The 114287-nt window shown below is 50.9% G+C and overlaps 7 protein-coding genes, 1 non-coding gene and 1 pseudogene across 16 annotated transcripts; 4 read left to right on the top strand and 5 right to left on the bottom strand.

Annotated features, from left to right (window-relative positions):
- Nucleotides 1-9073: 9073 nt before the first annotated feature.
- On the bottom strand, nt 9074-16662 carry LRFN3 (leucine rich repeat and fibronectin type III domain containing 3). Of its 4 annotated transcripts, none has more exons than XM_070772023.1 (4): nt 15542-16662; nt 15328-15429; nt 12633-14072; nt 9074-9707 (listed from the first exon to the last, which is right to left on the bottom strand). In XM_070772023.1, exons 2-4 carry the CDS (start codon nt 15420-15422, stop codon nt 9242-9244), a joined length of 2001 nt encoding a protein of 666 aa, XP_070628124.1. In that variant the 5' UTR covers nt 15423-15429; nt 15542-16662; the 3' UTR covers nt 9074-9241. The 4 variants fall into 4 exon arrangements, with proteins under 4 accessions (XP_070628124.1, XP_019834601.2, XP_019834602.2 ...); XM_019979042.2 differs by having other exon boundaries at nt 12633-14069; XM_019979043.2 differs by lacking the exon at nt 15328-15429 and having other exon boundaries at nt 15542-16661.
- A 16979-nt stretch (nt 16663-33641) lies between these two features.
- LOC109571703 (ubiquinol-cytochrome c reductase complex assembly factor 2 pseudogene) lies at nt 33642-45505 on the bottom strand (annotated as a pseudogene).
- Nucleotides 45506-51858: 6353 nt separating this feature from the next.
- TYROBP (transmembrane immune signaling adaptor TYROBP) lies at nt 51859-54776 on the top strand. Of its 2 annotated transcripts, none has more exons than XM_019979165.2 (5): nt 51859-52011; nt 52391-52417; nt 52579-52713; nt 52868-52914; nt 54541-54776. In XM_019979165.2, exons 1-5 carry the CDS (start codon nt 51957-51959, stop codon nt 54604-54606), a joined length of 330 nt encoding a protein of 109 aa, XP_019834724.1. In that variant the 5' UTR covers nt 51859-51956; the 3' UTR covers nt 54607-54776. The 2 variants fall into 2 exon arrangements, with proteins under 2 accessions (XP_019834724.1, XP_019834725.1); XM_019979166.2 differs by having other exon boundaries at nt 51860-52011; nt 52871-52914.
- A 107-nt stretch (nt 54777-54883) lies between these two features.
- HCST (hematopoietic cell signal transducer) lies at nt 54884-57540 on the bottom strand. 2 transcript variants are annotated; one of them, XM_019979189.2, is made up of 4 exons: nt 56232-56375; nt 55818-55841; nt 55272-55403; nt 54884-55044 (listed from the first exon to the last, which is right to left on the bottom strand). In XM_019979189.2, the coding sequence occupies exons 1-4, from the start codon at nt 56272-56274 to the stop codon at nt 55004-55006; spliced, it is 240 nt and encodes a 79-aa protein (XP_019834748.1). In that variant the 5' UTR covers nt 56275-56375; the 3' UTR covers nt 54884-55003. The 2 variants fall into 2 exon arrangements, with proteins under 2 accessions (XP_019834748.1, XP_070628260.1); XM_070772159.1 differs by lacking the exon at nt 54884-55044 and adding an exon at nt 55608-55714 and having other exon boundaries at nt 56232-57540.
- Nucleotides 57541-59188: 1648 nt separating this feature from the next.
- Nucleotides 59189-67625, top strand: NFKBID (NFKB inhibitor delta). Of its 3 annotated transcripts, none has more exons than XM_070772118.1 (10): nt 59189-59289; nt 59898-60115; nt 60368-60558; nt 60640-60745; nt 60864-61010; nt 61125-61176; nt 61269-61417; nt 64050-64166; nt 64459-64623; nt 65335-67625. In XM_070772118.1, the coding sequence occupies exons 2-10, from the start codon at nt 60110-60112 to the stop codon at nt 65386-65388; spliced, it is 987 nt and encodes a 328-aa protein (XP_070628219.1). In that variant the 5' UTR covers nt 59189-59289; nt 59898-60109; the 3' UTR covers nt 65389-67625. The 3 variants fall into 3 exon arrangements, with proteins under 3 accessions (XP_070628219.1, XP_070628218.1, XP_070628220.1); XM_070772117.1 differs by lacking the exon at nt 59898-60115 and adding an exon at nt 59469-59529; XM_070772119.1 differs by lacking the exons at nt 59898-60115; nt 64459-64623 and adding an exon at nt 59469-59529.
- A 1912-nt stretch (nt 67626-69537) lies between these two features.
- Nucleotides 69538-79274, bottom strand: APLP1 (amyloid beta precursor like protein 1). 2 transcript variants are annotated; one of them, XM_019979049.2, is made up of 17 exons: nt 79041-79274; nt 78049-78192; nt 77101-77233; nt 76758-76870; nt 76391-76524; nt 76097-76278; nt 75520-75650; nt 75070-75144; nt 74038-74196; nt 73826-73954; nt 72235-72334; nt 71208-71315; nt 70925-70951; nt 70665-70726; nt 70371-70433; nt 70095-70238; nt 69538-69993 (listed from the first exon to the last, which is right to left on the bottom strand). In XM_019979049.2, the coding sequence occupies exons 1-17, from the start codon at nt 79167-79169 to the stop codon at nt 69895-69897; spliced, it is 1932 nt and encodes a 643-aa protein (XP_019834608.1). In that variant the 5' UTR covers nt 79170-79274; the 3' UTR covers nt 69538-69894. The 2 variants fall into 2 exon arrangements, with proteins under 2 accessions (XP_019834608.1, XP_019834609.1); XM_019979050.2 differs by having other exon boundaries at nt 70925-70948; nt 79041-79273.
- An 803-nt stretch (nt 79275-80077) lies between these two features.
- On the bottom strand, nt 80078-89691 carry KIRREL2 (kirre like nephrin family adhesion molecule 2). Its single transcript, XM_019978223.2, has 15 exons — nt 89340-89691; nt 88965-89114; nt 88228-88377; nt 87897-88057; nt 86844-86994; nt 86467-86572; nt 86198-86346; nt 85753-85880; nt 85528-85660; nt 85137-85237; nt 84759-84978; nt 84178-84282; nt 83758-83858; nt 83355-83420; nt 80078-81408 (listed from the first exon to the last, which is right to left on the bottom strand). Exons 1-15 carry the CDS (start codon nt 89689-89691, stop codon nt 81073-81075), a joined length of 2409 nt encoding a protein of 802 aa, XP_019833782.2. The 3' UTR covers nt 80078-81072.
- A 3116-nt stretch (nt 89692-92807) lies between these two features.
- Nucleotides 92808-112871, top strand: NPHS1 (NPHS1 adhesion molecule, nephrin). Its single transcript, XM_070772160.1, has 29 exons — nt 92808-93575; nt 93683-93898; nt 93975-94097; nt 94267-94395; nt 94893-94974; nt 95356-95459; nt 95636-95763; nt 95851-96022; nt 96210-96367; nt 96616-96760; nt 96861-96985; nt 98508-98694; nt 98891-99020; nt 99172-99344; nt 99795-99935; nt 100033-100173; nt 100665-100786; nt 101757-101928; nt 102024-102180; nt 102276-102427; nt 103920-104031; nt 104115-104296; nt 106053-106109; nt 108333-108452; nt 108591-108615; nt 108724-108799; nt 108958-109051; nt 109155-109270; nt 112026-112871. Exons 1-29 carry the CDS (start codon nt 93518-93520, stop codon nt 112155-112157), a joined length of 3729 nt encoding a protein of 1242 aa, XP_070628261.1. The 5' UTR covers nt 92808-93517; the 3' UTR covers nt 112158-112871.
- Nucleotides 111585-111687, top strand: LOC139177422 (U6 spliceosomal RNA). Its single transcript, XR_011561865.1, has one exon. It is a non-coding gene; the product is annotated as a U6 spliceosomal RNA (small nuclear RNA).
- Nucleotides 112872-114287: the final 1416 nt, after the last annotated feature.

Raw genomic sequence — 114287 nt, 5'->3', positions numbered from 1 at the left:
CGCCCGGGCGCACAGCCTGCGTACCCCTTCGGCGCCGCCTCTCCTACAAGCGTAGGCCGCTGGTGCTGCCTGCCGCCAAGTACACGAGGTCTCGGTGCCAGGGTTCCGGCAGCACGAACGGAGGCACTGCATAGACAGGTCCTCAGAGACCCTGGGACAGCGTTTTGGACACGTGGTCGCAGGCCTTGTCTCCCACATGCAGGAAGGGATGAGTGGCCACCACGCCGGTGCCCAACAGGTCTCCTGAGCCCTGCACCTGCAATATCTGGAAAGGCTCAAGGTGTGCAAGGAGAGGCCGGCGGGCCGCGTGCTCGACGCCGTCCAGCAGGACCGGCCCCGGAGGCTTGAGGCTCGGGCCACCGCGGCAAACTCCTTGTGCGGGTCGTACGGCTGCGGCGACGGCGTCACCACCACGGAGCAAGGACCCAGCAGGTGGCGCAATGGAGCCAGCGCCGGGTCCAGGGAGGCGTGCCCACCCGGGGTCACCACTGTCATTCCCATTGGCCTGGACGGCTCTAGGTGAACCTGGCCACCCACTGCCCTCCGAGGGCCCCGCAGCTACACAGCGCAGCACAGGGGCGCCCACAGTGTCCACCCCGTGCGCCCTCACCAGCACTGTGGTCAGGGGCCCCTTGGCCGGTGGCGACAGGTACAGCCGGAAATTGGACTTCTCAGCAACAGTCCTCCAAGAAATCCTGATATAGTTACATCCCCGGAAACCCACACATGCAGTCACAGGGCCTGAGGGATCTGGGAGGGGACAGGAAGGAGTCGGTATAATCTGGTGGATTTCGAGGCCAAGTACATAATGTTCTAATCCTGTCGCCATCTAATCCCTGGCCATGTGAGGGTGGGCAAGGTATTTCACTTCTTTGGGTCTCAGCTGCCTCATATGTAAGAGACAGTGTAAGCCCAGGGGTAGGGAAGATTACATGAGATAATGTAAGTAAAGGGCACAGAACAATGTCTGGTACATAAACATTAATTTAGAATAAAGTTGCTTCCACTGGGCAGTCATCCCAGAAAGGCCCGACTGGTCCCCTTCTCACAAGCAGTTTGGAAATCCCTTGCTACAAACCCTGCCCAAATAGTCCTTCGCCCCAGTTGGCCACAGCCCTGCCCCAAGAAACTCCACTGTGGCCAATCCTCTGTCACAGAACTTGCCAGGCAGCCCAGGAGCTGGCACTGCCAGTCTCCTCCTGCTGATCCAGACTAACTCACCCGCCTTCTGTGTCTCCTATGGGTCACTCACCCCACAGGAAGCTCAGGGCGCCACAGCACAGTGGGGCAGGTGAGAGGGTGCCCATGGCTGGAGAGGGAGTGGGTGGATCTCAGTTAGTCAGTGCAGTCTCTATGCCAGTCTGCCCTCCAGGCCTCCTATTGCAGGAGCAGAGGGGACGCAAGAGGAACCCTAGAGAAGAACGCAGGCCTCAGAACCCAGGGAATAAGGTAAGATGGGGGCTTACCTGCAAGGAGCTGGAATGAGGCCAGGCACATTGTGGGGGCATTTATGGTTCCAAATGCCTGGGCTTCCCTGGTGACTCAGATGATAAAGAATCTGCCTGCAGTGCAGGAGACTCAGGTTCAGTCCCTGGATTGGGGAGATCCCCTGGAGGAGGAAATGGCAACCTGCTCCAGTATTCTTGCCTGGAGAATTCCATGGACAGAGGAACTTGTGGGCTATGGTCCATAGGGTCTCAAAGAGTCAGACACGACCGAGCAACTAACACACACATGCTTGGGCCTGGCCCTCAGCACTCTCCCTGGGTCAGCACACTGAGGTCCCCATTAGCACTGGCTCCAGCCTGACCTGTTGCCATTGATAGTAATGAGGCCTCATTATGTGGGAAGGGTCAAGGAAAAGGGGCAGATGGAGAGAGGGGAGGGGAAAGGACAGGGAGGGGAGAGGGGGGAGCCAGAGCTGAGCAGAGACACTGAAAGAGGGAGAGGAAAACATGCAAGAAAATTGCAGTGAGATGGAGACATGGGTGTGGGGAGAGAGACAAGCAGAGTCAGAGAGGTAGAGAGAGCTGAGTGGTGGAGAGATATGAAGACCCAAAGAGAGGCAAGAAAGATATTCCTTCAGAGGGCCCTCAAGTGTTTGGAGGGGTGAAGGCTCCAAGTTTAAGACAGAAAATTAGAAATCAGGGGATCGAAGTGGGTAAGACTGGAATACCATGGTTGGGCCTTCCTTGGTGGTCCAGTGGTTAAGACTCTGTGCTTACACTGCAGGGGGCGTGGGTTCAACCCCTGGTCATGGAACTAGCATGCAGTGTGGCCAAAGAAAAAAGAGAGAGAGAGAGAGAATATCATGGTTCCTAAGAAAACAGGGTCAGGTCTCCTGAGCCTGCTGAGGAGTGAGGAAGGAGAGGCTTCAGGCTTGAACTTTTGGGATCCTGGAAGGAGGGCGCTGGACACCTGGATTCTGCAGAAGAAGGGGCATGGAGACTGGATTTCCTGAGTCTGAGGGAGGAGGACCGGGGACCTGAACTCCTGGGGAAGGTGGAGGCTGGGCTCCAGGTCGTGGAAGTGACTGGAACAGGGGGGAGAGGGCAACACATGCCCCATGGAGAGGTCTGCAGGATCTGACGGTGGAGGGCCCAAGGGAAGACAATGGCTTCCAGTCGCTCCCATCCTCCTAGAACGTCCTGAACCAGAGAATAGTGGAGCATCACCATCCATGGAGTGTCTGGGAGGAAGTACAAGGCTGGGGCTCTAGACAGGGAGAAGCAAGGGACGTTGGATATAGTTTCCAGCCCCTCTGTTCTCCCAGGTCCCAGGAATGTGCACCCCTAGCCTCTTTCCGCCCAGAACCCTTGCTTTGGGTGGGAGGAGGAGGAGGAGAATTCAAGAAGGAACCGACTTTCAGTAGCTTCATTTCTCACCTGCTTAAGATCCTCTTCATCACAAGCAGAGGAGGTGAGGGGGGCTCCACCAAGGGCCCAGGGAACAGTGAGGAGGAGAGGTGTGGGAGTGTAAAGGTGAGAGTCTTCCAGGGAGCAGTGACTTCCTTCCAGACTGAGGTGGGGAACGTACATGCTAGAGATGGAGCTGGACCTGGGAACAGGGGAGGGGGCAAGGCCTGTGTTGCCAGGCTGTGGAACTGGGACTCTGTCCTGGGGCCCCTGGAGAGCCATGGAAGGTTCTATGCAGAGGAGGGTGCATGGGTGCTCAGTCGCTCAATCGTGTCTGACTCTTTGCGACCACATGGACTGTAGCCCACCAGGCTCCTCTGTCCGTGGGGATTCTCCAGGCCAGAATACTGGAGAGGGACTGGAGTGGGTTGCCATTTCCTCCTCCAGGGGAATCTTCCTTATCCAGGGATCGAACCAGTGTCTCCTACATTGGCAGGTGGATTCTTTACCACTGAGCCACTTGGGAAGCCCAGAGGAGGGTCGGGTTTGGCTTTAGGAAGATTCCCTGGAGCAGAGGGTGAGACTGAGGCCAGAAGCCCAGGGGGAGGAGGTGCAGGGACCCACGTGGGTGAGGCCAGAGTTAGAACAGAATGGGGCCAGAGAACGGAGGAAGGCGGGGGGCGCGGCTGAGGAGGCTGCGTGGGGGGGTTGCCCTGAGACAGGACTCAGGAAGAGGGGCAGCTTTGGGAAGAAGCTGAGGCCAGGGTGGGACCCAGTGGGTGTGAGGGGCCCCGGGGCGATGTTCAGGAAGCCAAGGAAAGCCAGGCCCAGGGTTCAGGGGAGGGGCCAGGGCCGGGACAGAGGTGTGGAGGTCCTCAGCGGAGAAGGAAAACGGAAGCTTTGGGGTGTGCTGGGGGTGATGCCCCAGAAAGAGGTGAGTGGAGAAGCAGGAGGGTGGTGAGAACCACAGCATTCAGGGCTGTGGATGAAGAGGAAGTTCCCAAAGAACTGATGTTTTATCCAGAGTCAAGTGTACCCCAGGGATTCTATAGAGAGTTGAAGCCAGAATATACCCAGAATAAAGTCCTCTGAAGTGTCACGTTTTATACTCTAAAATCCGTCAATTTTGCATTCACCTCCATCAGTCTACCCATGTGAGTTCTCATATAAAAAGATTTTCAAATACTTACCAGGAACACCCTTGAACCTACCCTTGTGTACTCCCCTCCCACCCTCAACAGTGAAAATGGGTTCAGCTTCTCTGGGTTCAGCTGTGGAATCTCCCTGATCAGTCTCCCAGTACACTGGAGTGTCAGTCACCCATGCATTCAAGGCTCTTCATAAGCCTGCCCACAGCAGTCAGACAGTCCCAAGCCCTCCTAAGGCAAATGAGCTCCCGATCCCGACCTTGTTCTTTGCTCTGTGCCCCCAGCCACCCTCCTTACCATGGATCTTTCTAAAGTCCATACCAGCCCTGCCCCTCCCATGGCTCCAGTGCCTCTGGTGTGCAGTCAGACTCCCTCAGCCTGGCAGCAGGCATCCACCCACTTCTTAAGTTTCCCTATCACCCTCCCCCTTCTCCCACTCTGTGCTCCAGCTACAGGGAACTTTGGCCAGCTTTCCAAGTGCCCATCCTCTTTCTTTCCTGCTTCTCTTTTGCATACAGTGTTCTTCCTTCTTGGGAGACCTCTCTTCTCCCAGCTTTCTCTGTATATCCTTCAAGTGTGTGGGGTGGGGGTGGGGTCCCAGTGCAAAACGAAAATGTGGAGTCCTTTGTTCAAAAGTCATTAAGAATTTCACGATTGTGACAGTGGGGCATCAGCCAGCATGGGGTTCTTTTAAACAAGGGGCACTGGGCATCCATGCAGATCACACTGCCATGAAGCTGGCTCTGCCTTTGGGGAATCTTGGAATCTCCCCACCTCCCATCCCAGGCTCAGTTAGGAGCCCCTTCTGGGCTCCCAGAGTCCCTTTGGCTTAAACAGGTCCTAATCATTCTTGCCTGTGCTTCTCCCATCCCAGCCTTGACTCCCATTGTTTGGTGAGTATTTATTTGCTCCACTGGACTTGAACTCTATGAGGGAAGGGTCTGGGGCTGTTGGTTACCACTCTGTTCCCAGTATCACTGTGCATGAAAAAATGAAAGTGTTAGTCGCCCAGTCATGCCTGACTCTTTGTCACACCATGGACTGTAGCCTGCCAGGCTCCTCTGTCCATAGAATTTTCCAGGCAAGAATACTGGAGTGGGTAGTCATTCCCTAATCCAGGGGAAATCTTCCTGACCCAGGGATTGAACCTGGGTCTCCTGCACTGCAGGCAGATTCTTTACCATCTGAGCCACCAGGGAGGCCCTTATCATTCTGCACAGGTCAGAGCAACACTGAGCATTGATACCTATCCTTGCTTTTGTGAGGTGTGATCAGGGAGGAACCATGCCCAAGTTCAGTCTAGGAAAGAAACATCCCCTTTTGGAGGACCCTTCATCCGATTCTCCCACATACATGTCCAGATAGTGTTGTGAAGTCTTGGCATTAGCTGAAGCCTCTCATGGGATCACAATTATTCCAGACACTCAGGAATCCTGGGTTAGCTACACCCAGGATCTGGCAGGAGGCAGACAGGGGACAGAGTCCTGGTATCAGAACTACAGTGTCTTCAGGAAAATCCTCCAGAAGCCTGGAGATTGGTGCCAGGAAAGCTGGTCTCAAAAATGTGCAGGGGATCCTCCAAGCCAGATGGGGGATGGACAGTGGAAAGAGTAGCACTTCCTGAGCTCAGGAAACTGGTGGACTCAGCTAGGCAAGTTGGACAAGCTAAATTTTAACTTTCAGCTACAGACACATATGAGCATTTGTCCAGAGTTGGATTGTTTCTGCATGGGGTTGGGGGATGGTCCACGTATCTTGTTGGGGAGGCAGGAGGTGACCACGCTAGAGGAACCAGCCTACCCCCGTGTGCCTCCTCCCACCTCTCTACTTCTGCCTCTGTGGGTGTGCATCTGTCTCTGGGACTGAATTTCCTGGGTCCACGTCCCCCTCTCCCCTGCCCCACAAGCCACAGCCTCAGTCTTAGCACTTGAACCTCGAAGAGGTCCTTAATTCCTGTAGAGAAGTCACCTTCCTCATCTAAGGGATAGATCCCAGGTATCAGAGACCGAGGCCCCACAACTCTCCTTCCCCAGTCACTGCAATCTTGCCTGAGAACGGGGCAGCTGGACAGTGGTCCCCACTGTCCCCTTCTGTGTAGGGGATGGAGGCCTTGGGTGAGGTGTTTCAGATCTCTCAGTCCACTCATTTCAGCTCCCAACCTCGTCCGGCCACTTTTTCTGCCTGCACCATTGCGGTAGCCTCCTCCTTAGTCTCCGAGTCACCTTTGTCGTGAACATGCAAACAGAATCCCCACTGGAGCTTCCTAGACATCAGGGAGGACTCTTCTCATGGCTCAAAACCCTCCAATGACTTCTCATGCCACTGAGAATAAAATCCAGGATCCTCCCAGTTGCCCACAGGGTCCTTCGTCATCTGCCCCCTTTTGGCTCTTCAGCCTAAACACAGGATCACTTTCTTTTTCCTCCTCTCCAACCCACGCCAGCCCTGCAGCCTCCAACAGCGCTGTTTCATCTGTATGGAATACCCTTTCCACCCACTGGGTAGTTAGCTTGAGCATCTCAGCAGGTGTTACTTCCTCCAGGAAGCCTCCCTAAACTCTCTTCCTGGGTCAAGTCCCCTGGTTATAGGCTCTCATAGTTCCAAGGGTCTCTCCTGTGTGACCCACCTTGTCACCAGACACGCTCTCCACTTGCTTATTTGATGCTTGTTTCCCTCACCAAATGGTGAGATATGGGAGGGCAGGACGGGCCTATATTTGTTCAGTATCGAATCCCTTTTTGTTGCTGTTGTTTAGTTGCTAAGTCATGCCCGACTCTTTGTGACCCCATGGACTGTAGCCCTACCAGGCTCCTCTGTCCATGGGTTCTCCAGGCAAGACTATTGGAGTGGGTTGCCATTTCCTCCTCTAGAGGATCTTCTGGACCTAAGTATCGAACCTGTGTCTCCTGCATTGGCAGGGGGATTCTTTACCGCTGAGCCACCAGGGAAGCCCTAGTACTTTGCATTCAGGGGGCACGCATTAATTGTTCAATTTTAAAAGGAAGGTTGCAGGAGGGCACACTCTGGCTCCCCCTTATGGCAGCGAGTGGTATTCTGTAGCAGGCACTAGGTATCCGTCCCATCCTCCCACTCTCTAGGTCCCTTTCCCCAAACACCTCACTCTCCCTGATGGCTTCACCTGACCTCAGCCACTGAGGGTAACAAACAACAAGAGGAAGGACCTCGTGATGGTGCTGGAGGACTTGGGGGATCAGGTCAGGTCCTTGGGACTCAGGCTGTTCCCTTGGTCAATGGAGGATCATTTCCAAGGCCTACACCCAACCAAGAAAGGTATGCCAGGATCTAGGATGTTATTCCATGAGGACAAGTCATGTGCACCAGGTCATGAGCATGGCCAATCCAGTCTTGGGCTCTCTTCATCAAATCCCTCACACAGCAGGGAAGAAAGACAGGACCTGAGTTCCCTCCATATCTTGCCTCAGGAGATGGTACCAGCGGTGATCTGAGGTCAGGGAGAGCTGGTCCTCCTACTGCTGATTCATTCCTGGGTCTCCAGAGACACTTCCAAGACCCAGGGTTTGGTCCTGCAAACCTCCAGGCCTGGTATCCAAGGGGAGGCCTAGGGCAGATCTAGACTGAATGAGGACAAACCCTGGAAAGACATAGGGGCAGAAAGGCCCCGGTCAACCTGAACTGGGCTCAAGGCCCACAGGATCACAGGGTATACATTCCCTGTCTATAGTTTCTTACCTCCTACTGTCAAATCAGCTGGCTTTGGCAGCTGCCCAGCGAGTCCCCGAACACGGCTCTCGCCGAGGTCACCACAGCCTTGAGATAATTAAACACAAGAGTCCTTGGCTCTGATTTGGCTGGTTTGCTTCAGTCTGTCCCTCCACCTACTGCTGTTCAGGCTTTGTTTTTCAGTCGAGGTATTTATTTTCCTGTCCCTTAAATATGGAGAGTCTGATGACCTCAGAGTCTGATGACCCATCCCCACTGACAGAGCCCCCATTTCTGTCCCTAGCTCTGGTCTCAGACTAGGGGTCTGGCAGCCTCCTGGCTGCCACCCCTTGATGGCATGCCCACATCCTGGGCCCCCCACCCCCATATTTAACAAGTCCCAGTGGCATCGGTGGGATAGTGGTGAGCGTGGCTGCCTTCCATATCCACCAAGTCCCACACTGGCCTCAGTATCCTCCTCAAACCTGCCCCTCCTCCCTGGTCCTGTATCAGGGCAATCCACTGTCCCTCCCCCGGTCAGAGCCCTGGGCCTTCTCCTGGACACTTCTGTCCCCCACAGCCCTTCAGCTCCATAACCAATCTACTCAGCTTCCTGTTGTTCTCACCCACGCTCTGCTGCTTTCCCCCAGGCTGCCCCGGTCCAGCTTTGTCCTCACCCACCCAGGTTCCTGCCCTGGTTTTCCCCAGGCTCCCAGCCTCAGTCTTCATTTCTGATCCACCGTCCTGACAGCTAGAAGGATCTTCCTAAAACCCAAACCTGACCCTCTCCCTCCCTTGCATAGACTCCTCCATGACTCCCCAATACTATCAGGCCAGAGTCTGAGCTCCTCAGCCTGGGGGTCCTGAACCCTGCCCACGCCTCCTGCCTCACTTCTACTGCAGTGCCCCCAGTGCCCTGCACGTTCTAAGCCCTTGCTTGTGTTGGCCCTCTGCCCAGAATACCTTTCCTTCTGCTCTTTGCCCGATTATCTCCTTCAGATGTCATTCTCAGCTCACGTCTCCTTCATGAGGCCCTCCCTGACCACACCCTAGGCTGAGTCAGACACTTTTTTGGGGTTCCTGCTATCTCCTAGGCTTCCCTCCTCACCACGTCTCTCATCGCTATGAGCTATCACTGTCTGAGGGGCAGGGCTGGGGGCTGCCTGGGTCACCATGGCGTCACCCAGCACAGGGCAGACCCAGAGAGGACATTCAGGGAATGTCTGCAGAGTGAAGGGATGACCTGTCTTCAGGCTCATCCAGGGACCTCAGACAGAAAGGGGCCGGGAGAGGGCGGTTCTCTCCCCAGGGGAGGCGTCCCATTCCAGACCCCTGAATGAACCCCCACCCCCAACAGACAGAGACAAGGGCAAGGGCCCAGGCCCAAGCTTAGAAAAATAGGACTTTCTTGTTGTGCCCGGTGCCCCCGACACCCTCCCCGTCAGAGTTTTAAAAACCGTGAGCAATTTGGTGAGTCCGAGGCCAGGTCCCACGGGGTGTCTGGGTCCTGCCACCCCGGCGGGGGGGCCCTTCTGGGCCGTAGAGGTGGGCGCGAAGCTAGGGTCCCATGGGTTCGTGGCTGGGCCCCCACGGCTCACAGTCCAGCTGGACCACGGTGTGGGCCCTGGGTGCAGAGGGCTCAGGGGCCGGCGGGGCCGGCATGGGGCCCAGGGCGCCGTTGGTTTGGGAGCACACGCTGCTGACAGGCGCGGAAGCCTTGGTCTTGCCGGGGGGTTGGCCGCCGTGCACCTTGTAGCGCATGAGCAGCACGAAGATGAAGACCAGGACGGAGGCCACGATGACACCCCCCAGCGCGATGATCATGGTGCCGCCCAGGAAGGGCGCATGTGGGGCCCCGCAGGGCCGCAGCGCCGGCTCGGTGGAGAAACGGTTGCAGCCCACCGGCCGTGTGGCGGTCAGCCCCGTGGCGCTGTCCTCGTACACGGCGAGCACGCACAGATCGTAGGTGCGGCCTGACGCCAGGTCCGTCAACAGGAAGGAGCTGCTCTCGGCCGGGATCATTCTGGAGGGACAGGCAGGTGGGGGTCAAGTCAATGGCTGCCTAGCACCCACCCTGCACCCTGCCCCAACCCTCCAGTCTGGAAGATCCCCTCCACCCGCTACCCGAGGCCACTGCCTCATTTCATCCTAGGCCCTGAGGTCCCTGTAACCACTGCCTGAATTCCCTCTGGTTTGATACCCTTCAGTCACCTGACATCCCTCCATTCTGTTAAGCCAGTTTTACCCCAGTGGACCTTCTCATTTTCCTGCTGCTCAAATGTCCCTTTGATCTCCCTCTGGCCTCAGTGCCTACATTCTCACCAGTGCCCGCTTCCCCTCCACTCTGCTGCCCAGTTTGCCGTGAGCCCCACTGCCTCCCAAGTGTGGTTTCATTTTATATCCTGGTTCCCCTCCTGCACTGCCACCCTTCCAGCATTTTTTCCAAGCCTGCAGCCCAAGTTCCCTCTAGGCTTACTGCCCAGTTTTGTTCCACTCCCCTGCCTGACTTCACTCTGGTCTCCCCCACCCAGCTCATCGCCTGAATTCCCCAAGATCTCTCACCCTATTTCCGGCCAGCCCAGCACCGAGTTCCCTCCAGCCAGACATCTCTTCAACTCTGTTCCCAGTTTTGTTCTTTTTTTTTTTTTAATTTTTATGTGGATCATTTTAAAAGTCTTTACTGAATTCATTACAATACTGTTTCTTTGTTTTGTTTTTTTTGGCCCGGAGGCATGTGGGATCTCAGATCGCAGACCAGGAATCTAACTTGCACCCCTTGCTTGGGAAGGTGAAGTCTTAACCACTGGACTGCCAGGGAAGAGGCTGCCTGGTATTCCTCTAACCTGATGCCCATTTCCTTCTACCATCCCCCTGCCTCATCCAATTTCCCTCTAATCCCACCTCCACATCTCCCTCTAGGCCCTCACCTCATTTCTCTCTGTCCCTCTGACTTTCCTCCATGTGGGGCTTGGTTGCACTTTCCCAACTGCCTGACTTTCCTCTAGTGGAAAGCTAGAATTCTCTCTAATCTAACCGCCTGAATCCCCCATTGTGTTGATGCCCGATTTCCTTCTAACCTGCCAATGAAGGTCCCCTGGGCCTCACTGCCGTATTATTACTGCTGTAGCCGTAGCCTGCTTGCCAGAGAGCCCTGTCATCTGACTCTGTTTTCATTAAACTGATGCGCCTCAGTCATCGCTGCTGAGTTCTTTTCCTCCCTGTTGCCTTATTTCGTTCCAGTTCTGTCTCCTGATTCTCTTTTATCTCTCTGGCCTGGTTTCAATTTATCCTTATCTTTTCCATTTCCTTTTATCTTTAGTACCCAATTTCACTATATTTCCTTTTGTAGCAGGGCGCACTGTTGGAGATTTAACTTGTTTTATAATCCCTGTTTTACTCTTCAGTGGCTTTAATGAGGGAACTCTGTCTCTAGGAGGGTGACGATCTGGGAGAGCATTTGTCCCATCCTCCTCACCTCGCCCAGCAAGGTGGATGGGACTTGTGTGATTTTCAGGTGTGGGCCCTCTGTGGAATCGACTGAGGATGGCTGTCTTTGAAATGGAATGGAGAAAAGCTGGTTGGATTTCCAGGACTGACTGAGAAAGAAATCAAGTGATTACCTTTGGAGGTTTTGGCTTGTGGGGAGGCAAAGGGAACCCAGATACTGGGTTTACAAGGCATGGACCCCAGACCTTGGGAGGCCCATTCCTCCGCAGCCGGGTGTCAGGGGCAGTACCCCTGGGCCAGCCTGATAGTGAGGAGAGGGAGCCATCCCCAGCCATCCATGCAAAGCTGGACTTGGGTGAGACGTGTCAGTTGCACCTGGGTTACAGCCACCATCAGTGACCACATGTGGCCACAGTGGATGTTCCAACCTTGCCTGGATGACTGTCATGGTAACCCACTCTTGCAGTGTGTAAGCCCAGGTTTTGTTTGCAGCAAGAGAAGGGAGAAGGGAGTAGGGAGTCCCCAGCAATGGCAGACTGAGCAGTCCTGTTCACCTAGCAGTGGTGGAGCTTGAGCTAGCTTGAATATGATTCGGAAAAAAAAAAACCCAAAAGCTGAGATGTCACCATGTTAGAACTCCAAACACATGGAGCAGGGCACATTGTACAAACCCAAAGCCTAATCTCTCTATAACCTCCTCCCCCATTTTCCTTTTAACCTCTGGTCTGAGTTCCTTTGCAGGCTTTCCAGGTGGTTCAGTGGGTAAAGAATCCACCTGCAAGGAGATGTGGGTTCGATCCCTGGGTCGAGAAGATCCCTTGCAGGAGGGCATGGAAATCTATTCCAGTATTCTTTCCTGGAAAATCCCATGGGCAGAGGAGCCTGGCGGGCTACAGTCCATAGGGTTGCAAAGAGTCAGAGACTGAAGTGATTGAGCATGCACTGAGTTCCTTTGCAGCTGGGCTGCCTCACTCCATTTTCTCCACGATCCCTGGGCCCTCCTGCTTGATCTCTTTTTCTTCCTGCAGCCTGACTTGAATCTAGCTGTCATCTGGAAATACTTAGTTCTCTTTACAACTTAAATCTGCTCGTATCCCTTCAATCTTGCCTCCCCGGCTGCCCAGTTAAACTTCTATTTTTTTTTTTTTTCTGGCCACGCCTTGCAGCATGCAGGATCTATCTTAGTTCCCCAACCAGGGATTGAACCCATGCTCCATGCAGTGGAAGCGCAGCATCCTAACCACTGGGCAACCAGGGAAGTCCTGATTATGTTTTATTCTTGCTGCCGGATTTCCTTTTTCTGTGTGTTACTGTTTACTTTTGCTATCTTCTTTCTTTTTTACCACTGCTGTCACATTCCTTTTGCCTTCTCTGCCTGATTTCCTTTGTAACCCTGCAGCTTCACTTCCAGTGCTGCAGCCTGGGGTATCAGTAGGTGTTCCTCCAGCCCTCCCTCCACCTCGCTCCCCCACCTGAACTGCCCGCCGCCTGGACCCTGCACCTGTACACGAGGATGTCGTCGGCTGAGCTGTTGTACTGGATCTGGTACATGCGGATGCCCGGGATAGGCCGCTGATCTGGCCACTGGATGAGAGCCGCTGTGGCACCATGCTCCGTCACCTGGACACCACGGTCAGTAGGGGGCCCAGCCTCAGCCGCCTTGGCAGAGGCAGAGGCAGAAGCAGCAGAGGGCGGGGTGAGGGCATCAGGCTCCCCGTCCCGCGGGGGGTCACAGCTGGTGCTGTTGGCTAGCTGAGGGGGCGGTGGGGGACCCACGGTCAGCTCAACAGCGGCCGTGGCCTCGCCAGCTGCGTTGGCTGCGATGCACGTGAAGATGCCGCCATCTCCCGGCTCGGTGACCAGCAGCTCCAGTGTCCCGTTGGGGAAGGCGCGCGCCCGGCTGGAGTTGCCCAGCAGCCGGCCCTGGGGTGACACCCACCGCACGCGGGGCTCGGGGTCCCCCACCGCCCGGCAGCGCAGGGCGGCTGGCCGACCAGCAGGCACAGCCAGGGGCGGTGAGCGGTGGGTCACCACGGGGGGCTCGCACACAAACTCCTCCTCGCCCACTGCCCAGAAGTAGCGGCCACCCAGGGCCGGCGGGGAGGCGCAGGCCTCCAGGTCATCCTCCCGCGCCAGCCGCCGCAGCCACACCAGCTCACAGTTGCAGTGCAGGGGGTTGCCGCCGAAGGCCAGCACCAAGGCGGAAGCAGGTGAGCCGCGGGGCCGGGCCAGCAGCGGCAGGCGGGAGAAGAGCGGGTCCGGCGGGATGGTGGTCAGGCGGTTGGAGGTCATGTCCAGCCGTGCCAGCTTGTGCAGGCGGGAAAAGGCGCCGGCGGGCACGGAAGCCAGCAGGTTGTGGTCGAGGCCCAGCGTATTGACGTTGCCCAGGCGGCCCAGCGCCTCCCAGGGCAGCTGCTCCAGGTTGTTGTAGGAGAGGTCGAGGTCCTCCAGTGTCTCGGCGCAGTCGTCCAGGGCCCCGGCCGCCAGGGCCGCCAGCTGGTTGTTGCTCAGGATGAGGTGGCGCAGGTTGACCAGGCCGCGCAGCTGCCCCTCGCCCAGCGAGGTCAGCCGGTTGCCATCCAGGTGCAGCGCGCGCAGGGCGCGCAGGTCTGAGAAGGCGCCGGCGGCCACGTGGCGGATGGTGTTGCGGGACAAGCTCAGGTGCAGCAGGCCTGTCATGTTGGCCAGGTCCCGGCGCCGCACAGTCGCGATGAAGTTGTCCGCCAGGCGCAGCTCGGCCGCCCGACGGTCCAGCGAGGGTGGCACGAAAAGGAGGCCTGCCCCCGGGCACAGCACGCTTAGGGGCAGGGACTGTGTCTGGCAGCGGCAGCGCCGGGGACACGGGCTGGGTGAGGCTGGCTGGGGTGGAGATGAGGCAGGGGCCAGCGGCAGCAGGCAGAGGAGCAGCGGGAGGACGGCCATCGCGGGCAGGGGCGGCCTGCTGGGAAGAGGAGGGGTTGTTAGGGCAGGCTGAGGCCAGAAGTGGGGTGCTGGAGGGGGTCGGGGTGGTCTGGGACCAGAAGAGAGGGTCATAGTGGGCTGAGAGCAGAGAACTTGATCAACGATGGTCACAGAGGAGTGGTCAGACAGACCAGAAGCCAGAGAAGATGGTTAAAGACTCAGAGAGGTGTGTCACGAGGGAAGAGAGGGAAAAGAAATGAACAAAGAAAGTCAGAGGGAAGAGAGGTGATTAGAAATGAGACAGGCAGAGAACAGGAGCGGTGATCAGGGTGGCGAGACGTGGCAAAAGAGAGAAGAGGTGGTCAAGGCAGTGGGAATGATTAGGAGTAGCCAGACAGGACCAGACAAGAGAGGTTGTTAGAGATGGTCATGAAGATGAGGAGTGGCCAAAAAGAGGGGAAGTTGCAGGGGTGGCCAGATCCAGGAGAGATGGTCAAAGATGGTCTGAAAGGGTCAAAAGGCAGAGAGGCGGTCAGAGAGGAGGAGGGGACAGACATGTCAGAGACAGATGGAGACGGGACAGCTGGTGAGACTGATGGGTGTGGGGAGAGGGCACCAGAGACAGGAAAGGCAGTCAGAGATGTTAGAAATGATCAGAGAGCATCAATGAGCAAGAGAGATTGAGAGAAGAGAGGTGGTCAGTGACGGCCAGGATGGTTGGAGACTGGCAGTTGGAGTCAGGAGTGGGTAGAGGACAAGAGAGACAGTAAAAGATGGTTAGACAGAGGAAAAGGTGGATGGAGGAAGTCAGAGAGGAGAGACAGAAGATAGAGAGAGATGGTGAAAGATGGTCAGAGACAGTCACGGGTCAAGGCTTAGAGTCAGGGGTAGACACAGGTAAGAGAGCTGCTGAAAGATGATTAGAGAGAGGTACTACAGACAGAGATGTCAAGGGTGGTCATTGAGTGAAACAGTAGACAGAGGTGGCTGGAGAGAGATGCTGTGGACAGGGGTGTTAAAGGCAATGATCAAAGACAGCAGTGGCAGACAGAGATGGTCAGAGAGGAGTGGGGGCCAGGAGGTAGCCAGGGAGAAGAGCCAGCGGACTTAAGTGTCAAAGATGATCAGAGAGAGAAGAGGTGAATAGAGATAATCAGTGAGAGAAAGAGATGGAGAAATGAGACTGGAGAGCGCAGTGGTGGACACAAGAGGCAGCTGGAGATGATCAAATAAGACAGATGGTAGAAGAAGCTGGAGAGCCTGAGCGGGGTGTGGGGAGGGGGGCAGTCACAGACCTGGAGATGCCATCAGCTGGGGATGAGGAGGTCAGAGAGGGGCAGGGCTGGCCAAATGTCCACAGTGTTCGAGGTAGACTCTTGTGAAGGGACATCTGTTCCCTGGGGAAATTCCAAGGGTGCCCAGGGGGGACATGGTCCTCCTTACCTCCACCCCCAGCGATGAAGTTCCTCCCCAGTCCCTCCCCACCACAGGGTCTCCCAGTAGCCTTACCTGAGCTGGAAGCCGCCCCAGGGAGCAAGAATCCTCAAGCTCCGAGGGGTCAGGGGTCAGGGCTCTGGAGGGGGTGCCTGGTCATGCCTTCCCTTCTCCCAAAGCCTCTGTCTGTTGTGTCTCTGCTCAGATTTATGGCCAAAGAATCTCCAGACCTTGATACTTAGGGTCTTAGATCTCCAAATATTGGGCCTCTTAAGGGCTCAATTTTAGGGACCCAGGCCCCAATTTGGGTTGCCCGGAGTCACCGTCTCCCAGCTCCAGTCTTGGGATGCTAAACAGACAGATGGATAGTCTAAGATCTGAGTCCCAAGCCCAATCTTGGGATTTGATGCTAGAGTTCTGGGTTTAGATATTGGGGCGCTGAGTCAAGATTCACCCCAAATTTCAGCATTCAGCTTAGCAGCAAGGATTTCAGGCCCAAACTCAGGTAGGCCCTTTGCAATGCCAGGGTTCAGATCTTGGACTCTGAGGCCTAAATTTCAGGGTTCGAGTCTCAAATAGTAGGCTCCAGGGTGTAGAAATGAGAATCCAGTCCCAGATTTGAATGTCCCAGGCATAGAACTCAGAGCTCAGCTCCAAATTTGGGGATTCAGATGCCAAATCTCGAGGTTCAGGCTCCAAATATTGGGGTACATATTCCAATTCTTGGGGTTCCAGCTCCAAATCTTGGGGTCCCAGGGACTGATGTTGCAATTTCAGCCCCAAATACTGCTGTTCAGGCTCCAGGTCTTGGGGTCCCAGCCCCAAATCAGGCTCCAGGGCTCAGGTTTCCAGATTTCTGGATCCAATCTCGGGGTGCAGGCTCCCCAATTTCGGGGCGCGGGTCCTGGTTGTGGGGCGGCGGCGGCTCCACTCGCTTCGCGGGATGCAGCGGGGGCTGGTCCAGAGGGAGGGGGGCGGCTGCGGTGAGGGGGGGAGCGGCCAGGCAGCCCCGGGGGCCGGGGTGGGGCGAGGCCTGGGCGCGGACAGACGGACAGACAGGGACACACGGGGTGGGGGCACCGCAGCAAAGGCCGGGACGCAGGGGGGAGGGGCCGCGCTCAGAGACCCCTCCCCCGCCGGGGCCGGGGCGGGGGCCGGGCGGGGGCCGGGCAGGCGGGCCGGGTCCGGGCGCTCCCGCGGCCTCCTCGCCGGGAACCCAGGGCCGTGCGCGCGCCCGCGCTTAAAGGCGCAGTCCCCGCGCGCGCCCGCGCTTAAAGGTGTAGGCAGGTCCCCTCTCTCAAAGGCGCGCCCCTAGCCCCACCTTTCATGGAGTCGTCCTGGCTTTCCTTGGGAGAGAGAATCCTTGGATAAAGAGTCGGGAAGACAGAGAGGGACACAGAGACTGAAACCGAGAGACATACAGAGATAGAGAAAGACAGAGACAGAAAGATAGGCAGGCTTAGACTGAGGGACAGAGAGGAGCAGAATCAGAGAGGCAGAAACAGAGAGATAGGAAAAGACACACATATTCAAGGAGAGATGGAGATACAGAGACCCAGAAAGAGAAAAAAGAGACGAGGGACAGTACAAGTTAGAGATAGACAAAGAGACATAGAGATAGTCAAAGAGGCAGAGACTGAAGGAGAGACAGCGGCAGACTGAGCTGGGCAACTCAGCTGTGAGGATGTGTGTGTGTGTGTGTGTGTGTGTGTGTGTATCTGTGTGTGTCCAGCTCTCACTCGCAGCCTTGAATGTGATTCTCTATCCCAGAGACCTCTGCCCCCCAAGCCTGTCCCCTTCTGCCTTCCTGTCTCAGCATCACCTCTCTGGGATGTCCTTTAGGTGGAACTTCCTTGCTTGGGCCCTGCCTGTATCAAGCCTGATCTTTCAGGCCAGTGTGGAGACTGCTCTGTCCCGAGGCTCTTTGCATTGGCTGCAAGGGGAAAACTTGTCTCTGGAAATAGAGCTAGATGTCAAGTCACACTGGCCAGATATCCCATGGAGGAAGGAGAAGATAGGAATTGGAACAGAGGCAGGGGGCTGGCTGGGTTGACCCAGAAAAGTATATCCACTGCCTCCCCCTCCTCAACTCAGGTCCACTGCCCCGCAGAATATCCTACTAGAATCGTACTAACACATGACTCACCAGGAGTGGTGTCTGCCTGTGCTGATGCTCGCGGAGGATAGTGGAGGAGAGGATGAGGGTGGGGGGATCCCACGTGTTTCCTGGCAGATGGTGTTGCGGGAAGAGGGATGTGGGCCGTGGTCTACAAGCCTGGCCTCGGAACTTGGTTATAGAAACCTGGGGGACCTAATCTTTTGGGAGCCCTGGTCCAAGGAGGACACACCCTTGGCTCATGGTCATCACCCTACCCTGGGGGAACCTGATCACAAACCCTTCCCCCTACCCCAGAATCCCCCATCTGAGTGGAGGAGTAAAGTAACCCTGTTGGGGGCGGGGGCATGAATGCACATCCACCCTGGCATCACTAGCTCTGCTGAAGGTTTCAGAACAGACTTTTGGCTCCTTCCACTTGTGTGTATTGAAAAATTGCAGCTAAAATTAACTCAGCTCTAGGGCCCGCCTTTCCCGATCATTAGCAAAGTTCATCAGTGCTCCTGGCCCAGTACAACAGATACTGGTTTCTCAGACACTCAGGAAAAGGATGAGAAGTTTCAGAGATGCTACAGCAGTGGCAGAGGTGGGGGAGACAGAGGAAAATACCTGGAAAGTGAAACTGATCTTCCTGACCCAGGGATCAAACCAAGGTCCCTTCCATTGCAGGCGGATTCTTTACCAACTGAGCCACAAGGGAAGCCTGAAAATACCAGGAGACAATCCCAAACAGACTGGGATTAGAATTCAGTGCAACTGGCTGATTTTGGGTGTGGCCCCAGGAAATGCGCAAGTGGGGAGGGAAAGAGTGAGGCAGAGGAGAGACCAAGTTAATAGAAGGTGCGGATGAGGAGTAGGTTACCCTTTTGGGCAACTGGGGCTTGATTCTGCTGGGGAACATTAAGGAATCTTTTAGACACATCAGAAGTGTTGTTCCTTCCCTTCCTTCCCTAATGCAGAGTTCAGAGAGCCTGGGGCATTTATCCACAGTCTTGCCTTCTTTGGCGATGACTGTTCGTTCCTTGGTAAGAGGGGATGGTATTGAGAGCCATCTGAGATCAGAGGGGGCTGCCTTGCATGATCTAGATCCAAGGTCCTCATACTTCAGCCTTATCAGAATCACCTAGAGGATGTGTTAACCAGAGATCTTCAGGTCCCAGTTGCAGAGTTTCTGATTTGCGTTTCTACCTTCTAGGCTAATGGTAATGCTTCTGGCTCAGGGACCACACTCAGAGAACCACTGGGCTAAACCAGGAACATCTGCAATGTGTGTGGTCCTGGCCACCACACTGTGCCAAAACCTGGTGGATTGAGGGGACATAGCAGTGCCATATGTTGGGGAACATAGTGCCAAAGAAGCTAACATGTTTAGAGACATAAAGAGAGACCTGGCAACAGAGAAAGACAGAGGCAAAGGTGCTGGTTCAACATTTACTTTGGATTTCTGGGCATGGTTGTGCACTAGATGACACTGCAGTAAAAGTGTTACCAAGACAGTGTCAGGTCCTGCTTCACTGAGCTCACATTCTAAAAGCGAGAAAGACAGCCGGGGGTGGTCGGGGCTGGCATAGGAGAAGCTTGGGCTAGAAAGATTGGAACTAGACAGAGCGGTCAGAATATGATAGAAGCACAGGGAAAAATAATAAGGGTTTTGATGACAAAGTACAGGGCCAGATGGAGGATTCTGATGGAGGGTTCTGATGGAGGAAACAGAGGGTGTGCACCTCAGAGGCAGAGTCCAGCCTTTTCCTCCACCTTCCCACCCTCCAGGAGTCAGGAGGACTTCCTGGAGGAGGAGACCTTTATACTGCAATTGAAGGATAAGTAACAAATGAAGCAGGTGGGCAAAGGGACCCCTATGCTGTTTGTATGCCCTTATGCCATAGCATGTGCAGGCTGGGGGGAGTCAGTTTCTGAATAGTTCCATGCGTGTGTCTGCATGTGCCGTAATCCCTCATTAGCTCCTGAAAGGAGATCCTGGTGGGATGGTTGTTTGGGGGACTCCGCTTAATTGTTGCATTTACTTAATTGCAACATCTGGAGAAGGGGACTGAAGCATCGGAAACAGCCACAGCAGGAAGAATGAGGTTAAACTGCCTGAGAGCTGAGGGAGCCTTGGGAGGAAGGGAACTGCTCATATCCACACACACAGTCTATCCAAAAATACACATCCATACTCACAATGCACATCACATCCTCAGAGGCTCACCAGAACACACACGGATACAGAAGGCACACGGAACACACATCACGTCCAAATAGAGAGACTTATACAAGTTGGGCTTCTCCAGTGGCTCAGCTGGTTAAAAAAAAAAAAACAGACAAAAAAAAAAAAATCCCATTTGCCAATGCAAGAGACACAAGAGCCACGGGTTTGATCACTGGGTTGGGAAGATCCCCTGGAGAAGGAAGTGGCAACCTGCTCCAGTATTCTTGCCTGGAAAATTCCATGGACAGAGGAGCCTGGCAGGCTACAATCCTTGGAGTCACAAAGAGTCGGACACGAATGGAGACGCATGTATGCAGGGGGGTTGGGGGGGCACACAAATACATACTTAGACACACTTCCAAAACACACACGCAGACTCACATTCAGACATGTGAGAAGTCACATGTGCAAAAACACACTTGGCACACAGATTCTCTCTTGTACATGTGTGTGAGCCACATTCCCACACATAGACACAAGGAATATTCTGAGAGTCACATCAGACATCTACACAGGATGGACACAAGACGTGCACATACATGTACATTCAATCAACAGATTCAGTCTGTCTGCAAAAAAAGGGTGGCTTTTTAAATAAACCCAGACCCCTTCCAAGTCAGGGGGTTGTTAGAGCAAGAAGGGATGGAGGTGGTATATCTCCTTATCCTCAACTAGTACCTACCAACTCCTCATACAACCCAAGTCCAACCAATGGGGATTCATTGAAATTAGCTCAGCTTTGTAATTAGCACATGAATCAGCGCTGAGGACTAGGGGCTCACTTTAAAAAGATCATGTCTGAATGTGCACCCCTAAATGGAGAGGGGCCAGGAGATGAGTACATCTTCTCCACCCACCTCCTGTACATACACACTAACCACCCTAAATCAGACTGATGGGTTCCAGGCAAGCACTGACTTCTACATGGTAACCATGAGACCCTGTATTGAGGTTCTGCTGAACTATGGTAGAAGACAGAATACAACTTTCAGGGACTGTTTTAATGACTTCCAGCTATCAACATGAAAAAGACTTCTGTAAAAACATGGGGGAAAGTTTACATTTGTGCAAAGAATTGAGGGAAATATGTTGAAAACTTTTAACCAGCAAACGTAGAGACTCAGGGCCATTGTAGAGATCTGTTCTGTGAAATCCTGAAAACCACAGTTAGGGATTTGAGACTCACTTTACAGAATGACAGGAGGGCTCAAGCTTTACTGATATCTGGGGACCAGAAAGGAAGGAGCAGTGTATTAGTGAATGTAATGCCAACTGCTGTAACAAATAACCCCCTGAATTTCAGTGACTTCATACAATAGTTTATTTCTTGCCAGAGGTGTCTAGCCAGCTATCCTCCAGTCAGTCAGTCAGTTAGTTCAGTTGCTCAGTCGTGTCCAACTATTTGTGACCCCATGGACTGCAGCACACCAGGCCACCCTGTCCATCACCAATTCCCGGAGTTTACTCAGACTCTTGTCTATTGAATCAGTGATGCCATCCAACCACCTCATCCTCTCTCATCCCCTTCTCCTCCAGCCTTCATCTGTTGATAAACAAACCAGTTGTTTATCTTGCACCTCTGTTATTTCCTGGGGCTCAGAATTATCTGCTTTCACCAGGTGGTACTAGTGGTAAAGAACCCGCGTGCCAATGCAGAAGACGTGGGTTCCATCCCTGGGTCAGAAAGATCCTCTGGAGAAGGAAATGGCAACCTATTCTAGTATTTTTGCCTGGAGAATCCCATGGACAGAGGAGCCTGGTGGCTATAGTCCATGGGGTCTCAAAGAGTCGGACAGCACTGAAGTGACTGAGCATGCATGCACACACCTGATGAATGGGAGGAGACAGGGTGGAGAAGGTGGTTTCTTTAAGTTTCTTTAAAAACCTTGGTCCAGAAATGACCTTCTACGAACTTCCCTCTTGCCCATATTTTATTGGAGAGATGCAAGTGGAGCCGGGAACATATTTCCAGGCTGGATAGCTCTTCCCCCACCCAGTCACAGTTATACAAAGAGTATGGATTTAATAGACCCAACATCAACCACAGCCAGATCCACAACTTCAGGGGGCTGTGGAATCTTCTTCCATCCACTACAACGAATCCTGCTCCAGAGGATGTTCCCAGCCCCACCCTGACTACCCTCCCACCCACCTACCCTGGTCCTCTGCCTTTGGGGTGGGTGACCACAAATTTGACTCTTTTAAGAGTGAAGAGAATCTGGCTTGATTTGATAAATGTTTAGATCACTGCAGAAGGATAATGGTGAGAATCTGACGCTCTTTCTCTAAGCATTTATTGAGCTGTTACTGTGTGCCAGGCACGATGCTGGAAACATGCCCATGAATGAGACACAGTTAAGGCTTTGGAATTGCATCTCCTCTTTCTCAGGCAGAAAGAGAACAGATGATTTCTGAACCTGTGCTTGTCACTGTGATATTTCACTATGAACAACATGGGAGAGAGGGGAGGGGCAAGGAAATCATCAAGTCTGTCTGCCTGTTGGTGATAGAGGGGGTGGCGTTCAGGGAAAGGATGGGGGCAACATTTGAGGCGGGAGGTCACCTGGATCAAAAGGTGTGGGGAGGGCTTTCTAGGTGTGAATAGAATCTCTGTGTGCAGACTCGTGGGCTAATCAGAGACCTGTAATTCCAGCTTCTAACACAAACCATTGCTGATTCAAGTGCTAATCAGAAATCTTATCCCTGTGAAAGCAAACCTGTGCTGATTCATGTGCTAATTATAAATCTAAGCTGATTTGTAAACTCTGTCCTGGAGCAGGATCTAAATCACAAACGGGCAAGAACTCCTGCTGACAATCATCAGCTCAAAGAGATCTGCGTTGCTAATGGCCATCTAGAGTTAATTCGTGTGCTAATTACAATCTTGGGATAGTTTAATAGAATGATCGGAGGGTGTCAAATTCATAGCGAAGAAGAGCACAGACTCTGAAGCCTGACAGTCTGGGTTCCAATTCCATTCCTGTAAAGAGGGGGGTGATAGAACACCAAATGTCTTTTGGGAGGATTAAACGAGTTAATACAAGTAAAGCACTGGGAGCAATGCCTGGCACCTAAGTGCTTACTCTTGTAAGTACTAGCTATAACAATAATAATATACAGGCAACAGTTATTCTGATTTCATTTAATTCTTCATAGCAGGCCTCACCTCCAATCTCTTCACCATCTTCCTAAGCCCAGGTCTGAGGGCCTCACCCTCTGGAAAGGCTTCCCAGGGACCTGGGAGTCCCCAGTCCCGCCCCCGCCCCTATCCCTTTCAGCACCCTTCCTAGGTCTGGACGTCACCGCTCAATCGCCACTTGAGGGCAGCAACACACCGTTCAGCCGCTGCGCGCGGTGCATTGTGAGGCGCGTAGTCTTTGGGCTGATTAAGCGGTAGCTTGGGCCTTGCATGCGAACTGCATTTCCCGGAAGGCGATGCGACACACTATGCCTCTCCTTGCTTAAACCTGTAGGCGGAGATCTCGCCCTCCTCAGAGAGCGAGCCTCTAGAGCGGCGCGGGGCAATCATGGGGTGTAGGGACAGCCGGCGCCTAGAGGAGGGATTGCTGCGCAGGCGCGGGCAGCCTTCGTCTCCTACTGGGGGCATTAGGAAGCGGGTGACCCTATAGCCACAGACGCCGGAGCTGAAGTTGAAGCGGCTGTGGAGGCTTGTTGTTCAGTCGCTAAGTCGTGTCCGACTCTTTGCGACCCCATGGACTGCAGCACGCCAGGCTTCCTACGTAGTCCCTGACTCGTGGAAGAGCTTAATACCACCCCGCTCCACCCCCACCCTCACCCCGTTGTGTGCCCTGTAGCCTGCTCACCCGCCTTCCTACTCTCCTGCATTTCCACTGTCCCTAGTGTTTTCTTGGCGCTCCAGTCTTAAGAGGAAAAAATAAAATCCTTTCCCTTCTTTTATCTTTTCTTCACAGGCACACATCCCCTTAAAACACACAAACCCCTTGTAATGTTCAACCAAGCACAAAAATAGAATAGTATAATGATCCTCCAGCTACCCATCACCTTTCTTCAATAATTATCAACGTATGATCTTATTTTATTTTTTCCGCTTCCCTCCCCAGGCGAATTCATTTAAAGCAAATCCCAGACATATGATTTCATCCATAAACACTCCTGTATGTATCTCTAAAATAGAAGGTTCTTTAAAAACATAATACTTTTATAACACCTAAAAATGAATAGTAATTCCATAATATTATCTAATATCCAACCCATCTCCAAATTTTCCTGATCATCTTATGTCTTCTAACTGTTGGCTTGTTCAAATCAGACTCCAAACAAGGTAGTGTATTCCATTTTGTTGACACCTCTTTTAAGGCTTATTCTCATCTGTTTCACAGTCTGATCTGACAGGTTGCGCTTCTTGGTGTCCTTTAATATGTTCTGTCCCACGTATGCCATGTAAACTGGTAAATCTAGAGGCTGGGTCAGATTCAGATTCAATTTAGGAGTAAGTAGATTGCTGGGAGAAATATCAATAACCTCAGATATGAAGATGACACCACCCTTATGGCAGAAAGTGAAGAGGAACTCAAAAGCCTCTTGATGAAAGTGAAAGAGGAGAGTGAAAAAGTTGGCTTAAAGCTCAACATTCAGAAAACGAAGAACATGGCATCTGGTCCCATCACCTCATGGGAAATAGATGGGGAAACAGTGGAAACAGTGTCAGACTTAATTTTGGGGGGCTCCAAAATCACTGCAGATGGTGACTGCAGCCATGAAATTAAAAGACGCTTACTCCTTGGAAGGAAAGTTATGATCAACCTAGACAGCATATTAAAAAGCAGAGACATTACTTTGCCAACAAAGGTCCGTCTAGTCAAGGCTATGGTTTTTCCTGTGGTCATGTATGGATGTGAGAGTTGGACTGTGAAGAAAGCTGAGCGCCGAAGAATTGATGCTTTTAAACTGTGGTGTTGGAGAAGACTCTTGAGAGTCCCTTGGACTGCAAGGAGATCCAACCAGTCCATTCTGAAGGAGATCAGCCCTGGGATTTCTTTGGAGGGAATGATGCTGAAGCTCAAACTCCAGTACTTTGGCTACCTCATGCGAAGAGTTGACTCATTGGAAAAGACTCTGATGCTGGGAGGGATTGGGGGCAGGAGGAGAAGGGGACCACAGAGGATGAAATGGCTGGATGGCATCACTGACTCGATGGACGTGAGTCTGAGTGAACCCCAGGAGTTGGTGATGGACAGGGAGGCCTGGCATGCTGCGATTCATGGGGTCGCAAAGAGTCGGACACGACTGAGTGACTGAACTGAACTGAACTGAACTGTACGTCATGGCTTCCCTGGTGGCTCAGATGGTAAAGAATCCACCTGCAATGCAGGAAACCTGGGTTCGATCCCTGGGTTGGGAAGATCCCATGGAGAAGGAAATGGCAACCCGCTCCAGTATTCTTGCCCAGATAATTTTATGGACAGAAGAACCTGGCAGGCTACAGTCCACCAGGTTGCAAAGAGTCCGACACAACTGAGCCACCAAGCTCAACTCCACTTCATGGATGATGTCCCCTTCTTCCATCAGTTAGCATGTGATAATGCCCAGTTGCTTCTTTTTTGTGTGTGATGTTAATACTCACTGTTGGGGCTGAGTGTTGGCCCCCTAATCCATCCGTTATAAAAGCACAGCCAAACTTCAGGAAGGAAGCGTGTCCATGCTCTCCCTCCCAGCTCTCTCCGGCTCTTTCACAAATGTGGTCTATTGCTAAAGCTCTTTCTGGTTGCTAAACTCAGGAAGCAATCCTCTATCCTCAACTCGCTGGTCCTGTAATAACAGGCCTGTCCTGTGCTGCTCAATAGGGTAGCCACTGGCCACACAAGTGGCTATTGAGAGCTTGTGCCTGCGAGCATGCGGGACACACAATAAGTCACTATAGTTGTGTTCAACTCTTTGCGACCCGCCAGGTTCCTCTGCCCATGGGATTCTCCAGGCTAGAATACTGGGGTGGGTTACCATACTCTCCGCCAGGGGCTCTTTTTGACCTAGGGCTCGAACCCATGTCTCTTATGCGTCTCTGATGCAGGTTCTTTACTGCTAGAGCCACCTGGGAAGCCCTTTTGAGAGCTTAACTAGTCCTAATTGAGATGTGTGCTGTAAGTATAAATTACACACTGGGATTTCAAAGAGTACCAAAAAAAAAAAAAAAACAAAGAATTTAATGATGAGAAACCCATCCTCTGCAACAGAGTAGGCCCTGCTCACAACAAGTAGAGAAAGCCTATGTGCAGCACTGAAGACCTGGTGCAACCAAAATAAATAAGTAAATAATTTTTTTAAAAAAGAATGTAAAATATCTCAAGACTTTAAAAAATATGGATAATATTGAAATGATAGTCTTTGGTATATAGTAACAATAAAATACATGTGTGAGCTACCTTATTAAAATTACTTTCACCTGTTGCTTTTTACCTTTTAAATGTGGCTACTAGAAATGTTAAAATCACATATGTGGCTATGAGTTATATTTCTAGCAGAAGGTGTTGTTCCAGAACAGTGGTTTTCAACGTGTGATCTCTGGACCAGCAGCGTCAGCATCAACATCATATGACAACATGTTAGAAATGCAAATTCTATGTTGCTCTGGGGTTACTGAACCCAAGTCTCCGGGGACTGGGGCCCAGCAGTCTGCATTTGATTAAGTCCTCCAGATCATTCCTGTCTGAAAACTCCCCTCCCGGTTCGTGTGACACAGAACTCTCCCAAGCCCACCTACTTCTCACCCCTTCACTGTTAACACCTTGGTCTGAGCATCTCTTGGTCCTACCTGGACCCCTGTTGCTGCTGCTGCTGCTAAGTCACTTCACTAGTGTCCAACTCTGTGTGACCCCATAGACGGCAGCCCACCAGGCTCCCCCATCCCTGGGATTCTCCAGGCAAGACCACTGGAGTGGGTTGCCATTTCCGTCTCCAATGCATGAAAGTGAAAAGTGAAAGTGAAAGTGAAATCGTGCCCGACTCTCAGCAACCCCATGGACTGTAGCCCACCAGGCTCCTCCATCCATGGGATTTTCCAGGCAAGAGTACTGGAGTGGGGTGCCATTGCCTTCTCCAGTCGCTTGCAAATTGGTTTCCCAGCATCTAATCTTGTGCCCTACTTGTAGCCCTCACACTCCGTTTTGGGCCTCCTCAAAAACATAAATCAGATCACATTACTTCCTTTCTTAAAAACTTCCAATGGCTTTGTATTGCACTTTAGAGTAAAATCCAAACCCCTTCCTGTGGCTCCTGCAGCCTCCCCATCTTCATATAGTCCCCCGACTCCACCTTCCCTCTTTCTGCCCCAGCCTTGCCATCCTTCTTGCTATTGCTCACACACTCCCAGCTCCTCCCTGCCTCAGGGAATTTGTGACAGCCGTTCCCCCTTCTAAGAATGTGGTTCTTTGTAGGACTGGCTCGCTCTTTTCCTTTGGGCTTCAGCTTAGATGCCCCCACCTCAGTTGTCACTAAAACCAAGCCTATATCCATAATCACACAATGTCACCCACCTTTCATTCTCTGCATGGTAGATACATAACACACACTGTTCTTGTCATTTGTCTGTCTCTCCCACTATCAGGTATGCCTACAAGGGCAGGAACTCATCTCTCTAGCTCACCACTTTGACCCCACTCCTCCCACAGAGCCTGCACACAATAGGTGCTTTTAAAAAGTCTGTTCATTGACCCAGCATGTGAACTGCTGCAGCTGCTCCTCTTCAGTCTCTCTCGCTGCCTCCATCCACTCTGAATTCAGAGGACCATTGTCATCCATGGTGTTTGAACTCTCGGAACCTTCCCCATGACCTCCTCATTTCTGGCTTCTGCCACATGGGGATATCTGACAACACAGAACCCACTTTCTGATTTGGGATCGGCAGGTTGGAGCTGCTATGCCTGTGAGGGCTTGATGAGAATACAGAAACCACTCTAGTGTTAGAACAGAGGGATGTTAACACATCGGGGTGGTTATGCAGTGGATAGAGGAGCTGAGGAGCCAACAAGAGCCAGTGAAGCCAGTGGAAATTAACAGCAGTGGGAAGCCACCACTGCTCCAGGCTGGAGGAATAAAGCGAGGAGGTGGGGTCACCAGGGCCTGGAGACAAAGTCACCTGATGGAAGTTGGAAACCCAGTGGGATTGTCTAGCTAGCTGGAGTGGTGGAGGGGGCAGAGCCACAGGGAGAGAGGCAGGCTTACCAGGCAGGGGGAGGATTGCCCTGGCCTCTTCCTCCTCTCTTCCAGGCTCCTGCCACAAGGAACCACCAGGTTCCTTGGTGCAACCCAAGGTAAATCCAGTTGAAGGGGAGATGAACTGTGGCCTGGGATGCAGCAACAGGACGAGAACAGATCAGGGCAAATACAGCCCAAAGCAGCACAGCATGGCTTCCTCTGTGCACCAAAAAGCCCAGCTGGTCATCCCACACTAGGCCTCGCATTGTTGTGTTCGGTCGCTAAGTCGTATCCGACTCTTTGCAACCCCATGGACTGCAGCATGTCAGGCTTCCTGGTCCTTCACTGTCTCCTGAAGTTTGCTCAAACTCATGTCCATTGAGTCGGTGATGCCATCCAACCATCTCCTCCTCTGTCACCCCCTTCTCCTCCTGCCCTTGATCTTTCCCAGCATCAAGGTCTTTTCCAATGAGCTGGCTCTTCGCAGCTTACTGAATTACATCATGTGTCTGGCTGCTGTAGGATTAGGATTTTTTTTTTAATGTTTATGTATTTGACTCTGCCAGGTCTTAATTGCAGCATGTGAGGCCTAGTGCCCTAACCAGGGGTTGAACCCTGGCCCCCTGCACGGGGAGCATGGACTCTTAGCTACTGGACCACCAGGGAAGTCCCTAGGGTTTGGGTTGAGTTTGCAACCTCAATGTTTCAGATATCTATTGCTGCATTACAAATTATCCCTAAATTAAGCAGCTAAAGACAACCATTTTCTTTTTCCTCTAACTTTAAGGACCAGAAAGTCACAAAGGTTTCAGTGGGGTTGTTTTCATATGGTGTCCGTCCTGTGGTTGGAGTCACATGTTGACTGGGGTGGTCATTTGAAAACTGAACTGTCCAAGGTGGCTCACTAACAATGTTGCTGATTGTCACTTGAGAACTCAGTGGACTGTTGTTCAGAGAGGCTGCACACGCCACTCCAGCATCATGATCTTACTTGGGGACAGGCTTCTTCCAGAATGTGTGTTCCAAAAGACCCAGGCAGAAACTGTATTTTTTTTAATGACTTGGCATAAAAAAATCACACAGCATCACTTCTGCAGTCAAGACCCACCCAGATTCAAAATGAAGCTACATAGATCCCACCTTTTGATGTAAGGAATTGATGGCCACATCTTGCTCCAAAGAATGTTATTTGAGGCACTGATATGAGTTCTTTTCTGTCCTGACTCTAGACAGTCTCCTGAGATGAACATCTCCGTTATATTCTGGGGGCTTTGATGACTAACTACATGGCTATGTTTTCAAGCCTTATATGCAGCCCAGCCCATCTCTTGATCCATAGAATGGTTCCTAACTGGACATTCCTCCTCCCATTTGTTGTTTCAGTTCAGTTGAGTCACTCAGTCAAGTCCAACTCTTTGCAATCCCATGGACCACAGCACACCAGGCTTCCCTATCCATCACCAACTCCCAGAGCTTACTCAAACTTGGGTTCATCAAGTCGGTGATGCCACACAATCATCTCATCATCTGTCACCACTTTCTCCATCAGCCTTCAATCTTTCCCAGCATCAGGGTCTTTTCTAAGGAGTCAGTTCTTCACATCAGGTGGCCAAAGTATTGGTGTTTCAGCTTCAGCATCAGTCCTTCCAATGAATATTCAGGACTGATTTCCTTCAGGATGGACTCATTGGATCTCCTCACTGTCCGAGGGACTCTCAAGAATCTTCTCCAACACCACAGTTCAAAGCATCAATTCTTCTGCACTCAGCTTTCTTTAAAGTCCAACTCTCACATCCATACATGACTACTGGAAAAACCATAGCTTTGACTAGACAGACCCTTGTTGGCAAAGTAATGTCTCTGCTTTTTAATAGGCTATCTAGGTTGGTCATAACTTTTCTTCCAAGGAGCAAGTGTCTTTTAATTTCATGGCTGCAGTCACCATCTCCAGTGATTTTGGAGCCCCCCAAAATAGTCTGTCACTGTTTCCATTGTTTCCCCATCTATTTGCCATGAAGTGATGGGACCAGATGCCATGATCTTAGTTTTCTGAACATTGAATTTTAAGTCAACTTTTTCCTCTCCTCTTTCACTTTTATCAAGAGACCCTTTAGTTCTTCTTTGCTTTCTGCCATAAGGGTGGTGTCATCTGCGTATCTGAGGTTATTGATATTTCTCCCAGCAATCTTGATTCCAGCTTGTGCTTCATCCAGCCCAGAATTTCTCATGATGTACTCTGCATATAAGTTAAATAAGCAGGGTGACAATATACAGCCTTGACGTACTCCTTTCCTGATTTGGAACCAGTCTGTTGTTCCATGTCCAGTTCCAACTGTTGGTTCTTGACCTGCATATAGATTTCTCAGGAGGCAGATCAGGTGTTCTGGTATTCCCATCTCTTGAAGAGTTTTCCACAGTTTGGTATGATCCACACAGTCAAAGGTTTTGGCATAGTCAATAAAGCAGAAGTAGATGTTTTTCTGGAACTCTCTTGCTATTTTTATGATCCAGCAGATGTTGGCAATTTGATCTCTGGTTCTTCTGCCTTTTCTAAATCCAGCTTGAACATCTGGAAGTTCACAGTTCATGTATTGTTGAAGCCTGACTTGGAGAATTTTGAGCATTACTTTACTAGCGTGTGAGATGAGTGCAATTGTGTGGTAGTTTGAGCATTCTTTGGCATTGCCTTCCTTTGGGATTGGAATGAAAACTGACCTTTTCCAGTCCTGTGGCCACTGCCGAGTTTTCCATATTTGCTGGCATATGGAGTGCAGCACTTTCACAGCATTGTCTTTTAGGATTTGAAATAGCTCAACTGGAATTCCATCACCTCCACTAGCTTTGTTCGTAGCGATGTTTCCTAAGGCCCACTTGACTTCACATTCCAGGATGTCTGGCTCTAGGTGAGTGATCACACCATTGTGGTTATCTGGCTCATGAAGATCTTTTTTGTATAGTTCTTCTGTGTATTCTTGCCATCACTTCTTAATATCTTCTGCTTCTGTTAGGTTCATACCATTTCTGTCCTTTATTGTGCTCATCTTTGCATGAAATGTTCTCTTGGTATTTCTCATTTTCTTGATGAGATCTCTAGCCTTTCCCATCCCATTGTTTTCCTCTATTTCTTTGCACTGATCACTGAGGAAGGCTTTCTTATCTCTCCTTGCTATTCTTTGGAATTCTGCTTTCAAATGGGTATATCTTTCCTTTTCTCCTTTGCCTTTCACGTCTTTTCTTTTCTCAGCTATTTGTAAGGCCTCCTCGAACAACTATTTTGCGTTTTGCATTTCTTTTTCTTGATCCCTGCCTCCTGTACAATGTCACAAACCTCCGTCCATAGTTCTTTAGGCACTCTGTCTATCAGATCTAATCCCTTGAATCTATTTGTCATTTCTACTCTACAATCATAAGGGATTTGATTTAGGTCATACCTGAATGGCCTAGTGGTTTTCCCTACTTTCTTCAATTTCAGTTTGAATTTGGCAATAAGGAGTTCATGATCTGAACCACAGTCAGCTCCCGGTCTTGTTTTTGCTGACTGTATAGAGCTTCTCCATCTTTGGCTGCAAAGGATATAGTCAATCTGATTTTCGTATTGACCATCTGGTGATGTCCATGTGTAGAGTCTTCTCTTGTGTTGTTGGAAGAGGGTGTTTGCTATGACCAGTGCATTCTTTTGGCAAAACTGTATTAGCCTTTGCCCTGCTTTATTCTGTACTTCAAGGCCAAATTTGCCTGTTACTCCAGGTATCTCTTGACTTCCTACTTTTGCAAGATTGACAGGTCATGGTGGAGAGTTCTAACAAAACGTGGTGCACTGGAGAAGGGAATGGCAAACCACTTTAGCATTCTTGCCTTGAGTACTGCATGAGCAGTATGAAAAGGCAAAAAGATAGGACACTGAAAGATGAACTCCCCAGATTCGTAGGTGCCCAATATGCTACTGGAGATCAGTGGAGAACTAACTCCAGAAAGATTGAAGAGACGGAGCCAAAGCAAAAACAATGCCCAGCTGTGGATGTGACTGGTGATGGAAGTCAAGTCCGATGCTGTAAACAGCAATATTGCATAGGAACCTGAAATGTTAGGTCCATGAATCAAGGCAAATTGGAAATGGTCAAACAGGAAATGGCTAGAGTGAACATTGACATTTTAGGAATCAGCCAACTAAAATGGACTGGAATGGGTGAGTTTAACTCAGATGACCATTATAACTACTATTGTGGGCAAGAATCCCTTAGAAGAAATGGAGTAGCCATCATAGTAAACAAGAGTCCGAAAAGGAGCACTTGGATGCAATCTCAAAAACGACAGAATGATCTCTTCTTTTCCAAGGCAAACCATTCAATATCACAGCAATCCAAGTTTATGCCCCAACCAGCAATGCTGAAGAAGCTGAAGTTAAATGGTTCTATGAAAACCTACAAGACCTTCTAGAACTAACACCCAGAAAAGATGTCCTTTTCATTATAGGGGACTGGAATGCAAAAGTAGGAAGTCAAGAGATACGTGGAGGTATTGTTTAAATACCTCAAAATAGCTAAACGCAGGTAATTCTGATACCCAGTTACTGGTTGGGAATCACTGTTCTTCAAGATGAGTGCTAAAAACTTCCCTGGTGGTCCAGTGGTTAAGAATCAGGGGATGCAGTTTTGATTCCTGGTCAGGGAACTAAGATCCCACATGTCACAGGGCGACTAAGACCTGATGCAGCCAAACATATAATAAACAAATAAATATTTACAGAGATGAATGTTAGATTTCTTACAGTGATACCCAGGGCCTCCATCATCTCCCGTTATATAGGTTCTGATTTGGGCCCAGCCTCATCTCTCTGCCTTTAGACTTTAGGGATTCACCAAGACAGTCTCTACGTGGTTCATCACCTGTGTACCCCAGGTCTCCTCACTTTTAAGGCACATCCCTGGGGTTATGTCCAATGGAGCCCACTCCCTCTTTCCAACTGGGAGAGGTACCTGCCTCAGGGCCCAGTAATGGTCTGGGCCCCCACATTCACTGCATTTCAGGAGCCTGTGTCTGTGAGGCCTGTCAACAGCACCTGCTTCCAGCCTGGCCCTTGTGAATGGTCAATAAGGAGCCATTTACTGAATAGTGGAAGGCAGTTTTATACTAAGGTTCCCAAAGAGCTATACCTCCCTATTCATACTCATGTAATCCTCTCTCCTCGAATCTGCCTTGGATGTGTGCCTTGCTAGAAGTCACCGCCCCCCGCAGCCAGTTCTGTTCTAAACCTTAAGATTGGGAGCTTCTGCTTTTGTGTACTCAGGAGCTCTGAGCTCCACACTGGGGAGACCACATGGAAAGGCCACGTGGAGACCTAAGGAAGCCAGGTGACAGTGAGAATAGGTGCCCCTGATGTATGACCCCAGTGCAGTTGTTCGAGTTATCCCTTAGCCATCTGAGCTTTTCCCAAAGCACCAGGCTCACAAGCGAAGAAGCCCCTTGGATTCTTTTCCCTTGGGTGTCCTAGCCAGAGCTGACATCCTGTGGAGCAGAGACAACTATCTCTGCTGCGTCCTTTTCGAATTCTTGAAACGCAGGACAGTGAGCAAATAAAGTTGCTGTTCTTTTTTTTAATGGGAAAATCAGGGTGTTTTATTGATAATGGTAACATACATGACTTCATGGTTAGGTAGGCAGGGCTATAAGGCCTGAGCCTAGGCTTTGTGCTTCTCATTGGGCTTCTTGGGGACAAACTTCTGCCGTTTCTTCCACATGCCTTTATTCATCTCCTTAAACTCGTCCAACACATCTGTGGACAGGATCAGTTTGTACTCTTCCAAGGACAGGCCACTGAAGCTTGTGTGTCTGAGGTGAGGGTACTTGTGTTTGCAGTAGTTTGAATGGAGCCAGGCTAAGCTCTTGTACACCTGACTGCAGGCCTCAGGCTCTGCAGTCTGGGTGTTCTCTCCCTCCTGAAAGGCTTGTGCTATGCACTGCCACAAGTAAGTGCCCAACTTCCTGTCTGTTTGGTCTCGTCCCAGCCATTCCTCACAGAGCTTAAGAAAGCGCCCTTAGTGGCTGGCTGCCGATTTAGGCCCGCCTGACTCTGCCCCTGAGGGAAGAGTTGGCCCTCCGTTGTGGTTTTAAGCCATTAGTTGTGAGGAATTTCATTATGCAGCAGTGGCTACCTGATATAAGCTGATTAAACTGTTTCCTACTCCTCCCTGGGCCTCACAGAGGAACGGGCAGAATGTTATCACCAACATAAACACACTCAGTGCCCAGATCAGGACTAGCGTATTGTATACATTCATTTATTTGCTCACTCACTCATTCATTCATTCACTCATTTATTCTTTCACTAGATATTTATGGAGATCCTGCCATATGCCAAGGTACTGTGGATACACTGGTGACAAGATAGACAAAATCATGGAACTCATATAATATGAACTGTGATGTCAGTGTAAGAGCAATCATCCTGGGTAATATACCAGAATGACTGGCTAAAGACAGTAAAGAAAGCAAGACTATTATTGAACAGAAGCATAATGTCACACCAGTTGGGTTTATGTCTCAGCCATTTGGGGGAAAATATCAATTTGGAGCCTCATCTTGCATGATAAATGAAAATAAATTCCAGATGGACTAGAGTAAAATGTGGGAAGAAAATTACACAATAAAAATCTTGAAGATGAAATAAATATTTAATAACCTCTGGGTTGGGAAAGACTTTCTGAACTTTAAGAGAGCAAATCACAGGGACTTCCCTGGCGGTCCTGTGGTTAAGACTCCATGCTCCTACTGCAGGAGGCGTGAGTTTGATCCCTGGAGATCCCGCATGCCTACCACTGGGTGTGGCTGAGAAAAAATCCTGTTTAAAAAAGAGAGAGAGAATAAATCATAAAGGAAAAGATTGACAGATTTGACTGTATACAAAGTTGAGTATCCCATATGTTTGAAAAGGGCATGACTAGGGACTTCCCTGGCATTCCAAAGGTAAAGCCTCCTTGCTCCCTAATGCAGTGGGTGCTGGTTCAATCCCTGGTTGGGGAACTAAGACCCCACATACCGACTAAAAACAAACAAAAATTATTATTTTAAAAAAGGCATGACTAAAATTGAAGTGAACTAGTAGAGAAAAATATTTGCAACAGGTATAACAGAAAAGTGATAAACATATTAATAAATTAACGTGGAATTAACAGGAAAAGCCAGTACCCAAAAGAAAGATGGGCAATTAATATGAAAGGACAATTCAAAGAAGAAACATAAAGAGCCAAAAAAGATAAAAGCCAAGTTTATCCCTGGTAATATTCAAATAATTTGCCCTTTGAAATACTGAGAGGCAGCCCTTTGCCTGTCAAATCAGCAATGATGTTTGAAATGTGGTTCCCTTTGGTGAGGAGAGTTCAGGGAAATGGGAGACCCTGTTCACATTCACCACAATCGGGGTGTGAAGGGGAGTGATTTTTATAGAGAAGGATTGGGCCCCAAGTCTAAAACTTGAAAATGCTCATATCTAAAAAAAAAAAATGAAAATGCTCATATCTGTTAATTCATCATTTACACTACTGGAAAGAATCTGGCAAGTGGAAAAGGATTTCACCCCAAGGATTTTTATGGCATCATTAAAAATTTTTTTTAAATTTATTTATATATTTATTTTTGGCTGTGCTTGATCGTTGACTTCTTGCGGTGGCTTCTCTTGTTGCGGAACATGGGTTCTAGGGTGCATGGGCTTGAGTCATTGTGGTGCAGGGGGCTCAGTTCCCCTGTGGCATGTGGGATCTTAGTTCCCAGACCAGAAATTGAACCTGCATTCGCTGTGTTGCAAGGTGGATTCTTAACCACTGGACCACCAGGGAAGTCTCTATGGCACCATTTTTTAATAAAGCAAAACAAACAAAACCAAATTGGGAATAATTTAACTATGACCTACTAGCATTTGACAAAGGTTCATGGGATATTAATTGGTGTTTGAGAATAAAAGCCTCCTTAATAAAATGAATGTGGGAAATGCTGACTTGAATGAAGCTAAGTGAGATGCAGGAGCTTTAATTAACATGCTAATGTCCATGATAACTGTAATAAGAAGGGCCCTCCTAGGTATTTTTTTTCTAAACAAATTTATGTATCCCTCTATTTTCAGTTTTTCAGCAACTGTTGTCAACTATCAAGTCATTTCTTCCACCTCATTCTATTGGCCACCTCATGGCCCAAGACTTACTCAGATCAAGGGGTGGGGAAATAGATTCCTCCCTTTGATGGAAGTGGCTGTGAAATCAGATGGCAAAGGGCAAGGAGACAGGAAGGGGTGAAAAACTGGAGCCATTTTTGCAGTCTACCAGAGCCCTTTCTTCACGTGTATGAGGAAAGGTAAATTACTAGCAGTTAAAAAATTTATTTACTTATTTATTTGAGTGTACCAGGTCTTAGTTTCGGCATGTGGAATATGGTTCCCTGACCAGGAATCAAACCTGGGCCGCTTGCATTGGGAGCCCAGAGTCTTAGCCACTGGACCACCAGGGAAGTCCCAAATTAATAGCAGTTGTTACTCGAAGAAGTAAGTCTTCTTCCCCAAGTCTCAGTGGCTTGATACAACCTTCCCCCCCCCCCCCCCCCACACAGGATAGCATGATGCAGTCAGTGGGGTAGAGCTACCCCATCTGGCAGCTCTGGGCTCCTTTAGCTCCCTTGCTCCCACCCCTCATCCTCTCCATCAGTGAATGTTGAAAGAGAGGAGGGGCATACGTGGGAGGTCTTGGGGATCACACCTGGAGGTCGGACACACATCTGCACACTAGCTCTTTGGTTCACATAACCAATTGCAAGGGAGGATGTAGTCCAGTCCCAAAGGGGCAACGGTGAGTGGTGTTAGTGAGCAATTAGTCTCTACAACATGTTTGGGAACATGCTGTATCTGAAAGTAGAGAAGGGTTATTGTGTTGATTTATTTGTTTTCTTGTATATCACTTGTCTTCCTTCTCTAGGTTGTAAGCTCCAGGAAGGCAGTTTTGTTCACCATTTCACCAACTAGGGGCCCAGTAAGCGCTCAACAAATATATGTGGAATAAATGAATGAATGGATGAGTGAATGAAAAATTCAACACTTTCACAGGATACAATATTATGAACCAATTAAAACTGATGTGTCTAAGATTCCGGAAACACGAAAAATTGTTTACATGTGAACATTTAGGTAGGGTCTAGGTTAGGTACCACAGATCCCCTGGAGGAGGAAATGGCAACCCATTCCAGTAGGTTTGCTTGAAGAATTCCATGGACAGAGGATCCTGGAGGGCTACAGTCCAGGGGGTTGCAAAGAGTCTGACATGACTGAGGGACTCACACTTTCACTTTCAGGTTAGGTACGATACGAATCCATAACAGAATACAATAAAACAGTAGCTTAAACAAAGGAGAACTTTATTTCTCTCTAACCAATAGAAGTATCAATAACCTCAGATATGCAGATGACACCACCTTATGGCAGAAAGTGAAGAACTAAAGAGCCTCTTGATGAAAGTGAAAGAGGAGAGTGAAAAAGTTGGCTTAAAGCTCAATATTCAGAAAACTAAGATCATGGCATCCGGTCCCATCTCTTCATGGCAAATAGATGGGGAAACAGTGGCTGACTTTATTTTTTCCGGCTCCAAAATCACTGGAGATGGTGACTGCAGCCATGAAATCAAAAGATGCATACTCCTTGGAAGAAAAGTTATGACCAACCTAGAAAGCATATTAAAAAGCAGAGACATTACTTTGCCAACAAAGGTCCGTCTAGTCAAAGCTATGGTTTTTCCAGTAGTAAAGTATGGGTGTGAGAGTTGGACTATAAAGAAAGCTGAGCACTGAAGAATTGATGCTTTTGAACTGTGGTGTTGGAGAAGACTATTGAGAGTCCCTTGGACTGCAAGGAGGTCCAACCAGTCCATTCTAAAGGAGATCAGTCCTGAGTGTTCATTGGAAGGACTGATGTTGAACCTGAAACTCCAATACTTTGGCCACCTGATGTGAAGAGCTGACTCACTTGAAAAGACCCTGATTCTGGGAAAGATTGAAGGAAGGAGGAGAAGGGGACAACAGAGGATGAGATGGTTGGATGGCATCACCAACTCGATGGACAAGAGTTTGGGTAAACTTTGGAAGTTGGTGATGGACAGGGAGGCCTGCCGTGCTGTGGTCCACGGGGTTGCAAAGAGTTGGACATGACTGAGCGACTGAATGGAACTGAACTGAACCAATAGACCAAGCATAAACAGTCCAAGGCTTCATGGTGTCAGTATGGAGGCTTCATGGCATCAGAGAGCCAAGCTGCTTTGACCAATGGCTCTCCTGTTCCTAGGGGAGTGCCCTGGCCTGAGTGGTCCTAGGTTGCTCCCACCACATCCATATTCTATGTTCTTCATGTGGGAAGGGGAAAAGGAAAATGGAGACTCATCCTATGGTTCTTCTTGAGCATAGATGAATTGAGAAATAAAATCTTAGCTTTGGTGTCTACTTTATTCTGAAGGTCATCTCTTTGCTCTTTTCCCAGGGCAAAGAGCAGATGTGTACAGTGAGGTCAGGTCCCGAATGACCAGTCAAGAGAATATAGCTCCTTGTTGGGAGGGATTGGGGGCAGGAGGAGAATGGGACGACAGAGGATGAGATGGCTGGATGGCATCACTGACTCAATGGACGTGAGTCTGAGTGAACTCCAGGAGTTGGTGATGGATAGGGAGGCCTGGCATGCTGTGATTCATGGGGTCGCAAAGAGTCGGACACGACTGAGCGACTGATTTGATCTGATCTGATCACGTAAATACAAGCTGTTTGCAAAGATGGGCAGCATGCAGATTTGCACATATGATATGGTCAGAAATATATAAAAATATATTCAGTAAAATGACAGGAAGGAAATACAACAAAATACCGTAATGAGATTGTCTCTCAGATGTAGGTGAAGTGTTTTTTTTCATTTTTATTATTGTATCTTGCTGTATTTTTCAAAAGTTTCATAATGAGCAAGCATTAAGATCTTTTAAATTTTATTTATTGTGACATATCAAACACCTATCAAAAAAAAAGCCCACAAAACCCCCCAAACGAAAAGCAAAAGCACAGGATAATGAATCATTGAGTGAACACTCATGCATACACATCCACAGTGGGGAAAAAAAAAGATGTCATTGATGCATTCTAGAAAATGTTTTGTCCTATTTTATTCATAAAACTTCCTCCTTTCTGACAGGTTACCACCATTTAGACTTGATGGAATCCTTTCTTTGGTTTTCTTAGTAGTCTTGCTACCTACGTGTGCTTCTTAAACACTATAGTCTAATCTGGACTCTTTTAAAACTCTATGTAAATGGGAACCATATTGCATATACTCTTTCATATATGCTTTTTCCTTTCACTCAACATTCTGTTTGTGAGATAAATCCATGTTGTGACAAGTACTAGTACCTACTGTGTTTATTCTACGCAGTCAAGATATTTATTCTCGTTATCACATAATGTCCCATGGTGTGAATCTACTACAAAGTACGTATCCATCTTCCTCTGATGAACATTTGTGTTGATTCCCTTGAAGGGCTTTGCAAGTAGGACAGCTATGAAGAGCTTTGCACAGGCTTCCTGGTGTCCATCCACCAGTCTCTTTAGGATATAGATAGAGAGGCAGAAGTTCTGAGTCACTGGGAATAACAATGCCAAATTGTTCCCAAAGTGGTTAAACCACTGCCACTCACTCCTTCTGCAGTGCGTGGGAGTTTTGGTTGCTCCCTATCTTTTAGCACCCACACGTGGTATTGTCAGATTTTGCCATTTTTGTCATTTCCAGGTATAGAGGGGAAGGTGTCCTTTTTTGGCCTCACCGCATGGTATGTGGGATCTTAGCTCCCCCACCAGGGATCAAACCTTTGTCCCCTGCTTTGAAAGCGTGGAGTCTTAACCTCCGGACCAATCAGAAAGTTCTGAGGGGTAGGTGTTTTAATTCACATTTCCCACTGAACTTCAGAACCTATTGATACCTTTACTGCCATATGGATTTCCTCCTATGTAAAGGGTCTGCTTAAGAGTTCTGCTCACTTTTCTTTTGGGGTTGGCTGTTTGTTTTTGAAGGAGTTACTTCTATATCCCCTACTCAAATCCTTAGTCTACATCATATGTTGGAAATATCCTCTCCCACTCTGACCATTTGGTAATGGTATCTTTTTAATGGAAAATCTCAAAACATACACCAAAGTGGAGAGAACAGTGTAATGAATTCCCATAGGCTTATTAGCAGCTTCAACAATTGTCAGTGTATTTGTTGTTTAGTCGCTGAGTGATGTCTCACTTTTCTGTGACCCCATGAACTGTAGCCTGCCAGGCTCCTCTGTCCATGGGATTACCCAGACAAGAATGCTGGAGTGAGCTGCCATTTCCTTTTCCCAGGGATCGAACTTACGCCTCTGTATTGGCAGGCAGATTCTTTCCAACTGAGCCACCAGAGAAGCCTGTCAGTATACAGCCAATCTCATTTCCTCTCTACCTACACTTCTTCCCCCTTGGGTTATTTTATGCAAATTCTAAAAGTCTTATTATTTTATCAAAGAAAATTTAGTAAGTATCTCTAAGCAATAAAGACCTTTTAAAATATAAATATATAACCATATCACTCTAAGACATCTTTTGATGAATACAAATTATTAACATTGATTAGCCAAATGTAACAATCTTGTCTTTTGTAGTTAGTGCTTTTTGAGTCTTGATTAAGAAATCTTAGCAGATTTTAGCTATTATATATGGAATGGATAAACAACAAGGTCCTACTGTATAGCATGGGGAACTGTATTCAATATCTTGTGTTAAACCACAATGGAAAAGAAGATTTTAAAAGTATGTATATAATACGTCTATGCATAACTGAATCACTTAACTGTGCAGCAGAAATTAACACATTTTAAAACAACTACACTTCAATTTTTAAAAATTAAAAAAGGAGAAATCTTTTCTCTTCCTTGCAGTTATGCTACATTATCTTTTAAAACTTTTTCATTTTATTTTTCAATTTGGGTCTGTGATCTACCTAAAGTTGATTATTGTGCTTAGTATGAGGTAGGAGTCTAATGTAATTTTCATCCAATTAGATAGCAAACTCAGTATATTTATTGAAAAGATCGTCTTTTTCTCTTTTTTTGCAGTAAAAACCTCTATCACAAGTCAGGGGGCCATATGTACATAGGTATACTTCTAGAATCTCTACTCTAGTTCACCAATCATTGAATTAATTTCCATTGCTTTACAAGTCTTTTTAAAAATATTTATTTTTATTTATTCATTTGATTGCACTGAGTCTCAGTTGCAGCAGTGGAATCTTTAGTTGTAGCATTTGGGATCTTGTTCCCTGGCCAAGGATCAAACCCTAGCCCCTGCATTGGGAGCATGGAGTCTTAGCCATTGGACCACCAGAGAAGTCTGGCTTTATAAAAAGTCTTGATATCAGCGAGGGTGGAAACTATCTCCTTGTTTTTTCACTAAGAGTATCTTTGTTATAATTGGCTCTTTGATTTTAGTATAAAATTTAGAATCCACCTGCAAGTTGCACAGAAAAAAGCTTTTAAAATCTAGATTATGAATGGATAGAACATATAGGTAAATTCAAGGGAAACTGCTATCCAAATCCAATAACATGGTATATCAAACCATTATCTAGATTTTTTAAAAAGTCTTTTACAAAGTTCCCTTATATAGGCTTTTCATACAGTTTGTTAGATTTATTACCAGTCACTTGATCATTTACGCTAATATAGATGGCTACTTTTCTCCACCTTTGTTTGGTTTATGACTGGTATGTGGCAATAAAATTGATTTTTATACATTGATTTTATATCCAGTTACCTAGCTAAGTTCTGTTATGAATTTTAATAAATTAGTCTGTAGAGTCTTCTGAACATTCTTTAGCCAGAATCACATAATCTATTAATAATGATGCCAATAACTTTTTATTTATTTTCCTGCTTTACTTCAGAGTTAAGGTTTCCAGGACAAAGTTGAAAAGAAGCAATAACAACAGGCATCTTTCTTTGTCTTATTCCACACTTAGAAGGAAAACTTTTAATATTTAACCATTAAATATTTAAATGCATGTGTGCTAAGTCACTTCAGTCATGTCTGACTCTTTGTGACCCTACGGACTATAGCCCGCCATGCTCCTCTGTCCATGGGATTCTCCAGGCAAGAATACTGGAGTGGGTTACCATGCCCTCAGCCAGAGGATCTTCCCAACCCAGGGATCAAACCCACATCTCAAACCTGCGTCTCTTAAGTCTCTTGCATTGGCAGGCAGGTTCTTTACCACTGGTGCCACCTCGGAAGCCCCAATATTTTAATACTTAACCATAAATGATGCTTGCTGTAGGTTTTTGGTAGTGCTCTTCATCAGAAGATTTTTTGAAATATTTATTTGGCTGCACCCGGTCTTGGTTGTGACACTTGGGCTCATCTGCCTTGGTTTTGTCATGTAGGATCTTTAGCTGCAGCATACGAACTCTTAGTTGTGGCACGTAGGATCTAGTTTCCTGACCAGGAATTGAATCCAGGCCCTGGGCATTGGGAGTGCAGAGTCTTAGCCACTGGACCACCAGGGAAGTCCCTCCTGGTTCATTCTTACCTTGATGACCTCAGGTCTCAGCTTAAAAGGAAGAGCTGAGGTTCAGACTGTCCAGTCTGGGTGGATCTGGGCCTTTACTTTTGCTCAAACCATCTTTTGCATGGAAGAAGGCATTTGTCCCAAAGGCATTTGAGTTTTGAACTCCGCTCTTATTTTATTCAGAGTTTTCAATACTATTTCCTTACCCTCTTATTGGTGTGTGTGCTCAGTTATGTCCAACTCTTTGAGACCCCATGGACTGTAACCCGCCAGGCTCCTCTGTCCATGGGATTTTGCAGGCAAGAATACTGGAGTGAGTTGCCATCTCCTTCTCCAGGGGGTCTTCCCAACATAAGTGTCAAACCCGCATCTCTCACGTCTCCTGTATTGGCAGATGGATTCTTTACCACTGCACCTCCTGGGAAGCCCTCCCTCTAACTAGTGTTTTGCTGCTTTTAATAATTTTTTCCCCCCATAGATTTCATCCTGCATTTTTGTCTGTTCTCCAATGGAGATGGTTTTTGGTTTATTTAGAACACCATTCCTGGCAGAAAAAGTCCTATTATTTTTTCTTCTGCAAAATTGAATTTGTTATGCTTTCTGAAATTAAAATATCTTTCCCCCCAATTATATATACTAAAAAATCCCCTGTAAAAAAAAAAAGACAACCAAGTTTTTAAAAATAAGGAAATCTAAATGATCTAAATCCCATTGCCCAGAGATACCACTGTTGACATTTACTTGACTACACATTCATACTTCTTTCTATTCAGATATGCACAGTTTTACATATATCATTTTATATAAACGGCATCATGTTACACACACTGTTGTTTTCACGTAGTTCCTTTACATTCAACCCTATTTTGTGTTTACCCTTCCCCATCTCCTATCCTGACCGAGGTCACCAGTGTTGCCAACGTTAACAGCCTGAGTGTATCCTAAGGTAGTTTTCCCCACTGTCACTCAAATATGCAAACATATATATACATATATATTTATAAGGGATTCATTTTAATCACTGCACTCGTACCACCAATAGAATCACTTCTCTGCATCTAGCTTTTCTCAGTTAAAATCCCTTCAAATCAGCTTGTAGAGTTCTAATTCATTCGTAATGACTGCATTGATGATATGGGTGAACCACAATTGGTAAATCCATCAAGCATTACCTTAATTATATTTAAAAGACCTTCATTTTATGAATGAAAACTCAGCCACTTGGTCTAAGATGCATGCCTACTGCCAGCGTCAGGGCCACACTCCAGCTAAGAGGAAGGGCAGAGACAGGGAGAATCTCACTTTTGGCCTTTAGAAACACAACCTGAAGTTGCCTGCTTTGTTTCTTGCCTCATTCTATCCTCCAGAAGACAGTTATGAGGCCTCACCTGGCTCCAAAGAGACTGAGAAACATAGTCATGGCCAGGGGACCAGATGTCTGATTCCAAATGCTATTCCAGTAGAAGGGAAAAGAACAACATCTGCTGATGAGGCATTCAACCTTGCTTCCCTGGTGGCTCAGTAGTAAAGAATCCGCCTGCCGATGCAGGAGACTCAAATTTGATCCCTGGTCGGGAAGATCCCCTGGAGGAGGGAATGGTAACTCATTCCAGTATTCTTGCCTGGGAAATCCCATGGACAGCAGAGCCTGGTGGGGCTACAGTCCAAGGGGTCTCAAAGAGTCAGACACAACTGAGCAACCAAGCATGAATGCACATAGAACTTACATAGGGTAAAATTCATCCTTTTTAGTGTACTGTTCTATGGGTTTGACAAATACACTGTTATTTTTCAGTTGCTAAGTTGTGTCCAACTCACAGAGAGTCAGACACCACTGAAGCAATTTAGCACACATCCTAAACAGGATTCCATTGTATGGATATACCACAGGTTGTCCATTCATCTGCTGAAGAACACTTGGGTTGTTTCTAGTTTGGACATTATGACTAAAGCCACTATTCATATGGCAAACTGCTTTTTATGTGAATTTAAGTTTTCATTTCTCTTCGGTAAATACCTAGGAATGGTATGTTGGATCATACAGTAAGAATATGTTTAACTTTATAAGAAACAACTGAACTGTTATCTAAAGTATCTGTACTATTTTGCACTCCTGTCAACAATGCATGAGAGTTCCAACTGTTCACATCCTTGGCAGCTCTAGATATTGTCCATTTATTGCTGTTGTTTGCCATTCTAATAGATGTGGAGTGGTATCTCACTGTAGTTTTTCTTTTTGTTTTAACCAAAGAATCAAACTATTATCCTACCTAGGAAGGATAAGGCAGGCTGGATGGATTGGTTCCCCTGGTATTTTGGACAATTCTCATGCCTTCTATCCCAGACGTCCAGAGCCCTCTGAACATCATCTCAGTTTTTTTTTTTTTTTTGGCTGTCTTCTACTTTTTAGGAATTTCTTACCTTATGAATTCAACCTCCTCAGAAATCCATTTTCCCACTTTTCCTTGCAGCTGTGGTACGGGTGTGTGTCCATTCAGATTCATCCAAAATTCCATCATTTCCTTCCCTCTGATATTTGGGTGCTCGACTTTCCTCTTTGATCACGTGTGCACTAATCTCCAAATCTTCACAAACTTCACCCTGTAAACTCAGCTAGTTCAAGCAGGGCATTTGAAACTACAGAGTTGGTTGTAGTTGCAAGGTTCCCTGCCCTCTAGGGCTTCCTAGGTGGCTCTTGTGGTAAAGAACTCTCCTGCCAATGCCAGAGACATAAGAGACGCTGGTTTGATTCCTGGGTAGGGAAGATTCCCTGGAGGAGGGCATGGCAACCCACTCCAGTATTCTCACCTGGAGAATCCCATGGACCGGGGAGCCTGGCAGGCTACAGTCTGTGGGGTCACAGAATCGGACACAAGTGAAGGGACTTAATGCACACACACGCACAAGGTCCCCCAAAGTACCAGGGCTGTTTCCATTGTCTGCTTTGTAACAGACCATCCCAACATGTAGTGGCTTAAAACAACATTGTTTCTCATGATTCCATACTGTGAGCTGATGGGATGATTCTTCTGCTTCATGTGGTATTGCCTGGGGGTCACTCAAGGGGCTCTGCATTTAGCTGGTGGCTGGAAGGGCACAGAAGATCCAAGATGACTGGATCTTTTGGAGCCCTGGGCACTTCCTGTCTGACGGGTGCCTTGGGTCTTATCCTTGTGGCCTTTCTCTCCTCATGATATCTCATCCTCTAGGGCCTCTTTGTATGACTTCACTCTCCAGGAAGGGAGCTTGGACTTCCTTACAGCATGGCAGCTGGATTCCAGGAGAGTAAGAGCAAAAGCGGTAAGGTTTCCTACAGCCCAGGCTCAGAACTGGCACAGCAGCACTTTCACTGTGATCTAAATCCAAGTAAGTCATGAATTTGGCTCAGATTCAAGGGGAAGGGAAATGGGCTCTGTAACTTAAATATATATATATGTTTGTCTTAGTTGTGGCCCAAAGGATCTTTCAGCTGTGTCATGTGGGATGTAGTTCCCTGGCCAGTGATCAAACCTGGGCCCCCTGTGTTGGGAGCATGGAGACTTAGTCACTAGACCACCATGGTAGGGTTTTTTTTTAATTTATTTATTTTTAATTGAATAATAATTGCCTTACAATATTATGTTGATTTCTGCCATACATCAGCATGAATCAGCCATAGGTGTATATATATCCCCTCTCTCTTGAAACTTCCTGCTGCCTCCCTCCCCATCCCACCCTTCTAGATTGTCACAGAACCCTGGTTTGAGTTTGCCACCAGGGAAGTTTTTAAAAATGTATTTGTTGAGATGGCTAGAGCGGAGACCTTTGCTCAGTTTGCAGCTCTGCACTTCGGCCCTCCCGGGATTGCTCACTGGACACGCTGTGTCCTCTGGGATTTCCCTGTGACCAGGACACCTCAGTTTCCTCCCCGAGGCTTGCAGCTGAGGAGCTCTTAGTTGCTCCAGGCCACCCATGATCTTGGTTCTCCGACCGTGCAAGGAACCCAACATTCTGTGATTTAGAAGGTGGAGTCTTAACCGCTGGACCACCAAGACAGTCCCTGCGTCAGTATTGTTGAATTTCAAGACAAGAATCATTAGTCATGTATGGATGTGAGGATTGGACTGTAAAGAAAGCTGACTGCCAAAGAATTGATGATTTTGAACTGTGGTGTTGAAGAAGACTCTTGAGAGTTCCTTGGACTACAAGGACATCCAACCAGGCCATCCTAAAGGAAATTGGTCCTAAATATTCATTGGAAGGACTGATGCTGAAGCTGAAACTCCAATACTTTGGCCATCTAATGCGAAGAACTGACTTATTTGAAAAGACCCTGATTCTGGGAAAGATTGAAGGTGGGAGGAGAAGGGTTCAATAAAGGATGAGATGGTTGAATGGCATCACCAGTCGATGGCCATGAGTTTGAGCAGGCTTGGGGAATTGATTATGGACAAGGAAGCCTGGTGTTCTGCAGTCCTTGGGGTACCAGAGAGTCAGACATGACTGAGCAACTAAAGTGAACTGAAACGAGCTGTGAGCAACCCAGTATCAGGTCTTATGATGAGAGTTATTAAGTTACATATGCACATGTCTGAGATGTAGGAGACTGTGTACTGGGTGACCTATGCTGCTTAACATCTATAAATCTTCCTTACAATCATAAAGATGTGGCTGCAAGATCATTCATTCACACTGGGGTTCCCCAGAGTTCATGTTTCACAGCTCAGGGCTTCACACAATCTTCTTTGTCTACAAAACATGTCACTGTGGGGTCTAGACCAGTGTGTGCATTTAGATACTTAAGTCCAAACCCTTATGTAAGCCCTAGCCTTTGCCACTTGGCAGGATGGACCGTTTTGTGATCCTATTTTTTTAAAATAAAGTTTTATTGAAATTAAAAAAAAAATGTATTTGTTTTTGGCCATGCCACATGGCATGTGAGATCTTAGTTCCCTGACCAGGGATCAAACCTGTGCCCCTCACTATCCCTGCAATGGAAGTGTGTGGAGTCCCAACCACTGGACCACCAGAGAAGTTTGCCCTCTGTAATTCTTGACGAGAGGGATAGTATGTGCATATTGAGATGAAGAAAATCTTGGTGACTGTTTTTGGAGACTACCTACCATGGGTGGCTTAAATGAGGTAGAAGTTTCTCCCTCTCATGAGTCCAGGGCTCCTCCAATGTGATGGGTACCGAGGTTCCTTCTATCCTGTTGCTCTTTTGTCCTTATTATGTTGCCCTTGTCCACTTGTTTTAATGTGATCACTCCCTCATTGAAATTCCAGCAAATGAGAAAGTTGAAGAAGGATGGAGTCTACCCTTCCATGAAAGCCATGGCCTATACATTGCTCATTCACTTCCAACATGGCCCATCAGCCAGAGTGCAGTCATATGGCCTTTTAAATGCAAATGAAGCCAGGAGATACAGTCTTTAGTCTAGTGGCCAGAGGCCCAGAGGAAAATTCTGCATGGGGGACAGCAGGTATAAAGGCCCTGAGGTGAGAATGAGCTTGACTTACTGGAGAAACAGCAAGAAGGCCAGTGTAGCTCCAGTAGGGGAAGTAAGGGGAAGAGAGGAAAGAGGCGAGGACAGAGAGATGGACAGGTCTTTATATAAACTTATGTTTTCTTTTTTTAATTAAAAAAATTTAATTATTTATTTTGGCTGCACTGGGTGCTCGCCGAGGCACGTGGGCCCTTAGTTGGGGCGTGCAGGGTTCTTTAGTTGACGCTTGTAGGCTTAGTTGTGGGTTCCCGGACCAGGGATTGAACGCGGGTGCCCCATCCCTACCAGCCTGGTTGCACTGAGAGTGCTGAGTGCTATCTGCTGGACCACCAGGCAAGTCCCTGAATATGTGTTTGCAGTTCTCTGCAGTAAACGCCTTCCTTTGTGGAATTGCTGGATGGCGTGCTGCGATTCATGGGGTCGCAAAGAGTCGGACACGACTGAGCGACTGATCTGATCTGATCTGATCTGATGTGTAGGTGACTATTTAAAATTTTTAAATATATGTATTTATTTTGGGGGCAGTGTCAGGTCTTAGTTACAACACTCAGGATATTCCATTGTGGTGTTGCAGCAGCTTAGGCATGCAAGGCATGTGGAATTCTAGGTCCCCAATCAGGGATTGAACACATGCCCCTTGCACTGCAGGGCAGATTCGTAACCACCGGACCTCCATAGAAGTCCCTGTGACTATTTAAATTTATAAGAAACTACCAAGCTCTTTTCCAAGGTGGTGGTTCTATTCCACATTTCCAACTGCTCCTCATGTCTGCTGACACTTGACAGGGTCTGTCTTTTTAATTTTCGTCACTCTAGTGGGCGTGTAGTGGTGTTTCACTGTGGTTTTAGCTTGTATTTCCCTCATGACTAATGATGTTGAACGCTTTTTCACGTGTTATTCGGCTAGTCACATCTCTTCTTTGGTGACGTGTCTGTTCAAATCCTTCAGCCATTTAAAAAAGTAAGTGATTTGCCTCACTTTTCAGAAAGCTTCCCTTGGCTGCTGGGGGGAGGGTGGATGCTGGTGGGGGTGGGGAGAATGGAAGCAGGGAGTCGGGGAAGGGACTGTAGCTTCCACAGAGGCGAGTTTGTCACAGACTCAACCCATGGCTTGTTTTCTGGGAAAGTCAACAACCCCAACACTTGGGCTGCTGCCAAGAGAGTCTGAGACACTTTACAGATCTCGTGGGGTTCAGGGCAGCCCTGCTTCCTGGAGTTGGGCACTGTGGGGAGGGGTCTGCCCTCCATCTCTGTCTCTTCCTTTCCCCAGTGGGATGGAGACCCTGGGCTGGAGACCAACTGGCATATTAGGGTCTGTTCCAGTACAGCTATGCTTGTGCTTAGTCACTCAGTTGTGTCCAACTCTTTGCGACCCCATGGGCTGTATGGACTGCAGCCCACCAGGCTCTTCCGTTCATGGAATTCTCCAGGCAAGAACACTGGAGTGGGCTGCCATTTCCATTTCTGGGGAGTACAGCTGTACCTGTGGTTAAAATATTGGAATGCTTCACATTGCCACCACCTCAGCCCATTCCCTTGGAACACCTCGGACTTCCCCACATCTCAGCAGCCAAAGGGGGACCCCAAGACTCCGACCCAGCCCTGCAGCCACATCTGATTGGATGGTGCCTGGGTTGTGGGGCTGTTAGACTGGGGACAGCCTGGGCCTGGCTGGAATTGGAAGAATCAGATCAGGAGGCTGAGACTGAGAGGTAGAAGGAGGATTTGTTTCTGAAGGGGAGCCCAGAACTGGAGACATGAATTGTTTAGTCACTATGGTGTGTCCGACTCTTTTGTGACTCCATGGACTATAGCCCGCCAGTCTCCTCTGTCCTTGGGGTTCTCTAGGCAAGAATATTGGAGTGGGTTGCCATTTGCTTCTCCAGGAGATCTTCCTGTCCCAAGGATTGAACCCATGTCTGCAGATTCTTTACCACTGAGTCACCTGGGAAGCCTTGAATTGCTAGTAACAATAACAACAATGATATTGATAATGATTAACATTCACTGAGCATTTACTGTGTGCTAGGCAGGCCTGATTCTCACGGACCTCACAAAATCCTCACAAGAAACTGGACCACTGCTGCCGCATCCTGGCCCCCTGCTCCCACCCCTGCCCCCAATAGTCAGGTCCCCACGCCCAGCCAGAGGAAGACTGTTGACTCCTGAGTCAGATCAGGGCCCTCCTGGCTCAGAACTTCCTCTGGTCCCTGATTGCCCCTGGCTCACTGCGCTTCAGCCACATTGAGACGCCTGAGCAGGCAGGCTCTGCTCACTCCAGACCTGGTGGTGGTAGTGGCGTGTTGATTCTTCTGTGACAGGACTCGGCCAGGCCTGGGCAGTGGCAGTGTTTAATAGCCAGTGCCGCCTGGGGCTCGGCTGTGACCCTCTTCCGGACTCCAAATACTCACCCCCAACTCCAACAGGTCACTCAGACTCTGTCCCATGACTGGCATTCAGTTTCCCCTTTTTCTGTCCTGAGCCCAGGCCCGGGGAGCTGTGGGTGTGCTGCCTGGACAGGGCTTCCTGCCGCTGGCCCATCCCCCTATAGCCCCTAACCTCAGGTTCCTCCTTCCCTAGCTGTGGCTCCTCTCCTGTTGGGGCTAAAAGTCCTTGTCATCTCCTGGGTGGCCTCCCTCAGTACGGGCTTCCAGCCACTTCCTCATTTGGCGGGGGCAGCCCAGCCTGGCTGAGTGTCACCTCTTGCCCCCACCTGCCTCACCCCAAAGCCCTAGGCCTGTGTCTGTGCTGTGTGGATCTGTGTGACTGCCTAGTCTTCTCCCTCTTTCTCTGCCTGGTCACCACTTTCTCCTTCCCTCGCCTCCATCTTGGCTCTTTTCTCTTTTTCTTTAAGGGCCAGATATCTGTCTTTGGGTCCTGGGTTCTATGTCCACCTTTATTTGCTGTGTCACTTTGGGTGAGTGTCTTTATCCTTCTCTAAAATGGAATAAAAGCATCTACCTCCTCAGAAGGGTGTGCTGTGTTTCATTGTTTAGTCATGTCCGACTCTTCCGGACCCCATGGACTGTAGCCCACCAGTCACCTCTATCCATGGGGATTCTCCAGGCAAGAATACTGGAGTGGGTAGCCTATCCCTCCTCCAGGGGATCTTCCCAACCCAGGGATAGAACCCAGGTCTCCCACACTCCAGGTGGATTCTTTACCATCTGAGCCACCAGGGAAACCCAAGAATACTAGAGTGGGTTGCCTATCCCTTCTCCAGGTGATCTTCTAACCCAGGAATCAAACCAGGGTCTCCTGAATTACAGGTGGATTCTTTACCAACTGAGCTACCAGGGAAGCCACCTCAGAATGGTGTGCTTGGGTTTAAATGCATTAACACTTGGACAGGGTGCCTGTGCATTACTAAAACCCATATCCTGGTGGTCTCTTTTAATATCCTATGAACATTACAAGGTTCTGATTGTCACGTAAATATAACTGGTGCTTATAAAAAGCTGACACGGGTCAGACCCTGTTCTAGAGATACAAATTCATTAGACCCCACAACACCCTTCAAAGTAGGTACTATTTTACTCCTTGTTTTACAGGTGAGGAAACTGAGGCCCAGAGAGGTTGAGTGACTTGCTCAAGGTTGTCCAGCCAGGAAGAGGCAGAGATTAGCTCCAATCACGGTCAGCCAGAGCCCCTCCTGTGACAACGATGGCAGACCTCTGTCTGGGGGTGAAGGTTGAATGGACACATGCGCCCATTGCCCTTCATTCTAACCACTGGAGGCTGCAGCCTGGGGTGTCTGGGCCTGATTCTCTTTGATGATGTCTGCCTGTCTCTGTTCCTCCTCCCCCATTGTCCCCTCCTCCCTCCTGCCACCACCCACCTCAGACTTCCTCCTTTACTGGGTTGGACACTACGCCACATCCCACCCGCCTTGGACTGTGGTGTCCAGCAGCGTTGCCTGCATCATGGAGGGCCTTAGACCCTCCGACAGGCTCCTATCTCTCCTTCTGACTGTGGGTGGTGAGTTGGGGGCTTCTGCAGCTTCTGGGCTCAGCACAGGGCAGGGCATGGAGCTGGGCGGAAAGAGAGAATCGAAGTGGGGCGGGGGAGTGTTGGAACTGCAGCAGATCCCCAGCCCCCCAAACCCTATGAGTCTCTCCCAGAGCCTGCGCCCCTACCCACCCCAAGATTTAGCCTCGGGGAGAAGCAGAGGGAGGGGACTCTAAGAGTGTTGCGAAAGGACAAGTCGATGTAGAAGGAACACAGTCCAGAGGCCTTGAGGACAGCCCCCAGGTCCCTCTCGTGCCCGCCGGGGATCAGGAGACACCCTCCCCAGCTTCTATGCCTACTCCGCAGTCACAGCCTCGTGTCTCAGTTTACCTTCTTTTCCTCTCCTCAGGTCTCAGCCTCGTCCAGGCCCAGAGTGGTAGGTCTAGACCCTGCAATCCCCCGCCCTACCTCCCAAAGATCACTCCGCCTCTGGACCCTTCCCCAGTCTCTCCACACATCCCCTCCGATGACTGACACCTCCTCCCAATTCCCACTCCCGGTGGTCTCCCCTGACTCCTGTACCACATCCATTCCCAGAATGCAACTGCTCCTCGGTGAGCCCGGGCGTGCTGGCAGGGATCGTGTTGGGGGACCTGATGCTGACCCTCCTCATCGCTCTGGCTGTGTACTACCTGGGTCGGCTGGTCCCTCGGGGGCGAGGGGCTACGGAGGGTGAGTGGGGCTGGCTGGGGATGGCCTGGGACCCTCTGAGGACTTGCCTGGCAAGGGAAGGGTAGGCTCCCAAGTCACAACCACCCAAAGGGAGGTGATGGAGGGACTGACTTTGGAACAAGAAAATAGTCCCAATTCTCACCCCACCCCCAAGCAGTGACCCGGAAACAGCACATCCCGGAGACAGAGTCGCCTTATCAGGTAAGGAAACCAAGTTCTTGCTTCATCTCTCACTCCAGCCCTGTGGTTGTCTGTCCGAAATGGCCCTCCCGCAGTCCCCGCAGAACCCAGACCCTGAAGCCACTTTCTCAGGAGCTCCTCAAACATTGAAGATGAAGCGTCCAAAACTGCTTTCAGTGATCAGTCATGACCTTAGGCTCAGTTTAAAATGTACGGAGGGGAAATTCAGGGATGATTTGCCTCAGCCAGAAGGCAGGAAAAGCCCAGCCCAGGACATGCTGATTTCTCAGAGAAGTCCGAAGAGCAGAGGATGTAATTCAACCCAATTTGGTAACTTTAAAATGAGGAGTTTTAGAATTAATAGTGGGGGGCAGGGAGCAGATCTTGTCTCCTTTTGAGAAACTGACAAAAGCCAGAGAAAATCCTTTGAAAAATCCATACTAAAAATGTAAAACTGTGTATATAATCTATGGGCAGTGCAAGTATCCTTGAAACCCTCCTTAAGAGCTGTGATACAGGGACTTCCCTGGTGGTCCAATGGCTAAGACTCCACGCTCCCAATGCAGGGAGCTCAGGTTCAATCCCTGGTTAGGGAACTAGATCCCACAGGCCGCAACTAAGAACCATGATGCAAATGTCATCTTTCCATCTCCCACACCGTGTCAGTGTTATTCTTAACCCTTTACGGGGTCATGAGTTCCTCTGAGAATCTAATGGAAGACAAACAGACCCTCTCCAGAAAGATGAACTCCCAGACCAGGCATTTGTATGTGATTTTAGGGATTCTATCTGAGGCCGGCATCTTGGGGCCACAGACCCTTACCTCACCCCCACTGTGAACCCTGCTCTGTGAAGTCTGTTTTACTTGTCTGCAACCAGCTCTGGTTTGTCCCACTTGTGGCTTGAAAGTCTCTCTGTAAAGTATAAGAATCTCAAGTTTGGCTCCATGAGGACCAGAAGACTCAAGGGAATTCCCAGTTACTGGGAGGCAGTGACATTTTAGGGCAAAGCCCCAATTTATTATTCCTTTGGTGAAATTTGTTGAGGGCTTGTTTAGGCTAGATGCTGGCGAGCTTACATCCTAGCTGGAGAGACAGTCTTGAAGCAAACTAGCAAGATCACTTGGGGAGGCAGTGTGAAGAAAATAAAGCAGATTGATGTGACAATGACTGGGGTGTGAGGAGGAGAAACTAGAGATGAGGAAACCAAGAAATGCCTCTCAGGGAATTCCCTGGTGGTCCAGTGGTTAAGACTCTGTGCTTCCAATGCAGGGGGCCCAGGTTTGATCTCTGTTCCACATGCCATGTGGTCAAAGGAAAAAAGAAATGCCTCTCTGAGAAAATTCCATGAGCTGAGACTAGAAGGGGGGAGAAGGAACCTCCCATGGGAATATCTGGGGAACTGGTGTTCCAGGCAGAGAGAAGAGCACACCCAAAGGCCCCTTGCCTGGGGCGTAATGGTGAGGCACAGGGAAGAGGGGAACATTGAATGCCCTTGAATAAAATCCCAGATCTCTTTCATGGCTACAAAGTTGAAAAAGCTGCCAGGGGCCTTGCCAGCCCCTGGAAGAAAGCTAGATTTTCAGTTTATTTGGTCCATACCCTGGTGGCCCTTTCACTGATGGTCCACACCCTGTCCATCCCTTAGGAGCTCCAAGGCCAGAGGACAGATGTCTACAGCGACCTCAACACACAGAGGCCGTATTACAAATGAGTCCAAAGCAGGGCAGTCAACGACCTGAGGCCTGGATCCAGTCATTCCTGATGCATGCGCAGCACTCTACTCCTAATCCCATCAAGACACAGATCCACAGAGTGGCCTCCATGAGATGTCAGACCTCTCCCCACTACTGCCCCCAAATAAACATTGGAGGACACAAACAATGCTGAGTTATTCCAGATCCCTGGGCTGATGGGATAGGGATATATGGAGTCCTGGGGGATCAAGGACCCAGAAAACAGGTAAATGAGAAGGAGCCTTTGAGAAAGAATTAGAACAAGACGTATTTCAATGGCTTTATTCCAGCCCCAAAGCAGGGTGGATTTTCTTGTGCTGCCACCCACATGCAGGATGAGAGGGTCAGAAGTCAAAACTCGCAGTTACAGGGAAGTCAACCCCTGCCAGGCATGTTGATGTAGATTTTGTCATCTTCTGGGGGTGGGGGAGAGCAAACACGAGGCCTGACCACCCACCTCCCACCCACACTTCCACCCCCTTGGGGACCCCCAGCCTCAGGGGTTTTCTCAGGAGTTCCCCCAAGCACCGCCCCCAGGGTTTCCCCGGAACCTCGAGGGCTTGCCCAAGGGGGGCCCCACCCTGGGGACCCCCTCCCTGGGGACATCTTGTCCCTTTAGGCCCAGCCCTGTCCCTACTCTCACCTTGGGTGGGCCTGCTGCGTAGGCGCGCACACACAAACACCACCACCACAATTAGCAGTGACACAACAGCATCCGCAGCCACAAGGCCTGCCAGGAGTGGCAGAGAGAGGGGCCCACATCCGGAACAGGAACCTGAAGGGTGGGGACCAAGACAAGAAGGCGGCTGAGGGGGGTTCCAGACACTCAAGGCTGGGCTTCAGGCATACGATACAAAGGAAATCCCTTTGGGGGTGGATGTCCCAGAATTCCTGGGGAAGGAGAGGGGCGATGGAGATTCAGAGAGAAGCTGGGGATGTCCTAGGGCTCCCAGGACTGTGCTTTGGGCACAGTGAGTACCCCTGAAGACAGGTCGGGGGGTTGGCTCATTGTTGGGCCTTCAGTTTGGTGATGAGGATGGTGAAGTGGGGACCCAGAGAGGGCTGCAGATCCTCTGGCGGCTCCAACTAGAGGATGAGAAGTGAGATTCCGGACTCACAGGCCACACTTTAGGAATGGAAGGAGGACCTGAAGTGATGCCGTGAAGGGGAGGGGGTGTTGATTTCTCACCTGGGGTCATCTGAGCTGTAGCCACTGTGAAAGGAGAGGGAAGGCACATCAGTGGGCAGAGGTGGTTCTCAAAACAGGGTGCAGGGAAAGGAGATGCCCTGAGAAATCACCTCCACTCCAGAGAGATCAAATGAGAAGAGGGGCCAAGTGGGAGGGGAGCGCCCAGAGACCCAGAGAGAGACAGGAAATCAGAAGTAGAGGCAGAGACCCAGCAATAGAAGGGGGTGGACAGGCAGCCATCCAAATTCAGCTTCCCTTCCCAAAGAAGCGGCCCAGAAGTTTATTTCTGGAAAGGAAAGGGCACTGAGAGAAGGACCCGCCCTCAGCACCCCTCCCTTCAGATGCCACCCCAAACTGTCCTGTTCACAAAACTCTAACACCACCCCCTCCAGCCCCCGTAACCACTGGCATCACCTGGGAGCAAAAGCAGGAACAGGATGTTGCCTGGCGGGACCATGGTGGGCTGGGGGCTGGAAGGGACCTCTCAAAGGGCTTAGGTCCAGAGAAGTCCTGAGGAACAATGGGGGAGTGGAGAGGCAGCAATAGTAGCGGATGTCACCCTGCTGGTGACAAGGCCACCTGCTTCCTGTGTGTCTGTGTGGGAGGGGGAGAGGTAATGGATCCCTCTGACTGCCTTCAGGGACAAACCAGGGGGAGGGTCAGAGAGACCAGTGAGGCTGCTACGACTGTCCAGGTGAGACGTGACAGGTAGACCAGGGTGTGGGCACTGGGGAGATTCTGGCAAGATTTTTAAAGTAGAGACGACAAAACTTGCTGATGGAGTGGATATGAGTGTGTATGAGAGAGAGGGATCCAGGATGACCGAAGATTCTGGTCTGAGCAACTAAGAAGGACAGAGAATCCTTTGACAGGATGGAGAAAGAGGGGAAGCAGGTTTAGATGAAAAAGTGCCCAGGTTTGGCAAACTGAGTTGGAAATGCCTGATAGAGCTCCCTGTGGAGAAGCTGAATGACCACAGCGGCCTCTTTTGAGTTCACGGGATGTCTGGTCTGGAGATGTAAATTTGGGGACTGATGGCTCATGGATGGTATTTAAAGCCATAAGACTGGATGAGATCATCAAGGAAGTGAGTAGAGACAGAGGAGCAACACTACCTCCCCCAGCACCAAGAAAGGGTGAAGAGGAGTAAACAGGCAGGAAAACGGAAGGAGCAGCAAGTGAGGGAGGAGAATTAGGAGAGCACAGTCTTGAACGCAGGGGAGAAATGTGATTTACATGGTCACCAAGATGGGAACTGAGAAACGAGCCTCCCACTGGAATGACAGTCTGCTCTAGGGCTGGGAATTCCTGCCTGCTTGGTTCACAGCTACACCACAGCACCCAGCAAAGTGCCTCCCTTGCAGTAATAAATTCTTTTTAACGACGAATGAACAAATGAGAACTGGCCTCTGAAAAAGAAGGTGATGTGGGGAAGAGGGGAAATTTGAGACCACCTATATCACTACCTATAGACCTTTCCTCCCGTGAGACCAAGGAGTCCAGAACCCCGGCCCCCTTCTCCCTGGACCTGGTATTACTGGCAGCGTCCTCCAACCCTCCACCAACCCAGGGCCTTGAAGTCAAGGCCTCCAACATCCACTTGGACAAAGATCCAGGAATTCGGGTCCCCAGTTCCCTCCTCCTTCAGGAGTCCGCCACCCCAGGAACCTTCTCCCTCAGACCAAAGATAGGGTTCCCAATTCCTCTTTCCCAGGAGACTTCGGAGTCGGGCCTTCAAATGAGCCCGCCCATTCAGACACCAGATTCGCTCGAGCGCACCGCGGGGACTCCCGGGCTTGTGGGAGGGGCCCTGCCCGGGACTGGGCGGGGCCAGAACCTCCGTTTAAAAACTCGCGGGGGGACCCGGCCCAAGATCGGGGACCCGGCGGCGGCTCCGCGGGGAAGCAGCGAGGCTGGCGCAGCGCCGAGGCCGGGGCCCTGGGGGCCCGCAATCAGCACCACGGAATCCCCGAGGTAACTGGGGGGCGGGGAGGTGAAGTACGCTCGGCCCCTAAGAGAGGGGCTGGGGAACGGACTCCTGAGGTTCTGAGGGACGGAGATGGACATCAAGAGTGAAGGGTCTAGCATCAAGCTGAGAGTGAGAACCCAACGTGTGCAGGGGGCAGAGGGTGCAGAGTCCTGGGTCGTGATGCCGGAGCGGCTGGGATTCTGGGTTCCGTGTCTGGAGAGCTAAAGGACTGGGGATCCGGAATCTTAGGTTCTGGGAGTGAAAGTGCTGGGAACCCCGAGCCCTGCCTGGGTCCTAGAAGGAGGGGCTGGCGACCCAGCCGCCATACTCTAGAAGAGGCTGGATTGAGTCCTTGGGGGCGTTTGAAATTGGCCAAGGTCTGGATAGGCAAGGTCCGAGGCTTGGCTGCAGGGATGCTCTCGGCCCGTGACCCTGCTCCCACCCTGGGATTTCCCGAATCGCCACCCGGCCCGGGTCCCCGGGCTGAGCAGGAATTCCCCATGTGCGGGGATTCTACGAGCGCCACGCTTGGCCACGCATTGCGTTTCGGAGCCGGACACCTGGTGTATGGGGTAGAGAGGAAGCGGGAGGTGGAAGATTCCCTTGCGTGTGCGCCGTGACGTCAGCGCGTCGCGTCTGGGCTGTTTCCGAGTCCGCCTCCCGCGCTTAACCCTTTTTCCGCCCGAGCCGGGTGAGGGCCGAGGGCCCAGGCTTCTGGGGTAGCGTGAACAAGGAGTCTGGAAACTGGGACTCCCAGGTCCTAGAGGGGAGTAGGCTGAGGCCCGGACTCGTGGGTCCTGGGGTAGCAGTTGAGAGTCTCCCAGACTCCTTTGGGGTGGGGTTTAGACTCCTGCGTCTGAAGAAGGGGGCAAGGTCCGAACTTTTGGATCCCTGAAGAGCCAAGGGGCTGTCGACTTCGTGGTTCCTCAGGGAGAGAGGCTGGGGACTCGGATATCTGGTTTCCCGAGGAAAAGTATCAGGGCAGCTTCTAGGGCAGAGAGATTTGGGAACCTGCATGTGCGTCTCTGTGAAGGGAAGCCCGGCATCCCCCCGAATTCCTCAGGACTGAGAGATCTGGGGGTGGGGTGCGGTGGGATTTTTCACGGAAGTGGCGGTCAGAGGGAGGGGGGCTGCAGAGGGCGCCCTCCACCCCCTTCCTTAGTTTCCACGACGCTGGTGGAAAGTTGGGTCAGAGGGGAAAGTGCGGAGCAAAAGGAAGGAAACGGCGGAGGCGGCTGCGGCGCTGCACCCGAAATCTTAGATTGGCTTTGGAGTTCTCAGGCGACAGCAGTGTGCCAGTTTTTTCCGCGCGGGAGGGCGAGGAGGATGTTCAGATCCACTCCCCCGCGCCCTTGGGTGACTTAAAGACCCCTGATAACTTCCCTCCCTCCTCACCCCTCAGTGAGCCGGAATGAGCGCAGCCATTGCCCGTCACAGACGGTGAAGAAGCTGCTAGAAGAACAGAGGCGCCGCCAGCAGCAGCCAGACGCCTGTGCGCTACCGGTGAGCCCCAGGACGCCCTATAAACTACAACTCCCATGAGGTCATGTCCTGGTGGGCAAGGGCCCTCAGGGCTGACGAGAGATGTAGTCCTGACTTAGATGCCTTGTAGGTGGGGAATGGGTACCGAGAAGTCTGCTGGATAAATTCCCCCTTGTTTCTTTTCGTTTCGGCCTCTGCAGGGACAGTTCCCACCTCCCTTGGCCCAGCCCCTGACTTCATCTGTGAATGAGGGTGAAGCTGGTAAGTCTGGAAACTCACTTGGTTCCCCCAGGGACTCAAACATCCCTGCTCTTAGAACTTTCCAGAACTTAGGTGTTAGGCCCTCATTCTTGCTGAGACCTGGTAGAAGTTTCATCTCCCAGATTCTCTGGAGCTCAGTAGTTTATGCACGTAGTCCTGGGGTCCAGGCTCCCAGCCTGGAGTCTAGGCCCTCATTCAGTGTTCAGGCATTTAGGCTCCCACAGTCCAAACCTCCAGCCCTTTGGTGCCCCAGAAGTACTAGCTTTCTGTATCCTGGGGACGCTGGGCCCTCATACAGCTCCTGTCTGGGCTGCTACTTCCCTGGCTCTGGTAACCAGGCCTGCCTCTCCTCCTCCTCTCACACACAGGCCATACTCACTTCCCAGCACACCAGGAGACTGTGGGTTCTGGACTTGGCAGCCTGGCACCCCCCACTGGCTTTGTAGACTGGGACCCCAACAAGCATGCTGCCTACACGGACAGCCTCTACTCTTATCCTGCTTCTGCTGCTGAAAGTTTTCTGACTCCTGACTTCTACTCACCCTCGGACCCAGGGCGGCCGTGTTCATTTCCCCTAGGGATGGAGGTGAGACTGACAATGGGAACTGGATGCCGAAGGGTCCCTGAGATGCCCAGTTGCCCTTATGCAGCACAGCATTCTGAGATGTCTGGGTCAGGAGCCCATTCCTCAGATGGGCAAAACCGAGGCCCAAAGGTCCAGGGTTACTGGCCGCAGATGGAACATCCAGCCACTGCCTAGCACTCTGTATGTATATGTGTGTGGTGGAAAGAGGGAATTCTCAGCTGACTGGCTCTCCCCACCCTCTGTACCCTTCAGGACCCCCTGGACACTCGGCTCTATGCAGACCCTTCCCTGCCACAGGCAGGATCCTGGAGGGCTTCTGGGCTCCCCTCAGGACCTCCACAGTTGCCTCCTGTGGTCACTGGACCATCCCTGGACACCGCCCGTGCTCACATGCTGGCTCTAGGGCCCCAAAAGCTGCTGGCGCAGGATGAGGAGGGAGACACGTGAGTACAGGGGAGTGGAGTCTGCGGGCTCCCTGCTCAGTTGGGGTGCTGTGCTCATTGCTGCCCCCCACCTGTCCCTAGGCTCCTGCACCTGTTTGCTGCGCGGGGGTTGCGCTGGGCAGCATACGCCGCAGCTGAGATGCTCCAAGCATACAGACATCTAGACATTCGTGAGCATAAGGGCAAGGTGAGGGCTGGAGGCGTGGTCTCCTGGATCTGAGGACAAAAGGGCTGAGGGCCTGGGTCCCTGGTTTTCAGAGGGTAGAGGATGGGGGGCCCAGACTGACCTTTCCTGACACCTGCAGACCCCTCTTCTGGTGGCTGCTGCTGCCAACCAACCCCTGATTGTGGAGGATCTACTGAACCTGGGAGCGGAACCCAACGCCACTGACCATCAAGGACGTTCTGTCTTACACGTGGCCGCTACGTATGGGCTCCCAAGAGTCCTCTCGGTATGTCCGTTTGGCAGATGGGATGAATGGGATGGGCTAGATTGCCTAGATCCTGAGTTTCAGGGCTACATGGCCTGGAGAGACTCTAAGCCAGCTCTCTGCCTTCTCCTCCAGGCTGTAATTAACTCAGGGGTTCGAGTTGACATAGAAGCCAGAGACTTTGAGGGTAAGTTGAATGGTGGGCAGGGTGTTGTGGCAGGTGGGGCTGGGTCAGGGGAGTGCTCCAGATATAGAGTCCTCACTGTCTCTGCTCTGCAGGCCTCACCCCACTCCACACAGCCATCCTGGCCCTCAACGTGGCTATGCACCCACCTGACCTATATCCCCCAGTACTGAGTACCCAGGCCCAGGACAGGCTGGCTTGCGTCAAGATGTTGCTGCACATGGGTGCGGATCACACCAGCCAGGTGAGCTGGGCAGTGGACAGCTAGCCCCCAGAGGGCATGTGAGATGGGAGCTCTTGAATGTCCAAGAAAGCTAAATAAATGCTGACTTGCCCCTTGTCAGTGGCGTGAACTTAAACATGTTACTTCACTTCTCTGTGTCCCAGTTGTCAACTGGGAATAATATTAATGATTTTAGCTTATATTTATCAAGCACTTAACAATTATTAAACACTGAGTTTCACCGATTAGCTAATTGAATCCTCACAAACATGCTTTGATGTGTGTGCTATTATTGCCTTGTCCATTTTAATGATAATGAAACTGAGGCTCAAGGACTCAAAAATCTTGTACCTTGTAAGTGTCAGAGAGGGAATCCAAGCCCAGGTGGCCTGACCCTATAATCCAGCTCTTACTACATATATTCTCCTCCTTCCTGACAGTAGCTCCTTCAAAGGCTGGCTGAAAGAATTACACATCCACTCGTTATTTTGGATTTTTTTGTTTTAAAGAACTTTGAACACAGATAAAGTACAGAAAATTATATTGATATAATAAACTCCACCTACCCAACATAAATAACCAGCAACTCAAAGCTAGTCCTATTCCATTCACTTCTCCACTTCCCTGTATTATTTTTAAGTAAATCCAAGCTTATAGTTTTATGGGTAAAATTATACCCATAAATATTTGTCTTAAAAGATAAGGATTCTTTTTAACCTCAGTACCATTATTCCACCTTAAAAAAATTAACAGTCTCATAATATCAAATATCTTGTGTTCAAATTTTTGTTCGGCTCTAAAGTAACATATGGGCTTCTCAGGTGGCATAGCAGTAGAGAATCCGCCTGCCAAGCAGGAGACGAGGGTTCGATCCCTGGGTTGGAAAGATCCCCTCAAGAAGGAAATAGCAACCCACTCCAGTATTCTTGCCTGGAAAATCCCATGGACAAAGGAGCCTGGCAGGCTGTAGTCCATGGGATCACAAAGATTCTGACACAACTTAGTGACTGAGCATGCAAGCACAGTAACATACATTTATTTTTTTCATTAAAAAAACCAAAAAAACTATGATCCAAATAAAGCCCACACATTGCAATGATATGTCTTTTTTTTTTCCTTTTTAAAAAATTTTTATTGAAGTATAGTTGATTTACAATGTTGTGTTAGTTTCAGGTATACAGCAAAGTGATTTATTTGTATAATATATGCATATTCTATTTCATATTCTTTTCCATTATGGTCTATTACACGATGTTAAGTCTAGTTCCCTGTGCTACACAGTAGGACCTTGTTTGTCTATTTTATATGTAGTAGTTTGTTTCTGCTGCTGCTGCTAAGTCGCTTCAGTCGTGTTCGACTCTGCGACCCCATAGACGGCAGCCCACCAGGCTGTCCCGTCCCTGGGATTCTCCAGGCAAGAACACTGGAGTGGGTTGCCATTTCCTTCTCCAATGCATGAAAGTGAAGTTGCTCAGTCATGTCCGACCCTTAGCAACCCCATGGACCGCAGCCCACCAGGCTTCTCCATCCATGGGATTTTGCAGGCAAGAGTACTCCTAATTTATCCTCCCCCACCCTGTTTCCCTTTAGTAAGTATGTTTTCTATGTCTAAACACATAGTTTTTCATGTTTATTATCATTAGGGATTCTTTGAAGGCACATAATGAAGTTTCATTGTGGAAAATGTCTTTATTTGCTTCAAAATATGAAGAGAGCTACTCAATATGGAAGTAGATATAGGCTTAGATAGTCCACTGATAAATGCTTCTCAGCTGTCATCCTTGTAGATAAAATAGTCCATGTGGGATGTGGGTGCATTTTATGGTGTTCAGTAGAATGTGGGCTGGCCAGGGCAGCTGCTAGTCCAGAGATCCAGAGAGCTCCTTTGGAGGACTAGAAAAGGAGTCTTTTTCTCAATGATACCTGAGCTGGAAAACTGTCTTAATGAATATACAGTTCAGTGGTGCTTATGATCTGAATGTGTGCTTGTGTTCGCTCAATTGCTCAGTTGTGTCCAACTCTTTACAAGCCCATGGACTGTAGCCCACAAGGCTCCTCTGTCCGTGGGATTTTCCCGGCAAGAATACTGGAGTGGGTTGCGATTTCCCCCTCCAGGGGATTTTCCCAACCCAGGGATCAAAACCATGTCTCTTGTGTCTCCTGCATTGGCAGGCAAAGTCTTTACCACGGCTCCATCATCTGAGTGGCACCCCCTTAAATCTGGTATTCTTGTAGAGTGCACAGTGCATACAACTGTATAATGCACATATGCTGCTGCTGCTGAGTCGCTTCAGTCGTATCCCACTCTGTGTGACCCCATAGACGGCAGCCCACCAGGCTCCGCTGTCCCTGGGATTCTCCAGGCAAGAACATTAGAGTGGGTTGCCATTTCCTTCTCCAATGCATGAAAGTGAAAAGTGAAAGTGAAGTTGTTCAGTCGTGTCCGACTCTTAGTGACCCTGTGGACTGCAGCCTACCAGGCTCCTCTGTCCGTGGGATTTTCCAGAGTACTGGAGTGGGGTGCCATTGCCTTCTCCGATGTACATATGGGTGCTTGCAAAAGAGGAACAGAGTCTCTAAAGGCTCTTGGGTTCCATGGCTGGAGGCCTGGGTATGAGGACTGGCCTGACCTCTGCCATTTCCCTCCCCACAGGAAATCAAGAGCAACAAGACTGTTCTGCACTTGGCTGTGCAGGCTGCCAACCCGACCCTGGTTCAGCTGCTACTGGCACTGCCACGGGGAGACCCGAGGGCCTTTGTCAACATGAAGGTAGGGGCCTGGGCTGGAATGTGCAGACTGGGTGAGATGTGAGAGACGGGCAGCTGGATGCTGGGGGTCCTGTGGGCTGTGGCTGTGGAGGGGACGATGTATAGCATGTGGACCTAGACCAGAGGCACATGTTGGACATAGACAGAGGGCTGTGTGGAATGTGGTGTGGAGCAGGGCTCTGGGACGTGAGAGGGGACATGTGGGACGTGAACGTGGCAATATAGAGAGTGTTAGGTCGAGAGCCCAAGCCAGCTGAGTGCATCCTTAGCAGTCCTCCCCTCACTGTCTCCAGGCCCATGGGAACACCGCCCTCCACATGGCAGCCGCCCTGCCCCCTGGGCCAGCCCAGGAGGCCATTGTGCGGTGCCTGCTGGCAGCTGGAGCGGATCCAACACTGCGCAACCTGGAGAATGAGCAGCCTGTCCACCTGCTACGGCCTGGGCCGGGCCCCGAGGGGGTGAGCACTGAGCCAGCCCCTACTGCAGGGTGAACCTCTGACCCCATCCATTTCTGCCTTTAGAGGGTGATTTGTGGTCTCAGAAGGTGACCTTGACCCTTCTCCGACCCCGACTTCAAAATGTGACCTTGAGGGACTTCCCTGGCAGTCCAGTGGTTAAGACTTCCCACTACTACTGCAAGGGGATTGGGTTTGATTCCTGGTCTGGGAACTAAGGTCCCACATGCCATGCAGCACAGCCAAAACAAAAGTGATCTTGGACCTCAGTGTCTGCTCCCTTGCCTGATAAGGTGACTCCTCCTGATATCTATTTAAACCCTGACCTCAGAGTATGACCTCTACTTTTAACCCTGAATCCTGACCTTAAAGCATGACCTTTGATCCCCAGGATAACCTCTAGCCCCCTGACTTTTAGTCCTGACTTCAGAGTGGGACTTCTGACCCTCAAATGTGACTCTGACTCCTAGCTTCTCCCCTTGGACTCCCAGTCCTCAATGCTAATCACAAGGTGGGAACTCCCAGCCAGCAACACCTTTGCTCAGGAGCCTTGATTCATTGTGTGCACGAGGCTTCACCCCCATTCCCACACATTTGACCTTCAAACCCATCTGACTCGACTCACTTCTCTCTAACCTCCAACTTCACAGGGTGCGCCTGCCCCATCTCTCCCGCAGCCTCTCAAACTTCTTCCCCATCTTGTTTTGTCCACAGCTCCGGCAGCTATTGAAGAGGAGCCGAGTGGCACCCCCAGGCCTGTCCTCTTAGGACGCAAACCCAGAACCTGGACTGATTTTCCAGTCCCCACCGTCCTGTGGGACAACCAGCGTATGCTAATGTTGCAAATCCGTGATAATGTATGTAGACAATGTCCAGTCTTTGGGGTCTTACATTAAAACCCCAAAATGGCTGCTAGGGGTAAACAGTCCCCAATATTTGGGGCAGTATATGATACCCCTCTCCCACCCACAAGGAGCCCGCTTGATGATTTCTGTGAAATCGAGGCCCCTTGATTGTTTCTGTGAAACACCCTAGACCCCCCCCTTTCCCCAGCAGGATCTTTTGGGGTCCCCTCTGCTAACTCAGCTCTTTACATCTGGAACCCCAGATATAACTCCCTTACATGTTACTTGGAGTATCCCCCAAAATAGCTTCTGGTACCATCCCAGTAGAGCTCCAAGATGACCCATTGAACTCCCCGGGACCCAGCCCCTTCAGGTCCCTGACATAGGAAGGACTCTCCTAAGTTAGGTTCCCCTAGGTCTTTTAAAGTCGGAACTCAACCAGGCCCCTGTCTCAGATGTCGGTATTTCCAGTGAATCCCCTCCCCTCTCTGAAGCTCCCGATTAAACTCAACCTGGATTGGAACCGTTACTGTCTAATCGCTCATCATGGGTGCAGGGAAGTGACTGAGGAGCTGTGTTTGGGTGAGTGTGTCTGGGTGGGGTGTTGTAGCAAACACCGTGGGGGGGCCAAGTCCACGTCCTGTCGCCCTCCCCGCTCAACGCCTGGTGGTCTGACCGCCAGGGCCAGCACGCGAGTCTTTGCCTGTGGGCCTTCTCAGACCACTGGTGCCCACTTTGCCTCTTCCCACTCCAGTAGCCCTCAACCAGTGACTGACTGAAGGGAGATGGTATGTAAATGCTCCAGGCCCACCGCATCAGTGGGGATGACTGTGTGTGTTCTACACGGGCTCTCAAAGTTCCCTGACGGGATGAACCTCCAGTTCTCTACCCAGTGGTTCTGGATTGCTAACATGCCCTTTCGTGGCAGCTTTTTCCTTTTCTGTGTCACTTCCTGCTTCCCCCACCAGTGTTTTTCACCCCTTCCAGGTAATCATGTCCTCAAATCCTTACCTCAGCCTCTGCTTCTGGAGAAACCTTAACTAAAGACAGAAGGCCTCCACAATGCCCTCTTCTCATATCTGCCCCACAGCCTCTGCTCTGGCCTCCATTCCAATCTCATCCCTTCAGAGAGCCCTCTGACCCACGTTAGCCCCCACTGCTTGGAGCCTCTCTCGGACAGCAAACCAAGCACACTCGAGGGTGTGGCCCCGTGTCTCTACCCTAAGACCTAAGGCTTAAAACAGCCACCGCTTTTGATGGCCATGATTTTGCAGTCTGGGCTGGGCTGGGCTGGGCAGTTCTGCTGTCTTGCTTTGGTCACTCATGTGGCTGCAGTCAGCTGGAGGCCTGCTTGGACTGGACAATGGCACTCATATGTCTGAGAGTTCGATCAAGATGGCTGAAACCCCTGAGAGTGAACCGAGCATCTCTCTCTGGTCCCTCCAGGAGGGTAGCAGGATCCCTTCACATGATAGCTCCAAGAGAACAAGCCTCTGCTTACATCATGCTTGCTGACACCACACTGCTCAAAGTCTGTCATGTGCCAAGCCCAGAATCTGTGGGGAGGAGGGTACTACCCACGGACAAGAAGACTGGGAGGTGGGGTCATTGGCGGTGCTAGCGCAAGTCTCCCACATGAGCTGCTTTGGACCAGCACGTGTGCGCCTCTGTGTGTACTCACATATTCGCAGCTGACCCGTGAAAAATTCATAGAAATATGTCACATTTCATCAATTCTAGGGAGAACTTAATAGGAATTCATCTTACAGTCAATTATGTGACCTAGTTTAATGTCAGCATATTTTTCCTTTGTGGTACACAAAATAATGGTATTATTTTTGATAGTATCTTAGATTCTGTTGACATATATGTATCCCAACGTGTTTCAAAACACACATTCACACACACAGACACCACCAACGATAACATGTTTGTATGTGTTTGTGTGTGCTCTGTTGTGTCCGACTCTGCGAACCTATGGACTCTGGCCCACCAGGTTCCTCCATCCGTGGAATTTTCTAGGCAAGGATATGGAGTGGGTTGCCATTTTCTTCTCTAGGGAATCTTTCTGACCCAAGGATTGAACCCACCTCTTGAGTCTCCTGCATTGGCAGGCAGATTCTTTACCACTGAGCCACCTGGGAAGCCCAACATATCTCTTAAGAAAACTGCTTTACTAGAAGAAGAATTAAATTGCTTTAAATGGGAAAATAAGAGTGGCTTAGGGATACAAGAGCAACAAATCAGCAATAGTAAAGTTATTTTTCCTGCTGGAATTTCAATAAAACTTTTTAAACTAATTACTCTTAAGTATATCCATTAAAATGCAAATATTCTTAAGGAATTATGCACTGAGCATATTGAGCAAAATGGCCTTTGATTTTCTATGCCACCTGCTCAGAGCTCCTTACCCATTGTTAGCCTGTTAATCACTGTTGGCTGTGAAAACAGAAAGGCAGGTTTTCCCCTGATAGTAGTGCTAGTTATAGATTTCTGACCTGATGTTAAAACCAGATCAGAATGATGTTTCTAACTGGGTTCTTTTTTTTTTTTTTTTTTTTGACCGCACTATGAGGAATGTGGGATCTTAGTTCTTCAACCGGGGATTGAACCCGTGCCTGTTGAAGTGGAAGCACGGTGTCTTAACTACTGGGCCGCCAGGGAAGTCCCAGAAGCTGCTTCTTAATAAACTGTAACATTGTGTCCAGCTTGCATCATGTAGACATCTTTCTCCCAATACTTTTCACGTCTATATTTAATATACATGACCTATATTTATATGTATATATTATGTAGAGCTCACCACCGTGAGCTCATTGGTCCTTTGGGAAAAATAGAAATACTGTTCCCTCCCTTAGGTCTGTCAGAAAACTGAGCTATCCTGATATTGGGACACAACATATTACTGCCATCTGCTGGGAAGCTGTGGTAAAAATGCGATCTGCAATGTCTAGGAGATGAATGGTACCACTTGAAATTTTGCAGTGAGCAACCTGAACACCATATGGGACTACATGGATTATTAGCCAGGAGGTTAGCAAAATGGCCAAGAGTGTGGGCACTGGAGCCAGGTTTTCTGGCTTGAATTTCTAGCTCCAACGCTTCCTAGATGGCGACCTTGAAAATGTGATGAAATGTCTCTTTGCCTCCATTTCCTAATCTATGAATGAGGATAGCTCTAGTGCCTACTTCATGGGGTGATTAAGTGTGCCAGTGCATGTGAAGCCCTTGGATCAGTGCCTGCCACAGGGTGCTATGAGTTTGCTCCCATGTCATTTTAGAATTTATTCAACAAATACTTACAAAATGCTAGGCACAATTCCAGTGTCTCAACAAACATTACTCCTTTTAATCCTCATAACAACCCTCTTGAAACAAGTAATGTATAGAGGGATAGCTCTGGCATGTCACAAAATGGGATGCACTCGCAGACAACACATGAGTCTTACTGGGACACGTGGTTGAATTTCCACACTCCAGGGGGATTCCTATCGCCTCCCCAAGAAGGGATGAAGACTCAGGAATGGGAAGTACAGTTCAAGATTCCCTGTCCCTCACTGAGCTCACAGGTCAGGGATGGATGTTGTATGTGACTGTGTATGAGTAGAAGGCAGGTGAAATTTGCAAAGTCTCCTTGGAGTCCAGCCTGAAACCTAGCTGATACTGGCCTAGAAGGGGCAGTCCGTTCAGTACCACGGAAAGCTCCTGGGTGGGCGGGAGAGCCTATCCTAGATTCTGGACCCCGCCCCCTTCCAAGGTCCCGCCCAAATTTAAAGATCTACCCGGTTGGTAATGAATCCGCCTGCCAATGCAGGAGACACAGGAGAGGCAGGTTCCATGCCTGGGTTGGGAAGATCCTCTGGAGGAGGAAATAGCTACCCACTCCACTATTCTTGACTAAAAAATCCATGGATAGAGGAGCCTGGCAGGCTACAGTCCATGGGGTTGCAAAGAGTCCAACACAACTGAGCGACTGAGCACACACAGTTTAAAAATGTGAAGGTCTGGGCGGGGTTGCACACCAATGTCCAGGACTGATTACACCCTGATTCCCCCAGACAGACGAAGGATGGCCTGGTGGGGAAGAGGACTTTATTGGGGTATTAGTGGAGGACACATGGGAGGATGAATTCCAGGGAACAACAGACACTGGGACCAAGCTGCTGGTCACCTTAAGGACAATAAATTAACATACAAAATAAATTAAAGTGAGGAGGTCTCAAGGAGGTGGGGAGGGCAGCTGGGAATACCCAGGGGTTTCTTAGGGATGGAATTTGGAATTGGAAAGGGGAAATAAGAATTTCCAGCCCCCTCACAAAGGGTCTGAAATGAACTTTTTCACCCTCTCCCCCAGGCTGGGAGTTAGGGTTCAGGGGTTCCAGGAAGAGGGAAGGTCTGGGCTCATCTGAAGGGGTGAAGAGGGGTTGGTTCAGGGTCGTTCCTCCAGGAAGCGGTAGGTGGGGTTCTCATAGCCATGACGCTGTAGTTCACGGAGCTGCTGCTCCTCCAGGGTCAGCATGGGGTCCACCTGCAATGGGGGCAGGGGTGGGAGAGTGGGTTGTAGGGACCCAACCACAGATCTCCCGGGCTCTGGGGCTCCTCCCCACTCCAGGTCTTTGTGCCCCTTACCTCCACCACTCCGTGGCTGATGGCCCCATAGGGCTTCTTCCGGCGCAAGAGCAGCAGGGAGAGGACGATGAGGGAGCCCCCGCCAGCTCCCATGATCAGCAGACCAGACACGGCCTCTCGGGACACGCCTGTGCCAGCTGGGGCCTGCAGTGGGAGGAGAGGGCACCGGGGTCATCTTTGAGGCTGACCAGGGCCCTGTGTGGCTTTGGGAGTCACAGTCTAGCCACTGACTCTTGACCTCTCCCCCCAAGTACCCTGAATATTTCCTCCTCTTACCAGCTCGTCCCTCTGAATCTCCGATGAGTGGAAAGGAAAGCCCCTTGGAATGGACATATTCACCTGGGGGATTAGGAGGTGTCAGGAGTCTGGGCTCCAGCCCCCTCCTCCCCTGGGCCCAGGAGGGCATCCCCCAGCCCTCTTCTCCCCTAGGACCCTGAACTCCATGTCCTCAGTCCCTTCTTCCCTCCAAGGCCAAGGAATTCAAGCCCCCCGCGCACTCCTACTGAAGACCTAAGAATCCAGGCCCCTCTCCCGCCCTGCCTCAGGTGCCCACAGGTCTGTCTGGCTTACCTTCCGTTCGTACTGCTCCAGGGGAGTCATCTTGTCTTTCCCAGAGGACGTGGCATCTTGTTCTGTGGACCATAACCCCCAAATCCTATCTCATTCCTGAGAGTCCAGAATGGTGATACCCCCGCCTGAGGAAGGGGTTGGAGGGGCACCAGACCCCACCCCAGGAGGCCTGGGGTTGCCAGTATGTGGGCCCTTTTCCACTTTGGGCTCCAGGACTCAGAGGGATGTGGTGACCAGGGGCTACTCTGTGAGCTACTCACCTTTGGGAAGGGCCATGGGGGTATCTGCTGGCAGCCAGAGGAGACAAGACAGGTGGAACCGTGAAGAGAGGAGAGCATCACTGAAGAAAGTGTGGGGACACTCCCCGGGGGCCGAGGAAGAAGGATCTAGGACCTTCCAGAGGCCTCCACAACCCCAGACATTCCTTTCCACCCTCTACTGCTCACCCGGTGGCTAAGACACCTCCAGACTTTAGGGGATGAGAACTGAGGTTGAGGGCCTGTCCCCCAAAGTCTCGGGTTATGTGCATTTGGGTTAACTCACCACCCTTGGGATCCAGGGGCTGTAGCCCACTCTTGTCCTCACTGCTGCCCCCTGGGGCAGGGGCTTCCAGCTCATTGGGGCCCAGGTGTTCAGAGTGGAGGAGTTCCTCTGAGTGGAACATGCAGAGAGGGGGTGATTTCATGAACACGGGGATCCACAAAACAGGATCTGTTTTGCCTGTTAGGGTGAATGAATGGCACCCTAACAACAGCATGATTGGGGGGAGCCATACGTGAGATGTGGGAAAGTAGGGAGCTGAATGTTAGAGAAGCGAGGTTGAAGTTCAAGAGAACGGCCTCCTTAGGACTTCCCTGGTGGTTCGGTGGCTAAGACTCTACACTCCCAGTGTAGGGGCCCAGTTTCAATCCCTGGTCAGAGAACGAGAATCCACATGCTGCAACTAAGAGCCCACATGCCGTAACTAAAGATCCTGCATGCCACAACAAAGACAGGGTGTAGCCAAGTAAACAGAGAATGGCCTCCTTACAGAGCAGGAGAATTAGGGACATCCAGGAGGAAGTTACAATAGATCTAGGGGCTCTGGGGGGGTTGCACTTCCTGGTATTCATGCTTTTGAATAGATCCCACAGTGTAAACCTGGGTTGGGTTTGTGACTTGCTTTAACCAAGTGGGCCCAGGTCTTAAGAAGACCTGACAGTTTCTACTTCGGTGCTTTGGGGAGCTTGAACCACCTCGGAAGTCCACGTGCCTTGCTGGAGAGACCACATGAAGGGGTTCCATGGAGAAGAGAGGCCTCTCTTGAGAGAGAGATGCTCATTCATGCCAGAGTCCTAGCTCCTAGCTGACCTGCTAGCCCAAGCCAGCAACATGCTTATCTACCGACAAGACCCACGGAAGCAGCATCCAGCACAACCCAGATGGCAGAATCATGAGCAGCGAAAATGACTGATTCAAGCCACTAAGTTTGTATGTGTGTGTCGGGGTTGGGGGGGGGGTTGTTACATAGGAACAGATAACTGAAATGGCAGGGGAGTCAAAGGTTGGAGGGTCATGGTCAGGCACTCACGGATCTGGGGCCGCAACTCCTGAGCCAGGCGGGGGTTCTGGTCAAGCAGCCCCAGGCTCTGATTCATCCTTTCCTCAATTACTTGAAGGTGGGTCTGCACCTGTTGGGGAGTGAGTGTGAGGGATGAACTGAGCCGTGTGGGCTACAGAAGGGGAGACTGAGGCAGGGTGAAGGAGGAAGGTCAGGAGGGTCCCAGGAATAGTAGCACCTAACAGTGGACAGGAAGGAGGGTACAGGAGCCAGGAATTGGGCCATGGAGGGCAGGAAACTGGATGGGGAGAAGCAAAATACAATGAAAAGGAAAAGATGTACGGGAGATAGGATGTGAGAGTCTTGGGAAGGAAAGTAAGGAAGAAGGAAAAGGAGTAGTTGCTAGGAAAAGTTGGGCACAGGAGGCAGTAAGTCTAGGGTACAACTATGATATAGAAGACAGGAAGTGGAGATGAGTTGGGGGAGAGGTAGAAAGTAGGGTCTGGGGAGTAGGAAGCAAGGTTCGAGGGGGTTCTGGAGAAGGAAGTAGAATTGGAGAGTCATGTGGGGACTTCCCTGGTGGTCCAGTGGTTAAACTGTGTCTTCCAATGCAGGAGATGTAGATTCTATCCTTGGTTAGGAAACTAAGACCCCATGTACTACAGGGTGTGGCCAAAAATTAAATAAATATAATTTGTTTATATTTAAACAAATTATAATTTGCTATAATTAAAGTAAATACATAAAATTTAAAAATAAATTATAATGTTATAATTAAAAATAAATATAATTTGTTAAAAAAAAGTTAGAGATGATATGGTTCAAGGGCAAGGCTTGGAGCTCAAGAGCATGGAATCGGTATTCTTGGACAGGAAGAGAGTATCCAAAAAATAAGAATTAGGATCTAAAGGCACTGAACAAGCGTTTTAGGGAGAAACAAGCAGAGTTAGGGAAGAAGGAGCGTTGAGGGACAGGAACAGGGTTCTAGGCACAGGAGGCGGATTCTAGGACAGGAAATAAGAATCTAAAGGACAGGAAGTGGGAATTCAAAAACAAGAAAAGGGTCAGAGGCACAGTGGGTGGTGGAGGCAGTGTTTCAGGGTCAGGAAGTAGGGATCTGAGGGATTAGAATGGGTCCCAGGCACAGAAGGCGGGGATCCAGGGAGAGGAAGGAGGTCCAAGGGGCAGATAGAGGGTCTGAGGGACTTCCTGGTAGTCCAGTGGTTAAGAATCCACCTGCCCACGCAGGGGACGCAGGTTCGATCCCTGGTCCGGGAAGATCCCACATGCCATGAGGCAACTGGGCTGGTGCACCACAACTACTGAACCCCCAGGCTATAATTACTGAAGCCCGCACGCCTAGAACCTGTGCTCCACAACAAGAGAAACCGCTGCCGTGAGACGCCCGAGCACCACAAGGAAGAGTAGCCCCCACTTGCCACAACTAGAGAAAGCCCTTGCACAGCAACAAAGACCCAGCTCAGCCCCAAAGAAATAGATAAATAAATGAACTGCTAAAAAAGAAAGAGGATCTGAGGGGCAAGGGAAGCATCTGAGGGATGGGGTCCAAGACACCAAGGTCCGAGGGATGGCAGAGTTGGGAGCTGGAAGAGCTGAGCACCTGGAAGCGCATCTGCTGGGCCTTCTCGGGGTCCACGGCAGCCACGTGCTGGTAGTGCCTCAGCGTGTGCCTCTGCTCCTTCTGCTCAGCTCTCAGGTAGCGCCGCAGGGCCAGCAGGACCCGCTCTGGCTGTGGAAGGGATGGAGGCTGCCCAGGCCTGTCCCAGCCCTCTCCACCCTCTACCCTCCGCCCACCCCCCACGGCTCCCATACCTGAGGCGGATCCCCCTGCAGCGCCGCCAGGAAACCTTCCAAGGCGGCCCGGCGCTGGTCATTGATCAGGGCAATGACTCGGGTGGCATGGGTCTCCACCAGGCGCTGTCGCTCACCGGATACCTGCTCCTCCAGGGTCTGCAGGATGGACTGGAAGTGCTGGTGACGGGGTGGGCACAGGGTCAGGTGAGAGGCACAGCTGGATGAAACCCAGGTCAAAGGGAGTCTGGAAAGGGAGGGCTATTGGACCATAAGTGGGGTGGCGTGCCGTGGATCCAGGCCTGGGCAGAGTCGACCTGGGGTGGGACTGGAAGACAGGAGACTGGCTGGAGGCACCAGGTAGAGTAGGGGCAGAACCAGCTCTACTGGGAGCCCGAGTGAAGCCCCCTGTATGGGTAGGAAGAGTGTAGGAAGAGAGCTGGCCTGTGTGAAGCTGAAAGGGACCAAGTATTGCAGGAAAGGTGGGGCTTAGGCCTGGGCAGGGCCCCCTGGAGACAGGCTGTAACTAAATAAGCCTGAGTGGAGCAGGAGCAGGAGTCAGGGAATGGGGCTAAGCTGAGCCGGGTCTACACAGGGTAGGGCTGTGCCAAGGTGAGGCTGAGAGAGGTGGGTGGGAGAGTGAGGAGGCTGGGTCTACTGAGGAGGGATTGGGTAAAAGAGAAATGAGAGGGGCCAGAGTCGGGGTGGGGGGGCAGGGCTGAGCATCAACGAGAGGCTGAAAAGGACTTGGCTGTGTCTGCAGGACCCCAGCTTGGGAGAGGTCTCCAGAGCCAGCCCTCAGAGGTTAGGATCAAGTTAAGACAGGGTAAGATATGGCCAGTGGGAGGAGGAAGAGGAAAGCAAAGTCAGATTGGATGTAGGCTAAGAGGGGCGGAGTCAAGTGTAGGGGTGGGGCCAGGAGAAGCCCATATCAGTAGGAAGGGGTGAAGCTGGATGAGGCCAGAAAAAGCCTGAGCCAGGCTGAAGCTCATTATGCCCCAGGTAGTGGACAGGCCCAAGTACCCAAGTAGGACACTCTGGAGGCTGTCCTACCTCATTCAGGGCCTGTCTGTCAGCTTTAGGCAGGTTCTTGGACTGGTTGTCAGCCATGGCCCACTCACGCATCACCTGGGGACAAGGGGAGCTTCAGGATCCTAGAAGCCACTCTGCCGTACCCAGTTAAGTCCCCACATCCCATCCTTCTTCAGAGTCTCCAGATCCCTTAAGTCCCACGGCCTCTTGGATCACCAAGAGAGAGAGGATTCAAAAGGAATTTAAAGTGGAAGAGTACCATGCATCAGAGTTTCCATGGAATCTGGTAATGTCTCAATGGGACTCTAGGTGGCTTGGGGATCCTTGGTCATCTTAGGAGTGGGTGGAGGGCTGGGGGATGATAGAGGCTGGGGGAACCTTGAGAGGTAGTCTCAACGTGTCCCTGAGCAATTTCCTGGTAATTAGGGAGCTCTGTGTTATGGGGGATCCTGGGGCCCGCAGTACCATCACCTCATTAATCTGGCGCATCCTGCGCTCCTCCAGGTCCATCTTGGCCCTCAGGAAGCCTTCATGCTCACTGATTTCTCCAGGCATGCCAAAGTACACGTCCACGCCATCTGTGGGTCTTGGGGTGGGAGTCACTGCAAGGCCGGGAATCCAGGAGTCAGCCTGAAGCCCAGCTCCAGGTCAGCTTCCCTTCCCAGAGAACTGCATTTCCTAGAGCGCAGTGGAGACCCCCATGTGTTCACTTCAACCATAGCTGCTGCCTGGCATCACAGGAGATGTGGTTCTGAACTGGACCTGTTCTTGCAAAGTTTAGGAATCTATCACACTATCCTCCAAATAATCCTTCAGACATACCAAATGGCTCCTCCACTTCTGGGTACTCCCAAACCACCCTTACCCTTTGCATTCCTCACAGGGTGGCCCTTTCACCTCTACTTTATCCAAAGCCATTCCCATCCCTCCCATTTCCCCCCACAGGGCTTTTCCCCAGCAGGTCCCTTCTCAAATGCCCCTACACCAAAGCTCTCTTAAATCATCCTCCTTCTAGGGTGGAGAGGATGGGGTTTAGAGATGGCTTCACCTTTGCTGACCCCTGCAGGGGTCTGGGAGCTTGAGGGTGGGACTCTGTCCTCCTCCTCCTCGTCAGCTCGTGGGGGCTCCACAAAGTAATCATCTACTGGCTGCAGGAAGGATTCCTCCTCTTCCTCATCATCACCCCTCTCAACTCTGCCTCCCGGGGGCCAGGACCGGGTGGAGGGGTCACTGAGGGAGCAGAAGACCCAAGGACATAAGCACCTGGGCCCAGGTCCCCAGGCTTCCATCTCCTGCCTCAGGAGCCTGGAGGGTTGGGCCTGGAGGGTGCCCTCTCACTCACCCGACTGCTGTCCCAGATGGGTTGGGGGTCGCTGGAGGTGGGCAGCACACATATTCCACACCTCGGAACCGATCCGCGCCACAGGGCAAAAGCATGCCTGAGCCATGCAGGATGAGGCCCTGGGAGCTGCAGGCCTGTGGGAAGAGTGGGCATAGATACCAGGACTGGGGGGTAAGGAAGGGTGGAGGGGGAGCCTGGATGCCTGAGTCTTAGGAGCTGATGGGGCTTGGAGCCTGGATTCCTGGTTCTGTCCCACTGGGAAGAGGAGGCTGAGGCTCAGACTCGGGTTGTGGAGGAGGAGGGTGTTAGGGGATTGGAATCCTGGGTTCTCAGGGAGGGGTGGGAGGATGAGGGGCTGGGTCCTTACTTCCTGCGCTTCCTGCTGCCTCCGGGCTGAACTCTCGCACTGGTCCATGCGTTCCTGATGCAAGAACCTGCAGCCTTCAGGCACCAGCAGGGCCTCGCTCACGAATTCGCCGGCTGGAAAATGGGGCGGCATCGGTGTGAAACACTCCCACAGCCACTAGCCCTACCCCCCACCCCCCACCCCATAATCCAGATCTTTTATCCTCAGAGGCTTCTGTCCCACTGTGGACTCAGGCACCTAGCTCCCTAATGTGAGCCTGAGACCAGGGCCAGACTCTCACCCCTTGGAGACTACCACCCAACCCCCCACCTTCCGTTCTCCAACCCCTCAGCCTGTGACTCACGCAGGCAGTGGAAAGGCACAACTTGGTGGTGGGGGTGGGCACAGTGGCCACCCCGGGTACCCCCGCACCATTGTTCCATGGGGATGGCCTGCGTCGCCTGCTCCACACGGGCAATCTGCAGCTCCGGGTACATCTAGGGGCACCGAGTCGGGGCGATTAGCCCTCTGTCCCGCCCCTACCACGTGCGCCCCTGCGCTGGCGTGTCCCTTTAAAGGCTCTAGTATTCGAAAGATCCACTCTTCCCTAGGCCCTGCTTCTCTGTAGAACAGGACTTAGATATAAGTCCCACAAGCCATTGGCCACGCCCCTAAGTACCTCGCCCTTCCATCCTTAGGCTCCGCCCCTTTGCCTGTCGGGTTTCTTTATGAAGGTCCCTCCATTACCCCAAAGCTGTCCTTCTAAGCCCACCTCTTTTCTAGTCGCTTCTGCCCCTTCCTCCAATCAAGTTCATCTCCCCATAGATTCCACCCTTCTTTAAGCCTCGTCTCTGGTCTCTCAGGATCTTTTCTCTTTGTGTCAGACCTGCTTTTTCATAGCCACACCTCCTAGCTTTCCACTCTCCCATTGGGTTCCACCCCTTTCCCACTCGAGTCCACGAAGTCTTTATGTCTTAGCCCCGCCTCTTATTTGCCATGCCCACCTACACCTGCTCTTTAAAGTGTCTACCACATTGTTAAATTCCATCTCATCACTGGACACTGTCCTCAGCTGGCCGTGTTTGCACAGTTCTTCTCTTTTCTTGACCTAGTTTCTCAAAAACAGGTCCTGTCCTATCCTTACTTTGCCTCTTTGTTGGCCATGTCCCCTAGTTTCCCATGCCTTCTTGAACCCCTCATTTCCTCGGACCTTGCCTTTGCACGGCTAGCTTCTTAAGGGCAACCTGGTCCCAACTTGGACCCGTTTTTTTTTTTTTTGCTGGCCACGCCCCTCTCAGTCGGTCCCGCCTACCTGTCTGCAGTACTCCAGCACGCGCTGCGGGTCCCGGAGACACCGTCGTGAGAGCTGTGGGTCTGGTTCCCAGCGGCCGGTGCGCAGGTCCCGGTGAAGGGTTGGGCGCCCGCATAGTCCAGCCACCTGGGCAGACCCTGGGGCCTGGGGGTGGAGGCGGAGGGATCAGCGAGGGAACGGGGGACGCTGACATGTGAGTCCCCCGGTCCTTTGCTCCCTAGGACCCAGATGGTCACACCCCCAGCATCAGCCCCCTCCATCAAGCACCGCGCCCCCGCCTCTGTGGAGGTTCGGTTCCCTGGGAAACAGCTCCCACTGGGCCGGGGGCCGCCCCAGCTCTGCCGTTGCTATGGCAACTCGGGGTCTCCCGGGATTCTCACGGCCTTGTTGCCGCGGAGACAAGCCCCGCCCTCATCCCAGCGCAGCCGCACTGGAGCTCGAAGGGGTTAAACTTGAATGGCGGGGGAGAAGGGGCCAGAACCCAGGCGTTCTGGCCCCTCCTCCCTCCGCCCCTAGCTCACGCTCGCATTCTCGAGTGGAAAGACCACAAGGCCTGGCTTCAAGGCCCTGCAGGCCTGGACACTAAGTCCTTGGGGGATGGAGAGCTACATCTTGGGTTGGGGCGGGGGCGGTGACTGGGGGTCTAGCCTCCTGGGTTCTGGGAGCCTTGCGGGAGCCTTCATATGGGTCCCGAGGATAAAAAGGGCCCAGATTCTTGGCTCTAGGTGCCTTGCTGCCCGGCGGGTCCTATTCAGATGGGCAGGGGCTGGGGCTGAGTCACCTAGGTCGAGAGGGTCTGAAGGGGCTAGACTTCGGGACGACGCTGGGGCCTGGACTTACGGGTTTCTGAATGCCTAGTGCTATTAGGGGCGCCTGGGGGGTGGCCACCTGGCTGAAAAGACTGCGCTTTCTGCTCCGGACCTACCCGCCCAGGGGTCCAGAGGCCCGGTCCCGCCCCTTCCCCCACCCCCTAGGGCCCGGCCGGGCCTCACCTCGGCCGCGCTGGGGCTCCCACCGGCCAGGTTCCCTTCGGCGAGCTGCATGCGAAGAAGCAGCATTAACAGTGGCAGCAACCGCAGCAGCGGGCCCAGACCACGAGTGGCGGGGCTGGCGGGCCCCATATCCGGGCCCTCGAGCCCTCACGTCTCCAGCACTCCCGCCCGGCCGGGCCCCAGCGGTGACAGGAGCTCCCAGCGCCACGGCCGCCGCCTCCTCCGCCGACGCCCCCGAGCTGCGCCGGCGCCGCCAGCCCCGCCCCGCGCCGGCCCCGCCTTCCCGGCCAGGACAATAGCTGAGCAGCCTGGAACCCCCGGGTGGGAGCCTGCGCCAGGCCCCCGCCCCCTTGAGACTCCAGGCGTCCCGCCTATGGAAGGGCCTACCGGGGAGTCTGGGTCACAGGCTTCGTAGTTGTGGATTTTGAGTTCCCCAAGACCGTCACCTCCAGTTTTCTCCTCCCACGGACCCAGACCCTCACTAAACGTCTTCCTTCTCTTCCAGGGACGCCAGCACAGGAGCCCCGACCCCACCCCCAAATCCTCTTGAGGTCCCCTCTTGAGGTCCTAGGCGTCCAAAATGTCCTCAATCAGGAACACAGCAGTTGAACTTTAAATGACTGTGAAGCTGGGGAGATTCTGGCCAGGAAAAGATCAGATCTCATTGTTCTCCCAGCCTTTCGACCCTCCTCCAAAACCCTTCAATAAAATGGCTTGATTTAAAAAAAACAATCAAACAAAACCCCACAGCAGTTGACACCCAGTCCTCTTCTCCCTCAGATCCAAGAGCCTGGGTCCCAGGTACCTTCTCTCTCTGAACCAGAGACCAAGCCCTCGACCCTTTCTCCCTAAGATCAACGAGTCTTCTCTGCTCTGCTTTCCAGGAGCCCTAGTCACATAGACCTTTAATTCCTAGATCAAGGATGCATGAACCAAAGCCCCCAGACCCTTTCTTTAAGGATGAGCTGAGTCAGGTACCCATCACCTCAAGATGAGGGTCAACCCCCATTCTTGCTCTGAGGATCAGGATAGTTCTCTTTTCCCACCCCTAGCTTCTCCTTTGCTGCCTCCCCTTCAGGGTTCACTTCCTTCTCTTCTCAAAATACAGTGTAGAATTGTCTTCCCCAAGCAGACCGGGGCAGTCCTGTCATGTGTGTGCATCTGCATATGTTTGTTTGTCTAGATGTATCTTAGAAGAGTTTAGAGTGCTCAGATCAGTTCAGTTCAGTTCAGTCACTCAGTCGTGTCCGACTCTTTACGTGCTGGACTGCAGTGCTCAGTGGATAGTAAAGGGCTGCGGGGTGGCTCATGTTTTTTTTCTACAGCCACTTTGTAGTCTAGGGTAAGAGGAAGGGCCTTGGGGCAGGTTTGATGGACCCCTTCCTTGATAGACAGTAATAATGCCAGGGTATTTCTAAGATATTCACTTTGCAACTTTTTTTTTTTTTAATTGAACATAAATATTCTCATTCCCAGATTCCAACACCACTCCTTTCCCCCTTCCCACCACCACAACAGCTTTCACCCTGTCCTTACTCCTTGGGTCCGGTTCTTCCAGGGCCTTTAAGGAAGGTAGAAAGAATCAAGATGGTGGCCATCTTGGATTCCCAGGGAATGAATGGCCATTTTGGCAGCAATTCCATGGGTGAAACAAAGTACCCCTCAGGGATAGCAAGGACAGGTCCTGTATCTTGATCTGCTTTATGTTGCCTTTCTTCTTAATGTGGGTGGCCATCTTGAAATCTCTTCTTTCAATGTTTGGAAGCAATTTCCTTCTCTGTCCCTAACTCCCATAACCCCTGTCCCCATCCCTCTGCAAAGGGCCCATCTGCCCTCTTGAATCCCTTTTATACAGAGGAAGAGGCAAGCCCAGTGGCTTTCTCGCAATGACCCAGGCAACTGCAATGATCTTTCCCTCCCCTCAAGGTTCAATTTTGGAAGGATAGGGTTGCCAGTTTGTTCTGGTTACTCAGAAATCAGGACAATCCATTGTGCAAGTTGAAGATCCCAGGACTCTTCAGCTGGAGAGATGTCACACATGAGTCTGGAGACGTGGGTGGCTGGGCGTGGGGAAGGCAGCATATGGGAAGGGGGGAGTGCTGGGGGCCAGATCTGGGGGTCCAAAGGATGTGGGTTTGATGTAGCTGGTAAAAGCTCGAGGATGGGGTGTGGTGAGATAGCCTGCCCGGGATCTATATAGTCTGCAGGGAGGGACCATGCCAAGATGTGGATTGAAGTCATAGAAGGTAGGGGTTCCTGGAGGTCCAAGAGGGGAGGAGGGTGGTAGGAAGAGACCTCCTCCGGGGGCTTCTCCAAGGCTCAGGCTCACACTGACTCCTCGGACCTTGTAGTAACCATTGGTTGGGTCCTGAGGGGACAAAATGGGACTTGGTAAGGTATGTGAGGGTATACAGGGGTGAGGGTAAGTGAATAGAGAGAGACACTGAGATAGAACCAGACCTAGGGAGAGACAAAAAGATGGAAGGAGGAGCAGGCAGAGAATCCAGAGACATATAGACTGGTAGAAGGGCAAAGTGAGACAGAAAAACAGTAACAAGAGATGAAAGAACAGAAAGAGATGGACAGAGAAAGGCAGAGACAGAGGTCTGCCAAGGGATGGTGGTATGGAAGGAGATGCAGAGGGAATAAGAGAGAAATGGAGATCAAGACATCCATTCATGCATTTGCCCAACAGCCCCGAGGCTCTGATTCTGTGTCATGCCCTGTGCTGCTGCTGGGGAACATCTGTCTCTAGGATAGACCTGGTCCCATCTTCATGGAGATCGCAGGTCAAAGGAGAAATGATGAGTCACCAGACAGAACCAGGAAGGGTCAGGGATGCAATGGAGGAAATTCGGGCAGAGTGACTGGAACAGTGATGGGAGAACCTTCAGATTGTGGTGGGGGAGCCTAGACCATGGTGGTCATGGCTGTGACAGGTGAAACAGAATGATCGGGATAGGAGGAGAGAAGCAAAAGTTTTCCAGCACAAAAAATGTTTGAGGGCTTTCCTGGTGGTCCAGTGGTTAAGAGTCCACCAGTCAGTGCAAGGGACACTGGTTTGATCCCTGGTCCAGGAAGATCCCATGTGTCATGAAGCAACCAAGCCTATGCTTCACAACTACTGGACACATGTGTTGCAACGTGCCCTAGAGCTCGAACTTTGCAATATAAGAAGCCACCAAGATGGGAAGCCCACACACCGCAACTAGAGAGTAGCCTCCGCTCTCTGCAACTAGAGAAAAGCCTGCAGGAAGCAACAAAAGGCCCACCACAGCCAATAAATAAATAAATAAATCTTAAAAACAAATGAAGAAGAAGAAATGTTTGAACTGACACCAGAGGAATAATGGAGAGAATTAGGTAGGTATGTGAAGAAAGGGGGCTTCCCAAGTGGCGCTAGAGGTAAAGAACCTGCCTGCCAATGCAGGAGACATAAGAGATGTGGGTTTGATCCCCGGGTCGGGAAGATCCCTTGGAGGAAGGCATGGCAATCCATTTCAGTATTCTTGCCTGGAGAATCCCATGGACAGAGCAGCCTGGCAGGCTGCAGTCCATAGGGTCGCAAGGAGTCAGACAGGACTGAAACGACTTAGCACACGTGCACACCTGAAGACAGGAGTGTTTCAGGCCAAGAGACTAGCATCTGCTAGGTAGAGAGAGAGAGAAGGGCTCTGTGCTGGGAACTGGGGTCACTGGGGCCCCCAAAAAATGGGGCCCCAAAGGAGGGACAAGTTTGGGGAAATGTAAAGCTAGTGTGGAACCTGGTAGGCAGAAGGGGCCTGGGTGAAGCAACCAGGGAGAGGCATCTAGGAGGCCACATGTGGGATGTGGGCCTCTGAGGGGGAAAGCACAGGCAGGGTATATCCTTGACCTGGGGCTCAAGATGCAGGCCAAGCCGGGGCAGATATGTGGGCATAGTCAGCAGACAAACCAACTGAGACTGTGGAGGTGGGTGAGACAGCCCAGGAGGCAGCAAGAAATGGGTGGAGGGGGACTTCCCTGCTGGCCCAGGGGCTAAGATTCCCTGTTCCCGATGCAGAAGGCCAAGGCAGAGTTTCAGTTCAGAGTTAGATCCCTGATCAGGGAACTAGATTTCACATGTCGCAACTAAAAAACATCCTGCATAAGGCAGCAAAGATCGAAGATCCTGCGTGCCACAACTAAGACCCAACACAACCAAATAAATAGATAATATTAAAAAAATAAGAAGTGGATAGAGGGACCTAGGGGCCAGAATGAAAAAGGAGGGAACAGAAGTGGAGAGAGAGCTGGAGACACAGTGAAGGGAGCCCCTCTTTTCCCAGCACTCACCTTGGTCTCCAGAGCCCCCTCCTCATCCAGAACCAGGTCACTGTGGTCCGTGTGCACGATGGGGCCCTAGGATATAGTGCTTAGTGAGAGGGAGTGTAGACTACACTGCAGGGGATGCCAGACCCCAGAGACCCTCGGTTGAACATCTGAGGCCAGGGAGGAAGGGCGAAGGGCACCTGGGAGCTGGGGTCTGGACATAGGACAACAAGGAGCCCTAGGGACAGGGCTAGGGAATAACTGGGATGGGGCATTCTTGGATTTGGGGGACATTTGGATCTAGGGGTCACTGTTGGGACTAGGGCTCTGAGTTTTGGGGGCCTGATTGGGATGGGGATCACAACTGGGACTGGGTTATTATTTGGGTTTTGAGGTACCTTCAGGTCTGGGGACCCTCACATCCTACCTGGTCTTTGCTGATGCCTGTCTCCTCCTCGGGGCCCCTGGAACTGGAGCCATCACTGCTCCCTGGGATTCGCACCAGGTTCTTTTGCTTGGAGAAAGAGGCTGAGGCCAGGGACATTGGAGGCGGTGGCAAAGGTAAGTGATGGGGCTGGGTCACGGTTTGTGGAGACCAGTGAGCAGGAGGAGAGAGGACTGGGGCAAATCAGGCTGGAAGGCTGGGAATCAAAGAGACCACTGACCGAGGAGGGTAAGGGGTGTGACCCTGAGGAGATGGAGTTAGAGCTTGAGCTGGGAACCAGGCTTTGAATGCGAGCCAAGCCCAAAATGGGTCTGGAGAGGCAGGACTGGGACAAGCCCCAAGGCTAGAGCAGCCAGTGTACAGGGCCTGGGTGGGGGTCTGGGGTGGGGCTCAGACACTGACCCCTGCCATGGCGCCAGCAGCAGAGGGCCACCCCAGTGATGATCATAAGGAGAGTCATGGCCATGGCGGCCACTCCGGCCACAATCCGCACAGTGGGCAGCAAATCTGTGGGAAGAAGGGGAGGGGGTTCCTGAGGAGGCTGAGCAGATGACTGAGCAGGAACTGGGGAACAGGGCTTGAGTAAGGGAACCTCTGGTCAAAGGTCAGCAAGTTTGGGGATTCCCAAGTTTAGTAGTCCCCTAGCTTGGCGTCTCTGGGTTTAAGAGCACATGAACTTGGGGTTTCATAAGTTTAGATTCCTTGACTTTAATAAGCCATAAAGTTTGAAGGTATTTTATTTTGCAATTCTCTATATTTGGAGGTTGCCTTCTTTGGAGCCCCTAAGTGTGAGAGGTCTTTCAGTTTAGGATTCTGTATTTAAATTATTGTCGAGGGGGGCAGATCTCAGGATTCAAGGGACTCCTAGTTTTGAGGCTCCCAAGGTTTGAAGGCTCTGCCTTTGAGGGTCTTCCATTTGGAAACTGCGGCATTTTGAGGGTTTGAAAACCTCAGATTTGGGGTCTTCAGGCCCAGAATCTCACCTCTACGGCCCAGGCTGACCTGGGTGCCTCCCTCACCCAATCGGTTCCGGGCAGTGCAGTTGAAGCCCCGGTGAAAGTCGGACTCCTGGGTCCCCGAAATGTGTAGCACGGAGATCAGGCCTGGACCCTGTCCCTTGAGGCCCTCTGGGGCTGGGAAGGTCTCCACCAGGAACCGACCCCGTGACCCCGCCGTCAGGAAGCCCTCATCCCAAGACCAGACCTGGGAGCACAAAAGAGGAAGGTCACTGAGGAGACTCAGGAGGGCGGGAAGGTGTGGGCAGGGTCTGGGAAAAGTCAGAGGTAACCACAGCGGTTTGGGGAGTCTGTCTAGGAGGTCCTGGTGGCCGGATGGGTCATGAGAACGGGGACTTTCCTTACCACTGCTTCTGGGGTGGGGGAAGCGAAGACTAGACACTGGAGGCGGGCGGGGCCCCTCAGGAAGGCGGGCGCAGAGTGCAGAGCGGTCACTACTGGGGGAGCTGGTTTGGAGATTGCGGGCCAGTCAGAGGAAAGGCCTCGCCCTCCCCAAAGCCCATTCTCAAGCTGGCGGGGTCAGGCCTCAGCTCTTCCCATTAACCTCAACCTACCATCCCACTCCTCTCAACAAACGTGAACCCTACCGAGGCTAGCCGTTTGTAGGTCCAGCTGCAATCCCCAGGCACCCCCAACCCCTTCTCATGGCCACTCCCACTCCCATTAGACCTCATCCCCTCTGCCCACTTCTTAAGCCAGAACCCACCGGGTCCACTAGGGAGCACCTCTTTCTCACCGTTCACAGTCAGCCTAGCTTCCGCAGAGCCACCGCCCCGGCCTGAGAGCCCCGGCTCGGCCCTGCACACGTAGTCGCCTGCATCCTCGGGCCCCACCGCGGGAAGACGCAGCGTGGGCCCGGAGGCCAGCACCTGGGAAAGGGAAGGGGCGTCAAGGGCACGATCTTGGGAGGAAGTCCCTCCCCTACGCCAGCCTCGGCCACAAGCCCCAGATCTGGCCTCACCTGTGCGTCCCCGCGGCGGGTCCAGGTTACCCGTGGGAGCGGATTCCCGCGCCAGACACAGCTGAAGGAGGCGTCTTCTCCTACGTCCACCGACAAGGCTTTCGGCTTTGCCTGCAGAATCGGCCCAACTGGAGGAGACCGAAGAGGGGCCACATGACCAGGGAGGGATGCAACTTTTGACTCCAGAGCAGACACTCAGAAACGACACCCACAGGGCGCATTGGGTTGAAGCCCCCAGTTAACTCGGCGCGCAAGTCCGGCCCACAAGCCTCTGCCCCACTCTTGCCCCGCCCCTGCTCCACTTTGGCACTGATCCAGCACAGCCAAATCCCGCCTAAATCCTACATCTGGCCCACCATCCCCAGCGTAGCCACACCTCATTGTAGCCCCTGTCCCATTCTGCTCACCCCACTTTGGCCACACCCACGGCCCCGCCCCGGCTCACACTGCACGTCCAGCGCTGTGCTGCGGTTGGCGCTACCCACTGCATTGCTGACCTCGCAGGACACCGGCGCAGTCAGGAATGAAGCGTCAGCCACTATCTCCAGCATTGGCCCTCGGGCCCCGAGCACCGGGGAGCCCCCCTTTGCCCATCTGCGAAGATGGGGGGGTGTTAGTGTTGTCCTGGCTCCTCAGGCACACCTACTCAGGTCCTAGCCCCAGTCCTCCCCAAGCTGGTCCTCCAGGCTGGGGAGAAATGACCTGGGTCCTCACCTATAGCCGGTGACAGGAGGCTGGGCTGTGGCCTGGCATAGGAAAGTGACCTTCTCTCCCTCCTGCACTGTCTGTGGTTCTGCAGACAGAGTCACCACTGGGGGGTCTGTAGAGGTAAGTCAATGGGCAGTAGTGGGCAAGGACATGGAACACCTCCACTGATGACCTAGGAGTCCAGTTCTCAGCTCCTCCACCCCAGGAGTCTGATCCCCAGTCCCTCCTCCCTTTCAGCTAGCAGTCTACGCTTCCAGTTCCCAATCCCCCCAGGGAACCGAGGTACACAGCCCCCTCCTTTCTCATGCCCTGAAATCCAGATCCCCAGGTTCTTCTTTCTCCAAGGACCTCAAGCTCAAAGCCCAGTGTCTGAGTGCACTCACACTGCAGGCTTAGTGTTACAGCTGTGTCCTTCCCTGCAGGCAGGGCCTGGCTCCGGGCCCGGCAAACCAAGGTGGCTCCATCATCATGGCTGGAAGGGGTCAAAGACAAGATGCTCTCCACTGACCCGATGGTTCCTTCCTTCAAAGGAGTCTGTAGGTTGTGAATAATAATGATGATTTCATCTACTTTTGCTGCTGCTGCTAAGTCGCTTCAGTCGTATCCGACTCTTTGCAACCCCATAGACGGCAGCCGGCCAGGCTCCCCCATCCCTGGGATTCTCCAGGCAAGAACACTGGAGTGGGTTGCCATTTCCTTCTCCAGTGTATGAAAGTGGAAAGTGAAAGTGAAGTCGCTCAGTCGTGTCCGACTCTTAGGGACCCCAGGGACTGCAGCCTACCAGACTCCTCAATCCATGGGATTTTCCAGGCAAGAGTACTGGAGTGGGGTGCCATCGCCTTCTCCATCATCTACCTTTAGGTAGTACTTAATGTCAGTCACTCTTCCAGGCATTTATAAATATTCCTTTATTTAATCTTCCAGTAATCCTAGACGTGCATACTACTATTAACTCCACTGTATACATAAGTAAACTGAGGGGCAGAGAGGTTAAGATCAATCAACTAACAAGTGACTGAGCCAGGATTTTAACCCAGGTAGTCTAGCCCTGTGGGGGCTTCCCAGGTGGCACTGGTGGTAAAGAACCCGCCTGCCAATGCAAGAGACATAAGAGATGCAGATTCAATTTCTGGGTCAGAAAGATCCGCTGGAGGAGAGCATAGCAACCCACTCCAGTATTCTTGCCTGGAGAATCCCATGGACAGAGGAACCTGGCAGACCACGGGGTCACAAAGAGTCGGAAATGACTGAAGTGACTTAGCTTGCACGCACAGTCTAGCCTTAGAGTCCCTATGCTTATGTACATACCAAGGATCCCAAGCCTTGAATCTCTGCCTTCTCATGCCCTTCTCCTCTGCATGAGCCTGTGGTCTGAGTGGACCCCTGAATTTCCCTGAATGAGCAAGGAAGGGCTGGCACAGAGACTTGGACCTAACCTGGCGGAAGATGGCCCCGTCCAGCCGGATCCCATCTCGAAACCACAGCAGCTCAGGGGTAGGGTGGGCATCACCACGGCTCCGACAGGTCAGATTCGCAGGAACCCCAGCAACCAGAGACACAGAGGGGCCGCCCAGCACCTGGGGGGGGTCTGGAGGCACTGTAGGGTGGAGCTGGGGTCAGAGCTGGATCTGGGTCCTAAAGACCCTGATCTTCCCAGCTCTAATTGCCCTCTCCTTCATTCTCCCCAGACTCTGATATTCCTGGCTCCCCAGGGTGGTGACCTTCCCTCCCCGGGGCTCCCCAGGGATAAGTGGGCTGAGTCCTCACCCAGCACATGCAGTTGGGCTGGTCGAGAGCGGAGGCCGGCTTGTGTCGCTTGACATTCATACGATGCTTGATCCTCTAGCTCCACGGGTCTAATGTGGAGGTCATGCTGGCCACTTGCTGCATTCCCTGATATCCAGTACCGGGACCAGCCTGGAGTCAGGGGCAGAGACAGTCACACTGTGGTTCTGAGTTCCTGGTCCCAGGCCTCCATCCCCAGGCATCTCACATCGAAAAGACACTACCAAAAGTGGGGGCTGGACCAGAGAGACACTAATCCTTTCCAGTCCAGTGTCGCTACAAACTTAAGGGGATGATAAATTCAGGGGGAGAAAAAGCAAGAGAACAATTGCCATAAAAACCAGAGTAGATACTACCTGTAGGTAGTAGGGAGGGAGTGAGCTACGAGAGAAGGGAATAAGGAGGGCTTCTGGGGAGCTGGGAACGGGGCTGGGTAGTCGTTACACAGATATCTATTTTAGAATTATTTGACAAATCTTCCACTTATGTTTTATGTGCTATTTGGCACTGATGCACTATTTTACAATCAAAACAAAAATTTCCAAACCCCATGGGTCAGCTCCAAAGAAGATCCTGAAAATTCAAGACACCCAAATGTTTCCCAGAGCCCATTAATTTCCTAAACTTGAAAATGTCAAACTAGAAATTTCAGTTGTAGCTCAAGCCCAGCATCCTCACCCTGGAGCCAGCCCCTCCCTGAAAAGATAGTAAAGCCTCACCTGGAAGGTCCCTTTCGCCCCCTAGAGCCAGCCCGTCCTTAGTCCACTGAACCAGTCCCCGGTAGTCGCCCAGGGCACAGGGCAGCCGGGCCTCGTCTCCCAACAGAACTACCTGGTCCTCTGGCTGTTGCAGAAAGTGGGGTGCCAGGCCTAGGAGAGTGGGGCGAGGGAGCAGAGCTGAGCTTAGCATATTCAGGCGCTCACAATGGAATCCAGTCCCCAATCCGCTCTGCCCTCAGACCCAGAAGCCCAGGCTCCCAGAGTTCTCTTCCGTCAGACCCAGGAGTCTGGACCCTCAGCCCCATCTATCCCAGCAAAGCGACAGCTGGCAAACGACCCTCTCCTGTATGTATCTGCGCCGGGCCCTAGCGGTACCTGCACGCCCCCTGAGGCAGAAGGAGAGGACGAGGAGTACGGGCACGAGCATCCTAAGTGTGTCCCCCAAGATCCAGCAGACTTGCTGTTGCACTGGCTTCCCTGCCAGTTCCTTCCTCGGAGCACACTTCCCACCACTCTGGCCTGGAGTCCCCTCCGCTCTTGACTCTTCGCCCCAGGCTAGAAGCTCCCCTCTCTCTGACCTGGAGGTCCCCTCGTCTGCTCCGCCGCAGACTCCGCCGCTCTGAAACGCCTGCCAGTTAGGCGCGCCAGGTCTCGGAGAGACCCTGGAGGGCTGGTTTCCACTCGCCCCGCCCCGGCCCGCCCCCTGGGAGACCCGCCCTCTTCCCATTGAGAAACTCCCGCGGCCCGACGCGGATGAATGGGGGCACTCAGAGCGGCGTGTCCCCCCCAGCGGGTGGACACTCCAGCCCCCTTAAGGTCTGGGAGCTGGAACACCTGGGTCGAAGGCGGGGGTACCGTCTGGGTTGGACACCTGCACCTTGCCGGGGTTGGGGGATGGCTGGGGGTGAGGAGGAGGGAGGGGAGGGAGTGGAAGAAACTTGCTCAACCCGGGTACTGGAGGGACCGCGCTGAGTGGAAACGCAGCTATAAATGGGAACCCTTGGGGACTCGCTAGTTTCCGCGCCCTGGGGAGGCGGGGCCCGGGGCTCCTCTGGGCCTGTGGGTCAAGAAGAGGGCACCATGTTTGCCTGGGGGGCTGCTGGGACCCCCGAGAAGAGAGGGTTCAGTTCTCCCCACCTCAAAAGGCCTTCAATGCCTGCCTTTTTACCGCTGCAAATCACAGCTCGTCCTAAGATCCAGGAATCCAGGCCCCCAACCCCCGCCCCTCCTTTCCCAGGACCCTGCAGTTCTGGACCACCCCCTCGCCCCACTCAGCAGTGGTTGCCGGGCGACGGCTGGGAGGCGGCGGTGCCCGGGCTGAGTCAGGCAGGGAGGCTGGGAACCGCGCAGCTTGTCCTGACGGCTGCATGTCGCCCAGCTGGGGCGTTCCCACGCTGCAGGCCGGCGGTGCGCTGCGCAGCTGGCGGGGCAGGTGGGTGGAACCCGAAGCCGACAGAAGGGGAACTAGGGGCCTGGGACTCTGGGTATGACATTCTTAAACCTGTAGGGATTGGGGATCTACACTCCGTTGTTCTGAGCTCAGATTCTTGTGTCTCTAAATAGCGGGGACATGGACACCACCCCCACTCAGGATGCTAAGACTAGGGATTCAGACCTCTCATGAGCGAGAAGTTAATGGCCTGAACCCCGAGTTTCTGAGGCGTTGGGGACTCAACTAGGGCCCCTGCCTGAAGCAGAGTGCAGTGGGAAAGGATGACCTGAGGTCAGAAAATCTGCTCTTAAGTCTTAGAGTCAGTGGATTTAACCACCAATCTCTCTCCCACCCCCTCACAGGCCCAGAAGGATTTGAAAATCAGCCGACAGTGAACATCTGCCCTAAGTCCTGTGTGTGTGTGTGTGTGTGTGTGTGTGTGTGTGTGTGTGTATGGGGTTAGGGGGGAAGGACTGCAGGCCTGAACCCCCAGGTCCTTGGGAAGGAGTGACCTGGGCTCTGGAGTCTGAGTGGCTTCTGTTTTGGGGATTCAGCCCTTGGATTTTGAAATAGGCTGGGCTTGTGGCCAGGACTCCTGAGTCATGGGGGTGGAAGTCAGGTAGAAAGGCTGTTTTTCCAGGCACCTGACATCACTTCCCCCTCCTGGCTCTCTGGGGGCCACAGGCATGGAAAGATGGAGAGTTTGAGGTCCCAGGAGCATCTAGAGAAGGAAAATATCCAAGGTGGAGGGTGGAAGGTTCGTGCTAATTAAAGGTCCCAGCAATGGACAGCCCTATGCCCGGGCCCTGAGGGACACCATCTGGTGACAGAACCTCCAGCTGTGCACCCAGCCCATTCCCCAGGAGGCGTGAGGCCAGTTGGGAGAGGAAACGTGGGAGGAGGGCAAGGAGTTAATAATGGGAGGGAAGAAGACAGACTAGATTAGAGTCAAGGATGGAGCTGTGGGGGCTCAGCCTAGATGCCTCATCTTGTGTAGGGAGAAGGACCAGATGGGGGTCATGGAGGGGAGAGAGAGAGAAAGCGAGCAGTTCCAATTCCTGCAGGAGATCAGCAGGCAGAAGAAGCTTATCCCGTGTGGGTGTATAGGCGCACACTGGGGTGGGGAGGGCAGGCCAACCAGCATATGGTTATAAAATTCAAATATGTGACAGGAAGACTCAAAGACAGAGAAACGAATAAAAGAAAGAGGCGTAGTCCAAGGCTGACTGAGAACAAATATTTATTGAGCTCCTGGTGTGTGTGAGAGACAGAGCGTCGGGTGGGAAAGAGGTAGAGATGAGAACAGAAAGAGAAAAACAATGGGACTTCCCTGGTGGTCCAGCGACTAAGACTCTTTGCTCCCAATGCAGGGGCCTGGGTTTGATTCCTGGTCAGGGAACTAGAGCTTATATGCCACAACTAAAGATCCTGTACACCACAGCTAAGACCCAGTACAGCCAAATAAATTAATATTTAAGAGAAAAACAGAGACGTGTACAGGCACAGACAGTGACGGAGTTAAAGGCTGAATGAGAGGTAACCACCTAACGGAGAGAGATGGGGAGAAAGACACCGGGTCAGAGAGAGACAGTCTCAAAGTGGTGGAGAAAAGAAAATAAATCAAGATGAACTGAGGGAGGGAGAGAGACAGAGACATCCAGAAGGAAAGAAGAGACAGAAAGAGACCGAGGGAAGCTACGTGAACTAGAACTCACAAGACCCGTGCCAAAGCGTTTGCACATTGGGCTCAGTGCTGGTGGCCTCGGACCCTACCTTTCATTCCCACCCACTCTGATTGCCCAGCACGTTTACACCTGAGACATTTACAAACACACACAAACACTGCACAAGTTTTCACAGATCACAGTTCACTATCAACTTCCCCAGGCATGTTCACTTATGTGCATTTCACATGTGTGTGCACAGCTATATGCACTCTCCCAGTCTCTCACACATACTTGCACACTCCTCAGCAGAGATTCATAATCTCTTCGAGAGGGAGGTGTCTACTCAAGGAAGGAAGAGGGGCTTCCCTGGTGACTCAGTGGTAAAGAATCCACCTGCCGATGCAGGAGACACAGCTTTGATCCCTGATCCAGGAATATCCCACATACTTCGGAGCAACTAAGCCTCTGCACCACAACTATTGAGCCTGTGCTCTAGAGCCCGGGAGAGGCGACTACCGAGCCCGCATGCCACAACTTCTGAAGCCCGAATGCCCTAGTGCCTGTGCCCCGCAACACGAGAAGCCACCATAATGAGAAGCCTGTGCACCATGACTACAGAGTAACCCCCACTGTCTGCAACTAGACTAAAACTGTCCAGTAACGAAGACCCAGCACAGCCAAAAAATATACAAATAAAATTATTTTTTTTAAGTTTTTAATAAAAAAAAAAAGTAAGGAAGGGACTTGAAGGTCAGGTACCAGGGTAGGAAAAGTGGGGGAGTCTTACCCCCAGGCTAGGCCCAGCTCTCTGCTCCCCATGCTGTGTTGGGACCTCCTGGGTCTGACCTGCTCCCATTTACCCCTGGGCAAGACAGGCCCCTGGGGTCATGGGGGCTAGGGAGGGACCGAGGGATGTGCCTGGCATGTGCTGACAGGGGATTTCTTGCTCCAGCTGTGCTGGGAGGAGCCCTCCGGCAGAGGCCTGAAGCTGGAGACTCAAGAGGGTGCCTGGGGGAGGTGAGGATGAGCAGTGTGAGGACGAGATCGACTGAGAACAGGCCCAGTTCTGCCACTGACTGCATCTTCGCTCTCCTGGGCTCACGGGGCCTGCCGGGTTCAGCGGTGGGTCCTCCCTGAGGGGCTGTGAGTGGAGACCAGGGGTGGGAGTGGCATGAGAGAAAAAAGAGCAACAGAGACTAACTTTGGGAAAGGAGATAGAGACTGAGAGAGAGAAAGAGAACCTTAGAGCAGGAAGGAACATGAGATAGAATACAGGAGGGACAGCAGAAATAGAGAAAGGGCAGGAAGAGAGAAATAGAGAAAGAAAGAAGGAGACAGAAAAAGAGAAACAAAGAGAAAAGTAAGGGGCAGACATAAAGAGGGACCCAGAGAAAGGCAGGCAGACACAGGAGGTGGGCGTGGATACGGCAGACACCAAAGACAGAGGACCTGGGATGGCCCTGAGCACCCACTTCAAGGCTGCACTACTGCTCCTGGGGCTTCTGATGACAGGTGAGTGGGAGACTGGGCTGTGACCAGAGCCAGGTGGCCCTCATTCCCGTGGCCCCTTCTCCAGACAGACTCTCTGCCCTCTCCTACTGACACCTCTGTGTCCCCAGGCCTGACCCAGGTGCCAATCCTGGCCTCAGCCCCCCGAGGCTTCTGGGCTCTGCCCGAAAACTTGACAGTGGTGGAGGGGGCTGTTGCTGAACTGCGGTGCGGGGTCCGCGCCCCTGGCAGCGCGGTGCAATGGGCCAAAGACGGGCTGCTCCTCGGCCCCGATCCTAGGATCCCCAGCTTCCCGCGGTATCGCCTGGAGGGAGACCCTGCTAAAGGTAAGGGGCCAGACCCTGAGATCCTGAGCCACCAGCCAAGGCTGACCTCGGCCCTGACCTTGGGTCCTACCTGCAGGTGAATTCCACCTGCATATTGAAGCGTGTGACCTCAGCGATGATGCAGAGTATGAGTGCCAGGTCGGCCGCTCAGAGACAGGCCCTGAGCTCGTGTCTCCCAGAGTGATCCTCTCCATCCTGGGTATGAATGAGAGACCCCCCAGGACCCATGAGTCTGGACTTCCGCCCTCACCATCTCCAGAGTTGGGGAGTCCAAGCCTCCAGCCCCGCCCCCGCTTCCTCAGACTCAAAGCCCAAACCCTTATATCCCTCTGGGCGGTTCCAGCTCACCCCAGACCCTTTCTCACCAGTGCCCCCCAAGGTGCTTCAGCTGACCCCTGAAGCAGGGAGCACAGTCACATGGGTAGCTGGGCAGGAGTACACGGTCAGCTGTGTGTCTGGGGACGCCAAGCCAGCACCTGACATCACCTTTCTCTTGAGTGAGTGTGGGTGAACTGGTGGGGGCAGTGTGAAGCCCCTGGAGTGGGGAGGGGGTGTATCTGTGATCAGGGCCCTCCTGAGATGGGATGAAGGAGCAGGCATGGGGAGATGCTGAGGGTGGTGTGGGCCCCAGTGAGTGGGAGGGGACATCCAGGGAAAGGACTGAGAATTTTCGTAATTGCTGGACCAGGACTCAGGGAAGAGGCTGAGGCTCCGAACAGAGATATGTGTGTCTTTTTGGTGCAGACACGAGAAGCTAGGGGTGGGTGATACAACCTGGCAAGGAGGGGAGGGGACAGGAGAGGCCCAGGACCCAGTCCTGGGGTCTCCGGGATTCAAGGAAGCCAGAATGTGCAGAGAGAATGAAGCTGGTGTTTCGCCTCCAGAACCAGGAGGGAGGGGGCTGTATGTTCATCCTGAAGGCTTTCAGGCCAGGCCTCCAGGATCTACCCTGGGGGAAACCTGCCACTCGTCTAGCCTTCTTGTTAACCCCAAGGTGGACAAACAATTTCCGGTATCTCTGCTAATGTGAATGAGGGGTCCCAGCAGAAACTCTTCACCACGGAGGCCACAGCCAGGTATGGAAACTGGGATGCCCCCCGCTCAGCCTGATCCTCCAAGTTTCTCCATGAAAACCCCATATCCTAGGGACTCATGCATGGGAACTTGGGTCAGGTAGGTACATCTGGGACCCAATTCCCCACCTGGATGCTCTAAAACTTCTTTGTAGGAACCCTAGTTCCAGAGTATCAAGTACAAAGGTTTTGGCCAGGTGTGGGCCTCTGGGACCTCCATTCTCACTGCTGACCCTCAGCTCTCTTCCACGGAGCTCTAGATCCTAAAGGAAATCACCATAGAGACTTAAATTAGGTGTAGGGACCTGGGATCCCCACCTCTCTACCTTGACTACCCAAATTTCAGATGATAACTGACTTAAGAACCCCAATTTCCCACCCTAGGGTGACACCCCAGAGCTCAGATAATGGGCAGTTACTGGTCTGTGAAGGATCCAGCCCAGCTTTGGATACCCCTATCAAGGCTTCATTCACCATGAATGTTCTGTGTAAGTGGAGAACTGAGTCGGCTGTTGGGGAACAGGAAATGGGGGGCCCGGGGAGCACAGGGATTATGGAAGGCTCAGGTTCTCAAGGGGGAAACATGGGGGTTCAGCGGCAGGTTGTGGGACTTGAAAAGAATGGATGGACTCCCCAGGCCCACTGAGTGACAGTTGCTCCCCAGTCCCCCCAGGGCCGCCCGTCATAGAATGGCCAGGCCTGGATGAGGGGCAGGTGCGGGCAGGGCAGAGCCTGGAGCTGTTGTGCACGGCCCGAGGGGGGAATCCGCTAGCCACACTGCAGTGGCTGAAGGTGAGGGCAGAGGCGGCATGGAGGTGGGGGGAAGGGTGGGGGCCAGGCGCTGGCTCCGAGCTGGCCCAGGCCTGTCCGTGTCTCCAGAATGGCCAGCCCGTGTCCACAGCATGGGGCACAGAACATGCTCAGGCGGTGGCGCGCAGCCTCTTAGTGATGATCGTGAGGCCGGAAGACCATGGGGCGAGGCTCAGCTGCGAGGCCTACAACAGTGTATCTTCAGGGATCCAGGAACGTGGGGTCACGCTGCAGGTCACCTGTGAGTCCTGGTGCCAGCTGCCCATCTGTTGTCAGTCTATGCCCCAGGGAACCATCTGTTTGTGCCCCCAAACCATGCCGGTCGGATGCCAAAGACCTCATCATCTGTCCCCAGTCTCCTGTCTGTCTGGGCTGATCTGTGAGCTTTCCAGCCCAGCTTAGTGTCTCTCCTCCGTTCATCCCTGCAGTCCCCCCCAGTGCCATTACTATCTTGGGATCTGCGTCCCAGTCTGAGAACAAGAACGTGACACTCTCCTGCATCACCAAGTCCAGTCGCCCACGGGTCCTCCTGCGATGGTGGCTGGGCTGGCGGCAGCTGCAGCCCAGTGAGGAGACGGTCATGGACGTGAGGCGGGGGTCAGGCTCCTGGGTCCAAGGGTGGAGGGAGCTGAGGGCACATCTCCTGGATCCGGGAGAGGAGGGGTCTGGAATCTGGGAAGCCTTGATCCCTGGGGAGCCTGGACTGGCGTCCAGGGCCCCCTGGGTCTAACAAATGAGTCAGTGGAGATGATTCATGGGTCCCTGTTGTGACCTGGGCTGGTATCATGGATGGGGGTTCCCTAGTCCCCAAATCTGAAGCCCGATCCCTGCCAGGGCCTGCATGGTGGCCACATCTCCATGTCTAACCTGACATTCCTGGCGCGACGGGAGGACAACGGTCTGACCCTCACGTGTGAGGCCTTTAGCGAGGCTTTCACCAAAGAGACCTTCAAGAAGTCGCTTACCCTAAATGTGAAATGTGAGCCTCCACCCTTGCCCGGGGGTACCCCAATCCTTCAAGACCCTCAACCTCAGGCCCCAGCCCAGAGAGAAGTCACTCTACCTAGCTTTCCCCACAGATCCTGCCCAGAAGCTGTGGATTGAAGGCCCTCCAGAGGGGCAGCGCCTCCGGGCTGGGAACCGGGTGAGGCTGGTGTGTTTGGCCATTGGAGGCAACCCAGACCCTTCCCTCACCTGGTACAAGGTTGGTGCCCAGCAAGAAGGGTTGTGGGGTGGCCAGGAACATGGGGGAAAGATGAAGCTCTTTCTTTCCTCCAGAGTCTAGGGCAACCTGAGTTTCTTGAAAAATACCGGAGATTTTGAGTTTCAGCAGGGAACTGAAAAGACAAACGCCGTAAGAATTAAATCCAATCTTAGGAAAACTGAGGAAATTCTGGGAAAATAGTAAGAATTCTAGAATTAAAGAATTCTGGATCAGGAATGGGAATTCTAGAGAAAAGGGAATAAATTTCATTACAACTAAAGGAGATTCTGATGAAACCTTGGAATACAGGTAAAATGGCTAGAATTTTAGGGAAAGAGTAAGAATTCCAGAAACAAAGACAAAGGTGGATAAAGGGGAAAGACTAGTAATTCTATAGAACATTTGAAAAATCACTAATTTTAATATTAAGTCGAATTCTTGGGATTGGGAGTAAGAAAATGAAATTTCATTAAAATTTAAGAATTCTGACTGAATTCTTGGAGAATCTTGGGAAACTAGGAATCTAGTGGAAATTCTGGGGGAAAGACTAGGAATTCTAGGAATGAAATTAAATTTCATTTTGTTGTTGTTCAGTTGCTCAGCTGTGTCCGACTCTTTGCAACTCCACGGATGGCAGCACACCAGGCTTCCCTGTCCTTCATTATCTCCCAGAGTTTGCAAAAACTCATGTCCATTGAATCGGTGATGCCGTCCAACCACCTCATCCTTTGTCACCCCCTTCTCCTCCTGCCCTAATCTTTCCCATTATCAGGGTCTTTTCCAATGAGCTGGCTGTTTGCATCAGGTGGCCAAAATATGGAGCTTCAGCATCAGTCCTTCCACTGAACATTCAAGGTTGATTTCCTTTAGGATTGACTGGTTTGATCTCTGTCCAAGGGACTCTCGTTTAATTGGATGGGGAAATGCCAAGAATTAGGGCAACACAAAGGATTCAAGTAAAGGACTAGGATAATAAGAAGCCATTAGTGGATTCAGAAATCTGTGACCAGGGAATGGAATTAAAGGAAAGATCAAACGAAATCTTTGAGGAAGCTTTGGATTTTAAGAAAAAGAGTTAAGGAGAGGCAAAAATGAAGAAATTCTGGGAAAGGTTTGGGAATTCCAAGGGAGTTTCCCGGTGTAGGAGGTTTGGTAAATATAGCTGGAATGAATTTCGAGGAGTGGGGCTGAGGGTCGGCCGAGGGCACCGACAGTTGCAGGCCTCCAGAGAGCAGAGGAGTGGGGCGGGAGTGGGGGGTGAAGCGTGGGACTGGAGGCAGGTTCAGACTGCAAAATCTCGGGGCTCCAGGGACCCAGTAGACGGGAGAGATGCCGGGTGGGGTCTGCTCAATTCTAGTCCCCATTCCTCTGCCTTAGCCGATGCTCACCGAAGGGGGCGCCTTTTCCTCACCACACAACGGCTTTATTTATCTGGGCTGGAGGCAGCCCACCTAATGGGGACGTCTCGGGAGGCGGGGATGGCAGGGCTCCCCTTGGTCCCCCAGTCAGTCTCGGCCCTTAGGACTCGCGCACCGTGACCGAACCGCGGCCGCCCCAGGAACCACGGCGGGTGCAGCTGGGAAGTGTGGAGAAGTCGGGGAGCATCTTCTCCCGAGAGCTGGTGCTGATCACGGGTCCGTCGGACAACCAGGCCAAGTTCACGTGCAAAGCCGGCCAGCTCAGCGCGTCCACGCAGCTCGTGGTGCAGTGTGAGGGGGCGCACTGCGGGGCTGGGAGGGCTGCTGCGGCGGGGAACTGAGAGGGAGCCTTGGCTGGTGGGGTGGGAGAGTGGGGGCGGCTGGGGGAGGGGTGGATGCTGAAGAGCCCAGGACGCACTCGCGGCTGGGCGGGGCTGAGTCCCTCCTCTTCACCTCTGAGCCTCGCTCCTCCCACCTGTTCCCGAAGTCCCCCCGACAAATGTGACGATCCTGGCCAACGCGTCGACGCTACGCCCCGGGGATGCCTTAAACTTGACGTGCGTCAGCGTTAGCAGCAACCCTCCAGTCAACTTGTCGTGGGACAAGGAGGGGGAGAGGTAAGTGTGCGACAACCCCCGTCCCTCCCCGGTTCTGATCACATTCCTTTACAGTCAGAAACCTGCCCCCGCCCGACTTGCCGTCCTGCCTGGTACCCGGCACCCAGTACCCAGACTCTAGCTCTGGTCCCGCTCCCGGCCCGGTCTGCAGGCTGGAAGGTGTGGCCGCCCAGCCCCGCCGGGCTCCATTCAAAGGTTCCGCCGCCGCTAGGAGCGTCCTTCTGAGACTCTCATCCCGTGACCACGGCCACCGCGTGACCTGTAGCGCCCACAGCACCGAGCTGCGGGAAACCGTGAGCGCCTTCTACCGCCTCAACGTGCTGTGTACGTGCGCAGGCCTGGCATCCCTCTTGATACCTATCTGACCCTATACTACAATACTTGGGTTACAATATACAATTCAATATAGTACAATACTTGGATACTGTCTTTGACTTTCATTCTTAACTTCAGAAACTTTCCTGCTCTTTATCCTGACACTCGACCTGCACCGATTCCTATCCTGCCCATCCCCCATCTTCCTTTTTTGTCCTGTATCCTAACCCCTGACCTTGACCCGTATCCCGAACCCTGTTTCCATCCTTCAGTCTGACTCTGGTCTCTCTGAACCTAACCCCCCATCTCAGCTCTGAACTTAATTGCTCCCTTGTCCACAAGCTTAAAATCTCGGCGAGACCTCGACTTTAACCCTTTATACCTGCACCTGATCTCAAATCCATCCCCGGGCCCGAACCTTAACAATCTTGACTCCCCGCGGGGCCTCCTCGTTCGCAGACCCTCCAGAGTTCCTGGGGGAGCAGGTGCTTGTGGTGACCGCGGTGGAGCAGGGCGAGGCACTGCTGCCCGTCTCCGTGTCTGCCAACCCCGCCCCGGAGGCCTTCAACTGGACCTTCCGCGGCTACCGACTCAGCCCAGGTGCACGGAGGGGGCATGGAGAGGGACGCAGGTCTCCAGGACTCCCGGACGGGGTTGAGGGCGGATTTAGCAAGCTCCTCACCTTTACTTCCCACAGCTGGCGGCCCTCGGCATCGTATCCTGTCTGGTGGAGCGCTGCAGCTATGGAATGTGACCCGCGCTGACGATGGCCTTTACCAGTTGCACTGTCAGAACTCGGAGGGCACGGCGGAAGCTCTCGTGAGACTGGATGTACAATGTGAGACCCCTCATCACCGTAGGAAACTAAGGAGCTCTGGGAGCCCCGCCCATCACGGAAGCCCCGCCCACCCAGGGAGTCTTGCTCGCTGTGGAGTTTCCTCTTTATGGAAGCTCCGCCCACCCAAGGGATATACCCATCCTGGAAACCTCCCCATTCTGGGAGACCCTACTGTGACGGAGCCACGCCCACTTTGGGAAACGTGCCCATTAGAGAGACCCTTTGTAGAATCTCTGCCCACCTACTCCGGTCAGGAAGCCAAGCCAATCCACGCAATTCTGGAAGTCCATCGGACCTACTCTTGTCACTACAGTAGCATAGTAGACGGTGGGGACAACCTCACTAACACGGAGAACTTTATTCTAAAGGCAGACTTGATCACACTCGTAACTTTCCCGGGCACCTCTAAGACACCCCTCCCACCTTGGAGCCCTCTTCCACCATGGCCTGTCTGGGCCCAAATGCCTTCCCCAAGCTCCTGCCTTCCCTAGATGCTCCCACCATCCGAGCTCTCCAAGACCCCACTGAGGTGAATGTTGGGGATTCTGTGGACATAGTCTGCACTGTGGATGCCAATCCCATCCTTCCTGAGATGTTCAACTGGGAGAGGCTGGTGAGGAGCTAACCTTTGGTAAATAGAGGTGTGGGCTGGGAGATGTGATTTCTTGACTGTAAGCTCCTCGAGAGGAGGGGCTTTATGACCCTATATAACTGTAGTTGTCAGGACATGCTCGAAGAACTAACTGTTGAATGGTAGATGGATAAGTGCATAAGTGAATAGATAATCAGGTGGGTGGGGGGTACATGGTTGGATATATGGATGGATACGTGGTGGGTGGATGAGTTAGTAGATAGATGAATGAGTGGATGGAAGAACAGATAGACAAATAAGCAAGTGAATGAGTGGATAAATGGATCAATAAATTAGGCAATTAGATGATTGAATGAGAGAAATGAGTAGATTGATTAGATTAGAGAGTAGATGGATGGGTAGATACACCATCGGTGGAAAAGATGTCTATGGAAGGAAAATGGATAAATGGATGGATAGATGGGTGGGTGCACAGGCCAATGGAGAGATGGATAAATAGGCAGCCAGATAAATTGATGAACAGATGCATGGATGTATTGATGTGCATGTGTTTGAGTGAATAGATGGAGTGGATAAGTAGATAGAAGGGTGAATGGATGGGTAGAAGGAACCAAATGGTTAGATGAATGATGGGTGAATGGATGAATGAATGGAAGGGAAGATTGATGGATGTATGGATAAATGAATGAATTGACAGATAGGTGGATGGTTAAATACATTGATGGATGGGTGAATAGAAGGTTCCAAGCAAGAATGGTTGAGTAAATGGATGGATGAGTAGTTGACTGGATTGGTGGCTGAATGGATGGATCCATGCATGAATGGTGGGATAAATAAATGAATGATTGGGTGGAATGACAGGGAAATTTTTTTCTTTGCTAGGAAGAGTGATTGTGGCTGGGAGATAGAGGCTGCAGATGGGGACTCAGTTTGAGGGCTAATGGAGCTGGGGCTGGACCTGGGGACAATCTCCCAAGTCTTGGACCTCTAGGGAGAAGAAGGGGAGGACCAGAATCTGGATGACATGGAGAAGATGTCAAAGGGATCCACAGGGCGTCTTCGTATTCACCATGCCAAGCTGACCCAGGCTGGTGCTTACCAATGCATTGTGGACAATGGGGTGGCACCTCCAGCCCGAGGGCTGGTCCGTCTTGTTGTCAGATGTGAGTAACAACCAAAGCCCTAACTTCAAGGCCTGCCACTAAATCCACATATCATGTCCTTCCATACACCTCATGTTGAGCTCCAACCCCTCCAGTTGCCCCCCATGTGGAGCATCCCGCTCCCCTAACGAAAGTGGCTGCAGCTGGGGACAGCACTAGTTCTGCCACCCTTCACTGTCGTGCCCGAGGCGTCCCCAACATCGTCTTCACTTGGACCAAAAACGGGGTCCCTCTGGATCTCCAGGATCCAAGGTGAGTCCAGGCCGAACCAGGTAGCACTCCAGCCCTACCTTCGATCCCCCAGCCCCAGTCACCCTCCCTGAGTCCCTGCTGCATCTCCGCTCCAGGTACACAGAGCACACATATCACCAGGGTGGCGTCCACAGCAGCCTTCTGACCATTGCCAACGTGTCTGCAGCCCAGGACTATGCCCTCTTCACATGCATAGCCACCAACCCCCTCGGCTCGGACCACACCAACATTCAACTCGTCAGCATCAGTATGGTGGGAGAGGGCTGGGAGGCTGCTGGGAGGGTAATCCCCTAAGTCAATCCCCCGGTCTCTGGTTGGTCCCAGAATGACAGTGTTCCTGAAACCTGAGAAGTGTTTATGAATGAGGATGGAGTTTTTGCCTGCTCCAAAAGTCCCATTGGAGACTGGATTTTTTACGGAAACTGACAACAAAGGAAAAAATGGAAGGGGTTTCTTATTGCCCCAAGCCTGGTGGCTCAGTGGAAAGAACCCACCTGCCAGTGCAGGAGACACAGGTTCGATCCCTGTTCTGGGAAGATCCCCTGGAGAAGGAAATGACAACCCACTCCAGTTTTCTTGCCTGGAGAACCCCATGGACAGAAGAGCCTGGCATGCTACAGTCCACGGGGTCACAAAGAGTCATGACTGAGTGACTGAATGCAATGCAACTGAAAAGTAGATTTTCAGGAGTCGCTGGATCTAGGTTCAGCTGTCATCAAGAACTCTCCATCTCTCTGGATTACTTTTCTCTGTGTTGGCTATCTTGTAAGGCTTCCTAACAGTGGCATGAAAGTACTAGAATTAAGATCCACTGGCTCCCCTTGACTCCCAGCCCATTCCTGACCAGTCAGGTGGTGAAAGGAAGACAACCTGATTGTTGTTCTTGTTGGCCAGACCCAGTCATGTGTCCATCCTACAAGGAGGGGAGTCACTTCCATCAGATGCACGTGGCCTGAGAATGTGGGCGAGTGACTCTCCAATGGGTATTCAGTGTTCTGTAACCAGAAGAAATGAGGGGAATGGATATGAGATAGACACAAAAGTCCACTACAAGAAACATGTGTCATACAGTCAATCTTCATCATTGGCAGAGTCTGTATTTACAGTTTTGCCTACTTGTTAGAACTTATTCATAAGTCCCAAATCAATACTCATTCTGCTTTCCCAGACATTCAGGGGACTGTAAAGAGGGGATGAAAAATTTGAGTCACGCAATGAGTACACTCTCAGCAGAGGTGGAACAAGATGACACTCTGCCTTCTTACAGCTCTCGCTTTTTGCACCTTTGTGCTTTTTGTTAATCGTTTTGCTACATAAAATGGCCCTCAAGCACAGCACTAAAGTGCTGTCTGGTGTTCCTAAGCTTAGGAAGGCTGAGATGCGCCATTTGGAGAAAATACGTGTGTTTGGTAAGCTTTGAACAGGTTTGAGTTCCAGCAATTCATTCAATGTTAATGAATCAACAGGTATATTAAATAAGATATCTTTAAGCAGAAACATGCATAATACAATATCATGCATTAATTGGTTGATGAAAATGTGACTGGAGGCTCGTGGGAGTCTAAGCCTGCATTTCCCTTGGAAGCAATGGCTTGGTATTTGCTATTGACTTTAGAGAACATAACCACCATGAATAATGAGACTCAACTACATATTTGAAATCATTCTTAGCAAGAATCTGGAAGGAATCTTCCAGAATCCTTCTGAATCCTCTATGTCCCCCATCCCTCACCTCAAAGGCCGCCCTGATCCGCCATCGGGACTGAAGGCTGTGAGCATGACCCCATATTCAGTGGGCCTGGAGTGGAAGCCTGGCTTTGATGGGGGCTTGCCACAGAGGTTCCAAATCAGGTAGGTCTCTATCATGAAAGGAAAGGGTTGTAGCCAATAGGGCTGGGGTACCTTCCTGATTGACTGCCCTCCCTTTTATGCAGGTATGAGGCTCTGGAGACTCCAGGGTTCCTCTACATGGATGTCCTACCACCCCAGGCCACCACCTTCACACTGACCGGGCTGCAGCCTTCTACACGATACAGGGTCTGGTTGCTGGCCAGCAATGCCCTGGGTGACAGCGGACTAGCTGACAAAGTGTCCCAGATCTCGATCACGACCCCAGGTGGGAAGGGACATTCTTGCACAATTTGCAGAATTACTCAGAGGACTTATAGGGTGGAGTCGATACTATTATTCCCTTTTTGCTGATGGAGAAACTGAGGTCCAGAGAGGTTAATCAACTTGTCAAAACTCACACAGGTAGAAGGAGCTACAGATGAAATTTAAACTCAGGCAGATGAACTCCAGAGACTAGTTTTTGCCACTAGACTATACTGTCTGAATGTGATTAGTGACACAAGGGAAATTCAAAGAGAATTTGAATTGAATGAAAATGAAAACAAATGAAAATTGTGAGGGGCAGCTAAAGCAGTGCTTAGCAAGAAATTTATAGCATTAAGTTCTCAGATTTTTTTAAGTCTTCAAATTGACTAAGTTTCCATCCTAAAAAGACTAGGAAAAGAAGGGCAAATTAAACCCAAAGTAGACAAGAGGAAGGAAATAATAAAGAACAGAAATTAATGAATTAGGAAATTGAAAAACAATAAAAGAAAATAATGAAATCAAAAGCTGATTCTTTGAAAAGAGCAATGTTTATAGAGCTAATCAAGATGAAAAAAGAAAGAAGACACCACTCTTAACCAATATAAGGGATGAAAAAGGGAACATTACTACTGATCCTACAGACATTAAGGGGAAATTAGGAGGTATTACAAACAACTTTATGTCAATAAATTCAGCAACTTTGATGACACAGATTAATTCCTTGAATACGAATGAGAACATGTGGACTCTGGTAGACTACTACAGCGCAGTGGCCAATCACACAGAGCCTGGTTCCAACAAACCTGGTTTCAAGTCCCAGGTCTGCAACTTCCTAGGTGTGAGACCTTAGGCAAGTACTGAAGACTCAGTATAACCTTTGAGCCTCAGTCTGTAAAGATAAAGTGTGTCTCCAGTCTCTGTACCTCAGTTTCTGAAAGTAAGGTCTATCTTAGACAATTGTAAGAAATATATAAATTAATATATCTAAAGCTCTTAGAACAGGGCCCTGTACAAAGCTAGTGCTATGTAGATGCTAATTTAAAGAAATGCCCCCACTCACTTTTTATTTACTTTGCCCCATGAAAGTTCCCTTTTTCTATCTTTTCCTTTCTGATCAGTTTAGTTCAGTCGCTTAGTCGTGTCCAACTCTTTGCAACCCCATGGACTGCAGCACACCAGGCATCCCTGTCCATCACCAACTCCCGGAGCTTGCTCAAACTCATGTCCATCGAGTCAGTGATGCCATCCAACCATCTCAACCTCTGTTGTCCCCTTTTCCTCCTGCTTTTTTCCCCCTTTTCCTTTCTGATAGGGCAGACTTTTTCCTCATGGAAGTAAGGACTCTTTCCCATCCCTACAATGTTGCCTCCTCTTTCCCTGTTCCAGTTTTCCCTTTAAGCACTAAAGCATAAAGTAGTACTATATTCACCTCCCTTGCTCTAAAACTTATACCTATATTAAGGCATCCAGAGAACCCTGAATTTTTAAAAATTAATCCCCCAAATTGACAATTCAGGTTAAAGGAGCCTTCTACACCATAAAGCACTCATCAACAATATATTATTTTATTATTAGCATTAGGTTTAGAATGGCTATTAATAGTATCATCATTATCATCAGCAATTTCCAGTTCTCTTTGAAATATTCCTAAAGTCAGAAATTAATTCCTATAAGTCTCAAAACTGGGTTGTAAAGCTTAATAGGAGACATAGAAATATTTAAGGTTTATCTCAGTTTGTTGATGTTAATTTTCATTCTCTATCTCCACCTCCCAGGTCTAGACCAACCTTCTCGAGAACCCGACTACCAGCTACCCACAGAGCAGCCTGCAGGTAAGTCTTCAATCCCCAAATAGCCCTCTGCCTCTTGAAAACAACTTTCTGGTCTCTAATCCCACCCCCTCTGCCTTATGACTATCATCCCTTAAGACTTAAGTCAGACCCACAGGCCCTCACTCATATCCTTAGCTCTTCCTCTTACTTGAGTGTGATAAATTTTCTTTTTTCCTAATTTACCTGCATGTGATAAAATTTCTCTCTTCCCTGTGCAGAGCCTGTGTCAGTTGGCTTTTGCTGCATAACGAACTATCCCAAACATGGGCACTTATAGCAACAAACATGATTTCTCATGATTCTATGAGTGGCTGAACAGTTCTGCTCTGGGCTATGGTCAGCTGGCAGCTCTGCTGGGACCTGTTGATCTAGGATAGCCTCTCCTCACTCGTCTGGCAATCTGACTTGTAATTGGGACATTGGAGATCACCAGGTCACAAGTGTCTCCTTGGCTCGTTCACATGGAGGTGGTCACTAGAGTCCTAAAAGCAACGAGAGCGCAAGTTCCAATTTACAGGCACTTTTCAAGCTTCGGATTATTTTTTATTTTAATTGTTAAATATTAATTATTTAAAAAATTTTGGGCCAGGCCGTGAGGCATGTGGGATCTTAGCTCCTCAGTCAGGGATTGAACCCACATCCTCTGCATTTCAAGTGTGGAGTCTTAACCACTGGACCATGAGGGATTTCCCTTTGAGCTTCTCATTGTATCTTACTGGCTGAAGCAAGTGGCATGGCTCAACTCAGAGTTAGTATAGGGGGAAGTCTTAAGAGTATGCATGTTAGTTGCTCAGTTATGTCCAACTATTTGTGACCCCCATGGACAGTACATCGTCAGGCTCCTTTGTCCATGGGATTCTCCAGGCAAGAATGTTGGGGTAGGTAACCATTGCCTTCTCCAGGGGATCTTCCTCACCCAGAGATTGAACCCAGGTCTCTTTTTTTGCAGGCAGATTCTTTATCACCTGACCCACCAGGAAAGCTCTCAGACTATGCATATAGTGAGACAATCATGACCATTTTGCAAATAATCAATCCCCTTTAGAGTCTGAGAAGGTTGTAAATGACAGAAATTCAGTTGTTGTTGACAATACAAAGAATGGCTTGGCTCATGAAATTGAAACTCCAATTGTGGCTGGATTCAGGTACTCAAAATGTTCACCAAGAATCAGTTTCCCACTCTCTCAACTTTGCCTTCAACTCTGATGACTTCTTTCTCAGATTTTTCTCTTAAGAAGGCAGAGAAGTCCTCCCACACCTTCAACTTTTATTTCACTTCTTAGCAACTAGCCGAAGCGTGTCCTAGGTGTTCTGCCAAAAATCTACCTTGGGTCAGATGCCAGTCTCTGAACTGATCACTGTGGGAATGGGGATGGGAACTCTTAACGGCCAAGTCAGGCCATGTGTCTTCCATGGAGTCCTATGGAGCCAACCAGACTGAGAGCAGGGAGTAATTACTGGCAAAGGAAAATGAGTCCTGTTAGCAGGAGGTGGGGAAATGGGTGCTGAGCAGATGGCTGCTGAGAGGGACTCAGTCTTATCCTCGGGGATATAGCAGAGGATTCTGATGTTGTCTGAGATGGAAGTTTGTGCAAAGAGGAAGTCATTTGAGATGAAGTTTGAAAGAATAGAAGCTTGCTTGAGATGAAAGGACATTTAAAGACAGACACTCTACTATTTAAAGGCTTAGATGTGTGGGTTTGCCTCAATGATTCTGGAAACAGCCAGCGGTTAGTTTTGTGTGGCTGGAGGGTCAATAGTTGGTGGGCAAGAGTGAAGATGTGGGAAGAGGCCTGATCATAGAAGATCTTGAATGCCCAGCTAAGGACCTGAAGTTCCTCCTTGAGTCCATACATGGGGCTTGGACAAAGGTAGCATTAGCAGTAGCACTGCTAATGCCTTGATTTGAGAAAGGAGCCACCTGCTCTCGGGTGGCAAGAGGAGTGAACATGGGGTCTTCATGGTGGCCCAGTGGTTAAGACTGTGCTTCCAATGCAAGGGGTGTGGGTTCAATCCCTGGTCAGGGAACTATGATCCCACATTCCCTGTGGTGCAGCCAAGACATTTTTTAAAACAGGAGTGGACATAGAAACCCCTGCCCATCTGCTTCCCTGACCTAGGAGGAGGGCTTTGCTTGGTCAGGGACAGGCTTTTTCAGAGAACCTCAATTGAAGTCTGAAACCAATTGTTTGGGCTCATCGAGGGGTAACTTCCACCCCACAGGACCCTCGGAGATGCCCTTGCTGCCTGTGCTGCTTGCTGTTGGAGGTCTTTTGCTGCTTTCGAATGCCTCCTGTGTCGGGGGATTCCTCTGGCAGCGGAGACTGAAGCGTCTTGCTGAGGGTGAGAAGAGACCCTTCTCCTGCTGGGACAGAGTCCAAGGGTGATGGGAACTCTGGGTTTGCTGCATACTGAAGGTCTCCCAGGGCCAAGTGGGCTCAAGGGGTGTATCTCTGACCCCTTTTCCCCTACTTCCCTCAGGCATTTCCGAGAAGACAGAGACAGGGTAAGTGGGGATATCTGTCTGTAAGGAAGACTCTGGGGAGGAGATTTGAGGGTGATAGCTGTCAAAGGGTCAGTGCCCAACTGCCTCCCCATGCCTCCATCCTGGAAGGTCGGAGGAAGACCGAGTCAGGAATGAATATGAGGAGAGCCAGTGGACTGGAGATCGGGACACTCGAAGCTCCACCGTAAGTGGGGGTGGTCCTGACACCCCACTGACAGGGAATTGACTGTGACTAAAATCCCACCATTAGCTTTAGGTTAATCATTGTCCTTTCCAGGAATGATGGAGTCAGAGGATGGAAAACACTTAATGCTTTTTTATTGGTGGGGGGGTTGTGGACAGGTTAGCACAACAGATGTAGAGCCATATTACCACTCCATGAGGGACTTCAGCCCCCAGCTTCCCCCCACGATGGAGGAGGTGTCTTATCCCCTAGGTGAGTGGTGTGCACAGTGGAACATCCTCTCCCCACCTTTGATACTCCTGACATCTAGACCTAGCTGTCTGATCATCACTCCCCCTCCCCACTCCAATTCCAGGTCTCAGGGCTCTTGAGGAGGAGAATATGGCCTTTCCTGGGCACCTGTATGATGAGGTGGAAAGAGTGTATGCTCCATCTCGGGCTTGGGGACCCCTCTACGATGAAGTACAAATGGTGAGGAGATTTATATCCACAGAAATATTTCCTAGTTAGTGCCGGAGATCCCCCTCCTACTGCCTGTATTAGTTCAGGTAAGCTAGCTGCTGTAGCAAAGAGGCCTGGCCATAATCCAGTGGCCTAAACAAGACAGCCTATTTCTTTCTCGTGTAGCAGTCAGAGGGGAGTGGCTGTGCTGCACATGGTTATTCTGCAACCCATGCTCTTTCCATTGTGTTCCTCTGCCATCCCCTAGTGAGTTGAACAAGTTTACATGGATGGGCCAGTTCACTGGGGGTTTCAGCTTGTGGGAAAGGGAAAAAGAGAGCATGGTAGAGGCACGACCCTGACTTATGGTCCAGGCCCAGAAATGTACACACTGCTCTTATTCCACTGGTGAGAATATGGACATGGCCACACCTTAACTGCAAAGGAGGCTGAGAAATGCAGTCTACTTGGCAGCTCTGTGCCCTACTAGGATTCTGTTACTGTGGAAGAAGGAAGGTGTGTATTTGGTTGGATAACTAGCCATCTCCACTATACTGGTTACAGCAGAGAGATAGAAATACTTTTTGGACCCACTCAATGGAAACGTCAAGAGACAGAATTGTCTTCAGGCCTACCCAGAATTTTCTCTCTAAAGACAATCCCTAGCAAATCCAGGTTTCTATCCTATTAGATTATAAACCTTGAGAGAAAGAGAATGCCTCTTATCCAATCACTCCAAAGCCCCAACTCGGACTCTTAGTGGTTTAGCTCGGTTCACATAGTTGTTGCTGAATGTTGCTGGTTCACTGAGGCAGGAGATAGAATATATACTAGTTGGACAAATCTGGGGCAGTGTCCACACATGGCATCTGGGATTAGAGGCCAGCCCCACTCAATCCACTGAACTGAGAGTGGGAGAGAGATGCAGAACCCAGAGGGAAGTGAAGATGGTGGTTGGGCAGGCACAAACCACAAACAAGCACCTTGACCACCAACTAAGCCCCACCTACTGGCTCACAGAAAGAGATGGGGCAGAACCCCTGACTTTCTGTGTGGCCTTGACTAATGCTCTGGCACCTGTGGGCCAAAGACTTCCCTCTGTAACTTTGTTCCCAATGGGGCACCGGCCTCCCCACCACTGTGGAAAGAACGCGATGCTGTCCATGGTGCTGAACACACATGCCCTCTAAAAGCACAGATAGAGCCTGCACACTTTTCCTGTAAAGGGCTAGACAGTAAATATTTTGGGCTTTGCAGGATATAGTGTCTTCCTAAAAACTACTCAACTCTGCCATAAAAATAGCCATAGAGAATACATAAATAATTATGACTAACTTCCAATAAAACTTTTATTTTTCGACACTGAAACTTGAACTTCATATAGTTCTCACATGTCACGAGTATCACTCTTTTTTAACAAATATTTCTCAGCAATTAAAAAATATAAAAAATATTCTTGGGCAATACAAAAACATGCAACGAGCCATATTTGGCTGCTTGCTCTAAAGTTTGCTGATCAAAAACAACCATTTTCTCCCAAAATCTAAGGCAAAGCACATCCTCAGTAAGGACCACCCTGCTGCTGCTGCTGCTGCTTGCTGCATTGCTTCAGTCGTGTCTGACTCTGTGCGACCCCAGAGACGGCAGCCCACTAGGCTCCGCCGTCCCTGGGATTCTCCAGGCAAAAGTACTGGAGTGGGGTGCCATTGCCTTCTCCAACGACCAGTGCGGAAGAACACTGGAGTGGGTTGTCATTTCCTTCTCCAATGCATGAAAGTGAAAAGGGAAAGTGAAGTCGCTCAGTCGTCTCCGACTCTAGCGATCCCATGGACTGCAGCCTACCAGGTTCCTCTGTCCATGGGATTTTCCAGGCAAAAGTACTGGAGTGGGGTGCCATTGCCTTCTCCAACGACCACCCTACATGGCCTTTAATCTCTTCTATTTTGATGAGGTAGTGTTTTGGACATTCATAAAACCAACAGAATCAAGACTCACATGCCACAATTCCCTAACTGATGTTGTTGTTCTGTTGCTAAGTTGTGTCTGACTCTTTGAGACCCCATGGACTGCAGCACATCGGGCTTCCCTGTCCTTCCCCATCTCCCAGAGTTTGCTCAAACTCATGTCCATTGAGTTGATGATGCCATTCAACCATCTCATCCTCTCTGTCTTCTCCTCTTGCTTTCAATATTTCCCAGCATCAGGGTCTTTTCCAATGAGTTGGCTCTTCACATCAGGTGGCCAGTGTATTGGAGCTTCAGCCCCAGCATCAGTCCTTCCAGTGAATATTTAGTGTTGATTTCCTTTAGGATGATATCGTGGGCTAATTAAAAGTTTCACATACCTGCTTCAGCAGCACATATACTAAAATTGGAATGATATAGAGAAGATTAGCATGGCCCCTGTGTGAGGATGACATGCAAATTTGTGATGTGTTCCATATTCAAAAAGAAAAGTTTCACATGTATGACATTTAAATTGCTTTTTGACATGAAATTATGAGTTATCTTGGATTTGCTTTAAAAGAATTCCAGTTAGTGGCAGCAAGGGATGATAGAGATAAAGATAAATCAAGATTGACCAAAGGTTGAAATTAGGTGATAGGTTCACAGGGGTTTATTATAATCACTATCCTCTTTGTATATGTTGGAATTGCCTTTATAATTAGAAGTTAAAACATTTTTCTTTCCTGTGAAGTAGAGCAGGAAGGTGTATCCCCCAGAGCTGCAAACATGACTCACCCATAGCATCTTTCTATGGTTCTAACTCCACCTTTGCTTGTCAGGACTCCTGTGATTTCCGCTGGCCTGGAGACAGATATGAGGATGCAAGAGGAATTTATGATCAGGTGGCAGGAGATCTGGACCCTGTGGAACCTGATGCTATACCCTTTGAGCTGAGGGGACATCTGGTGTGAGAACCTCCTCAACACCCTTTTCCTACACCTGCAAGACACAACATGCCCACTGTCCTTTTTATTCTGAGCTAGGCTGAGCCTGTTAAGTGAGCTCCATTGGACACAAAGAGACGGGGCTTTTTCAGGAGGAGAAGTGGAGGGGTGTGTGTAAGTGACAGATGGTTCAAGCTGGTCCAAGTATCAACAAGGCTCCTCTGATGCTTGGTTTTAGAGTTCTCTGTAGGGACACAGTGGATTGTAAAAGACATCTCAATAAATAAAAGTGTCTTTATGCTTTTTAAAGTAAAAATTTTAGAAGTGGGGAAAAAACATACTAAAAACTCAGTTCATTTTGAGTTCAACTAAATCTGAAATAGCTAATAAGTGGAATTTATGAGCCATTGTTATATCCTACTTGTTTTATGCTTTTCCACAGTTATCTACAACACAATGTATAAACTATGACACATATGTATACATAAATAGACTCTATCGAAAATAAACAGACTTTATTGAAAAAGCTGTACTCAAAAGAATGCATACTGTACGGTTTTGCTCATAGAAATTCTAGAACCGGCAAAGCTAATCTACAGGGACAGAGCAATTAGTGGTTGCCTGGGGCCATGAGAAGGAACTGACTACAAAACATATGAGAAAACTTCTGAGAGGGTGATAATAATTTTCTATGTGATGACTGTGGTGGTCAAAACTCACTGAACTCTATGCTTAAGATGGGTGCATTTTATGGTACATAAATTTACCTAAACAAAAGTGACCTTAAAAACAGGCACCATAGGGTCTTTCCTGGTGGTTCAGTGGCTAAGACTCTGTGCTCCCAATGCAGGGGGCCCGGGTTCAATCCCTGGTCATGGAACAAGACTCCACAAGGCCACAGTTAAAGATCCCACATGCTGCAGTGAAGATCGAAAATCCTATGTCCCAGACCTGGTGCAGTCAATAAATAAATACTTTTTAAAAGGCACTATAATAAAGCCTTTTCATACTGTTCATACTGTTCATGGGGTTCTCAAGGCAGGAATACTGAAGTGGTTTACCATTCCCTTCTCCAGTGGACCAAATTTGTCAGAAGTCTCCACCATGACCCGTCTGTCTTGGGTGGCCCTACACGGCATGGCTCGTAGTTTCATTGAGTTAGACAAGGGTGTGGTCCCTGTGATTAGACTGGTCTGGTTAGTTTTCTGTGATTGTGGTTTTCAGTCTGCCCTCTGATGGAGAAGGATAAGAGGCTTGTGGAAGCTTCCTGATGGGAGAGACTGACTGAGGGGGAAACTGGGCCTTGTTCTGATGGGTGGGACTATGTTCAGTAAATCTTTAATCCAATTTTCTATTGATGGGTGGAGCTGTGTTCCCTCCCTGTTATTTACCTGGGGCCAAACTATGATGGGCTTCCCTTATGGCTCAGTTGGTAAAGAATCCACCTGCAATGTGGGAGACCTGGGTTCGATCCCTGGGTTGGGAAGATCCCCTGGAGAAGGGAAAGGCTACCCACTCCAGTATTCTAGCCTGGAGAATCCCGTATAGTCCATGGGTTCGCAAAGAGTCAGACTGAGAGACTTTCACTCACTCACTCACTCAAACTATGATGCAGATAATGAAGATAATGGCAACCTCCTTCACAAGGTCCCATGTAGGCACTGCTACACTCAGTGCCCCAAACCCTGCAGCAGGCCACCGCCGACCCACGCCTCCGCAGGAGACTCCTGGACACTCATAGGCAAGTCTGGGTCAGTCTCTTGTGGGGTCACTGCTCCTTTCTCCTGGGTCCTAGTGCACATAAGGTTCTGTCTGTGCCCTCGAAGAGTTTTATTTCCCCAGTCCTGTGTAAGTTCTGGCAGCTCTATGGTAGGGTTAATGGCGACCTCCTCCAGGAGGGCTTATGCCATACTCAAGTCTGCTGCACCCAGAGCCCCTGCCTCTGTGGCAGTCCACTGCTGACCCATACCTCCACAGAGAGACACTCAAACACAGTTCTGTCTCAGTCTCTGTAGTTTTTCTGAGTCCTGGTGTGCACAAGCTATGTTTGAGCCCTCTGAGCGGGGTATGCGGTTTGATGTTGACGTTTGGGGAATGAGAGTGAAATGTATTGAAATTCTTTGTATCCATCTTAGAACTTTTCTGTAGCCCTAATAT

Source organism: Bos indicus, chromosome 18 (assembly GCF_029378745.1).
Source record: "Bos indicus isolate NIAB-ARS_2022 breed Sahiwal x Tharparkar chromosome 18, NIAB-ARS_B.indTharparkar_mat_pri_1.0, whole genome shotgun sequence".
NCBI classification, from domain to species: Eukaryota; Metazoa; Chordata; class Mammalia; order Artiodactyla; family Bovidae; genus Bos; species Bos indicus.
Note: the sequence above shows the minus strand (reverse complement) of the source record. Positions and strands in the feature narration are given on the sequence as shown.

Excerpts from the sequence above, each read along its gene's own strand:
- LRFN3 (XM_070772023.1), bottom strand. The coding sequence starts at position 15,422 with ATGTCCCTTCACAAGAGTCTACCTCGAACACTGTGGACATTTGGCCAG. Across the intron at positions 14,073-15,327 it reads CCAGCTGATGGCATCTCCAG|CAGGCCGCCCCTGCCCGCGA; the intron begins GTCTGTGACTGC and ends TCCTCTTCCCAG. Across the intron at positions 9,708-12,632 it reads GACGACATCCTCGTGTACAG|AATGATCCCGGCCGAGAGCA; the intron begins GTGCAGGGTCCA and ends CTGTCCCTCCAG.
- TYROBP (XM_019979165.2), top strand. The coding sequence starts at position 51,957 with ATGGAGGGCCTTAGACCCTCCGACAGGCTCCTATCTCTCCTTCTGACT. Across the intron at positions 52,012-52,390 it reads TCTCCTTCTGACTGTGGGTG|GTCTCAGCCTCGTCCAGGCC; the intron begins GTGAGTTGGGGG and ends TCCTCTCCTCAG. Across the intron at positions 52,714-52,867 it reads GGGGCGAGGGGCTACGGAGG|CAGTGACCCGGAAACAGCAC; the intron begins GTGAGTGGGGCT and ends CCCACCCCCAAG.
- HCST (XM_070772159.1), bottom strand. The coding sequence starts at position 56,274 with ATGGTCCCGCCAGGCAACATCCTGTTCCTGCTTTTGCTCCCAG. Across the intron at positions 55,715-55,817 it reads TACAGCTCAGATGACCCCAG|TTGGAGCCGCCAGAGGATCT; the intron begins GTGAGAAATCAA and ends CTCATCCTCTAG. Across the intron at positions 55,404-55,607 it reads CCCCCGACCTGTCTTCAGGG|GTTCCTGTTCCGGATGTGGG; the intron begins GTACTCACTGTG and ends CCCACCCTTCAG.
- NFKBID (XM_070772117.1), top strand. Across the intron at positions 60,746-60,863 it reads TTCGTGAGCATAAGGGCAAG|ACCCCTCTTCTGGTGGCTGC; the intron begins GTGAGGGCTGGA and ends TGACACCTGCAG. Across the intron at positions 61,418-64,049 it reads GTGCGGATCACACCAGCCAG|GAAATCAAGAGCAACAAGAC; the intron begins GTGAGCTGGGCA and ends CCCTCCCCACAG.
- APLP1 (XM_019979049.2), bottom strand. The coding sequence starts at position 79,169 with ATGGGGCCCGCCAGCCCCGCCACTCGTGGTCTGGGCCCGCTGCTGCGG. Across the intron at positions 76,525-76,757 it reads GGCAGCAGGAAGCGCAGGAA|GCCTGCAGCTCCCAGGGCCT; the intron begins GTAAGGACCCAG and ends CTCTTCCCACAG. Across the intron at positions 70,239-70,370 it reads AGATTCAGAGGGACGAGCTG|GCCCCAGCTGGCACAGGCGT; the intron begins GTAAGAGGAGGA and ends CTCCCACTGCAG.
- KIRREL2 (XM_019978223.2), bottom strand. The coding sequence starts at position 89,691 with ATGGGAAGAGGGCGGGTCTCCCAGGGGGCGGGCCGGGGCGGGGCGAGT. Across the intron at positions 85,238-85,527 it reads AGCTAGGCTGACTGTGAACG|CTCCCCCAGTAGTGACCGCT; the intron begins GTGAGAAAGAGG and ends TCTCCAAACCAG. Across the intron at positions 83,421-83,757 it reads CAGGCATCAGCAAAGACCAG|GGCCCCATCGTGCACACGGA; the intron begins GTAGGATGTGAG and ends ACTATATCCTAG.
- NPHS1 (XM_070772160.1), top strand. The coding sequence starts at position 93,518 with ATGGCCCTGAGCACCCACTTCAAGGCTGCACTACTGCTCCTGGGGCTT. Across the intron at positions 102,181-102,275 it reads CTGGATCTCCAGGATCCAAG|GTACACAGAGCACACATATC; the intron begins GTGAGTCCAGGC and ends TCTCCGCTCCAG. Across the intron at positions 102,428-103,919 it reads CATTCAACTCGTCAGCATCA|GCCGCCCTGATCCGCCATCG; the intron begins GTATGGTGGGAG and ends CTCACCTCAAAG.